This window comes from Brachyistius frenatus, unplaced genomic scaffold (genome assembly GCF_029030835.1).
Source record: "Brachyistius frenatus isolate BFR_SWC_R1_liver_20210118 unplaced genomic scaffold, ASM2903083v1 Contig_189, whole genome shotgun sequence".
NCBI lineage: Eukaryota > Metazoa > Chordata > Actinopteri > Embiotocidae > Brachyistius > Brachyistius frenatus.
Genome location: NW_027210788.1, coordinates 616,087 through 719,021, shown reverse-complemented (window position 1 = coordinate 719,021; position 102,935 = coordinate 616,087). Strand labels below are relative to the sequence as shown.

Sequence of the window (102,935 nt, the reverse complement as noted above, 5' to 3'; positions counted from 1 at the left end):
AAAGAAAAGAAAGAAAAGAGGTGTCTGTAAAACACGCCGAGCTTTTCTTTACAAACTATCTTTGTCCTCGCTAGAACTTTGTTTTTGGAGGTACAGGAATGTCTGAGTTTGAACTACCCTCTCCTCTCCCTCTCTTTCTTTCTTTCTTTCTCGTCTCTCCATCTGTAGTGCCCCCCCTCCTCCTCCTCCACCTCCTCCTCCTCCTCCCTGCCCCTCCTCCTCGCCCCTCCCTTAACCCCCACCTCGCTCCCCCTGTCAAAATAAACACATTGAGAGCTGCCCTTCTTTTCATTCAGACGCTCCCAAGTCGACATTTAGGGTCCCACTGTCCTCCCATGTGTGTGTGTGTGTGTGTGTGTGTGTGTGTGTGTGTGTGTGTGTGTGTGTGTGTGTGTGTGTGTGTGTGTGTGTGTGTGTGTGTGTGTGTGTGTGTGTGTGTGTGTGTGTGTGTGTGTGTGTTTCTTTAAAGTATTTATAACACACATTCAACAGCAGCTTTTTTTTTTTTTTTCTTCACCCATGTCCCTCCACCTCCACCTCCACCTCCCCCCACCCCCTCCTCCACCTCCCCCTGCCCCGGCGTGGTATCTGACATAACCGGCACTGGGTTTCTCTCTGTGGCCCTGCGTTCCTGGCAGATAGAGGGGCCGTCAACCGCTGCCGGGGGAACTTTCCTGGCTCGGGGAAGCCGTGGGACAATCACACCTTTCATGGGCCGGAGAGAACGCCGCCCGGCCAGCGGCTCGCAGGCCGCGGCCAGGGAATTTCTCTCCCTCCCCGGACCCTCTCTCGCTCCTTTTCTGTTTCTGTCTCCAAATTGCGTTAGTTGCCACTTGTTGATTCCCGCCATCTGTGGTAACTTCTTTAGGATAAAAACTTGTTTTGGGGCATTTGAATGACAAACAGTGAGTGATGACACTGAGGATCTCCTGTTTTATTCTCATGCCAAAGATAAGAGGAGCTGCCTTACCGTTATTGTAATAAAATACCATCTGTCGATTGCAAAGCAGACATTTACCTCAAGGAAACTTTTATTTTTATTTTTTTTTACTCAAAACACTTTAAAATGCTGCAACGAAAACCACCTCGATGCTGTTTTGCGTGACAGAATTCTTATTGGTAAACAAACCGTGCATGAAAACTAGAACGTTTTTCTCTTTATAGTGAAATGACTGTCGTGTCAACTTAAAGATCACCAGCAAGCTAAATTTAAATTCCTATCTCATAATATTTGATGTCATGTCCTCTCCAGCTTGCCGTCCCTTCTTTCACTCCTTCTACACCATGTATTCCTTTCCTTGATCCCTCTCGGTGACTTTCCTCCCCCATCTTCTCCCTCTAGATCTCCCTCTTCCTCTGAAAGCCACCTCCGGGTTTACAAAGCTACCTTTTTGCAGGGTTTAAATTTAGAATCACCTTCTCTGGGGCCACGACTCGTACTGGAGGTTGTCCTGGAGGGAGAGACACAGAGAGAGGGAGATATTTTCTAAACTCGTCCCTGTAAATTAGCAGGTTTTGTGAAAACCAATTTGGAAAAGCTCGGTTTGGGAGCATGAGTGGACTGGTTGTGATGTTGGCTGTGCACTTCCCGTAAGCGCCGCTGAGTAGCTTTATTCAAAGAGCTGCGGTAAAGAGTCCAAATAAAGATCAAATCAACACGGAGGAAGCTCGCAGGGAGCGTGGGGCTTCTGTGCGGCAGTGGGGGCAAGCTGGGACATGGAAAACGCAATAAAAACAGAATTTGGAAAAGCAAAACAGAGAAACTGTATTAATGAATGTATTGTGCCATCATAAAAAAAAATATATATATAGGGGTTGTAATGTAATCCCAGAAGAAATGAACTCAATAGAAAACTACAGTATGAATCTATAATTAGACGGTGAGTGGTGCTGAGGCTCCCACCTACAGCAGAGACCTGACTGCACCACCAGCCTGTCAATCAAACCAGACACCACCCCCGAACGTCCCTCTCTTTTTAGGCCTAATATCTAATTCATGGGATTCTTTTCAGATGGACCGCCAGATGATGACACCATAATAACTGTGGCCCTCACTGGTATCGTACTTTGTGTGGCCCTTTGACATTCGCTTCACTTTTCAGACCCAGAAGCTACGTCCACTTTTATATACTCTTTGCCCGACACCCATTTTTTCCAGTATTTACTGGCTGTTTTACAGCTGTGTAAAAGATATTCATTGAGGTGTTACAGCATGACCCATCATAGGTCCAAAAGTCATCCCTGTTACAATTACACTCATTTCTGCCACAGATTCCTCCACCACCAATTCTTTAATGTCTTCAACTGAACACGGGACCCCTGCAGGCTCCAAGCGACGTGCTCATTTGTGGAGATGACACTGCGGTCGTCTTGGTTTCACTGCAGTTACGATGGTTTCCGATGGCATCCAATAGTTACAACAAAGACAAATGTGAAAAGCAGCTAAACCGTGATTCACTCCTCTGCTGTTGACCTCAGCGTTCAGTATGTCCACATATCACTGAATACATACACTTTCAACACATGGGTTTTTTTTTTTTACACTCATCTAACTTCAGGGAAACACTGCAGTATTTGATCAAACATTTTAAAATGGATTTTACTGTGAAGTAATCCTTTAAATCATTTTCTGAATGTACGGCTTAAACTGAATGAAGGAAGATATTTACGTAGTAGTATTGCGACTAAAAAGACTTGAGTGATTCTTTACTGACAGTTCAAATATATACACGCGCACACACACACACACACACACACACACACACACACACACACACACACACACACACACACACACACACACACACACACACACACACACACACACACACACACACACACACACACACACACGGATCGTCAGAGGGGTGGGACCAGCCCTGCAGAGCAGTCTTGCATCCTGGTGTCACGTCAGCCTTTTTAATTCCTTCCAGGAACCTGTGAGGATTTTCACCATGCTAACAATGTGTACTCATGCATGAGTCACACACACACACACACACACACACACACACACACACACACACACACACACACACACACACACACACACACACACACACACACACACACACACACACACACACTTTTTCTCCCGATTTCCCTCTTTTTCTGTGTCCCTTCCTCTCTGTTGCTTCCTCTTGGTTTCGTCTCAAGTATAAAGACCAGCAGAATGTGTGTGTGTGTGTGTGTGTGTGTGTGTGTGTGTGTGTGTGTGTGTGTGTGTGTGTGTGTGTGTGTGTGTGTGTGTGTGTGTGTGTGTGTGTGTGTGTGTGTGTGTGTGTGTGTGTGTGTGTGTGTGTGTGTGTGTGTGTGTGTGTGTTATAATTATAAGCATGCTTGCTGAGTGTTTATGTACCTGAGCAGGTGTCCGTATGCGGATGCAAGACCTGTCTGCTGCTTCTCACTTTCCCGGCCTGTCATCTGGCCGAGCTGAGCCGCTCTCTGCTTCCCGTCCAGACTCCATCATCTCAGGCATTCAAACGCAGTCAATGTCTCTTTCATAAAGGCTCCATTTCGCCTCATCGTAATTTCTCTCTAAACCTCCGTTTTGGCCAGAAGCCTCAGTATCTATAGGCTCATTCAGCACGGGGCAGGCCGTTGCTGCGTATCTGCATATCTGTGTGACCACGCTACACCGGACCAGTCATCTGTGAGCTCATTAGATCCGCACTCATCACACGAATGAATGACTGACGTTTTGTCCGAGAGGATAAACTGCCTTTTAGCGGACTCGGTTCCATACTGCCTCCTAATCTACACAGCAACTAACTTTAGAGGAACGTTTCTGCAGACTACGAGACATCGGCGTACGTCTCCGTATATACAGTATGCACGCTCACTGTTTAGTTATTGTCTGCTGTGAACGCTACACACTCAAATTCACAACTGCTGTTTCATTAAAATTAGTGAGTAGTTTGAAATCTGGATAAGCCGTGCTAATTTTAAAAAGAAGGTCAGTTAAAAATTCACCAAAGTTAAGAAGCATTTTTGTGGTACAAAAAAAACCAAAAAACTGAGTGCTTATGTTGCTCAGTGTTTGGCTTTTCACACCTTCAGCATGCTTGGAAAGACCAGTCAGCTGTTGAATATAACTCTAATTAATGACAGCCGCCCTATTGGAGCTGCATGTCTCTGCTCTGCTCTTGTCGTCTCCGCCAACAGTTCTTCTCTTCTATCTCTATGCTGTCCTTTTCTCTCTCTGCTCTCCTCTCACCCCAACCGGTCGAGGCAGATGTTCTCCACCTCTGATCCTGGTTCTGTCGGAGGTTTTTCTCCCTTAAAGAGGAGGTTTTTTTCCTCCCAGCTTACGTAGGAATTGTTGAATTGTTGAATTGTTGAATTGTTGAATTGCTGAATTGTTGAATTGTTGAATTGCTGAATTGTTGAATTGTTGAATTGTTGAATTGTTGAATTGTTGAATTGTTGGGTTTATCTGTATAATATTGTAAAGTTCTGCTTTCAGGACTTTAATGTGTTAGGTGCCATGAAATAACCTGTGTTGTGATTTGGCGCTGTATAAATAAAATTGAATAAAATTGAATTGAATTGAGTAGTTGGTTACTCATAAGTAACAAATTGTCTTTGGTTCAGGTGATGGAAAAGTTGTGGATTTGCTTGGATACTGAAGAACTTTACTGTCACTACATTTAACCAATCTTTCACCAGATTTCAACGAGTATTTGAAACATAAATCATGCTGTCGATGTCGCGAGTGGAAATTCGAGTGAAGATGAACAGATTCTTTTATTAAAAACGTCCCGGTGTCGATCACATTTAAATGCATTTTGCTACAACGTAGTAGACGATTCATGTCATTTTTAGATGAAAGGCTCAAACGGTGACTTTTGTGTTTCCTCCCATTTCAAAATGAAAAATGTGTTCAGTTAAAGATGAACTGTTCAAACAAAGAGACAAGTGGGTGTTGGAGGGTTCCATGAAAGTGATTAAATGACAGTCATGCAGAGCAGCAAGTGAGATGTTGGGCCACAGCAAACAGAGCGAGACTGAGATGAACTGGTCCAACTGGTTTTAAAAGAAGGTTGAAGGAGGCTAAATTAAAAAAAAAAATCCCATCAGAGAGTTTTTTCTTTCTATTATAGTCCATAAATTACAGAAGTGGAGGCAGAGGAGGAAAACCTTCAATGTTACTGGAAATATTCAGTTTGATTGTATTGAATATGCCAAAAGTCAAAAGAATGAAATATTTCATTTATGCACTTTTACAATGATACATACTGTAGATGTGTTTTGTTTGTTTGTGTGGTTGTTGTTGTTGTTTTTTGCCTTATCTCAAACCTAATGGGATAAAGTGTAAAATCAAAACAATATTTTTGATATTCAAATGGGAGCTACAGTAGTTCAAAGAACAATTTGTCAATTTTCATTCATTAACACATTTACAGACTCGACCTGTTAGAGGTACTGAAAGCTGGTTTATATCATCATCACCATCCTCTGCCTCGCTTCAACTAGAATGACAACAAATAAGATGAACAGCATTTAGAAATTTGCCTTTTGAAATGAACCATTTATCGCCTGACGAGCACCTGCCTACCTTTTCCTCCATCTGGGTTTTGTTTGAAGTTGAATGCGGCTAACAAAAGTCAAACACAACGCCTTATGGCTTGTTTGCTTGTAAAGACAGTTAATTAAAGCTTGTCATCCATTCGAATGAATTACACGAGTTATGAAAAGGTGGAGTGACGAACTTAACACGATCTGCTGCAAATCCTACTTTACGCTCTATTTATAGAATAACATATAAAATAATGTCTTGTGCGTGTAAATACACACAATGCGCCTGGTTCTTGTGAGAAAGAGTGACATAAAGGTGAAACTTCTTGTCAACCCAGGTGTGTTGTCTGAAAAGCTTGTGTGTCTTCGGTCGCTGTGCATTTCTTCAAAATATATAATAGTAATAATGATAAATGAACGTGCAGCTGAAAGTGCCGGACCCCAACGTGTCCTGAAGAAGTCCTGCAGAGCAAATCCAAAAGTTGGAAAGGTTTAAGGAAACGTAAGAAGTGCCTGTGATGGATCTGACTTCTGTCAATCAAAACAGGAACAAGTGAGCTAAAAATGAAAACATTTGGAATTCCTGAACCGCGTGTGTGTGTGTGTGTGTGTGTGTGTGTGTGTGTGTGTGTGTGTGTGTGTGTGTGTGTGTGTGTGTGTGTGTGTGTGTGTGTGTGTGTGTGTGTGTGTGTGTGTGTGTGTGTGTGTGTGTGTGTGTGTGTGTGTGCATTTTACAGTTCAGCAACTCTGGTCTGAGACGGGAAAGTTTACACATGGCTGCGGGAATTCGGCTTTACATCACACACACACACACACACACACACACACACACACACACACACACACACACACACACACACACACACACACACACACACACACACACACACACACACACACACACACACACACACACACACACACAGGCTCCTTCTCTGTCCCTCCTTGGGGTCTATTAGTCCCACAGGCAGTGGACAGGACGGAATTAGTGATATGGTGGGTGATTTTTCACGGCTAAAGGTGCAGTCTGCCAAACCAAATAAATAACACCACCATTCATTCACTTTTCCCTCCACAACTAGTTTTCCTTCGCTTCTACTGGTCCATGCAGAGAAAACACACACACACACACACACACACACACACACACACACACACACACACACACACACACACACACACACACACACACACACACACACACACACACAAACAAACAAGATGAAGATGAAGATGAAGAGCCCACCTCAAACAGCAACAGCACGCTCGCAACACACATGCAACATGTAAACCGGTAAAAACATACGGTACACTGTATGTACATGTGTAGAGACACACGGGCTGAACACAGACTCACAAACGCACTAAACGCATAAACACACACGGTGAAAACACACGCCGCTTTACCACATTTGGACATAAATAGCAGGATAAATAAAAAGGCGAGAGTCCGTTTTAAAAGGATCTGGTTGAAGTGGAAAAGGTCAGACCGGTTCTCAGACGCCTGAGAAGAAACACACACCTTAATTGACCCAAAGTAGACGGGACATTTTCTAATATAATAACACTGCTGCTTATATTTTGAAACAAATCATAGCAAATTCACATGCTTTTAAAATGTCCTTTGTACTTATTTGCGTTAAGAGGAAACTCCGTTTCTATCATGAATGTCGGGAATATCACCAGTTGACCAGGAGGAGGATCACGATCAGGCACGAGTGAGCTAAATGAAGCCTGGTTTGTAATTGATCGTTCATTTCTTTGCTCTGGAAACTTCTCCTGACAATCAATTTCACTTTACTTTGTTAATAATGTAATAATATTATTATTATTTCTACAGCGCTTTTCAAAAAGCAAGTTACAAAGTGCTTTACATACATTAAAAACACAATATGCAACAGTATAAAATATAATGATAAAATACAACAACAATTTAAGCAGGCAATAAAACAGGCAGCGAGTCAATAAAAATGCAGACAACAAAAGGAAAGTCTGAAATTGCTCCATAACTGAGGGGCCCCGAACAGAAAGCGCCCGGTCACCTTTAGTTTCGTGGTGAGTTGGAGGTCCGGTCAGGAGCGACCTACCAGAAGATCTCAAGGTCCAATCAGTTTATATATTGAGGCGCCTGCGAGCCTCATAAGTGATCATCAAAATGTTCAAATGGATTCTAAAACGGACCTGGAGCCGATGAAGAGACTTTAAAACAGGTGCAACGTGCTCTCCCCTGTCGGAGCTGGTTATGAGTCACTTTGAATGAGTTGTTTTTGTTTGCTTATGTTAAATGGTGTCAGGCAGGAGGATGAAAGCATCAATTACTGTTTCTAGGTTATTGGGGGGGGGGGGTCGAAATGTTAGGAAATTAAGACAGTGAACCGCCTCCTAGATTTATGCATCTCCTACATTTTGTCGTAGTTACAGCATATTCATGAACGCTATATCCTATTTATTCTAGTATTTTCTTATATAAACAATCAATTTGGTTATTTTGACGACTGACTCATTAAAAGATGTTGAAGTGGGTGAATGAAGGGTACTCAGGGAGCAGACGGGAGACTGACCGAGTGGAAAGGAAAGATCGTTTCACGACGGAGGAGACACAGGAGTCAGGTTCTTCCTTGTTCTCTCCATTAATAGTTTGAATAAATATTGGAGTGACAGGAAAACTGAAATTGGAGTAAATAAGTAGAAAGCGAATGTCCAGCCGCTAGTCTTTGCTGTCTGAATTGTGTAAAGGTTGCGTGTCCATATTACTGGATCATTGTGTGTTTATGAAACTTGCTACTTTAATAAAAACCTTTTATATATATATATATATACAGTATATGTCTTTCTCAGGTGGCATGGTTATGTTTTTTTTTTTACAGTTTCCTTTCAGTTTGGGTTTCGAACTAAGCGGCATATTAAAGAAACCTCATCAGGTTACCCCGGACTTCAGGAGTCTTCTGATGAAATTGGCCCGCTTGCTCATTTCTGGCCGTCCACCCACGATTTAACGAACTGCTAACACGCAAACAGACCCGAGGTGGTGACGGACATGTAAAGCCGTTCCTCATCTCTCACTTTTTTAATGATATTTCTGTTTTACAGGGACGAGAGCTGGCCGGGCCTCCGAGTCTGGAGGCGGCGGCGGCGTGAGAGTAATGAGCGGGACGTTTTTGGAAGTCGACTCACTGTTGCGCTGCCAGTGAGGTTCGTATGGAGACAGAAGGAAATTAACTGTATCAATGGAGAAAGTGTCCTGCTGCAGGTACAGGTGAGGTTCCAGTCAAAAGCAAACAGACCAGGTCCAGTTCAGTTCATTTCCTCAGTGAAAACAGAGAGAGGGCGAGGGACCCAGAGGGTACAGTTAGTGCACCTACATCCTCAGTCTGTTTCCTTCAAAACATCCGCTGCATGAATTGGACATCTTATTTATCAAGTGCGCCCCCCCCCCCCCCCTCCCCACCCCCACCGTACTGTACCTCCACGCCACTCCCTCTACGCCGTTACCCAACCTGCCTCAGCGCTCTCCTCCTCGTGTCTTCTCATACAGCCCCAGAAAGAGGACGGTTCTTTAAAAGAGGTTTGGTTACCATGGTGGTTCTCTATAAAACCGCTACGACTCAAAGAGCCCTCTGATTTCTCAGCGGGATGGGTGGAGGAGAGGGGGGGGGAGGCTGCGGATCAGAATAAATAAGCAACTGAGGTTCTTCAAGTTATTTTTAGTCCTTAACTTTGAACACTTCAGTGGATCTTAAAGGAGTTACATGAAACACTTTCACGTGAATAAATAAAACTTATCACAACACATTAGTTATCCTAGTTACTAATTATTTATGTATTACATCATAAGAATGCCGCAATCATTTTATTTCTACCTTGTATGTTTTGTGAACACCTGTAGAGCTCCAGAGCACTTTTTATTTTATTTTTACGAGTCGGTCTCATGGACTTAAAGATAATTTAATCATGTCTGACATCGAACCATCGATTTGCATCGGAGCCGATTTATTTGGCTATAAATGCCCCCTTGATCGTTTCTTTCTTCTTTTTTTTTTTTTCCTTCTTCCTCCTTAAATAGTGACGAGTCACCATCACCAAGTCACCAGCAAAAAAAAAAATTACAATTTCTTCAGCATAAATCCTCCTCACCTCTTACACACAGCAGGGCATGTGTTGCAATTAAAGGGCATTTAATTTTAGTCTCATCTGGCATGTTAGCCGTACAAAGGTACCAGTGTTAGCTGGAGGCCAGAGAGAGACAGAAAGGGAACACATGGAGGTATTTATAGCGGGGAATGAGCAGAGGTGCAGGGAGGAGTCGGCATCTGAGGCAGAAATAAGAGTGAAAAAGAGGTAAAGTTGGGGGAGAATAGAGAGTTTAATAGTGGATGTGTCATCCTCTTCTGTGTTCGACGTATCACTGATGGTCTACGGAGAGATGAGGTGGAGGCCGGTTAGTTTCTCCTCACATGTACTTATTTATTCCAATAATTAATGGACTGTTTACTGTGAATCCTTCATGTGCAGAATCACAACTTGAATCCATCCGTACTGTAACATGATGCACGGTGGAACTACTGAATCAAATGGCTGTTGAAGAAAAACTAAAAAGGTTTGTTTCATGGAAATGTTGAAGATTACAACGAACGGCATCTTCAGTCTTGTTTGTTTTGTGATATCGGGCCCAGAAGTCTACGTCAGCTCACCATTTTAATTTTGTTTTTAAATTGTCCTGCTACACGCGGCGGCAAAGATGAATCGGCAGTAAATGACTCATCTGAATCTGTCGCATTCAGGATGGGAAACTTTTGGCCGTCATGTACTTTCAGAATCAGTACTCTCTGAAAAGCCGCCTGTACCTTTTCCTCCCTCGTTCTCTCTTTCTGTTCATTGTTCCAGGTTCAGGTGTTGTGCCGGCCGGTTAATGGTTAACCTCGGGCTCGGCCCTGGCGGAGAGCGAGGGGAGGAGGCGGCGGCCATGAAGGAACGGTGACATTTCAGTGCCATTATTCATCCGTGCTTTGTTCCCACTGCACTGAGGAGTGTTTGCACTGGGATGGAGCGCAGGGCGGAGGGATGCCGAGATGGAGGGATGAATGGGGTAGGGTGTGGAGGGGAGGAGGGGAGGAGGGGAGGGGGAGGTGATTGGGGGGTTTGAGAAGGTGAAGAAGTCATGGGGTTAAAGTGTGAGACACCTATGAGGAGTGGATAAGAGAGACAAAGAGCCTCTGTGTTCCTGCCTCACTATCTACAGCTTTTAATCCTCATGATCGTTTTGCTTTTTCTCTTATTTTTGCTTATTTTTCTCCCACTTTTTTTCTTTTTGGTTATCCCTAACAACCACACACACACACACACACACACACACACACACACACACACACACACACACACACACTCTTCCCAGCTGTTTACATGGTGTGTTTGCACAATATGGTGACTGGGAGGAGGGAGGCGAGCCAAGGAGAGGCAGGGATGATGTTCTCTCTTCTCTCTAAGCTGCCACAGAAAACCTCTTCAGCTGCAGCACTTTTATTGTTTCAGGATTGTTGTCGTCGTCCTGAGTGAACTTCTTAATCACACCCCACCCCACCCACACACCCCCCTCCTCCCCTTTATCTCCCCCGATGAGCCAATAACTGTTGATACACAATGATGTGTAATGGACGTGACATATGGAGCACTTCAGGAAAGTTGTTCTTTAAATGAATTAAATGATCTGTGTGAAATCGGAGGATTTATGTTACAGCAAAATTAAGACGGAAACTCAACCTCAGCGTCGCAATTATTCACCATTACCTCCACAGTAACACACTCCCTGATTGTGGAGGACGAATGAATCACAAACTCTCCCAACAACTCACTGATCAGATGGCAGATGGCCACCCACCTCCTAGTGGGAAATTACAGGGTTTATCTGTATGATATTGTAACGTCTCGACCCTAATAAAGTGTCCCGGGATGATTTTTTTTTTATTGCTCCATGTTGGCACCATAAAGATAAAATTAAAGTTCAATACAAAAAGTCAAAAGATAAAAACCCACAAAATGACTGATGGTGGAAGAACAGCTGCTCCTAAGCAAATGCGAGTCGTCGCATGTATTGTGCGTGTTGTCTACCTGTATACAGTTGGGCATATTCTCAGTTAGATCACTTACACACACACACACACACACACACACACATAGAGGCGCACGCACTCACACTAACACACAGTGTGTGCAGAACAATGGCCGGCTTTGAGAGAGCTGTGCTGTCAGGAGGAGATGGGCTCGATCTATTGTCTGCTCTGTTTACTCACAGACTCACCTGGCACTGAGCTAATAGCACCAGCTCTATCTGTCAGTGCAGGGGGACGAGGGTCTCGGCGCGCGCGCACACACACACACACACACACACACACACACACACACACACACACACACACACACACACACACACACACACACACACACACACAATTTTGTCTGCATTAAATTGATATTACATAAACATAAGCTTGATGATAAATGGATGTGTAGGTGGGGGGGGGGTTCGATCTTAAATTGTGTGTGTGTGTGTGTGTGTGTGTGTGTGTGTGTGTGTGTGTGTGTGTGTGTGTGTGTGTGTGTGTGTGTGTGTGTGTGTGTGTGTGTGTGTGTGTGTGTGTGTGTGTGTGCGTGCGCTAAGTCACATCTGGGTGTCCGGAGAGGTTCTGGTTAAATGGGAGGGTTTCTGAAGGAGAAAGGGGGGGGGTGGGGTTCCTTCAGGTCTTTACTACTGTGCAAACACACACAAACACACACCGACCACAGTCGATGGGTTTTGATGGGATCAGTTGGAAGCCTCAGAGTGACCCTGCCCCAACCCCACCCTTGTTTGATCGACAAGGGTGAGAGAAGACGGGTAGGTGTGTGTGTGTGTGTGTGTGTGTGTGTGTGTGTGTGTGTGTGTGTGTGTGTGTGTGTGTGTGTGTGTGTGTGTGTGTGTGTGTGTGTGTGTGTGTGTGTGTATCCTGTGGCGCGGAGTTGTGTTTAATTCTGACAAATTTTAGAAAGAAAAACATTCAAAGAGACCAATATTGCCTCATTACTTCATGTACACACACACACACACACACACACACACACACACACACACACACACACACACACACACACACACACACACTAAGTTGGAAATTTATAGACTACATGTATGCTGTCACACATAAATATTTTTTTTGTTTTGAGTGCACGTGTCCAATTACTCTGAACTCCTAAACTTGAGGTTGGATGTGTCTGAGAGCTGTTTCTCCCTCACACTGTTCTCCATGTCGACGTAAACACACTCAAACTACAGCTGAGCATTTAAACGTAGTTCCCGTTACTTCTATTTCAGCTGGAATATGCCGAAGGACAGAACCTGCAATGTAAGAATAAGTCTCACTGGACTTGTACCTTTAAAGTCTCAGCAGATCAGGGCTACGCAGACCGACCTGTTTCACAACATGTCCCTTAATTTCAACGGTTCAGAGCAAATGTCAGAGTTTCCCTGGTTCACTCTCGAGTCTCAAAGCCCGGGCAGTCAAGAGTTGGGCCGACCTCGACTGATAAGCCCTTTTGTGTGTGTGTGTGTGTGTGTGTGTGTGTGTGTGTGTGTGTGTGTGTGTGTGTGTGTGTGTGTGTGTGTGTGTGTGTGTGTGTGTGTGTGTGTGTGTGTGTGTGTGTGTGTTGTTTTTCAGCTTGGGGCTTGGCCCTCTGCCAGCTGATAACAACATGGGGCATACCTGCTGCATTAATGATTGGTCAGCCCTGCCTCCTGCCCTCACCCGGCTCCTTTATTTTAGCATAATTCTTTATCATTTGAGCAGAAACTAAATCTTATCACAGCGAAGGCATGAGATCTGTGCATGCCAACAGTCCATTCTAGTTATCGCAATGAAATATGCAAAAAGGTGCAAATGACAGTACTTGTCCCTGTCTTTACTGAGTAGTCTAAAACATGAACCTACTTACAAATCTGCATGAGGGGGGGGACAGAGCTATAAACACGTCGTAGCAGCCGGTCAGTCGAGCAAATCCTCATTAAGATCAAACAAGACCTCAGTCGACAGTCTCACTGACAGGCAGTAATTAAGGAAGGTTCTTTATCCATAGTGGCATCTGTTCACAGTGTTTTGCACATCACTGCACACCTCGCTAGTACATGTGCAGGGGTGTGCTTTCATGGGACTCAGTGCGTGGTGCATCAGCCACAAGGGGGGCATCCTCAGGTCTCACTGCTTTACAAACTGCTGACTGCCTCGCGTCTCGGCTACAACGAGGTCAGACGTGAGCGCCTCGCTGCTTAAATACGTTTATACACAGCGTCAAAAAAACAGCAGCGGAGTATTAAAACTATGGAAAAAAAACAGAGACAATATTGTGTTTTGGAGCAACTTGGCTGAATTCTCTCTCTTTCTCTCATCTCACTATTTCCCCTTTCTCCTCTTCCTCTTCCTCTTCCTCCTTCCCTCATCACATATTTCACATCGGTCATCAAACGCCAAATTAAGATGAATGAGTCATGGACGCGGTCAGATCCGGCAGTCTGTGCTGCTGGCTGTGACCGTGTGGTAACATCAAGAATTACAACTTTAATTTAGAGTCCGTATTAATCAGCTGAAACTTAAAAGGAGAGTAGTTGTTGTGATAAAGTACGTTTTGCTGCCGCTGACGTTACAGTTTTGGAGCATAATATCAGCAGGACGGTGGTTGAGTGGCACCTGAAACTGAGCGCTGTGGGTCGGGCAGTGACCGAAAGGTTGTCTGGCCTGGATAAAAGGAAGTCCTGGTTAATGAGTAACCGTGGCGATGTGGCCTGGCGCTACAGGTGGGGTAGGTGGGGGTTGGCCAGGACGCACACTGATAAGGCAGGGTGAGTTTTAGTGGGTGGGGGCAGTGAAAGAGGGAGAGGGAGAAATCCACTGGAGCTTTTGTTGTCTACACTTTAATCAAATAGGAATATTGTTGTTGTTTATTCTTTTCAACAACTGTGTCAGTGACTTCGGGGAAGGGAAGAAGCACGATTATGGAAAAGAAGTAGAGGTTGCAGCTATCAACGATCCGCATCAACTTTAGTGTCTTAGTAAAACTACCAAACACATAAAAGCAACGGAGAAAACTACGCAATACACAAACAGTCCACGTTAGTTTGTAGTGCAGCTGCCCAATAAGTCATCAGATAACCAGAAGGTATATAAAGCGTCCCAAAATTTAGAAAAATGTCCATCAAAAGTTTCCAGAATTCAATGTGACTTCTTCAAATGACTTCATTGGTCTATGCAACATTCAAAATCTCCAAAATATCCAGTTTAACATCATTAAAGTAAAAAAAAACACAAAAAAAACAGAAAATGTTTCAATTCAAAAAAGGTGAAAGTAGTTCCCAATTCTTTCTCATGTCATCCCGGTGACCTTTGAACCCCCGAAATCTATTCAGGTCATCTTTTGGGCCAAGTGAACGTTTGTGCCGAATCTCTCGAGCTGCTCTTCGGATATCGAGTTCACGAGAATGAAAACACTCGACCCCAAAAACATTAACGCTTCCTGCTCGGCGGAGGCCGAGTACTTTCACCGTTATGATGTGGTATGCTGCTAATGCACACGTCAAACTTCACACTGTAGTTTTCTGGGGGGGTTTTTTTTGTCGGTAAAAACAAAACGATCGGGCATCTCCTCCTCCATTCAGGACCAGCGGCAGAAGTTAGCGGTAGAAGAACCAAGAAGAGGAATCTGAGAAACGGCCTTCGTGACGGCAGTCTTTGCTGCAGCTGCGCTTTATTGATCTCAAAGCAGAAAATTCCTTTCCCTGCTGAAATACTGTAAGTGACGCAACGACCCGATGAGCTGAACTCGCTGCCGTTACAACCCGGCTCGCCGTGGAAACCGGGTCACCGACACGCCGCATTAACAACCGTCCGTCTCCACTTTAATTCAAAAGTGAGTTGATGGTTTTTATTCATTATCTGAACGCTTTAATCGAGCGAGCTGGAATGTTTTCGCATTGATCTCGGCGCTGTTCGGGCGGGGGAAGTTTAGACAACGCTGATAACGGCCCCTGATACGGACCCAAAAGACGGTTGCCGCAACAACCGACGTCACCTTTAACCTCAGCACTTTAGCTTCACTTCCTCATTCTGGGCCGCGAGACAGGAGGGAGACTGATGGGAGATTAGCATCGGGAATTTATTCCAGCAGGTGAAGCGTCAAGACCCATCAGTCCGTCCTGTGGCTGATATTATGACGTGTGTGACGCTAATAATTAACAGGGACATCAAATGACAAAATGCTCTCATGACATCAAATGTACATCCACTGGATTTCCACTGGATTTCCACTGGATTTCCACTGGATATGCTAAAGGTTAAAGTTTCTTCTTAATACGTATTTCAGAGACAGGTTGAATGTTTCTTGTTTTCCTCTCTGAGCTCGAAAAGACTTTGATTAAAGCAGGTCCCCCGTATCACTTCAAACCATCGCTGCATTTTGTTATTTGAAACCCTCAGTGTTCAAATCTTGTTTGTCCAAACTGCAGAGTCTTCACCTCCTTAAAGAGCTCGGCTCCCACGGTCTGTTTTTCTTGCGTCTTAACTGAACAAAAGAGCTCTTTAAACACAACAGAACAGAGGAAATCCTCCGCATTCACACTCGGGGTGTAAAGTTTGAGGCCTGAAAGTCTGAGGAGTCAAACTAACGAAGGATATTCAGATGTACCAGCGGATGCACCACCTCCCCTCTTCCTCTCCCCTCCTCTTCTCCACACACAGACCCGGTTCGACCGGACTGGGTAATGAGTTACCTGCTCTATCTGACCTGTGCTACCCACGTAGCGTGCTAGCGCGAGCACACGCCGAAAAAACCCCGGCCACGTCCACACTGAAACGACTAAAAGCTGTTGAAATGACTCCGTTACAAAGCTGCCTGGAAAGAAATCCTCTTTTATGTCCTTTCTGATATTTTTCTTTGCAGACCAGTCGTGCCGAGCCTGCGAGTGATTTAGGATACCTTTGTTTGGGTTCATCTAAACAGTCACTTTCTACACTTCATTTTCCTTCAATATCCTCGCCACCATCTTAACTGCTTGTATCACAACAGCTTTGAGCTCATTAGTTGTTTTCCGACAGTTTAAAGGGTTTTTGTGTCTGTCGTGTGCATCCGGGGTTGATTTGGTTTTATCTGCTTGGTGCACCTGATGGGTTTTTTTGGGGAAATAAACGTTTGTGTACACAAAGTTGAAAACAAAGTGCCGGGTTTGTAGTGCGGCAAACAAAATGGATGTTTTCCTTCCGTCCTTTTTTCTGTGAGCTCAGCTATTATCATTTTAAACACCTGATCATGTGGTTTAATAAATACAAGGAAGAATCATATTTTGCTTTTACACGTTTTCTCGAAATGAAATGACAAAAAAAAAAAATGTCATTCATGTCCCTTCTTGTCTTTAGATGTTTAGACGGAGTTCAAAGTGAATTTCAAAGTAAAGATGCAGGAGGACACAAAAGACGGTGAGGTTTGATGTAAATCGGTCTGAAATGCAGCACCTGACCAGCAGCACGTCGTCCGAGCCTGTTGTTCGTTGCTCATAGCAGATTCCCTGGAATAAAAAGCCCCGACCCTGACCTCCATGACAAACAGTATCTCCGTCCTGAACATGTCAAGGTTCTTGTTTGTAAAATGTCAAAACCACAGACACACACAATGTTTAAAACAACACACTCCTGTGAGCGTTTCACCGCCCTGTCCTGCCCTGTCCTGCCCCCCTCCACCACCCCCACCCACCCACCCACCCACCCACCTGGCTCAGTATCTGGGCTTTCCATCAGCCTTCACCTGCGGCTGAACAACCTGTTCTCTTGGCCCGCACATCCCCACCCACTCACCCTCTGACCATTGTCACCCACATCCCCCCCCCCCCCCCCGGTCCAGCTCAGACAGACGTGGGTGGACGGTGAACAGAATGAACTGGCCTACTGTCAGAATCAATTTCTTGTCCTTTACTCTCCAAGTCATCCGCTGACGGGTTTTTTTTTTGTGTGGTCTCAACCGAGAACATAATTAAATTAGGAGGAAAATAACGACAGAGAGGTTTTATGGAACATTTATTTTAAGGTTGAACCTGCTCCAGTGTGTCGGAGACAAGTTTTAGCCACAGATGAAGCAGTCGGCTCTTAAAACTTTTATCGTGTCAGAATTGAGCAACTCCAGGATTGTTTTGTAGTGATGACCTGCACTAGTCTGGGTTGTGCTTGTGGTTGTGTGTGTGTGTGTGTGTGTGTGTGTGTGTGTGTGTGTGTGTGTGTGTGTGTGTGTGTGTGTGTGTGTGTGTGTGTGTGTGTGTGTGTGTGTGTGTGTGTGTGTGTGTGTGTGTGTGTGCGTACTTTTTCGACCTCAAGTGAAGTCAGTGAGGGAGTTTGTTGTTTTTTTTTGGTTTGGTTTTTTTTTTTTATTATTATTATAACTGGAATTTAAACCAAGGTTTGAGAGAGACATGTGGGAATAGGTGAGGTAGATGCCAGAGAAGACACAAGCTGCCTGTACGACGAGCCTGTTATCAAGTTAAAGTCTGTCAGACAGTTGGGTGGCGACGGGTTTACAGCTGAGTCGTTCTCCTCCTCCTGTCAGACAGCACAGGGGTGGCTTTCCTTTACAGCAGCACGTGTGTGTGTGTGTGCGTGTGTGTGTGTGTGTGTGTGTGTGTGTGTGTGTGTGTGTGTGTGTGTGTGTGTGTGTGTGTGTGTGTGTGTGTGTGTGTGTGTGTGTGTGTGTGTGTGTGTGTGTGTGTGTGTGTGTGTGTGTGTGTGTGTGTGTGTGTGTGTGTGTGTGAGAGAGAGAGAGAACACACAAGTGAACAACAGATGAGTGGGCGCAGCAGGAAGACATGAGTCAGTGCATCAGGTACAAACCTGTGGGTGTGAACACACGTTACCGTGAGACGTTTAACGTATTCATTCATTTCCGTTGCGGAGTTAATTCATTTGAAGAAAATCCTCAAAAAAGATTTTTTTTTTTTTTTAAACTTTATTATTACCGGTTACGTGAGATTACAGGTCTCCATTTACTAACGAAATCTGTTGTCAATAAGGAATTTCCTGCCTTTAAATATAAGACAACTTTTTCAAACCAACTTTCCAGAAAAATTATGTCACGCAAGTCTATGTAGTTGTGTAAGATGGCAAACTGAATAGTTTTCTTAAAGCTACATTTAACCTATTTGTTTGCTATTTTTTCATTCATTAATATGTTTTCTTTGCACTGCCAAAAAGCTTCATTTTATTTGTAGTTTTTACAAAGACATTAAATTTGGAAGATTTACTCTCACCAACAACAACAACAACAACAACAACATGGCACTATAAACAGCTATAAAAGCTAATTATTTTGTCGGCTACAACAGAAGACATTTTTTAATCAATTAATCTTAATTAGAAATTAATTATTTTTTATATTTGTCTATCGAATGGTGTAATACAGTTAATTTGGCTAAGATTTCACACTTAATAAAGTCATGCGCGTACAAAATAGTCAACAGTTTTCTACATGTCATGTTGATTTTTTTAGTATTAAAAAAAAGAAATATCACAGAAGGGAGGACAAATGCAGAAACAGAATATTGTACATGTCGTGATGTTAAGAGTTCAGAGAGGTGACTGTTTTTCAGTGTGAATGACAAAAGCGACCGTGAAAAGGTTCCTCCACCAACAGGATCACCACCATCACCAGCCGGCTTCAGTGATGTCAAAGTGTTTTTATGGCCTGCCCGGTCATAAATAGCAGACTTAGACAAAAGAGAGAGCCGCCTCAATGATTAAAAGGATAAAAAGAAACCGGAGGTTTTTGTATTTGCATAATCTCGTACATTTCCGGACCGGTGTAAACAAGTCTCGTGTGGAATCATTTGTTTCGGTAAAATTGTATTTACCTAATCTGCTGAGTTAAGTTATCTAGCAGGAGCTGTAATGTGTGTTGTTGTTTTTTTTGGTAGCAGCTGTTCCCATTGTCATGTCACGTTCGCAGGAGCACATTTGGACTCGATAATATAACATTACCGTGATTTTATACGTTGATTAAGTGCCCAAATAGAAGATTAAATCACCCATTTACACCTCTACAAGAACCCTTTTTTTTTTGGTCCCAAGATAACACACGTTAAATCACATTAGTGGACAGTGTGAAGAAATGGGAATACATACTATTTAATCACCTAAAGGTAACTACGAGAGTGTAACTGGAAATCAACGACCCAGAATGTGAAGAAGTTATTTGAGTAAAAAATTTTGAAGCAGAGCTTTGAGTATAAAAGCAGTTGAGTCAAGGTGGTTTCTCCGTGACTCACTGGATCCATCCTGACGTAGTATTACATGAACACACCTCCTCCAGGGGGAAGTTGATAAATAAAAATAAATTAAAACGTACATCTGATTACTGTGTGCTATCAGCAGGCTGAACAGTATATGATGTACCTAAGAAGTGATGATGCAAGTCGCAAACTGACTAGTTTCACATCGTCAGATAATAACCAAGTCACATTATAAATGTTCCACTTTAAAAACAAAGGCGTAACAAGACGACCGCTGTCACCTGTTGTGCAACCACAAAAAAAAAAAAAAAATGGTTGATCTGTTTAGAGATTAATCTCATCTGCATTAATCAGAATTCAGAAATCAGAATCTGTCTCTTTTTGCCTTATCAAACGACAGGTTTCACCACTGACAAAAGGAAATATGACCATTAACCACACGTTTCCACAAAGGCACATTCCACTGTTTTTGAACAGATATCCTTAGTTACTCTGTATTGTGAGCCGCTGGTGGAAAAAAAACTGCACTCTGCCTCTCTTCACCCTGCTATTATCCTCTCTGCTGCTTTCCAACCATCACTCATGCCTGAAAAGCTCTAAAAAAAAAAAAATCCCAGAGTTTGTACTTGCACAATGGCGCCCCCTGTTGGCACGCAATCCTACCAACTACAATCTATGAATTGTAGTTTGCACGCAGAACTGAAGTCAAGATGAGACTGTCAAACTCATGATAAAAGTTTGTTTCCAGTAGAATTTATTTATACTTTTTTCTTACTGTCACACTTTAAAATGGGGTTCACTAATATTCTATTAATATTTTCCCTCAAGCAGGATCTGCACTTTGAAGACAAAATGCAGTAAGAGAAGCGTGAGCATTCCTGTGACTAACAAATGCATTTACTAGACAAAGACAGCAGTACAATATCCACCTTCAAAATGCATTTGCTCTCCATAAATATCAGTTTCACGTGGGAAAAAAATAAATGACTGAAATTCAGGTTCTCCTTTTTTATGAATGAATATTCCTCACCTCTGTCAACACCATCTCTGCTGGGTAAAACTGAGGAGGCCCTCGCAGAAGCTAAGAAAGAGAGACAACAAACATATTAGGCTCTCATTATAAACAACATGGTGAACTAAAAAAAAACAAGTACGGGTTTACTACTATTGAGAATAAAAAGTTGAGACCCAGCAAAAGCGGGAGACATGTTAATTTATCCGGCTGGAGCAGAATTTAAACAAAAGTATTTCCTTCTTATTTTTATAGATCACGTAGATAATTTGTCTCTATCAATAATGGGAATAAATTCTCAAGAGGACCAAACCAAAAACCAAAAGGTAAACACGTTTGGAGAGAACACCACGCTGTAAGTGACTCAGGGATGCAAAACAACATGGTGGTTAATGAATGTGACCCATCAGTTCAAACAGAGGCTGCAGAATCACCTGTTTAATGAGCGCAGTGCAGCTGGACGGTGGCTAGAAGCTTCAGATGCGCATGCGTCATTGTTAAATATTAGCGAGATGACACCACGTGGTCTCAGACAGCCAGAGAGGCCTTGCAGTTTAAAACACCTTCTTTCTTTGAAGTTAGAGAAGCTGTCAATGCTTTTAATAAAAAATACAAAATAAAATAAATTAAAAAAATAATTAAAAAAAACACCACGAGTCTTATTGTGTCACAAGTTGTAAACTCTATTTCATGGACTTTTTTTTAATTTTTTTTTTTTTTTAATGCTGTATATTAAACAGGCGCGCGCGCATCCTAATCCGGGTACCTCCTGCCTTTTTTGTGTCGCGTGTCTTCGGCGTCCTCTCGTGTTGAAAATGTAAAACGACTACTGTGACGTCCGTGTTACGTCACGCCGGTAGCTCCCCTGCGATTGGCTGTTCTGCCTGGATCACATGACTACCTCCCCTCCCCTCCCCCCCTCCTCGCGCTGGAGTCCTGTTTGTGAATCGGTGCTCCAACAACAACAACAACAACGCAGTGAACGAGGTCCTTTTAAGCTTCTTTCCTGTGTTTTACAACGACACAGTAATCTGAACCGCCGTGTCGACGCAGCTGTGTGCGGGATCTGGACCGACCGTGACAGGTTCGTTGACCGTTTATTTATTTATTTATTCTTCTTTACAGCTGGAAGCGGCTTGTTTTTGTTGTTTTGCACCTTCAGCGACCTTCCGTCTGCTCAGGAAACCAGAAACCTGTCTCGTGTGTAAATGTACTAGTTTCATTTGAAACACATTGACCTCCACTGAAGTTTGAGCCTTCTGCCAGCTGGACCTCACCAAACCCGTTTCTTTATTCTCAGTAATCCTCTCTGACACAATACACACTTCTGCAAGTTCAGCCGAAGTTATTGAGTCACTGGCTCCTCTCTAAATTGTGTTTTCTAATTTAATTTGGTCCTCAGCACAGATGAACAAGCCCTTCTTTATCTTCTAGCAGATGCAACTTGAACGTAAAATAACTGTCAGAATTAGGCCCAGATTTAATCTGCTAATGTGGTTGTACTGACTAAGAGGGGAAAAGAGAAGTAAAGGATCAGTCTGGTAAATTTGAGAAAATGCCATCTTTTTTTCTGTAATGTCGCCTTTAAAACCAGGAAGAGACAATAATTATTAGCCATATATCACAATATTACAAAATCCCAAATCTAAGAGACATCTTCTCATATCACGATATGATTGAATATTGAGCCCTAACTTACACTGTACTTTGGTATTTCTGTTTTCTGCTTTTACTTCTGCTCCACCTTATTTATTTTACAGCAATAGTTACTAGTCACTTTTCAGATCAATATTTAATACCTTAAATTGCACGTTATATGTATAGACTGCTCATCAGTGTACTTTTGATACCTTTAAGTATATTTTGCCGACAGTACTTCTGTACTTTAATTTAGGATTTTTGAATGCAGGACTTTACCTTTTTGTTGTTGTTATTGTGGTCCTGAGATCTCCGAACTTCTTCCACCAATGAGCTCCTTTATAAATTACAATACAAGAAGAGTAAAATGTGGTTCCTTCTTTTCCAACTTTCATGTTTTCATGACTGAATCGATGTGTTACTTCCCATAAAGGGTGGAAATGACTTTCTTATCAAACTCGATTCAACAGTACGAGAGCTACGCCTGCAGTTTTTATTTATTTTAAATTCAAAATATGTTTACAATAACCAATATAACCAATTAAATGATCTATTTGTCTTAAAACTGTAATAATGAGTAAAATGTGTTGTCGGGTATGATTTTTGTTGTTGTTGTTGGAAGCAAAAACCTCCCAACTCCTGGTAAATACCATCATATAAACCAGCACCACTTTACAAACACATTTTAGTAAAAAATAAAATAAAGGAGCATTCACAGCGATTGCTTCCATGTTTTTTTCCCCTGAGGACTCATTAAGTCAAATAAAAACAAACATTTGAGTGTTAAACTGCTTCCTGAGTGCAGGTGGGGGTACGACTCTTATCAGGAAATACATTTCTCTTCAATCGTTTTTAGGGGGAAAACCACAAAATGAAAATATGTTGGTGTGTTTGTTGTTTCCTACGTGTGGACGACATGCAAACATGCCTGTAAAATATGTAAGTGGCAGAATGATTTCGGACACAAAATGATTATTTACTATTGGATGGCTGCTGAATTTGAATTCTTTTCAGCAGCAGTTACATGTTTGTTGTGACTTGCCAACTCTTGAGATATTTTGCAGCTTCACACGGCTCCTATCAGCATTTCGGCTTCCTCACTTCCTCTTTTAAATAATCCAACCTCATAAATCACGAAACCTCAGATTCCGTCTTGATCACGTATTTTATTTTAATATTTTTGGGTTCAGCTCAGTGAATCCACCACAGTCCGTGATATGTGTATTTGTATAGCTGTTAAGTGAGGTGGTGATTTTGGTGCAGCCGCGGGTCTTTGTGATGGAGATGAGCTGTGCCGTCCATTCTCTGTAAATGACTTTGAAAAACAAAGAGAACCTTCTCTTTGTCGAGTCTATAAAGGACAACCAGGGGTGTGTGTGTGTGTGTGTGTGTGTGTGTGTGTGTGTGTGTGTGTGTGTGTGTGTGTGTGTGTGTGTGTGTGTGTGTGTAGAGGAGAAACAGTTGTTTTTTTGACATTGGTATGATATTTCACAACTATGCACATTTATGATAATCTCTGGAGTCAAATAGAAAACTGACATTGTTCAGGTTTCAAATGAGCATCAGTGGCCGCCTGGTGTCAAACCAGAACGTTTTTAATGAACCGACATTCAATTTCAATGTCTTTACTACCGAAGCCTGAAGACACGGTGTGACATTGTGTGTTTCTTTCCTCTTGTTTTGTCTCAGAGGACCATCTGACCTGAGGTCTGTGAAATCACACCTCATTTTGTCTGCCGACATGAAGACGGACATCATTTACAACCAGGTGAAGCGCTTTTTGGTTATTAGTAGTTTTTCTTCATTTCCACATTTGACTGGGTTTGATTATTTATTTAAATCAGATGCCAAATTGAAGACGTGTTTGCCCACATTTTGGAAAGTTAATTTATCATGTTTAACGTCGGTTTTTCACAGTCAAGAAAAATCAGCTTCTGTGAATAATTTGTGTGGCAGCATTCACGTCCTACCGGAGGTTCACAGTCCGGTTTGTAATGAAAGCGCTCATGGTGTTGTGCGGTCATTGTGTTGACGTGTGTCTCTGATGTCTCGTAGCTGGTGGACACGGAGGGGCGGAGACACGAATCCAACAGGAAAGCACAGGTGGTGAGTTACAGCGCGAATACCCACCGGCTCAAACTGCGTCGTCGCCGCTCGCCCTCGACTCTAATGACTTAAAAAATTTCCCCTCGGGGATTAATAAAGTATATACCTACCTACCTACCTACCTAATGGCAGGTTTTCAACAGTATTCCAGGTGTTTGCTGGCTCTGGCCACCGTGACCAGCGTGCTGCTGGCCGCCGTGGCCCTCTATAGCCTCCTGACGCCGAGGGCCTCCTCCCTCCACCCGCCTCCGAGCGCCCGCCTGCCCCTGGTCGAGTCGTGTTCGGACTCCTGCAAGTGAGCAAACATCCGCTCGACATTGAACGCAGCACAAACACTGAAACTTGCATATGATATCTCGTGTAACAGCTGTTGTGTCATGTAAACAGACAGAATTTATTGCTTCTTGGTTGTGACTTTTTTTTTTTTCGTCATTTGATGTGTTTTCCCTCCTGTCAGGATCGTTCTGGTGGAGAGCATCCCTGAAGGTCTGGAGTTCAACTCCAGCGCCGCCTACCCGTCCATCTTCCAGACGTGGATGAATCTGATGGCCGAGGCTCGCAGCAGTCTGGACATCGCCTCCTTCTACTGGACGCTCAGTAACGAGGACACCGGCACTCATGAGCCGACGGCGCATCAGGTCAGCTGGAGGTCCCAAAGAATTAGACACGAGCTCAGTTTGAATTGAGTTTTTATCAACTCCTCTCACATTATATTGTATTATCTTCATTTACTGTGATAATTATGAGTCAGTCGACTTATTTTGATGCCTTTTTTTCTTGCTGTGTGAACAGGGTGAGACCGTTCTGAGTAAACTAGCTGAACTATCAGGGACGTTATCTGTCCGTATTGCAGTCAGCAGACCTCAGGCGGGAAAACCGCAACACGACCTCAGACTGCTCAACGACTCGGGTGAGGACTCTTTATATCAGCAGGTGTCTGAACGACGTGTCTGATCTGTTCAGATCCTGAGAACCAGAATCTTCTGCCTGAAAAAAACAACATCTGAATTAAAGTGACTTTCTAACAGATGTGTGTGTGTGTGTGTGTGTGTGTGTGTGTGTGTGTGTGTGTGTGTGTGTGTGTGTGTGTGTGTGTGTGTGTGTGTGTGTGTGTGTGTGTGATTTCAGGAGCTGATATCAGGACAGTTAACATGAGAACGCTCACCTCGGGCGTCCTGCACACCAAGTTCTGGGTCGTAGACAAGAAACACATTTACATCGGCAGTGCCAACATGGACTGGAGGTCCCTCACACAGGTACACACACACACACACACACACACACACACACACACACACACACACACACACACACACACACACACACACACACACACATTGTAAATGTGTTATATATGGATTATCTGAATGTTTTGGTTGATCTGTGCGGTGTCACAATCCAGTGTGATTAAAAACATCTTTGTAATATCTGCTAAACTGACAGTAATAAAGTTGCGTGCTGACGCATTTAAGATTCTTCTCCTTTTAAGAGGAAGTGTTTATGTTTGCTCAGAGTTTCAGTCACATGTCATGTTGTAAGAACAGTTTACGCCAGCTTTAATTCTGTGAAGCCATTAACATCTCAAACCACACCGTATTTTTTCTTCATCAGACATTCATTGGTCATTTTGCTGAGCTGTTAATGCAACAAAGATTTTTTATTTTATTATTTTTTGCTGACAGTGCAAAAAAAATTTCTTTCTGAATTTTTTTTTTTTTAATCTTAAGTGGTATCAAATCAAGTCATGGTGTTATTTCCTCGTCAAAAGACGGGATTTGGAATTGAAACTAGGTCAAAATTAATGAACAACAATTCTAAAATACTTTAATGTTTTTTCTGAAAAGCCAGAAGCTGTAAAAAAAAAAACATGGGGATTATATTAATGTTGTGCTTTTGGGGGGTCGCCAGGTGAAGGAGCTCGGCGCCGTGGTCTACAACTGCAGCTGTTTGGCTGCCGACCTGAGTAAGATCTTCGAAGCCTACTGGTTCCTGGGGGAGAGTCAGTCCATCCCGTCGCCGTGGCCGACCAGCTTCTCCACCCCCTACAACAAGGACACGCCCCTCCAGCTGGCGCTCAACAACACGCCGTCCCACGTCTACCTGTCGGTGAGATACAGGAAAGGATGGGGGATTGTTTTATTTATTTTTTATTTCAGTATATCAAAAGGTTAAGAGACTGCCCCGCACCTCCTTATATAACTTAGGGAAGGTGTTCAATGAGGTTGAACATGTTGCAAAACACACGAGCTAATAACTCGACAGATCTCTGACCGTCTCCGTCCCTCCGCTCGTCCTCAGAGTTCCCCTCCGTCCTTCTGTGCGGCCGGCAGGACTCCAGACCTGCAGTCCATCCTCAGTGTGATGGAAGACGCCCAGAGCTTCATCTACATCGCAGTCATGAACTACCTGCCCACCATGGAGTTCTCACACCCTAAGAGGTACAACAAAAATGTACTTGGGACGCAGCTGCGTGGGTTTGTGCGGTTGTCCGATGTGCTCACGCCGGTGTGCGTGGCGCCCCCTGCAGGTACTGGGCCGACATCGACACGCAGCTGAGGCGAGTGGCGTACGAGAAGCGCGTCAAAGTGCGGCTGCTGATCAGCTGCTGGGGCAGCACCCAGCCCGTCATGTTCCCCTTCCTCAAGTCGCTGGCAGCGGTTCACGACGCCAAGAGCAAAGTGGACATCCAGGTGGTAAGTAGCACTTCCTGTTCCAGACCCGCTCGCGGTCAAAGGATGTTATAAACATTATTACGTCATCTGAAGACATGATGTTTCCTTCATTCAGAGGCTGTTTGTGGTGCCGTCCAGCCCCAAGCAGAAGGAGATTCCCTTCGCCAGAGTTAACCACAACAAGTATATGGTGACTGACAAGATAGCATACATAGGTAAGACACGCTGCATGCTACACGTGAAATACACTGTGGATGCCCGCTGACAGCATCGAGCTGTGATACAGTTTGTTGACTCCGCGTACCCGGCTGAATACACACAAGGGGTTTTGGGGCTTTGATCTGTCATGAGGGATCCAAACAGGAATCTCCCTGCTTCCCTTTAAACAGGTGATTTTTGTGAGCAGATGATTCGTTTTATCCTGAAAACATGAAGACGAAAATACTTTTTTTTGAATCGAATACTTGGTGGAAGATGTTAAACGCTAAGCTGAATAACTGATCGATCAAAACGGATTGTACTCTCTGTATTCCCACCCGTCGGCCTCGTCTTCAGAAAAGGGGGATAAATGTGCTAAGATGTGCGTGTTGCTGTCTGCAGGTACGTCTAACTGGTCAGGCGACTACTTCGTGAGCACCGCCGGCTCAGCATTGGTTGTCAACCAGACGGCATCACAGTCCCTGGAGCCAACCGTCCAATCACAGCTGCAGGCTGTCTTTGAGCGGGACTGGAGCTCCGCCTACAGCACTCCTCTCACCCAGCACTCAAACCTCAATGACTTCTGTTAAAAGCAGATATTACACAAATCATACCAGCCAAGGACACTTCGGATCCTCATACTACGTACTGCTGCAGTTGCACATTTCTTTTCATGCGTTTTTGCACTTCTCAACTGAAACAGTGATTTTACACATTAAAATCTCAGGAACTCCTCAGCTGAAAATACAGATACAGAACAACTCATAATATTTGTGCAATTTCCAAGTTTCAAAAGCTTGCCGCACAGCTTTTGTGCCAAACTCCCAATTTCACCAGAGAATAATGTGCCATCAAAACATTACTGCCCGGCAAGTAATTCTATATCTTTGGGTGATTAGATACTCTGATGTATTATCAGACCAGAGCAACGCACTCGTCAGCAGTCAGAACGAGCTGAAACATGTTACCAGCACGGATTCCTTTTATTACAAAAACTCAGACATAAATAATTCAGTTTTTATTCATTTAATCATGTGGTTTGAGTCATGCAGTGCCAGTATCTGTAAGGGTTCCTGTTTCACCCTCCGAATGAGGTCCGTGTCATGCTGTGACACAATTTTTACAACGGCTCCATTTCTAGTTTAAACAATCAATCGCAGTTCATTGCTTTTACGCAACTTCGGTCTCAGTGGGAGTTTTTGTCCCAGTTCATCTCAGGGAGTAAAAAGTTTGAGTGTTTCCTTAAATGAGCATTTTAGTTTGCTGGAATTTGGAAAAGTAATTTTTGCTCAATGTGATGTGCCGTGATTGTTCTGTAAATACGATGGGCTTTTTAAATTCCACTTTCAAGACTTTCAGACTGTTTACTTTCCACTGTGTGGAGTGATTGAAACCTACTCATTAATGCAGAGATGGTTGCTATGGCAACTTCCCAGAGAAGCAGGTATACAAATAGCACCATGCCTCGGTTGGCAACGGTCCTATTAAGGCTACAAACTCTTCAAGACAAAACTTTAAAAAAAAAAAAAATCTGAATTTCTATCAGGTTATTTTATTTCACATAAGTTTTCAGAGTCATTACAGAACATGTTCAGAATAGTATATTTTATTTGCAGCAGTAATGATTATACAACATCAAGAATTTAAAATTTTGATATTTTGGGGTTTTCTGATCCTAACACGGGGTCAGAGTTATTCATCAGCCTTCAACACACCTATAATGTTTGATTAAATGTCCCTTAAAGTTTCACCTTGACCACATGCTTTTGAGATTTTAAGATGACATAGTCTATAAATAAAAAACTACTCAAATGTAGACAGTGTCCCCCAAAATATAAGGGGGACACGAGGGTGCAAAGTTTCCAGCCAGAGATCCAAACCGGGCCGGCTGATTCACAGTCAAGGTATGAAAATCTATCCAAGTCCAAAAGTTATTAAAATAATATCTTAAGATCAAATTAAACCTTTATGTTTTTATTTATTTGACTTCTTTCTCCCATCTATTTTGATTACTGCGGATTAATGGACCAACAGGTCCTACCAGACAGTTGACCTCGACTACATCCAACTTTTGTGGACTATTAATAGAAATGCAGGATACAGATGAGTTCTTAAATGTGTTAAAGGACGCCTGCAGTGCACATGTTGAAGGTGAGATTTAAAAAAAGAAAAAATTATATATACGAGTTTTTCAGTTTCTGTCGTTGGTCAGTTTAACGTAAAACCTACTCCATGAACCTTTCACATGATAGTCGTCGTTTTAGTATGTGGAGAAAGTACTGAGTATTCTGCCGCGTTGTTACTTGTCTGGATAACAGTCATTACTGTCCAACTGATGCTCATCTCTCCATGTGCCGTGTCAGCGCCACCGCCTGGATGAAGGCCCTGCTGGATGTCCGCCGCTGTCTGCGCTTAGTTCATCCACACATTCACCTCAAGGAACCTCCTGAAGGGTTTAAGGTCACATGTTTAAAGTTACCTGCCATCCAGTAAAATTAGAGGTCATGTTTTTAATTCGGACTCAAAGCACCTGTCTGCTTTATGCAACAGGAACCAACAGGCAAAACCTCTGTTCCATGCTTTAGTCCCAGTGACATGTAACCACTTCCTGTTTACAGAAAAACGACGATGCAATAACTTTTTAGACTTTCAATAGATTATGAATCCGTTAGGGGATATGTTAGCATCAACATTGGGTTTTATGATTTTCCGTCTCCTCGGGTTATTTGCACTGGGAAGATATTGGGCATGCGTCATGGTGCAGTAGCAGATTTCTAACACTTGTGTGCAGTATTGGTGAAGGTTTGAACTGTCAGGCTCCTCTGATAGTTTACACACTGTTTGAGCTCCTCTCTTATCAGATGCTCCTCAAGGATTGAAGCAGAAATTAGACTGTTGTCTCATATTAAACCCGGAGGGTCCGCTGCATCTGCCTGTTTATGGGTGTATCTCAATGCGAGACTCAAACACACCCAGACTCTGCTGACACCGTTAGATGAATGCACACTGACCCAGAGTGAACTGAGGGGTTCTGAACCTGATGTACTTTATGTTATATACCAGTTATGTATCTCCGTCTGTTAGTCTTCGTAATCACACGATGTTTCATCACAGATTGTCGTACTTGCGCTCGAGACGTCTCGGAAATTATGCAGATTTGTTTTATATGAAAACTAAGCCTGCACTAAAACAAACTCACCATTTTAATTTGTCATCGTTTGAAGCTGTAGAGCATGTCGAGCTGAATTTCTCCTATGAAAAGGTGATTTATAGCATCGAAACTTGGGTTCTCATTTTTTGCCGCCGCACATTACAACGTGATCTGTCAACTCACTTTCATAGATTATTTACTGAGACAGAAGATGCACCTACTGTCTCTGTGATAACCATCCCAACCTCATAAAAATCCCATCTCATAGTTCTTTTTTTTTTAAATCACTGCAGTGTTTTTGTGTCCGATAAGCCTCCAACTCATTGATCAAAACTTGCACTGGGCTTCAGGGATCACATTTCATTGTCTCACCAGAACCTCAGACATGTCCTCTCTAACGCAGCTGCTTTCTGTTTAAGTAACAATAACTGTAACCTCCATAAACTGTATTCTAACCTCATCCTTCAAATAAAACCAAGCGCTTATCTGACTTATTAGGAACAGCTATAACCAACAGTAATTGCGGGTAAACCTCAAACACACACACACAGATCATGTGAGGTATGTCCAACATGTCACTTCCCGCTGTGTAAACTATTTGTGTCGTCAGCGGTCATGGAACTCAGCAGAGCCCAACCCAGGCGGTTATTTCTGTCTCCCTGTTAACTATCCCAAACCATCCAGCCTCCACCCGTCCAGGGACCCATGAAGTAAGTGTGTGTGTGTGTGTGTGTGTGTGTCTCACCCTGAGGACCACTCAGTGTCTCTGGACACACTATAACTCATTTACTATGTTGAGTTATGACAGATTTCTGTCTTCTGTTTATGTTACTCCTCACGCAGATGTTTCGGTACCAAGATGCTGAGATGTGCAGGAAGGACTAAATGATCAGGTATTGCTTTAATTGTCTTTAATATATGTCTGTGTGTCGTAATGATGACAATTATCCAACGACAATTCTTTATTATTTAGTCCTGTGTGGGAAGAAAAGTAGAACCTGTACATGACGTGTCTAAATATCAAAGGATTTTGAGGTGATGTTGATCTTCCAGAGATCCAAATGTTTTCTTTGAGACATGAAATTGATTTTGAAAAAAAATAATACAATAAAAAAAGAGAAAAGGTGGGAAAACAGTTTGAGACACAAAGTTATAGGAGATACAAGCAATAAAACAGTATATTGAAATATACTAACAAAATATAATAGTTGAGCAAAATCGCAGCAAAGCAATAAATAATAGTTGAAATTAAAATGTGATAAAGTGCATAATTTCAGACACAAGACTTTAAATTGTGTTAAAGAGCAGGAGAATCTTGGGATTTAACTGCGTGTCAGTACAGAGTAAAGAAAATGCACGTTAATTACCACACTGTCCTCAACAGTGGAGAGACGTGGTGACGAGGACGCGAACAGTAACGGGTGGAGTCTTGTCCCTTCACATCGCTGGTTCAGATGGTACCGGCCTGATGTCTGGGGGGGATGGGGCTCCACTGAAGAACTGGTTGGATGTTAGGTGTGACTCTTCTGCCAATGAGGCAAACTTTGTAAAATACTTTTATCATTTGTAGCTGTGCAAATAAAAACACCATTTGGTTTGCCAGGTTGTAAAAAAAAAAAATCCCTTTTAACTGATGTCTTCGGGTAACCTGCACCAACTTAATAGTTCTCCGTGAGGATAAAGGTACAGCTAGTGAAAAAAAAAAAAAAAAAACACCCACCCAACCCTCTAAATCACAACCACTCAGACAAACTACCACCTTCAATCTACTTTCCTCATGATGTGACACTGTAGAAAAAAAATTCAAGAGCTCAAAACGCCTGCTGCCTTTTTGCCTCGTAAAATATAAAATCATGCATTCATCTTTCAAGCAATCATTTCTGAGAAGAAATCAATTCAGTGAAAACCTCATTTCTGAAGTTGCTTTTTAAAGCTGCTTTACCCGATGGCCGTTTTACTTAAACGTTGCACTGCAGATTGCGACGGATATGACCAAGAGGGTCAAAGTTCAAGGCGCTTTTTTATTATAAAGTATGTCCCAATTGTATGCACACATATTCGCAAGGGTAACTGTAGTATGTAAAGTAAAAAAAAAAAGGTAAAAAAAAGTATGTAATTGGGACCGCGGGATGCGTGCCAAGGGTGCCGGCCCCGCCCAAAATTTAGCCAGACAAGTAAAGGCTTAGCACTGACTCCAGTCGTAGTTAGCAGGTGACTACTGAGTCTCAGTCTGGCACAACTGACGAGCATCACACAGGAAACTGTGACTAAATAAGATCATAAATAATAATCCACAATGCATCGGTGACTCAAGCAAAGGAAAGTCACAACACAGTTAACAGAAGCTGTGAAATCTATTCAGCCAGCTGGAGGTGAAATCTTTCAGTCCTGAACACTGCAGAGCTTCAATTCAACCCCCCCCCCCACACACACACCTCCCCTCTGTTCCTCGGCATGATGACAACACATCAGAAAACACAAAGCAGATCTGCAGCATCACAGCTGCACGTTCAGGCGGATACTATAACGTTCTTGGAAGGTTTGTATATAATGCACGTCAAACACGATGTAGTTTGAGGTCCAATCGTTAATATAAAAATGTAGAAATATAACTTTGTATACAAAATCATGACGAAATGCAAGAGAAATATTAAAGTTCATTTCATGTCTACCTGGACTTTCCTTGTTGTCATTCATTCAATTTATGTATTTCACATTTGAAGCTAACTGCCCTCGTTGTCATGGCAAAAATACTGAACAAGAATTGAACAGGACCAAATAATAAAAGCGTTAATCGTCTTATTATGACTGAACTCTCAGCTGCTCCGGTTCCACTCCAGGACTGGACATCTTTTTCTGAGCTCTCGACCCTTCTCCTCATCCCCTCCGTGCCTCTGAACCTAATCTGCCAATTTAGATCATTTCTCAGGTCTCTCCTGCGTAATTAGACTAATTCAATTGTCTGTTAATGGCTGTAAAGGCTGACACAAACCTGTTTCACCGGGTCTCCGCCGGGATTCATTTAAAGTCCTGAGCTCAGTTGGACATTTTCCTGAAGGGGGTAAAACTGTCGAAGAACGCCTCTTCATCAAATCTGCCACCAATGTTGATGTTGGTAAAAACCACTGTGTAAAATTAATCCTGCAAAAGTAAAAAAGCAAAAAAATAGCTGCTAAATTTATTCAAGTGTCAAACACAAATTAATCTAACATCATTTAGCTTCAGGATAACAGATGGCCTCCAGAAAATCCATCAACAACTTCCAGTTTTGAAGATTTCACAGCCTTCAGATCACTTGATGGAGAAACAGAACCCGCGTATATGAAGTAAAGATGAAGCGATAAGAAAGGGAAGACCAAAGGAAAGAAAAAAATAAACAAAACGAGAAAACACATCCACGCTCGCAGCTCTGAGCGGCTGTTTCTTGGTGCTTTGAGCTAAATGCTAACATTAGCATGCCAACATTTGATAATGAATCACAGAAGATAAAAAGCGGCCCACAGCTGAGGCTGACGACGGAGGACGTTTTGGACAAACTGAAATTTTCACCTGATTTGTTGGAAGATTGAACAAAATAAATAAAGGAAAACCATAAATATTACAACGTACCCTGAGGGAGGATATCAATCTGTGCACATCATGGCAAACGTCACTGAAACCACAAATGTCAGTCTGAACTCGTGCAACCAGCCAGGACAGAAGAATTGAAGTGAAAGCTCACAGAGAAGCTCTGCAGGTTTTCTATGCTAATCAGTCACTCTGTATTCTGTGTAAGTACCCTGAAATCAGAGACTTGTGTGTAACAAACGACCACAAAAGGACGGTGTTGTTCATGAATGAGCTCCACTTTGTTTTTGCGTCCCTGCTCCCCTCCTGACAGCAAGAAAAAAACAACAACAACAATCATTCATGACTTAAAACAAATTATTCCTCTGTCTGAACGGTGGGAAAGTGCTGTCGACAAAATTTCTAAGCCGGAGGATCTGAGCTGTGAGTGGGCATCGGAGGAAGAAAACCGCTGTGATCCTTCTGAGTCACTTTCTGTTAAACCCACTGGATTTTCAGGGCTTTAGCCTTGTGTGAAACCAGAGCGTGTGCGCATGCCGGCTCCGTCCTCGATGACTCAGCTCTCAACTACTCTGCACTTTGTGGGGATTAACTGAGGCATTTGGCAGACAAACATCACTTCTAATGAGCACAGAAACTGCATTTACCACCCCGAGGGCCGCAGGAGCCTCGCATGTGGTCTGTGAATCTCTGCGGAGTCGAAATCACAACGTTTTTAGATAAGAGGTCTTCCTTGTTTTTGTTTTTTTTAAGTCACCATCTTGAACACAAAACAAAGTCTGATTTTGGTGTTTTTGAAGGGAATAAAGGCATTTGAAAGAATTATTAGTTTAAAAAAAAGTAAGCTATAATAATTTAGTTTTTTTTGGACAGATTAGCAGCGCTCATGTCTGCCAGTCTTGCCTGTCCAACAATTGGGTCCAGAGTGAAATATCACAACAACTGTTACTGGGATGAAATTTGGCTCATTTGGTCCTCAGAGAAGAAAAGAAAAAGCAAGAATTTGGGACAAATGAGAACTTCGGTCATTCCAGCAGACGACCCGAAACAAGTTCTGGTTTATTTAATAGAAAAAGTCCTGCAGCAGCCAGATGGGCTGAAGAAGCACACGGATCAGCAGGATGATGAAAACACGTCATTTTAAAAACATATGGACAACTGCTTGGTCTTTTGCACAAGACAACTTTTGGGGAGTAACTTTTTTAGGCCTCAGTGGATAAATAACTACATTTTTTGTTATGTTTTATTAGTAACACAACTACAAATGCCAATGAATTTACTATTAATTTGCAGAAACGCCCGTTTGTTTATGGCATGACTGTTTGCTCAGTTTCTGGGATGAGGTTTAATTCAAATATGAAATATGGTGCTTTACATTGACCTTGTTTTGTTTATGGTTTGTGTTACCTGGTTAAATCTGCAGCATCAACATTTAAGTCACAAATGTCTTCCAATCAGATGCTAGATCCTAGAAAAATCTTTATACAAAACAACTAGATGGATGGATTAATGTAAAGTAATTAAGGAAGAGCCTTTATATAGTTCAATACATTTTCCAATATTTTAAGGGTAGATTGTGTTTATGAAAAAAATAGTACAATTATTGTTTAGTTTTCTCGGTGTAAATAATGAAGTAATATATATTTTCTGCTGGTTGCCCAGTTATACAATATCCTATATTTTTGTTGATGTCAAAACTTCAGTTTGAGTTATTACTAGAGACTTAAGATTTCAGGAAATAACGAAGCCCCTTTTTAACGAGACAATATTTTTGAGTCATTTCAAAAGATTTACATCTTCAGCAGGAACCAGTGCTACAGATAGGGAAGCTGGAAAGACCTCAATAATTATTTTCAGCCTTTTATAAGATTTATTGTGAATAGAAAAATACAGAATGACCAGCGTTTACCTTTAAATCAATGTTCTGATCACTCAGTGATGAACTAAGGTCATGTTTCACCATTCATGGTGCGTTGGCTGTCGTTGTGTCTGACTGGTATCCAGCGTCCAGCCCCTCTAAGCCCAGTAACAAGGACCCGCTGGGCCACGGCTAAAGCCTCCAGCACCACAAACAATGGAGCGGGGCTTTACAGAGGGTCGGGGCAAACTGCTGACTGTCCACTAGTGCTAATACACCCCTATTCTGTCTTGTCTCGCTGGTGTCACCCTTCCCTGACAAACACACACACACACAACACACAGATATGCACATCTAATACCTGTATGTCCCGCTCTGGGGTGGTTTATGGAAGAAAAAGAAAGTCCAGCGCTTCTATATGTTCATGTGTACATCCACTGATGAGACAGCAGCGCTCTTCTTCTTCTGATTCATCCACCTTTCTGTCTCTGCTTTCAATCCCTCTTTCTCCATCCATCCATCCATCCATCCATCCATCCATCCATCCATCCATCCATCCATCCATCCATCCATCCATCCATCCATCCATCCATCCATCCATCCATCCATCCATCCATCCATCCATCCATCCATCCATCCATCCATCCATCCATCCCTCTCTCTCCACCCTCTCTCCACCCTCTCTCTCTCTCTCTCTCTTGCTTTCTCTCTGTTTGTGATCCACACCGACAGTGTTGCTCAGTCTCTCTCGGGCCCAAACAGTCGAACCGACCCCCGGACCTCCTCTAACACCCACCTGCCTCCCCCCAGCGCTGCCTCCCAGCTCTCCCAGCCCCACAGCCTGTGTGTGGGCTGCTGCATCGCTGTGTTTCCTCCTTTGGCTTCCTGCTGTGGACCATGTGTGAGTGTCTGCGTGGAATATTCAGAGTCACCTGGACGCCCTCCTCCGATGCAGGTCAGGATGAGTCACAGTCTCTGTACTGAATGGAGCGCCGCAGCCTCCCTGAAAGTAACCGTGTTGTAAAACAGTCTTTTTTTTTAGCCGGTCCAAAAAAACCCTGCAAGATTATGTCAGACAGTCATTGATTTGATTATAAAACAAAACAAAATATCATAGAGTGGTTGAGCTTGAAGAGCGAGTTGGGTTGTAAGAATAGATTTAGGTCAAACTTTAGTTAAGCTTGGGTTAATCAAACTGTTTGATTAATCTAGTTTGACATTAAATAAGTGTCCCCTTTCTGGAAAAAGTAAAACAGCCCGACATGAGTTGAGATTCAAACGCAGGCTTGTTGTCCACCGTGATCGCAGCACCGATTCTCCTCACATTTAGTTGTACTTATCTTAGAAAAAGCTCACTGCATGCTGATGCACTGCAATTGTTTACGGGTGAGGAGAAGCATTTCCATACAAGCCTTTAGCTGATGCTGACAGCTGGAGTGACACAGAGAGCAGGTGGAGACTCAGAGATGGAAGTGAGGCACATCAAGTCGTCACCCATGCAACACCAGCAGCAGCTAAATCCCGGTAAATCCTCCGATCTTTTCTGTAACACCTCGGGGCCTCACTTCACCCTGCTCTTCTGAATGCTCTTCCTACTGTTCATACAACTTTTGGAAAAAGATATATAAGTATGCAAACCCCTCGGAGTGTGAGAGTTTGAGGATGAGGATGGGTTTGTTGTTGACCAAATATTTTGGGTGGATTTCAAGTTTATGTGATTTAGGATTTAAAGCTCGTTCTGCAGATAAACACTTTAGAGACTCTACAAACAGACGACTGCACATACTGTGTGAAAGAGGAGCAGCTTCAGTCTCCTCCTGCGTGGCTTCATTTGGTGGGAATGTGACTGACTGATCACATGCTGATTTATTTTTACACTTTACTGTGTTCAGTATTTGCTCCTACTGTAGCTCATGCTTATCGTAACTACTGGTGATGTTAAGAAACGATGTCATGTTCGATCAGGTGATCACATCAAAATCTAATGGGAATAGTTAACTGAAAGGTTTGGTGATTTGTTGGTGATCAGCTCGTCTGAGGTTGTCATGTGGAAACGGATACCTGCAATTTTATATGGAACAGCTGGATCATCAAAAATATTGAACTGAAAGAGGATCAAAGTTGCATTGTTTTTATTCATTTCCAGTGAGTCCAGCAGTGGGCCACTACTAACTTATTAACATCATATTTCATAGTTTTATGATTTTTGTTTGGTGACTATTCTGCCCTCTCTCAACCCATTTTAGTTTTCAGTGGCCTACAGGAGTTGAAGTCTCTGTTAGCAACACATTCAACTCAGTTTTCTGGGGCACAGCTGACTTCTGATTGATGGAAAATGTTCAGGAATTCGTGCACGTCCTGCCTGAAGCAGCGGGCTACAGCAGCGGCTGGTTAGCCGAACCTTTTACATTCAGCTCTTGACATCCTCAGGTCAGGTCGTCACCTGAAAAGGTCGCTTAGTTGCAGGTCGGGCGAAGCCGAGGGAAGTCAGCGCCGTGTCACTCGTAACATCTTCAGCTTGCTGGTTTATCATGTGTGTGAATGTAAGAGAGCCGAATCAGTCATCTTCAGTGTAGAGGTGTCAATGTTTATCTTGTCTCCTGAATGATCAGCTGACGTTTGAGTGGGCATTTTTGGTTAATGTAAGTTTATGTGTTTTGATGCACTGATGTGGACAGTTCTTAAAAAACGTCCCTTTTAAAATGTCTTTGTAAATGATTAACCACTTGTTGTTTTTATTATTATTATTATTATTATTATTATTATTATTATTTTGGAAGACGGAAGCCGTAGAATACAAATCAGGTCAATTTGTACAGCACATTTAAATACATCATACTTTGACCAAAGTGCTGCACAACATCAGATAGAATTAAAACACGTCACAAATTGTGACATTATAGACCAATTAAGCAATAAAAACAAACTTAAAAGAAATCAGAAACTATAGTAAGCTTAAACCCCAAACTGTGTATCTTTAATTAAATTAAAACAAAAACAAAAATCTCACAATATCTTTTTAAAGAAAATATGCCAATTCTTTCCTCTTTTTTTTTTATTTTTTTTTAAATTTTTTTAAACATCACGCGCACACCTTTCCCGATAAAGGGGCGTGGTCACGTTGCAGATTGATACGCGATCATGGCGGACTGTAGCGCGTTTACGTCGTGGACATACAACTTTATAACTTTTCCAACTTTAAAACTTTCCCTGCGGACTGCCAGCCGAGTCGACAGTGAAAACTCTGCAGTCTGCATCTGGAAAACCATGCGGGTAAGCGGCACGTTTAAATTGAACTTCCGGTGATTTGTGTTGCTTCAATCACAACAAGCTTTTCTCCTCCAGCAGCGGCCGCTCACCTGGCTCCTTCTCAAGTGTATTGTTATTTATGTCTGCATGCAAAAGTTTCACAAATTGTATTAAGGGTACAGTTTTTTTTTTAATTTAAATGATTCTGAATACTTTTTTTTTTTTATTAATTTTTGTATAAATGTCCTGTAGCTTCATATAATACTGAATATATTTTGAGCGGTGGACTCAGGATTCAGCCATCACTACTTGTTCAAGGCATTTTGCCCAAACCCTGTTTATAACCTCAGTAGAAGAGGAAGCTGCGACATCCTCCGCCTCCGACAGGCTGTTAGACCACACACACACACACACACACACACACACACACACACACACACACACACACACACACACACACAGCCTGCTCTAGTTTCCTGGCCCATATAAGTGCTGATGAGGACATAGCTGTGGTGCCTGATGCCCCCCCCCCTCCACCCCCCCTCCACCTGTCAACAGCCCAACACACCACCCTGAACAGTTTGCTCACTCCTGTCCATCTTTCCTAAACCATCCTCCCGTTTTTATTTATTTATTTATTTTTAACTTTCCCCCTTTCCACTCTCTCTGTCTCTCTGCTGTCCTCCCGTCTGTCCACCGTCTGGCCCAGCGCTTGTTTCAGGGTCCAAGGCCCCCCCCCCCCCTAAATCCTGGCTTTGTGCGGAGCTGGAATGCAACACAATGAGCATGTTAGCTGACACAGTGCTGGCGGCCTGATCTGCGGTGACAGCATCTCCCTCCACAACCACACCTCTCACCGGCCCGCTGGCAAGGGAGAGACATCTATTGGGGCTGGATGGTGCTTTGCTGGCTGTATAAGGGGAAGGTTGGGGGGAGGGGGGGGGGTAATGTGTTCAGTGGCAGGACCAGTGTGTGCAGGTGAATGTGTTTACAAAGCCTTCAGGTCCAGATATGTGCAGGTGTTCTCGGGGATTTTGGCCGATGACACTTGTGCTCGGTTTGGTAGAACGACGATGATGATGCAATTATTTATGGCTCTCACAGGTGCAACAAACAAACAAGCAAAGAGGAAGGAGCGTGATAAATGAAACCAGCTGTGTAGTTGCGTTGCAGATGTTTCAGGTGCTGCAGTGTAGAAATATGCATGAAATGATGAGATGACCAAGAAGTGACATTAAAAATTTTAAGTTAGAATTTATAATATCAAACACTTTGGTGTGATTATGGTGGATTGATGTGCTTCCACTCACTGCAGCTAAGCCTCCATCTCGGCTTTATTTATTATTACATAAAGAATATAAACAGGCAGTATTTCCTGAATGAAACCATCGTTCCCGTCCCTCCTTCAGACACTAAACAGCCTTTGAGAGTTTGCGTGTCGTTGAATGGGAAGTAAAAATCCATCGTGATCGGCACCAGTAAGCAGAAGCCTCTCGCATTCACAGTGATTACTTTTTAGTGTACTCATTAAGCATTCAGGTGTCACGTCCTTTCAGTACTTCTTCAGTAGTGCTCTGTATAAATAATCCTTTTGTTGCAACGGTTGGCTCGAGCATCTTCCCCGGAGAGTCTAACTCGAGGGTACAAGACTCTGAATGAACTCGGATTAGACATTCCTCCGGTTGTTCACAACACTTTACAAGTGGATTCTGCAGGCAGCTCAGTTTAATGCAGATGTGTTCCAGATTTACTCTCCAGGGTTCGTCGAACTCCTTTTATGCAGCTGAATTACTTCCAGTGGAGTTAAAGCTTCTCCGCTCGGTTTCACCCCAGCGAGAGTAAAGTCAGGAGTGTTTTGTGCACGTTGGAGCCACCTCGAATCTTTTCCCCGAGCAGCAGGTGCTGAATGAGCAGAATGAGGCTTAAAAAGGAATCACTGGCATTGAAACGCTTGTTGTTTAAGCACTGAAGAATATAACATTTTAACATCTTACAATCTCATTATCTTATTTTATTTTGATATATTTTACATTACGATGCACTTTTTAATGTTCTGTTTTCAATGAGAGTTTTTAAAAAAATTTTTTTATCAGTATTATCACAGGTTTAAATGCCAATCTGTTGTTTTCTTTTTGTTTTCGGTTTTGTCATGTCACATAACTGTCCTGCATCTACAAACGTTTCCTTATTTAACTCTGCGTCCAGCAGCTTTACTGCTAATCATCTGTAAACACATAGATGTGCACAAATACCCAGACAGATACACGTCGCTATGCTCAAATTCAAGCATGAATAAACAGACACTCAACGTTCAGCTCAGATCAGCAGCCGTTACCTTAAAATACATCACACTTTCTCTAAAACAAGATCCAAGGTGTGCTGCTCCTATTTTCAGCTGTTTGGGATCAAAATAACTCTCCAGCAAAATCAGCTGTCGCAAAACTCCTCCATTATTTACAATAAGTAGTAGAGACAGATTTCATTAGAGCCTGTTTTCTTGTTTATTGGCTCAAATGGATCATATGATTTATTATATATATATATATATATATATATATATATATATATATATATATATATATATATATATATATATATATATATATATATATATATATATATATATATATATATAAGTGGGTTTTTTTAACACCACAGACTGAATACACTTTTTTTGGAAGCTGTCCCATTGGTCAACTTGCATATTAAGTATTATAACTTAATGGCAGATCAATCACTCTCTGGCATGTCAGGCAAACTCAGCAGTATATAGTTGGATAGTAGATGATGAGAAGCATTATCCAAAGTAGAAACTCTGACCTTTGAGCTTTTATTTCATAGCCTGTTCCAGAAACAATATATCATTAACTCAATATAGCGGATGTATCTGCAGGCCTATTTGTACTTTTTTTAAATTTTTTTTTATTAGTACTGTACATCATTTTAAATTCCTCCTGGAAACCAGGAAAGGAATCCCGATCGTTATTATCCTCAAAAAATTCTCCTGTAGAAGAAGTAAAACGCATCAAATCATTTAATACCATTTTGTTTTAGAGCTCTGAAAAGTCCTTATTTTTTAGTTTTGTGAAAGCACAAGTCACCTTTATGAAACTTAAGATAATAATGGATTTCATAAAACCAACGACTCTGCAGTCTTGTGTGTCTCAGACAGAGACACATTGACTCGTCTCACCACTCAGACAGGCAGTCTACTATGTTAAAAACGCTCATCCTCTCCTCCGTCCTTTATCATTGTGCAGCCCCGCCTCTTGCTGCCCTAATATGGGGGCATCTCTCTGCGCTCCAGCCAATCAGGAAGCCCTCCTCGAGATGCCATGGTCCCGGGCCAGGCCTGATGTTTCAGTGAGGGAAGCAACAGGCTGGCTGGTGACAAGGGGCAAAGGCTTCAGGGAGAGAGCGGGGAAGAAGATTTCAAAACGGCGCCAGAGAGTTAAGGGAAGCAGCTGATTGACAGGAGGTGAACCTGAGAGAGTCGTAGGAAGAGAGTAATAAAAAAAAAAAAAGAGTGAGACTGAAGTGGAGGTCTGTCACCTTTTGAACCGCTGAAGGAGAAACGCTGAGGCTGAACATCAAGGTAGGCTTGATCGATGTGGTTTTTAATAAAGTGCCTGCGGTGATGACGCCGTGCAGCCTGCCGACGCCTCAAAGCTTCTTGTTTGCTGCCGCGTTTAGAAAAATGTGCTGCGGGACGCCTTCGGTTACGGCTGGTTAGTCCGGAGAGCAGAACAGGTGTCCCTCCACGTCACAGTTTCAGGCAACTGATTCCTCATTTAATGGAATAGCAGCAGCACAAGTGCTTCTTCAGCAGCGAGGCCTCGGCGGCCCCGTGTCCGTGTAATTTAGTTTTCAATCCGCCTGAAAACCTGTTTTATATTCTGAAATGTTGCTTTAACATTTGGCCGCTCGGGAGTTGCCGAGAAGCCGTGCAGAATAGTTGACGGAGCAGCCTGCAGACTCCACATCGCTGACTTTGGAGAGCGTAACAATAGCGCGCTGTTTAAATGCAAAGACAGTTTTAGTAAGACAGCTGCTGCTTGTGTTTATTCCAGCATGCCAGTTGCTGGTTACAAACACTCAAGCATTCACTGAGGTTTATAACTATCTGCAGCGTGACATGTCGCCGTGCTCCAAGTTTGTCGGAGTGTTTTGTAATGAGACCGAGGTCGAATAACACTTGGAAATTACTCGTAGCATTTATTTAAAGCGCTGGGAGTGCCTGATGGGTCTCTATCACTGGACAACAGCAGAAATACTACAACAACTAAAGAAAATGACTGAACGAATAGAGAGTATTTGTCAGAAATAATATGTTACGAATAATTCTTAATATTGCTGTTTACTAGAGTTTACGGCTCTTTTAAACGACTGCCGGTAAACCGCCCAATCAACTTACAGCAACATTTAGTTTTTGGTAAAAACACAACTTGACTCAGCTGTGGGTGCTGCTGCTGATGATGATGATGATGATGATGATGATGATGATGATGATGATGATGATGATGTGGCTTTATGCTGCCGAGCAGAGCTGCACACGCTCCGTCCAAATAACCCCCGTCTGAATGTTACACACCAGCGACAGCTGCAGTGTGACGGTCACAGGATCCGTTTGGCCCCCCGGTTCCAGACTGGCATGTACGTTGGACCTAAAGTGGGCGCAGAGGCACGGGAGGCAAAACACACCAGCTTTGTAACGAAAGATCCCCAACACACGTGTGCCAACGCGCTTTGCGTTCATGCGCGCACTTCTAACTTCTGGGCGACGGATTTGACGGCAAAAAAAACAAACTAATCGCCTTAATGCGGCTTTTACATAAAGAAGCGTTGTTGGATTTACTGCTTTCAAATGATCGAGATCAACTAAAGAACATATGGACAGGCTTTGGTGAAAATGCAATATTAAGGTGAATCTTTTGCAGCGTCAGCTTAGTGAATTTGAATTCGTCAGATCCACCATCAGATATGATGTTTTCCTGAATAGCGTTTGTAAAGGAGACAACAACATTTTAATACCAACAATACAGTGCTGATACTAAACATCCACCAATCACATCTGGTGTCTGGGGTCAAAGGTCGTGCTTTCCCTTGTGATTTAGTTGGAACTCTTCTGATATATTATTTATTTAAGAAGTATTTAACGTGTGTCCTGAATGTATTTGCTCCATCATATCTGCAGCTTTCTGTGTTTTTAGTGAAACCTTTGGAAGGATCTAAAAAAAACATGTCGATCTTGGAGGATGCGTGAAAAGTAGATAACAAATCAGCAGGTTTAATTTGTGTGTGCGTGTCCATGAAACTGAAATGATGGATGACGATAGCAGTTTCCTGGCGACAAACTTCGGGTGGTGGTTGCGGCTGCGGGCGGGGGTCGGTTTTACAGCAGTGTTTCTACGGGTCAAGTAGGGTCATGAGTTGGTTCAGGAGGGAGACCTCGTGAGGAAGCAGCGACCGCCTCCCTCGGCCCACTCGGCGAGCTCAGAGGATTTCACAGGAAGGAAAACTCGTGTAAACAAATGACAGGAGAGTAGATGTCGCAGAGTTTAGGGAATAAATACATTTCAACAGCATCCCAAATACTCCAAGATGCATTTTAGAGTCTGTCAGGTTTTTTTGTTGTTGTTGTTTTTTAATGAGTTGTGTGTGTTTCTCACCATGTGAGGAGTCAATCTCGGTCAAAAATATCTTTGCTTCCTGTTTATATGGAAGCATTTCCTGTTGGCTGACGCCTCCGGGTGTGTCTTGTTTTGTCCATCTGATGTCTCCAATGGGCAGAAACCCACCGGGATCTATCTCTATAATCTTGTAGGGTTTGGACACTGAGCTGTGGCTGCTTTTTTCATCTAAAGTGGCTCACAGTAGCAGCGCTTTCAAAATGTTCAGCTCGAGCAGCCACAGTGGGAGTCGAAGCCCGGCGGGTCGGAGTCACTGGGCCTCCGCTGCCTCTGGAAGTGGGGCAGTACTCTTATAGTCCAGTTATTATGGTGTTCAACATTATTAGGCTACAGACTGCCAGAGAGGTAGTTGTAGGATCTACATCTTCTGGCTCTATTTGGGCTGCTGGTAAACATCAGTATATCTTTATAATTACTATAACGTGCATACTGCAGTTTGGAGTTCACTATTCACTGAATAATTTTATTTATGATCCCTTTGGTGTAGAAAAACCTTAAAGAGGTATTTCATAGATTTGATATTACATTTTAATGTAGTTTTGGGACACATTAAGACAGAATGGAAAGCACTGACGCTTATTTGCACATTTCAAGTCTCGTAAAAATACGAAATCCTTCATTTATGTCATCTTTTTTTATCGGACCCTCCTTTTTTGGGGGAAAAGCCCATCTCTCTCCGACTTCACAGCGATGATACGTGATGCAGGCTCTCCATTAAAAAGACATTTTCACAGTCGTGAACAGTAAACTGACCTTTACACGTAAAAATGCAACCGGCGCGGTGTCTTTCCGGGAACATTGTTCATTTGGATGATACACAGACCTCGCTGTCAACACTTCTGGGTGGTTAACACTGCAGTTACTAATACAGACTCCCTCGTAAAACCCTGTTGATAGAAACTCTTTCCAGCTTCATCAAACCTGACAACCTCAGAGCACCGCAGCTATCTGCATGTCTACGTACCGATCACGGTGAACTGGGAAAATAGTTTGAAATTTGGGTGAACTGACCCTTTAACTGATTTTTTTAGCTGTTTGACTAGCTTGTGTTTGGTATTTAGGAGTCTCCGGCTGGTGGTTCCCTCGGAGACGACGTGGCACCACGATAGACTTTGGACGTTAAGCGTCATCTGTTTTTATGAAAAATGAAGGAAGATCGATGAAATCACATCTTTGCTTTCCTTCACAGGTCGTTTACTAAAACATCCCGCCACTTCTCAAACATGTTCCTTCACTTTTCAAGCTCATTTCAACATGTATCGCTTCAGGCGTCAAAAAAAAGAAGCTGATTTCTAAATGTCATTGTTCATTTTTATGGTCTGATGTTGTTCGTTGAATGTTTTCACAGTCGGTCTGGTGTCTAGAATAGAAACCGCTTCCCTCCTCTGGTCTTGTGATTGTCCTGAAATTAGAGCCAATAAGGTTTGTGTTATCTGCGCAGGCCGCCACCAATTGTGAAAACGCGTTGCGGTATTTCCTCTGTCTGAACTCTTATGTAAGTGCACGAGGGAAGAAAAATATTTTTGTCTAAATGTGGCCTCTGCTGATAATACCTCAGCCTACAAATAAATCACAAACACATCCTCAGCTGTCCGTCATGTGCTGCATCGCTGCCGCGGCGTGTTATGGCACAGAAATGTTATCAGCATTTTAAAGGGCAAGATTGGTGGTTGTTTTCTTTGGGTGGACACCTGATGCCCGAGTCCAGCCGTTACCGAGCCAACTATAACATCATTAACTTGTCCAGGTCTAATTGGCTTAGAGCGGCATCGGAGCGGGATTAGAGGGAGTCGGTTTCCCGAAACTGCAGCTGGAAGTCAGAGCAGGACAACAAGAAGTATTCATCTCACATCACTTCATCACTTCCCCTGATCGACGTCTGAACTGGTCGAAGGGATGAGTCACACTTTTAAAGAGCCTTTCCTCGAAGGATATCGATTATCATATCAGATTTATCAGATAAGCGTTATGATTTCCTGACAAGTGCCTCTTGTTTTTGTCTGAATGTTGCAGAATATTGTTGTTAATGCTGCTTCTCAAAGAGAGAAGATAAGATATGAGAAGATAAGAAAAGATCAAATAAGATAAGATTGAATTTATTAATCCTACAGTGGGGAGATTCGGTCGTCAGAGCAGCAAGAAAAAAACAAAAAGTGCGCACAATATGAAAAAAATTACAAATACGTATGAGATAAAAATAATTATTATTATTTTAGAATAAAATCACGCACACAGACTATATACACACACACACACAAACATTTTTTAATTAAAAAATAAATAGATACAGTTTGGGATGAATGGAAAAGTTAGTTGTGTTGACTATTCGATGGAGCAGCACCTCATTTTAATGTTTAGTGTTTAATGCAGTGCAGGAAACAGTGAAGGGATGTTGATGTGGTGAATCAGATTTTAATGTGATGAGCTGAAGTTTGAATTATTGGACTTGGCAATTTGTCAATGTCGTTGTGAAGCAGCGTTTACCATACGACAAAAAGCTGTCGGCGTGGAGTGCTGCTCGGGTTGTGAATTGTTGTTCCTCTGCTGCTCTTCACTTTGGAGATCAAAACAGTTTGAGTTGAAAACTTGAAGAAATCCGAGTCCTTCAAGAGGGTGATGAATTAAAAAGCCTTTAATCAGTCGTGGCTGTTCAATCGCAGTAAAAACCTTCATGCCAGCGCGTTTCAGCCTCTGAGGCCTTCATCAGGCCGGGTGACACCTGCAGGAGTTTTTACCAGGATTGAACATCCATGACTGATAAATGGCTTTTTAATTAATCACCCTCTTGAGTGCCTCATATTTCTCCAAGTTTAGGTAAATCTTACTGTGCTGCAGTAACTGGAAGCTCTTCTGTCTGCTGATTGCACACGAGTCCCCTAAACACCTCAAGTTATCTCTAGATGAGTTACAGAAAATCACCTGAGTTACATTCTCACCCTCTAAAATGCATTAAATAAAAACCTTTTTGAAAGACAATAATAATAACAGAATGTAAGCTGGCCTTACATCTGAACATGAACACATACAGAAATGTAGAAAATTCAGTGGATAAATGCTGCAGAGGTGGAGGGAGGAAACTCTGTGGAAACGGGCAGCAGTGCATCGGAGTAGAAGAAGAGCTCAGTGTGCCCAAATATTTACATGGACCGGCTATTTATAGAGACGGGCTGTGGACATCCACGAGTCCTTCTTTGCATTGTCCTATGGATTGTTTTTGGAAGGCTCTGACAAACAATCTCTTCTCTCATTTATGTATGAAGACTTATTGTTGCTTTTACTGACCGTTGAAAGGCTTCTGTTTGTTTAAATAGTGTCCCGTGCTTCATCCCCACTCGTGGGCACAGGTGAAGAAAGTATGTGAACGTGGTTCAGGATGGGGTCAGTTGTGAGCCTACAAAAGGAGTTTATGATGCTGGTGCAACACGGTAAACACACTTCTTCAGCAAGTCATTTAGCTCCAGATTGCAGAACTATAGGAAATATAAATACTTTAATCCCAACATCCTGTCATTTCATGATTTACGTTTACAACCGGCAAAGAAGTTTTCTTGCACAAACTTAAAGTAGAAAGATGCTGTCAGGCCGTGTTTGCGCTGTCTTTTCCACCCTTAAGACTCCGCTAACAAACCCGCCCACATTATCAGATCTACTCGAGACAACTTAATCCAGTTCCCGCTGACGGCACCGACGAGCTCTTAAGCTGTCGGGTTTGTCTCCGGGTTCAGGACTTCACTGAGGCAGCAGGAACTCAGACTCTCTAACTGCTTTAACCACACGGTCCTTATTAGGAATTTAAACATTTCATACCAACCGGGCAGAAGGTTATTAATTCAGTTTTATGAAAAGAGTGTGTTTGTGTAAATAGTCTGGTGGTGTGCAGCGCTCCTGGCAGGAGGCCGGAGTTCACTTGTTCTTTTTTTTATATATATATATATATTTAGCCTCCTGAATTCAGTGCATGGAGGAGCACTTTGATCAGGTGTGTGTTCGTCGGTATGTCGACAGCCAAACTTTTCTCGAGGACAACCGCAGCTCGTCTTCGGAGAGTGGGCCGTGCTTTGTGAGGATATGTGACATCACAAACTGGCTGAACACTGGCTGTGTAAATGTCTCTGTGACACTCTCAGCCTCCCTACAGCACCTAGAGCCGCTTTATAATCGAGGAAGACGTGAAAATCTGAATTTATACAATATCTAAGCTTTTAAGAACCGATTCAATGCAGACTGCCTCGAACAAAGATGAAACAAGTTGTTTATAAAAGCAGGGTACAGTCGGTACGTTGCTGTCTTTAATCTAACATTAGCTTTTCCTGTGTGAACCTCTGGACTCTTAAAGCTACAGTTAACACACTGAAAATATACTCATAGGCTGTTTATGAATTTTACATTTTAGATCCATTTTGGATCAATTCTCCATCATAAAACTTTTTTTTTTTTTCTTATGGATCCTGCTGGTTTTGTAATTATAAAATATAACTGAAGGAAAAAACTGTATTTTTCCTGAAATTAAGCTGAAATTATTATCACTGATTGATTTTAAAGTTATCCACAAGAGTCTATTTTTCTATGTTGACAACTATTGAGGTTTTTATTAAAATATTTGTAAACAGTGGTTCCACACTGCTATATGCAGGCGGGGGGGGGGGGGTTATTGGGGCAGTCATCAGGCGTGTGGAGGCCTGCAGATGTGAGTCTGATCTATAATAAGACTGGGCTGTGAGGCATTTCACCTCCTCCTCCTCCTCCTCCTCCACCATCCCTCCATTCCTGCTCTCCGTCCAGGGAGTGCCACCTCCTCCACCTGCTGTTGTCTGTCTGCCACACATAGCTGCAGTTTAAAGCTGCTGTCAGGTTCAAACCTGCACAAGTTGAACTGTCGCTGATCAGCTTCATACTTTCACTTTTCTTATTAAAAAATACAGTTTTTAATTTCACAGAAAACATTTTATTTGGATTTATAACCCCCCCCCCTCCCAAAAAAAAAAGATTATTCTTAGGAGGTAATACATTAAACTAAAATAACAACAGTGTCATCCTGCAAGTTTCTATCTCTGTCGTGTCCTACTGTCCTTTACTGACTATAAACTCAGCAGCGAACTGGCTGCACCTGTTGTTGTTGTTGTTGTTTTGGTGCACCTGATAAAATGTCAGTCAATCACAGTCAGATCACCTGGATCTCATCCCAGTTAGCTGAACATCTCTGTTTCATGACTATATGACCAAAACTTGAATTTGATAGTAAAAAAAAAAGTTAGTTCATTTGTATTTCTCAACATTAAACAGCACAAATACCGTCTTCTTTTTTGGGGGGGGACATTTCTTGTTTGGTAGATGTGTGAAGTGAAAACATCCCGGATCACAGAAAAATAAATCATTACATGTTATCGATGTGCCTTTGTCACCGGTCGGGGATTTTCCAGGTACTCGAGGTCGGTTTTGATGTCTACATTCTTGTCACTTAATAGTGTGTAAGTCTTGTATAAAGTGTCCGTCTGTCCAAAACTTGTCTTCGTGCTGCTCTGTGACGTCAGCAGTGAATGTGTGGTATGTGTTCCTGTGACCTGCTGGACACCAGATACCTCCGACCCACCCAAACGGGCACGACGTCCATGCTGACACTTCAGGCCCAAACACTCGCTGAGATTCACTCACACACAGATTAGGTTTCTGTCTTACACACACACACACACACACACACACACACACACACACACACACACACACACACACACACACACACACACACACACACACACACACACACACACACACACACACACACACACACACACACACAGTGAAGCTAAGTGACCACATGAAGGGAGGACTGTGAGGAATGAGATTGAGGTCGAGATGTGCCGCTAGTGGCAAACTGACCAGGATAAGAGTCTCTGCACACATTCGATCACTGGCAACTTAAAATAATGAAAGTCTTCAAAATAGTTCTTTAGGTCTGAACCCGGTCTTGATGCCACCGAGCCAAACCACATTACTGAAGGACAGACTGAAGGGCTTGTAGCTCCCAACGCAAAACACACTATTTTAGTACTGTGTTCAGTCTCAAACTGCTTATTGTAAACATGCACCGAGTAGTTTTACAACTTTTATCTAACACTTTTCTTATAGTTTTTTATAGTTTGTGCCACAAACACTCAACTTCATTGGTTCCCGCTGGCGTCTTTACTTGTACCTCTGTATCTCTTACCTCTAATATCTGCACACTGGTGAGCAGTAAAACACAAAAGTAAGTTTGAAACTTCTTATTCTTGACAATAAACAATGAATATCGATTTTTATTGTTTCTCTGAAACCTTTGTGAGACATTGGATGCATTTAGTGACAGTAAAAAAAAAACGGCTTTTGTTTGAAAATCTGTCTGTCAGCTTAGCTGTGAAATGTCTGACTGGGACTTATTATATAGATATATATAGATTTTATTATGTTTTATACATCAAGACAAGACTGAGTGTTTAATTATCTATGTAGCTTTAAATGTTCTACTAATTTCTGTTTCCTAGACTCAGTTAACAGCTCTGCTTTTACACATCCTGGTCTTTCTACTACTATTAGAAGAGTGATTTTTGTTTTGAAGTGACATGCAACTGCTGTTACCATCTTTATTTTGCAAAATTTCACACCAAAATATTTCATTAGAGTTAGATTTGTTAGGATTGCTGGTTCTCTGAAAGTGTGAGTGGAGAATGTGTTCGGAGGGTTTTTGCTTCGGGCTGCAGAGGAATGACTGAGACTACGGAGAGAATGTGAGGACCGCTAGAAGCTTTAGTCCGACGGCCGTGTCACTAATCTCCGTACGCTTAAGCCTGACATGAATACCTGACGTTATATTTCCGAGAGCGCTACCGGCTCTGATTTACTGATATGATGGTGTTATGTTTAGGTGGATGTCAGTGGGGGCTGGTGGCCTCGTTCAAATGGACGGTGCTTTACGTAATAAAAAAAAAAAAAAAAGGGCACTGAAACAATTGTTTCTGATTTAATTCAACTTTTACTTTAAGTTCTTGCAACAACCAGAATAACCTGAGCTTTTGTTGTGTTTTAGACTCTGACAGAGACCAAGAGGACAGCCATGTTTCCAACCAGACCAGAGATCCAGCCGTAAGTAAACCGACCGTGCTCCCGTTCACACCGAAAGAAACGGTGGGGAAATGTTTATCTCCAAGAGTTACCTGCAGTTCATGTGATGTGTGGAAGTCACTTGAAATCTTCACCTCTTGACGATGATTTTCCAAACAGCGGAATGATTTATTTCCAAATAATTTGGAGATCTTGTTAAATCCTTTTTCAGACTTTTCGGTTTCCACAACCTCGTCTCTGAAGGCTTTAGAGAGCGTTTTAGATCTCGGCATGACGACACCACAGACTTCAATTGTAAAGAGAACAGCAGATATTTGATGTCACAGGTTTCACCTTTCACTCCCTGAAGAGGCTCCAATCATCTGGAACCCCTGATTCTTATTTTATGGAATTTAAGGTCTCATAAATGTTTAAAATATTAAACTGGGTGCAATTATGATCATCGAATAACACGGGAATAAAAACAGGAAAATATTGGCAAAAAATGATCTTAGTGGGAAAATTAGATTTTTCATCGAGAGATAATAATAGCACATATTGTTTAAGACATTCAGCTTGCAGTGGGTAACGGAAATTTTGTAGTTAGCGTCAGAGGTCACAGAGGTTTTTATGAAACAAGTAGAGGAAGGAGAAATGGAAAGTCAGGGGTGACATGTTTCCTGCAGGAAAAGGGGGGAGGAGGTAAAAGGAGTTGAATCCAGTTCACTTTGACTCAGTCGACCTAAATTATTGCGGAGAACCTCTGTTGCAGTAATGGGGAAAAAAAATCCATCAAATTAAAGGCAGCACCACATTAATAACAGTTTCTGGTGGATTTATAAACAGATGAAATAAAATAAAGTAGGTCATCAAAAGTTTAGTTCATAGTTAAATTTATAGAAGTCGATATTCACTGAAAAGACTTTTTTTTTAATTGGCTTTCACCTTTTCTTACATCTCTAATAAACCAAAGTATATACAGCACAGGATTCCTACAGACAATTAACAAGGTCATCTGCCAATATTAAACAAATTTAGCTCCTTCATAAATGAACTTCTTTTTTCACAATGCCTCTATATTTTTACAGTTCAGTTTGTAATCAATAACTGATTCATATTTTATACTGTGTTTTTGTTTTACTCTGTAGCGTGTGATCATCACATCCACATGTTAAGTGCACGGTACAAGAAGCGTGACCGCCATAGAGGAGCACGAGTTCACGGCTTCTGCATCTTATTTTATTCATGCGCAGAGAGTTTTGCCGTACATACATTCAACCCTGGGAACTGGTGGATTCCCAGGGCAACTAGTTTTCCTCCGTTGAGCAGCTTCACTGGAGCAGGTGGAAACTTGAAATGTCAAAAATGTCGGTAAGTTATTGAAATAAACCGAGAGAGTTCACATCCCAGTCGTCGAGTTCTTTAGATTTTCCCGCCAGGCTGCAGGGCAGAGCTTCTCCGGAGCAACGCAAATCTCGCTGGCTCGTCGGGTTAAAGAGGTAAAACTACAGTGAAAACTGCCGCCGCGTGAACCGTATCACCTTCTCTTCTGTGGGCAGGTAAAAGACAAGAGGCGGTCGCCCCCCTCGAGCGGATCACCCTCCGCCCCGCAACACAACCCTCACCACAGCGGCTCCACAGACGAGCAGGAGAGCCCCGAGAGAGTGGTGAGACGCAGACACATCCAGCTGCATTAAAACAAGATGCACAACCGCGTGTCAAACATGAGGGAACCCATTTATACACACGGGCAGCTTTAGATAGAAGGTGTTTAGAAATATGTCTTGTAAAGAAAAATACAAGATTTTGAAAAAGAAACTGCAGCAGCATTGCACTGCTTCTTATTGTCATTAGCTGCAGTGTGAAAAAAAATACATGTTCTTTGTCCTCGGTTCCATCATAAAGTATTTTTGTTGTTTTTGTTCTTTTGTTGTTGTTTTGTTTGAATTCATGCCGGTTGTAGGAGTTTGCTGGTTGTAATATTAATCAATACACTGCTTATCAACCATAAGAAGGAGTGACATGAAGTGTAGTACAGGTATTTTTAGTTTCAAGAGCGTGAATCCTGCAGATGATGTGACGACAGCATCACAGGTCTGTTTTCTTTCAGAGTGATGTAAGAGGAAAAAAGATTTCCTTTTTCAGGTTCCTGGATTTTTCTTGTGTACGCTGCCATTGTTTAGTTAATTTAGACCGAGAGGAGTTTTGGTGACACTGATCTCAGGACCTTCAAAGTCACATTGAGAAAAAGTTGACATTTTTAAGAGCTTCATTGTTAGCTGGATGTATTTTTAAGGGGAGAAGTCAGCTTTGTGACTGACCGCCTGACCCCGGCAGCCACCAGGCTCCATACAAACGGGATCACAATAGTCAGGCCTGATCTGCTGAGGTTATCGTCCACAACATAAACAAGCTCTCTTTTCTCCCAGCTCAGCAGAAATGTCCGTCACGACCTTTTCATGCAGCGGCAGGTGACCGCCGGCTGCTGGACACAAAGTGGACAACAAAAAACATCTGAATGTGGCAGATCTGAAACCAGCTGCAGGTGCTGGGACTCAGAGTCTTAAAAAGTAGAAAGTAGACAAGTAGAACAACTTTAGGAGATTTTGTGAAACAACGTGTTGGCTGCTGGTTGTCGGTTTCAAACAGTTGGGTGTTAAATAGTCTGCGTTGCACACAGGATGAGTGGAAGGTAACGAGGTTATCAGGCTGGAATAACAACCAAAACACAACATTGCTTTTATATCACATGAATAGTGCGCCGCTTTTGATTTTATGGTTAAGTGTTATGAACATTAAATAGAGTTAAAGTAAAAGAAAATAGTTCAATTTATGTTTTTAATGCGTTTCATCAGCATGTTGTAAATTGGCCGATTTCTGCTTTTTGTTTTGTGTAAATATCAAATTCACGAGCGAGTTATCAGCTTAACGTGCAGAAATTATGACCCTTTTAAATGAAGATCCAGATGACAGTGTTTCAAGAATGTAAAGCCACATTTGATCAATTAATCTAACAGTTGTAACAATATCGGTTGCACACATTAAATTTCCTTTTCTGAGTAAGATTTTGCCAACAGTAAATATAACGACTATTACCACTGTTATCATTATTATACAAAAAAAAATGTAATCTCTAAGATCGACCAGTGGTGTGCATAATTAGAAAACAGCAATAATTGTTGTATGGATTAAAACAGGTCTTATTCACCAATGTTTCAGTTAAACTAGTGTGTGTTTTTTTATATTGTTGATCATCTTACCCCACGTTATCCGTGTCTTTTGCAGGTGCAGAAGGAGAAGCTCCATGCAGAGCTGAAGCAGGTGTTAAGTCAAAAGAGAAGTCATCTGAGAGAGTCGAGCTGCCAGCTGGCCCAACCAGAGATGGATTCAGAGCCCACAGATGAACAGACAGTACGTTATTTTCACTGGTCGGTCTCTGGAAAAGTGAATCAAGTCCATGAGTAGAATGACCTTTCCTCCCGACAGCTAAATGGATAAAATGGATAAGAAGTCAAGCGTGATGTGGTGTGAAATAGTGTCAAGTCTTTGTGCTTTTAAAATAATGTGTTTCTACCCAGAAAGAAAGAAAAAGAAGAAGTGAAATACAAGACAGAAATTGTTTTTTCATGATGGTGTCCTTGGTTAAAAGGTGACGGTAGAAGATCTGTGGACCAAAAAGATAAATCGAGAGAAACGGTTCCAAACAACGTATTTCTACGATCAGACTAACCAGAATTAATAACGAAGGACCCGAAACAAAATTGAGATGAAATATACCTGTGTATTGCAAGTTGTGCGTTTGTGTCTGTGTGCGTCAAGAGTTCGGATGAAGCCTCCAAGTCGGTGGAAATTGTGGTGGAGACGGAGGCTGAGGCCGGAGCCAGCGGCTACAGCGTGACCGGTGGAGGAGAGCGAGGGATCTTCGTTAAGGACGTCCTCAAGGACTCTCCAGCTGCTAAACATCTCAGTCTACAGCAAGGTACCGGCAGACACATCTGATTCATTTATCAAACGTAACTGGAATTAAAAGAATCCAAGAGGAAATGAAGCAAAAACATGTACATTTTGATCTGTGAGCGAAGTGAGTGTTGATGATATACCCATCAATACAGTTGATTTGCTGAATAATGAACAAATAATAAAAGAATTCCAAAGAATTATATTCATGAAGGGCGGAAATGACTTTGCCAAAACCTTAAAACTGGTCATTAAAATGATATAATGTCTGCTGTGAAAAGCATCTACAGAAAATGACAAAATATTGCACCATTATCTGCCATTATTCTAATGATTAAGCTGCATAAATCATTTGATATCGGATAATCTATTTTGAAACATGTATTTTCTTTCACCTCGTAATCCCTCGTATTCTTATTTTTCTTATAATTTATGGATATTTCATAGGCTGCTGTGTTATGGACATACTCTAAGAGTTATTGACATACACCAAGAGGGACTGGTGCATGTTCTTCCACCCACTGGAGAGACATGAAAGTGAGGCTAACTGTCGTCCAATCCAGTGACGGATGTCCACTGACAGCCATCGACCCAGCAATGTGCAGGAGCCCGTTAACTCAAGTGTCTATTGGCATTAAATATTTAGGACTTAATATACAAGCGATTTATGCAGCGAGCTGAATCGTTTCTGGGAATAGACTATATATGAACTTTTTCACATTACTGTTAAACGCTTCATGCATATTTGATTGGCTGATTTATTTGCACCTGAGTGAAATAGGATAAAACAATCAGAATAGTTTTCCTTACAGCTGTGCAATATTTATATGGAAAACTTGTGATCGCACTTATAAAAACTGGGTATATCCTGATGTATATTTAACAATGGTATAACATTTTCAGTAGTGACGAGTAAAGGTGTGTTTACTTCCTTCCCTTCACCTCACATACATGACAAGAGAGCAGCCTGCTACTGTTCATGTAGATTTATTTTGTCAATACTTTATGACTCTTACCAAAGTAGTTATTTTAATGACTGCTTTTACGTTAATTACTTCTACTTATGTTATATTATTATTGTCCCACCTCCTGATTCAGGACAAATATACATCAGGTCATATTATTTTTTTATTTTTTTTGACAGGATCTAACACTCGATATAATGTTTTCTGTGTGAAGGTGACCAGCTGCTCAGTGCCAAGGTCTACTTTGACAACGTAAGGTATGAAGACGCTCTAAAGATCCTTCAGTGTGCGGAGCCGTATAAGGTCAGCTTCCTGGTGAAGAGGACCGTCCCCGGAGCAGAGGTCAGCATGCGGCCGAGAGTCCCCAGTATGGAGGTCAAAGGTCCCAAAGCCAAGATGGCCAAAATGGTATTCAGTTATTTTGTGGTATGCAGTGTCTCACCTAAGGTAGTGTAGTTTAAAAATTCAGAAACTTTAGCAGTCAGCTTGATCATTAAGAGTCCAGAGACATTGATGGTATTTTGTTGTAACATTGAAATTAAATTCAGAGTTTTGAATAAGAGGTAAAACCCTATGTAGTAGTTTGCTTACACTTGTCTCAACAGATAGTGACATCCTCAACTTACAGGCTCCTCATATTTTGCTGACATACCCTATTGACATTCACGTACGTTACAGAGTGTGAAGGGCACCAAGCCGTTCAAGGTCAAGAAGAAGCGAGGCGGTCGTTTTGGCTTGAAGAGGCTGAAAGAGAAGCGCAAAGAGGAGCTTGCTATCGAGGGAACGCCCCCCAGGCTGGAGACGAGTGATGTGGACGTCGAGTTCTCTCTCCCCAAATTCAAGCCGAGGAAGAGTGCGAAGGTCGAAGCAGAAGGGGGAGCAACAGCCGTGGGCAAGGCAAAGAGGAGGATGAGGTTGGCCTTCATGGTGTTCTGAGTTTTTATCCTGAAATGATCACGATTACAGAATGTAAGGAGGTCTATTAATAAACAGTATGATGGTGGATCTAAAGCAGGAGTCTCCAACCTTTTTTTTTTTTTTTTTTTTTTTTAACTCTGAAAGCTACTTTGACAAAATGAAAAAAACTCTCATTTCATTTCACTGTAACATTTATTCACATAGCTGAGCTCCACCAAACCAGCTGAAGAAGCTTCTTTTGTGTAAACAATAACAAATTGATACTCAACGGACACTCAACCAGTAGCGCTGATGGAGATCCCTGTTCTGCATCGCAGAGACTTCAAATGATTATCAAATGAGGATGTTTTTCTTTTAACGAAACATAACTTATTCTGGTATATTAAAACGTTATTCTCCTTTTCTCTGTCCTCTCTACACACTGTTCTCCCAGGTTCCCTCGCATGAAAGCAAAGGGTCACGCTGCAGCAGAGACAGGAGGAAACATGGAAACAGGACAACTGGAGGGACAGGTGAATATCTCTCCCTCTGAAATACCTGGACCTAAAGTGAAAACCAAAGGAAAAGGACACAAGTTTGGGATCATATTTCCTAAAACCAAACACACAAAGTCAGGCTCCACGTTGGAAACGGGCTCTCTGGAGCTGAAGCCTCCGACTGTCAATATCCAGCCACCATCAGTGGAGTTCAGTTTGTCTGGCGATAGAGACGTGGATGTGGAGAAGAGCGGCTCCAAGATTAACACGCCCGATGTGGAGTTTGTCCTCCCTTCGGGAAAAGCAGAGGCCTCGTTGCCCACCGGGAAGGTAGACGCAGGCAAAGGAGACGCAAAGCTCAGAATGCCAAAGTTGAAACTACCCAAAGTTAGACTCTCACGTCATTCGGATGAGATTGATGGTGGCATCAAAGTAAAAGCTGAAGGGATGCAAATTCCTCACGCTGACGTAAAACCTCCAAAAGTAGAAATGAAAGGAGATGGGGAGATTTGTCTCCCAGGAGCAAATATCACCAAACCTATGATGAAAGGTGATTTTTCAGAAAAACCTGAATCTATTCAAATGCCCTCTGTTGATATTTCTTTACCAAAAGTAAAGGGAAAGTGTGACGTCTCACTCCCAGAGTACGAAGGAGCTGGAAGGACAGCAGTCAACATGCCTGCCATTGACATCGGACAGAGAATTCCTGATGAGGTGGAGGGCTTCTTTAGAGGGCCTAAAATCTCCATGCCAACGGTAGATATCTCGCTACCAAAGATGGGATCACCTAATGCGGATATTGAATGTCCAGGAGGTGAAGGGAAATTCAGTCTACCTTCTGTTGACGTCGCTCTCCCAAAGGTGAAGTCAGAGGATGAAGATGTGAATATGGACTATTATGTCGGTGGAGATGGAAATTTCAAAATGCCTAACTTTGACATATCTCTCCCAAAAATGAAATCATCCAAAGGAGAAGTAAATATAAAGGGACAAGAAGTGGAAGGCGGTTTCAAGTTGCCCAAAGTAGACCTGACCCTTCCCAAAGGCAAAGCAACCGATGTTGAAGGAGGAGGAAAATTTCAGTTACCATCATTTGACATCTCACTCCCTAAAATGAAGACAGGTGAGGTGGAAGTCGACGCTGAAGGCCGCGGCCTCAAAGGTGGTCAATTTGAAATGCCTGCACTTGATTTTTCTCTACCCAAAGGCAAAATGGAAGGAGACATTGAAGTGGAGGGACGTGCTGGGAAGGGAGGAAAATTCAAAATGCCTACTTTTGACGTTTCACTACCAAAGCTGAGACAAGCAGAAGGCCATGTGAACATAGAGGGGCCTAAAATGGAGGGAGAGGGTGAGATCCATGTGCCCGCTGTTGATACATCGCTGCCAAAAGGCAAGATGGAGGGTGACGTTGAAATAGAGGGTCTGTCCACAAAAGGAGGGAAGTTTAAAATGCCTTCATTGAATGTCAAACTCCCACAGATAAGAACATCTGGAGCTGATGTTGACTTGCAAGGACCTGAGATTAAAGGAGGAAAAATAGAGATGCCATCAGCAGATATTTCTCTACCGAAAGGTAAAACCAGGGGTGAGGTTAACATTGAGGGAAAAGGAGGCAAAGTCAGCATGCCTCCTGTGGACTTTTCTCTCCCAAAAATGAAGGTACCTGAAGGAGATGTGAAGCTAGAAGGCCCAGAACTTCCAAACGTTGACTTTTCCCTTCCCAAGCCGGACATTGGAGGCAACGTGGAGCTCAAGGGAAGTGATGGTGGCAAGTTTAAGATGCCAACTTTTGACATCTCACTGCCAAAGGTGAAAACCAAAAAGGGAGAAGTTGATATTGAAGGACCCGAAGTCAAAGGAGGAGCAAAGTTCAACATGCCATCACTCGACATTGCTCTCCCTGCAATGAAATCACCAGACGGGGAGGTAAAGATTGAAGGTCCTGAAGCCAAAGGAGGAAAGTTCCAGATGCCATCTTTGGATGTGTCACTACCACAGATCAAAACACAGAGAGGTGACATCGACATTAAAAGTCCAGAGTTTAAGGTTAACTCACCAGAGGCAGATTTAGACTTAAAGGGAAGTGAGATTACAGGAGGGAAAATGAACATGCCTTCAATTGACATCTCTCTTCCAAAGGGGAAAGCAGAGGGTAAGGTAGATGTTGAAGGACCCTCAGGTAAGGGAAGCAAGTTTAAGATGCCTTCATTTGATGTGTCCCTCCCAAAGATGAAGATGCCTGAGGGAAATGTTGGCCTTCAAGGACCTTCAGTCGACATCTCTCTTCCAAAGGGAACAACTGTTGACATTTCACCTCCGAAAGGAACATTCAAAGGTGATATTACTATTGACGGTGAAAGAAAAGGAGACGAGTTCAGCCTGCCATCTGCAGACATTGTCCTTCCTGCGGTAAAGTTCCCACAAGATGTGAACTTTCAAGGCCCAAAAGTCAAAGGTGGGAAGTTTCAAATGCCAAAAATTGACTTCTCGCTTCCTAAAGGAAAAGCAAAGGGAGACATTGATATTGAAATTCGCTCAGGAAAAGACGGAAATATTGAAATACCATCGTATGATACTGGACTTCCTAAAGGAAAAGTCAGAGCTGACATGAATGTTGAAGGTCCTGAAAAGAAAACAGGAAAATTCAAAATGCCCAAATTTGATGTTTCTCTTCCAAAAATGAACCTTCCAGAGGGTGATGTCAAAGCGACAGGACCCGAGATTAAAGGAAAAATGGAAATCCCAACTGTTGACATCTCACTTCCAAAAGGAAAAATAGAGGCAGATGTTGACTTTGAAGGTCATGGGGCTAAAGGAGCCAAGTTTAACATGCCTTCAATCGATATCACTCTGCCTAAAATACAAGATAAGGAAGTGAGCCTTGATATCGAAGGGCCTGAAGGTCAAAAGGGAAAGTTTGACGTGCCATCATTTGATGTTTCAGCGCCTAAAATGAAACCTCCTGAAGTGGATGTTAGCCTCGAGGGTTCACACGTTAAGGGAGGACATTTTAGCTTGCCAAGTGTTGACATTTCACTTCCAAAAGGAAAAGGGGATGTTGGCATTGGCATCGAAGGTCCTGAGGGGAAAGGGGGAAAGATCAAAATGCCCAAATTTGACATTTCATTACCAAAGGTAAATTTTCCTGAGGGTGATGTCAAAGTAAAAGGGCCTGACATGAAGGGGAGGAAAATTGAGATGCCTGACATTGATATGTCACTCCCAAAAGGAAAAACAGAAGGAGAAATTGAAATTGATGGACATGGTAGTAAAGGACTAAAGTTCCATATTCCCTCTATTAATATATCTCTTCCTAAAATAAAAGCAAAGGGACCAGAGGTCAACATAGAGGGTCCTGAACTAAAGGGAGGAAAAATCAACATGCCGGACGCTGACATTTCACTTCCCAAAGGAAAAGTTGAGGGTGAACTTGATGTTGAGGGCCCTGAGGTGAAGGGCGGGAAGTTTAAAATGCCAAAGTTTGACGTGTCTTTACCAAAAGTGAGTCTCCCAGAGGGTGATGTCAAATTCAAAGGCCCAGACATGAAGGGAGGGAAGATTGAGATGCCTGACATTGATATTTCACTCCCCAAAGGAAAAGCAGGAGATATTGAATTTGAAGGACATGCTGGCAAAGGAGGCAAGTTCAATATGCCCTCTATCAACATCTCTCTTCCTAAAATGAAAGCCAAAGGACCCGACATAAATGTTGAAGGTCCTGAGGGTAAAGGTGGAAAGCTACACATGCCATCCCTTGATGTTTCGCTGCCCACAATAAATTCTCCAAATGTAGACGTCAGTCTCAAGGGTCCCGATCTTAAAGGAGGAAATATAAAAATGCCAGCTGTTGATGTTTCACTTCCCAAAGGAAAAGTTGAGGGTGACATAAATGTCGAAGGCCCTGAGGTGAAAGGGGGAAAATTCAAAATGCCCAAATTTGATGTTACTTTACCAAAAGTAAGTCTGCCAAAGTTTGATGCCAATGTGGAAGGACCAGATATGAAAGGAAAAATTGAAATGCCTACTGCTGATATTTCACTTCCTAAAGGAAAGGCAGATGTAGATATCAGCCTCAAGGGTCCTGAAGTTAGAGGTGGAAATTGGAACTTGCCCACTGTTGACGTTTCACTCCCCAAAGGAAAAGTTGAGGGTGAACTTGATGTTGAAGGCCCTGAGGTGAAAGGTGGTAAATTTAAGATGCCCAAATTTGATGTTACTTTACCAAAAGTGAGTCTTCCAAAGTTTGACGCCAATGTGGAAGGACCAGATATGAAAGGAAAAATTGAAATGCCTACTGCTGATATGTCACTTCCTAAAGGAAAGGCTGATGTAGATATTGACATCGACCAGAGGATTTCTCTCTTCCTAAAATCAAAGCAAAGGGAGTTGATATTCAAGTCAAAGGAGATTTGTCAAAAATGGCCCAGAGGTAGATATCAGCCTCAAGAAGTCAAAGGTGGAAGTTTGAACTTGCCAACTATTGATTGAGATGAGGGTGAGCCTGAGGTGAAGGGTGGCAAATTTAAAATGATTTGATATGTCTTTACCAAAAGTGAGTCTACCCAGAGGGTGAAAATTCAAAGGCCCAGACATGAAGGAGGATGTTGACATTGATGAAAAGGACATGCTGGCAAAGGAGGCAAGTTCCATATGCCCTCTATCAACATCTCTCTTCCTAAAATGAAAGCCAAAGGACCCGACATAAATGTTGAAGGTCCTGAGGGTAAAGGTGGAAAGCTACACATGCCATCCCTTGATGTTTCGCTGCCCACAATAAATTCTCCGGATGTAGATGTCAGTCTCGAGGGTCCTGATGTTAAAGGAGGAAAAATCAAAATGCCAGCTGTTGACGTTTCACTTCCCAAAGGAAAAGTTGAGGGTGGCTTTGATGTTGAGGGCCCTGAGGTGAAGGGTGGTAAATTTAAAATGCCCAAATTTGATGTTACTTTACCAAAAGTGAGTCTACCAAAGTTTGACGCCAATGTGGAAGGACCAGATATGAAAGGAAAAATTGAAATGCCCACTGTTGTCTTTACCAAAAGTGAGTTCACTTCAAAGGCCCAGACATGAAAGGGAAGATTGAGATGCCTGACATTGATATTTCACTCCCCAAAGGAAAAGCAGGAGGAGATGTTGAATTTGAAGGACATTGGCAAAGGAGGCAAGTGTTGAGGGACCCTGAGATGAAGGGTGGTAAATTCAAAATGCCCAAATTTGATGTTACTTTACCAAAAGTGAGTCTACCAAAGTTTGACGCCAATGTGGAAGGACCAGATATGAAAGGAAAAATTGAATTGCCTACTGTTGATGTTTCACTTCCTAAAGGAAAGGCAGATGTAGATATTAGCCTCAAGGGTCCTGAAGTTAAAGGTGGAAGTTTGAACTTGCCCACTGTTGACGTTTCACTCCCCAAAGGAAAAGTTGAGGGTGAACTTGATGTTGAGGGCCCTGAGATGAAGGGTGGTAAATTCAAAATGCCCAAATTTGATGTTACTTTACCAAAAGTGAGTCTTCCAAAGTTTGACGCCAATGTGGAAGGACCAGATATGAAAGGAAAAATTGAAATGCCTACTGCTGATATTTCACTTCCTAAAGGAAAGGCAGATGTAGATATTGACATTGATGGAAAGGCTGGTAAAGGAGGCAGGTTTCATATGCCCTCTATTGATTTCTCTCTTCCTAAAATCAAAGCAAAGGGAGTTGATATTCAAGGACCTGAAGTCAAAGGAGATTTGTCACTCCCTAAAATGAAGTCTCCAGAGGTAGATATCAGCCTCAAGGGTCCTGAAGTCAAAGGTGGAAGTTTGAACTTGCCAACTGTTGACGTTTCACTCCCCAAAGGAAAGATTGAGGGTGAGCTTGATGTTGAGGGCCCTGAAGTGAAGGGTGGCAAATTTAAAATGCCAAAGTTTGATATGTCTTTACCAAAAGTGAGTCTACCAGAGGGTGATGTCAAATTCAAAGGCCCAGACATGAAGGGAGGGAAGATTGAGATGCCTGACATTGATATTTCACTCCCCAAAGGAAAAGCAGGAGATGTTGAATTTGAAGGACATACTGGCAAAGGAGGCAAGTTCCATATGCCCTCTATCAACATCTCTCTTCCTAAAATGAAAGCCAAAGGACCCGACATAAATGTTGAAGGTCCTGAGGGTAAAGGTGGAAAGCTACACATGCCATCCCTTGATGTTTCGCTGCCGAAAATAAATTCTCCAAATGTAGACGTCAGTCTCGAGGGTCATGATGTTAAAGGAGGAAAAATCAAAATGCCAACTGTTGATGTTTCACTACCTAAAGGAAAAGTTGAGGGTGACATAAATGTCGAAGGCCCTGAGGTGAAAGGGGGAAAATTCAAAATGCCCAAATTTGATGTTACTTTACCAAAAGTAAGTCTCCCAAAATTTGATGCCAATGTGGAAGGACCAGATATGAAAGGAAAAATCGAAATGCCTACTGTTGACGTTTCACTACCTAAAGGAAAAGTTGAGGGTGGCCTTGATGTTGAGGGCCCTGAGATGAAAGGTGGTAAATTCAAAATGCCCAAATTTGATGTTACTTTACCAAAAGTGAGTCTTCCAAAGTTTGATGCCAATGTGGAAGGACCAGATATGAAAGGAAAAATTGAAATGCCTACTGCTGATATTTCACTTCCTAAAGGAAAGGCAGATGTAGATATCAGCCTCAAGGGTCCTGAAGTTAAAGGTGGAAATTGGAACTTGCCTACTGTTGACGTTTCACTCCCCAAAGGAAAAGTTGAGGGTGGCCTTGATGTTGAGGGCCCTGAGATGAAGGGTGGTAAATTTAAGATGCCCAAATTTGATGTTACTTTACCAAAAGTGAGTCTTCCAAAGTTTGACGCCAATGTGGAAGGACCAGATATGAAAGGAAAAATTGAAATGCCCACTGCTGATATTTCACTTCCCAAAGGAACATTTGAGGGTGGCCTTGATGTTGAGGGCCCTGAGGTGAAAGGTGGTAAATTCAAAATGCCCAAATTTGATGTTACTTTACCAAAAGTGAGTCTTCCAAAGTTTGACACCAATGTAGAAGGACCAGATATGAAAGGAAAAATTGAAATGCCCACTGCTGATATTTCACTTCCCAAAGGAAAAGTTGAGGGTGGCCTTAGTGTTGAGGGCCCTGAGGTGAAGGGCGGTAAATTTAAAATGCCAAATTTTGATATGTCTTTACCAAAAATGAGTCTCCCAGAAGGCGATGTCAAATTAAAATGCCCAGACATGAAGGGAGGGAAGATTGAGATGCCAGACATTGATATTTCACTCCCAAAAGGAAAGGCAGGAGGAGAAATTGAATTTGAAGGACATGCTGGCAAAGGAGGCAAGTTCCAAATGCCCTCTATCGACATCACTCCTCCTAAAATGAAAGCTAATGCACCAGAGATAAATATTGAAGGTCCTGAACTTAAGGGAGGAAAAATCAACATGCCAGACATTGACCTTTCACTCCCCAAAGGAAAGGGAGAGTTTGAAGTCCCAAAAGTCAAAGTTGATAAAAAATCTGGTGGACTCCATATGCCCACTCTCAACATAAATCTGCCTAAATTTGATCTTGACCTCAGCCTCCCCTCTGGTGTGAAAGATAGAGGCCTCAAAGTGGACATGAGTGGTCCTGACGCATCAGGAGATTATGAGATGTCCGGTCTCAAAGGAGATATTAATCTACCCAAATTGAAAGTTAAACATGCAGACGTAGAGGCCGGTGGTGTAGAAGGTCAAGGTGTTTCCCTCAAACTTCCCACTGTTAAACTACCTAGAGTTGACATCTCGGCTCCAAAGGTTGATCTAGACTTTGGCCTCACCAAACCTAAAGGAGATGACGTAGAAGTGGAGCTTCTGAAAGCAGAGGGAGGCAGGCCTTCTTCAGGGGGCAGCTTTGAGCTGCCTGATGTCCCCCTCAAATTCCCCAGTTTCTCTCTTCCCAGGTTTGGTGGGAAGTCAAAGAGTGGTGGTTCAGATATTTCAGGACCCAAGGGAGATGTTTCCCTCAGTCCACCACATGTGGAAGGGGAGATAAGGGCACCATCAGTAGAGTTTGATGCAGATGGGAAGGTCAAGGTGAAAAAATCTAAAATCAAAATGCCCTCATTTGGAATATACAAAAAGGATGCAGATGTGTCAGTGTCTTGTCCTGATGTGGATGTTAAAGTGAAAAAGGGAAAAATTGACATTCCTAAACCAGAAATCAATGTGGAGAGCCCAGACAACAAGTCAAAATACAAAGTGAAATTCCCCAAGTTTAAAATATCATCCCCAAAAGGTAAACTCCCAGAGGGACAGGTTGATGCTAAACTGGAAGCAGATATGCAAGGTAAAGGTGGGTTGCATGCACCGGAGGTCTCAATCAAACTGCCAAAGTTCTCCATGCCAGGATTTGGCTCTAAAGAAAAAGATTTAAGTAAGCCAAGTGGTAACCTTGAAACTAATGCCAAGGTCAAGATGCCTTCTATCGAGCTGTCACTACCAGCAGCTAAAACTCCAGAGACTGAGGTTCTTCTCCCCAAAGCTGAAGTTGATGTTTCAGAGGCTGATATCAGGGGTTATGAGGGAAACCTCAAAATTCCCAAAATGCCCAAACTTGATGTTTCCATCCCCAAAATTGACATGGGCGTGTCCCTACCTAAAGGAAAGTCCCCAAAGATGGAAGGACCTGAAGTAGAGCTAAAAGGAGGTGAAAGAAAATTCAAAATGCCTCAAATAGCAATGCCATCACTAGAATTGTCCCTTCCCAAAGGGAAATCAGGAGATCTCAATGCACCAGATGTTGAAATAGATGCTGATGGAGGCAAATTGAAAATGCCTCATGTCAAAATGCCTACTGTTGATATAACTTTACCAAAACCAAAAACTGGAAAAATTGATTCTCCAGATGTAGAAGGAGAGGGGAGCAGATTTAGAATGCCTGGTATCAAAATGCCAAACATCGACATATCTAAAGGAAAGTCTGGGAAATTAGAGGGACCAGATGTTGAAATTGAAGGAGGAGGAAAGTTGAAGATGCCATATGTCAAAATGCCTTCAGTTGATATTTCACTGCCAAGAGTGAAGACTGATGCCCCAGATGTTGAAATTGAAGGGACGACAGAGGGAAAGTTAAAGATGCCTCACATAAAAATGCCCAACATTGACATCTCTCTTCCTAAAGGAAAACTCAAAAGCACTGAGACACCTGGAATAGAAATGGACAGACAAGGAGGAGGAAAACTCAAAATGCCTTACATGAAAATGCCAGATGTTGATATTTCATTGCCCAAAGGAAAGATTGAAGGTCCAGAGGTGGAGATCAAAGGAGAAGGTGGAAAATTCAAGATGCCACATCTCAGCATGCCCTCTGTTGATGTTTCACTGCCCAAAGGGAGGGTTGAAGGTCCAGATGTTGAATTAGAGCGTAGTACTGGAGGGAAATTCAAAATACCTCACTGGAAAACACCAGATGTCGATATCTCTCTGCCCAAAGGACAAATTGAGGGGCGAGAGGTGGAGATCCAAGGAGCAGGTGGAAAATTCAAGGTGCCACATTTGAGCATGCCCTCTGTTGATATTTCACTGCCCAGAGGAAAGATTGAAGGTCCAGAAGTTGACATAGAGGGAGATAAAGGAGGGAAATTCAAAACCCCACATATGAAAATGCCTTCATTTGACATTTCAGTACCCAGAGGGAAGATTGAAGGTCCAGATGTTGAAATAAAGGGAGATGGAGGAGGAGAATTCAAAATGCCTCATGTAAAGATGCCAGATGTTGATATCTCTCTGCCCAAAGGAAAAGTTGATGGCTCAGAGGTGCAGATTAAAGGAGAAGGTGGGAAATTTAAGATGCCAAACATCAGTATGCCTTCATTTGATATTTCACTACCTAAAGCAAAGATTGAAAGTCCCGAATTGGAGTTAGAAGGCGATGCAGGTGGAAAATTCAAAATGCCTCGCGTGAATATGCCAAGTGTTGACATCTCTCTACCGAAAGGAAAACCTGGCAAAATTGAAGGAGCAGAGCTGGAGATGGAGGGGGAGGGAGGAAAATCTAAAATTCCACAGATTACATTGCCTTCTGTTGACATATCACTGCCAAAAGGAAAGATTGAAGGTCCCAAAGCTGCAATGAAGGGTAAGGGAGGAAAGTTCAAGATGCCAAATGTTGACATAGCTCTTCCTAAAGGAACACCCTCAGCTGAAGGTCCAGAGGTGGACATTAGAGGAGATGGGGGACAGTTCAAGATGCCAAATGTAGACATATCTATCCCCAGAGGAAAAGCAAATATTGACACACCAGCAGAGAAAATGGAGGTAGAGGGAGGAATCAAACTGCCACATATCAAGATGCCAAAAGTTGATATTTCACTTCCTAAAGGTAAAGATACTAAAGCACCTTCTTTCCAGATGGAGGTCACAAGTCCAGATGTTAAACTTCCACAGTGGGAAATATCAGCGCCTAAGGTCAAATCAGCTGAAGCAGAGATTAACTTGCCAACCGTTGAGGCCAAGGGAGAATTTAAAGTGCCACAAGTCGCATCACCAGATATGGACACAGGAACTGATTTGCATGTCGTGGGAGAACACAAAGGTCTGAAAATCAAGATGCCTACAATAGATATCAAAAGTCCGACGGGGGACCTGGAGCTTGATGTAGGATTTCACAAAGGAGATGGCAAGACGGACAGGAAAAAGGTTGAACTACCCGACTTGGAGCTCAACACAGCAGGAACAAAGGGCAAAGTAAAAGGGCCTAAAGTCAAAGGAACGAAATTCAAGATTGGAATGCCAAAGATGAAAATTGGTGGAGATGTTGCTGCCGAAGCAAAAGCATGCAAAAACGGTACCATTGAGGAAATAGGTGGCCAATGCAAAGACGATAAAGGTCGTATTAACATCCCAGTGCCAGAGGTTACACTACCAAGTGCAAGCCTGAAAACAGGAACTGATGGAGAGGGTGGCCTCTCATCATCCAGTACAGAAATCAAGGTCCCCCGGATACCAGACATAGAGTTTGATATCGGTACATCACAAGACGGAGATGATAACAAAACAGAAAAAGGCAAGAAAATCAAAATCCCTAAGTTTGGTGTCCCTTTACCCTCCATCTCCTCTCCTGAAAGAGGGATGAATATCTACGGGCAAGAAATTCAGTATGAGGGTCCTAAAATGCCCAAAGTAAAGAAAGCTGTTTTTGTCTTGGTAAATCCTCCTCAGACAGATGAGGCCTCTGCAAGCACAGGTTTTCTAAAAGAAGAGACAGAGGACGTCAAAGTGAAGATGCCCAAAATCAAAATGAAGCCGACCTTTGGGAAGTCCAAAGATAAATCAGCTGCTGTGAGCGCAGAAACGGGAAGAGAGGAAGAGGAGAAGTCAAAGGGAGGAAAGATGAAGATGCCCAAAATGTCATTTTCTTCTGGCAAATCGGGGTCGTTCGATGTCAGTCTCAAGGGAGAAGGTTCGAGTTCAAGTCTCAACGGCGAAAAAGATGCAAGTCCTCACAAGGGCACCAAGGACGATAAAAGGACATTCGGCGGTAAAATCAAACTTCCAAAGGTGGAGTTGACCAGTCCGTATGGCAAGATGGCTGCAGAGGAGGAAGGCGCAGAAACAAACGTGAAACAGGGAAAGGATTCATCGCCGGGAGAAGTCAGGGGAAACACTAAAGGGCTGAAATTGAAATCGGGCAAGATGGCCGTGGCGGGTGTTACCGAGGAGTCTTCGGAGAACGTGGTGTCGTCTCGTGCCAGAACGGACATGCTGGACAGGGACAGCTCCGAGTCCCCCGCTAGTTTCACCACCGAGTTCAGCTCAACTCAGGCTCAGGCTTGGAGCGAGATGGAGAGCAGGCAGTCTGAAGAAAGAGAGGCTTCCTCCTGGTTCAAGGTCCCTAAGGTCACCCTAAAGCCACACTCCACAGGTAAGGACACCCAAAACAAAGTGTATTATAGACTAAACACTTTTATTTTATTTATTTGTACATCTGCAATCTACAATATGATCTACAGTTGATCCTCGCTACTGCCTTTGTATGTTTTGCTCTTTTTGTTTTTGTTCTATGAATTATTAATATATCATCTCCTGTTTTGTCTCTCCTACATAAGACTAAGTTTCTTTACCCTCTTGATTTCGTCACCCACCCTCCTCTCCTCGCTTCCTCCTCCTCCTCTTCCTCCTCCTCCTCGCAGGCTTCCTCCAGATAACCCCGGAGGGTTCTCCTCAGGCCCAGCGGAGGGGTGAGGTGGGAGGCGAGGCCGACGTCTCGGGGTCGTTCTGCCTCCACACCTCCGCGCTCGACTTCACCACCCAGCAAATGTCTGAAGAGCACCCGGTCTCCTCCCCCGAGGAGGGAACTGTCACCACGGTGACCAAGACCACCAGAATCACCCGTCACCTGGTTACTGGTGAAACGCGAACAGGTGAATCTTCATCAACCACAACAACAACAACAACAACACGCCAGGTGTTGGACTCTAACTACTGAGGATGCTGTAATGATATCTTAAATATATTTAAATTTCTTTGTTGTTGTTGTTTTTGTTTTCTTTTTCTTTTGGTGAGGTTGCAGTGTACTTGTCAGCTAAGCCTGCAACATAGCAAACCACTAAGTAAAAGTCTGTATTTTATATTTTAATAGGTGAGGTATGATTGTGATGAAATACAACCAGCATTAATGTCATTATTACAGCAACAGAGTAATATATACTTCCTTTTTTCATTTTACATGTGACTACTTTTTGTTACTGTTCTTTGAGTTTTGTTAGTTTAGTCCTAATTATTTATCCGATTTTGTTTGGATTTAAAGGTTTCACTCTGAATGTAAACATGTCAGATTGCTTCATTATTTATTGTTGTTTGTGTGTTCAAAATGGGCTGGAATGAATCCTTTACTCATCAGTATTATGGATTTTATGATTTGTTCAAAATGATTAATTTTGAGCCACCACAGTACAGGCCAGAGTAATATTTGTGTAAATATAACTATACAATTGCTTTTTTTGAAGCAGTATCCCTTCAATCCAAAAAGCAATTATTTTCATATTCACCAGAGTCAGAGGCAGAAGTGATATTTTTGGACCTGATAACCTGTCTTGTTTGTCTTGAAGGAAAAGTGTGAGCTTTTTTTTTTTTTTTTAGATAATAGAGGACTCTCATTTTCTGCCATCGGTTTCTATGTTAGCTGGTGCTGTTTCCCAGAGGTAGTCACAGTGACTCTCTTTCTGCTGTGGGGATCAAACCTGTGACCTTCTGGTTACAGGTTGCTCTCAAACATTTTAGGCCAACCTGCTGCTAATCCATTTCATGTTTTTGTTTTTACTGTAAACGGCCAGAAAAGGACGCCACTGTATGTTTGGTGATTGAGGCTTCTGCCTTGAGGTAACGCCTGACTGACGCTGATTTTATTTGAAACTCAGCTGTGACCTGTGTTGAGTTTCAAAACTATCACAGCGAGCTGAGAGGAAATTTGGGGGGTTTTGGGATGCTGTTGGGCTCTTTAGCAAAATCTGGGGAAGGAGCTTTGGAGGTGAAACTGTAAACCTTTATTCTCTTCACCCAAATGATGTTACTATAAGGCTGCTACAGTGAGATTATAGTTAAAGAGTGGTGAGCCTTGATCTTCTTTAAAAGCCATCATGTAACAAAATATGTCCTCAGAAAACAAAACAGGAGGGATCATAAACTAGAGGACCAAGGCATGTTTTCCTTCAATTAAAATGCCTTTATTAATGACATTTCTATTCTAAAAGATACACTGTCCGATTAGTAAAAGCATTTTATTAAGTGCCTTTTCACCCCTTATTTTTCAAAAAGTGTGTCCTCCATTAAAGTATAAAGTGCTTTGAAAGGGATGAGAAGCCTTGTGCTATCTTTTAGATATGTATTTTTATCGTCTCTACATTGAGACACTTAAGCTTCATTCCCAAATGTAGTACTTACCATTTGAGAAAAGAAACCGCTTATGATGTGTCTGGCCTTAAATGAAAACGTCCTCCCTTACAGTTTCTGTAGGATGCAACAATCTGATTTTATTTTAAAAAATTTAAAAAAAAATGTTTTTAGCTATTTTTCAATTGGGGCGTGAAACATTTGAGAATGAACCCTTAACTTTTTATTTTACTTAGTTTACTTGGTTGGTAGATGGAATGAAATTGTGTGATAACATGCATGAAGAAGTCCTGACAAATCCACTCCCACATTTGTTTCATTAACAACTTTTAACACAATGCCTGTTTTGCAGGTGAGAAATAGATCTTTAGCTGGGACACGAGTAGTGACGTATCAAGGTAACACGCGCTGACAAATATCCACGTGTACAGAGATTTTTACCTTCCTGGTTTCATTAAGTCTTTGAATTTCTTTTAGATTATAAGGGTTTCAGTGCCAAGTGTTTTGTCAGAGCTGCATTAGAGAGAATGTTGGTTAAGATGTTTCATCAATAAAATAATATTCACGCAAAAGATTGTAAAATACTTATTTGTTGATGTCTTGTTCTGACCTGTGCAACGGCTGAATGAGTTCTGACAACTTTTTTTTTTTTGGTCAGATTTATAATCTCAATTATCACGTAGCAAGTCAACATTTTGATTTACTACGTTTTAATTTAGGTTCAATTTACCTAAAATTCATAAAATATTTCAAAACCTCTGAAATTTAACAACATTTTTTGACAGTATTTTGAGGTCCTAATTAAACATTTTGACTGTATTTCCTCATTTGGACCAACAAATACAATTTTTTTCAGCTTTTTCATTTTTGTCACGCAAAAAGAAACCAGTTCATTTCTTTTTCTGTTGCCTTTATTATAAAGGCCCTTTTGGATGAGGCCCATTTCAACAGCCTGTTTCTATTAGAGCTATACAATTGCCTTATTTTTGAAGAGTACAGTAAACGGTATCCTCATTTACTTTTTCAATTAATGAGCAGTGAGCAGAAACAGAAACACAAACTGCAACTCTGGCAGTTGAAGTAACTAATTTAATGGTTTTTTTTTTCTAAAATTGCAGTTTGGTGCCTCGTTGTTAGAATCAAACAAGCAAAGACAAAAAGTTATTGCAAAGTGTTTTTGCAGAAACATGACGTGACTCTGACCTTTGACCTTTTGGGTGTAAACTGTCCTCACTTTGTCATTTAATCCTAAAAGACAATCGGTGTGAAGTTCTGTCAAAATTAGCGCGTGAATTCTTGAGTTATCGCCGCAAGCACGTTCTCGGAGATCACGGTGACCTTTGACCACCAAAAATCAAATGGGTTCATCCTTGAGTCCCAGTGACTGTTTGCGCCGCATCGCTACAAGAAATCCTGAAGAGTTCCCATTCACGGGTTTGGAAGAGATGGAAACGGACAACCTGAGAACAAATACTTCCTCGGGCCATTGGCTGCTGCTGACACGCAGACTCCTCGTGTCAAAGATATTTCAAGGGAAACAAATTCTTCTTTACATTAAACCAGAAAAAAAAAAAAAGACACAAAAAGCACATGAATGAGGCTCACTGGAAAAATGTCTGCGGAGGAGGACTTCGGAGGAGAACGGTTAACTATGCACATGGATGTATGACGTCTTCCTATTGTGTGTGCTCGTGTTCTACTCATCTGCTGCTGTGATGATGCTGTGAAACGTAGGCTCGGGGTGAGCGAGTATTGAAGGGGGAGATAGATGCTGTATGAGGAGCGATCAGTGCCACAAGAGACGGAGGGCGGTGAGAGACGAGACGAGACGCACCGCCGCGTCACTTCCGCCGATTTAACACGTCTCACTTTCTTCACTAACAACTCGAACTGCACAAATAAACAGCGGCGTCTTATTTCAGCCTGTCATCGTCCCAGATCAGGTGGTGATGAAGCGGTTTTATGTTGCAGAATGCACCCTTTGCATGTAATCCAACACTATTTTGCAGCTGACGGCATCACCTTATCAACATTAGTCACATTTATAAAACACATTTACTCCCCAGATCATCTCCGCTTCGGTGTCTTGCTCCCACCGATACCTGAAATACCTTTTGTTTTGATTAGTGTGAGTGGTGCAAGCTTTCCATATGGTTTCCTATCATTTATTTTTTGAAGTAGCTTGTCATGTTTGTCTACTAATCTGTTGTAATGAGGTTCAGAGGAAGCAAACACTAATGTTTTTAATCAACGGCAGCACGTAGTGAGAAGATGTAGTTATGTTGGTAATTCTGACAACACCATTATCGTAATATTGTTTGGTTGGTGTTACTGTTATTAAATCAGGTCGTGTCTTTACTGTTTTCTTGAACCCGAGCCAGTTCATTCCAGGATCAAGAGAGTGCTTCACCATCTTTTCTCCACGTAAAATCTGCCGTTTTGTCTTCACCAACATTTCAGGTATAGTTGCTGTAGGTTGACTCGTTGGATCTCTTAAACATTATTGTCGCGGAGCACGAAGTGATGTCACTTTAGGGCACAGCACAGCCGTTGTCATGTCAACCAGTCTGCACTTTTACTACAAAACCTGCAGGTTCAGGCTCATTTAACGTGGATGAAATTCACCCAGCAACCATTGCAGTGCAGCTAATTACAGTGTGAACTTTGTCCTCCACGGTGGACCCATCATCAACCCTGCAACAGCAACACCTGCTGGCAGTTTACTGGCACTATGGACGACTAATGACTTCAACAATGACTAAAGATGTCCTCTAATTATTTTACAAATTAACTCTCTTATTCAATAAGCAGATAGAAAGATACATCGATTTTTTTTTTTTTATTTATTTGTGACATTTGTATTTGATGACCACATTCTTTAATTACCTATAAGTTCAGTCAATTCCTCATATATTGAGCCTTTATTTTAGTCACGGTGGTAAGAATTTGTTTGTCTTAACAGTAATTGTATGGAAGATATTCTGTCTGCTGCACAATTAAAAAGATTTAGCATGTTACCAGAGGAGACAATTGACACCAAGAAAATACGGTATTATTTTGTACGAAAGTAAAAACACAAAACAGAAAGTACGACCAATTTAGACAAAACTCAATTTCCCAATTACCAAATCCATTTGAATGCAGAAATATAATTAATGAGTGATTTTTGTTTTTGTTTTTTTGTGCTACCGTTTTATCCAAATACAGTTAGAAGAGTCTTCGAGGTCGGCCGACATCCAGACTGTTAACTGACCTCATGAAATGCAGCCACCTATAATATACACTACTTCAATGTGATGTAAATACACGAGAGGCACAGACTTGTGTTTTGCCTATAAGCTTTGTATTCTGTGTGTTTTTTCGGTATCATTTTGCTTTCTATATTTCTAGTCGAGTTGAAATCCTCCTCCTAAAAACGAAAAGGAGTGGCATCAACAACCCTCCATACACTTCCGCTCGCCTCACCTCTCCCTGTCTGTGTGGCACGAATCACGCCTCCTATCAGTGAGTGGGCTGCAAGTCAAATTAGCTCTCCGTCATCCTTTTGCTCGCCGCGCACACCGGAGGCTACTGCGGTAAGATGCGACGACGACGCAGCAGCGACGACGAGCCGCGGCGGGTGAGATGATGCGCAATGGCCAAGACGAGTCTGGGAGACGGAGAGACACGAAGATCCACCGTGTCGCGCGCTGCGGGCTCTGATTTAGTGGCTGGGACAGGACCGGATGCGTGTTGGACTGATTCGTAGCGTCAGTGGTGCAGGCCGACTTGGAGGGATGTGCTGGTGCTGATCCTACTTCAGGATGCTCCGGAGCCCGAGAGGAGGGAGAACAATCCGCTTCGTCTGTAAACAGGAGAGGAAGCAGAGACATTAAGTCAAAGGACCTGAGACACGGAGGCATCGACGGAAGGTGAGAATACAATAAACGCGCATCTTCCACGACATGTTGGCTGGACATTTTTTTGGTTTTTTTTTGCTGGAACACTGTGTGGTTTCTCTGTGGCTCATCTTCATCCTAGCGGTGCACATCCGGCTGGTCTGAGGAGGCTGAGGTGACATACGTGGTCCAAACCTGTTTCCAAACCTGTTTCAAACCTGTTTCCAAACCTGTTTCCGTCGCTGGTGTTGCGGTTTATTGAGCCTCTGTGTGTGTAAAATCCTTCAGGAGAGGATTGATGTGTCTGTGGTCACCTGCTTCTTCTTTTTTGGTTTATTCTGTGTGGCTGATGCAACAACTAATCTAATTGGCACGTGGTGCACAATGTGTGACTGCACATTTTTATATAAAAGAAAAATAAGGCCACTTGGCTTTTAATGGATGACCCTTGACAGCATTCACACCCCCATGAACAGGATAGCTGTAATCCAGTGAGCTGAAAGTGAAACCAAATCACTTCTCTATAATAAATTAAATATAAATATTTTTTCATTAGATCGGCCCCAACTGTAAAGGCTTTCTAAGTAATCGTATAAATCAAAAAGAAAGGACTGGATTGTGTCTCGCTGGGCATGATTTTTACTATCTAATCATAATAATGAGCCTTACTTCTGTGTTTTTATGAGTATTCTTTTGTACACATCTCTTTTTTTTCTGCCCCAACTGTGAGTCTTTAATGTCCTTGTTTTGTCCCATTCCCCTGCAGGTTGTTTTGTGACAGCTGAGTCAGTCCTTTGTGACGAGAGGCCGGTGGACAGGGAGGGCAGCGAAGCTCTGAAGACATCATCGCTGAGCATCAGCGTGGAAGAAAACAAACTTCTCATTACCCTCTCTCCCATCAGCGCTGACAGCTGCACGTCTGACCTGGCTGTTTCCTCGTCTTCGTCAGGAGACTCTCGAAGTTAAGGAGCGATAAAAGGAAACAACTGAGTCTATTTTTAATGATTTTTTTTTTTATTGTTCCCCAAAAAACTCAAACATAGTCCGAATGAACTGTGAAGAAAGGAGATGAGCAAGAGAGACAGCTCTGCAGACAAAACATTTTCTGCAGTCGCGCTTGTCAGAATTAATGAGAAATTCTTGAGAGTATTTCATCTAATTCATTATGCCCTGTGGTTTTTCTCTCAACTATGATCTTTTTACCTTTTGAGCTGTCAGGCTCTGAATCAACGATACACTCTTATAGTGGCAGCGTTCCCTCTCACAAATGAGATTTCAACTCAACTTGACAGGCTGCATTTTAATAAAGGATAAGCAAGGACAAACCAATAAAACATAGATGAGGCCAACATCCAGTACCATGCTCCAGCAGAATAACAACAACAACTACCCCTGCCTGAACATGTCCGGCTCCACCCGGGAGATGCTGCAGAAGTGCTCCAGAGCCTCTCTGCCCTTCCCCAGCCGACTGGAGCTGGGCCTGGGAGACCTGCCGCTGATTCGGGGCCTCCGAGCCTGGGCCCTGTGTTCCAAGAACCGGGGCAAAGCCGGGAGCCGGCTGGGAGGAGGACAAGCCCCCGCGGCTCCTCCTGCGGGACGCGGGAGTTCGGCATCCTGCCCCAGGCCCGCCGACGTGTACCTGAGCGGAGAGTGGGGTCGCACGGGGTACGGGCTCCCCCTGGGGCTGGATAACCGGCAGGCTGGCATCGGAGCTCTGGTAACGGTCGCCACTCTGAAGACCTCCGAGGGCAGCGGGAAGACGCAGACCCAATGTCTCTTCCTCCGAACCGAGAAGGGGAGCTGCTTGTACTCCACAGCGAAGCCCACTTCTAGTGTGACGACCGGCGCGGCTTCCAGTATGGTCGGAGGATGGCTGAGAGGGAAGACGGGAGGAGGCGGCGACGCTCCGGCGGGGAGGAGAGACAATGGGCCGACTCCGTCTGCGCAGACCGGAGCAAACCGGGTCAGAGTGCGGTCGGGCCGGAGGTGGAGGAAGTCCGGTAACGCAGCAGGCCGGGACAAAACAGCCGTCAGCAGAGACGGGCAGCAAAGGAGCAGGGAGGATGCTGCTGCCGGGGAAAACACTGCGGATGAAAGGCAGGAAGAGCGAGACAAAGCAGGCCCGAACAATAAACAGCTTCCCAGTCCGCTGCAGGACGGCAGGAGAGCTCGATGCTGCCACCATGTTTCTCCTAAGAGCTGCACGCAGTGTGGAAGGAGAGCAAAGAGGGGGGACAGCCAAGATGAGCGAGAGGGAGGTGAAAGTCCGAGAAGAGGCGTCCCGATCGGACTGAACGGGGAGGCGAAGGGAATGAGGAAGGAGGAGAAGGGAGGCCCGCCGAGCTCCGCGTCAAACCCTGACCTGGAATCAGGCCGGAGTCACGGAGAGGAAATGGCCGAGAGCAACGAGCAGCTGAAAACTTCCCGCAGCGAGGACGACTTCTCGGAGAAAGATGACACGTACACCGAGGTAATGAAATCACAGCGCGGAGACCATCGTTTCATTCACGGCCGTTCTGCGCCGGTGGCGGACGTCTTCGAAACGAGACGTGACACGGATGTTAAGGACGGGAAACGAGAGGTCGACAGCTGTGAAGAAGTAGCAGCTGATGGAAACGGAGTTTCTGATCAGGTTGAAGCAGATGAAGAGTCAGAGACGCAGCGCGTGGACGTTAAAGAGGAGGAGGGGAGCGTCGACCAGAACCCCGCCGGGTCCACGCTCGGATCCGGCTGCCGTGACGATGTCTCAGTCTTCAGCGCTGCAGTCCTCCTCACCAGACCTAACGAGTCCTCCCTTCCTGCAGAGGGCAGCATTAGCGACGGTGAGCGTGAGCCTGAGCAGGACAACAGCCAGAACCACCTTGAAGGGAATCAACAAGAGGAAGAGGAAGAGGCAGAGCCCGGCTTCTCGGGCAGAGGAGAACCGGATGTTTACGGGTTAGAGCTCCAGGAACAAAACTTTGTGGCTGAAAAGAAAAACACTGTGAATGAGAGGCTGAACAAACCCCCAAAAAGTCAGTTCTTCTCCAACAATGAGGAGGACAACAGTCAGCTGGAGGAGAAAGAAGTTTTATCTTCGCCTCTCGGACGGAGAGATCCCTCCCGGGGGATCGTAACAGAAAACGGCAGGACGACCGAGTCGGAGCAGAGCGATGAGCTGGAGTCGGAGGGGGACGGTGTCGAGGGGAGACTCCATCCTGAACGCTGCACCTGCAACCAGCTGGACGGCGGTCCAGGTGAGACCGGACAGGAGGAGAGAGGAGTGAACCAGGAGTCTGCAGACGGGTGGAAGAAAGAGGATGAAGACGCCTCCGAACAAACCGGCGTCACCCGTGATGGAGAGACCGGCACCGACGTCGCTGATCCCCCCACCTCTCTCGCGCTCTCCCCGGCTAATCCTTCCCCTCCTCTGCCCCCCCTGGGATCCATGGCAACCGGCCTGCCCCGTCTGAAGGCGGGGGAGGAGCGGGTGGTTAGAGCGCCCGCAGCAGCCGGTCAAGGAGGCCACGAGGGGAAAAGGAGGAACGGGAGAGAGCCGGAGCAGCAGGGTGAGGAGGAGAGGGGTTCCACCGTGGCCACTGAGGAAGGGAGGAAGGAGAAGGAGGAGGAGGAAGAGGAGGAGGAGGAGGAGGAAGATGAGTTTGGCGTCTTCATGCAGGCGGAGGGAGAGCCGGCCTGGAGCGAGGGTTTCACCATGTCTGCCTCAGTGCCTTGTGGGAGCGGAGACGCTGTCGGTGAGTGTCTTGGTCGTCAGTTTGTCCTTCTGCGTTTCTTCCTCTTCTAGCTTCTCTCTCGCCGCTTTGAGATCTTCAGAGCGTTCGTCTTTCTGTTTCGTAGGTTTGTAACCGGAGGATCTCGGTTAACATCGACCGGGCCGACACCAAAAGGCTTCGGAGGCTTTTAGGGACGTCAGAAACGTAGTGATTCGGAGACGCAAGAGTATCGGAGCTTTTCTGTGTCGCGCTGAAATATGAATGGCAGCACGGACTCGGGGTATTAGTGCAGTTTTAACCTTTTGTGCAGTTTCAGGAATGAATGTTCTCCTGCGGTGAATTTACGTCTGGCTCAGAAACTCTGATTTAATCAGATCTGTCATCAAAAATATGACGTCCTTATTAGTGCGCACGAGGAAAACAAGGTCCAAAACTCATCTGAAAGAACCGAAACAAAACTGCTTCAGTCGGGACCCCCATCAGTCGGGAAGGAGGGTTTGTGGGATTCGGGGGAGCCGTATGTTGAACCACACTACAGTCATTAATAATGACGCGAGACTCGGCCACAGTGCTCTGAGCAAGAATTGCAAATGAATGACTGAATTAATAATCTGACAATATGAGGGCTCGTATAAACCCGACACCGTCCCGATGCAGACTCACACAGGTACGTGAGGTCCGGGGGCCTTTTTGTTTTTCTCTCCCGGCCGTTGCTAATCAGCCATTAGGGTCCCTCATTCTGCTCTGTTTAGCTAATCACCTACAGTAAGTCACTTTAAGCCGTCTCCACGTCGGGGTCATGAGAGGCTAAGCCGAGGTTTACACAGCGTCGATGTCTGCGTTTTCTTCTGCTCAGAAACATTTCTGTAACTTCTGAGTGTTGCTGATGATTCATCTGTCGGGACGAATGCACTCGGTGGTCGGCCCACATCGACAGAGCGTCCCGTGTGTGAATTGGCATCAATTAAAGGAACATTCCAGCGTTTTTTTTTTTTTTGCAAGTTTTAACTCCTCAACTTCCAAAAGAGTTGCTTCACCCACATTACAGATATGAATCCTTTTCCACTTGTCTGTTCATGCAGATTAGTCTGTTCTGGTTTTTTTAGCTGAGCTCGAGAGACATTCCCATCACTGCAGATAAGAACAACGGAAAAGTATTTCAAATGAAACGTTTTGTCGTATTTCAGTGCCGAGAACATCCCAAATAACATTTAATCTGTCTTCGCTGTATCGAGGTGGAGGCAGATATACTTTTTGTTATTCGTGTAACCGTATGTCCCCTTTAAACCACACTTGTTCTGAACAGTTTAGTTCATTTTCAAATGCACCACGGCAGCCATGGACTTCATCGTACTAATACATCTTGACAGGCTTTTAAAACATCCCTACGTCACCATAAAACCAGCAGCATCACTGCGTCCGGTTGTGGCAAATTTGAAGAAGGTCCCTTCAGGCGTTTGCTGTGAAATCACATTCGCAAGAACGGGAAAGATGCGAGGTCGCCGTGACCTTGACCTTCAAGCTTTGACAACCAACGTTGAATCGTTTCATTGCTGAAGCGTAGCGAAGAGTTTTCGATAAGTTTGACACAAAATTCACTCCAGGCATTCCTGAAATTTGGTGGACAGCGAACATGACCTTTGACCTTTGACCACCAACATCTTATCAGTTCATCCTTGGTATGAAGTGAATGTTTTTGCTGACTTCATGGACTTTTAAATCCGGCACCTCGAAGACATTTATGAATAGAACGATACAGTTTATCATTAGTAGTGTCGGCGAGTCCGGACCAGAACGTAACTGGATGAAATCTAAAACTCGGTTGACCAATATCGCCTTTAATCTTTGTGATAAATCGGTGGAGTTGTTTCTCGCCTTGCTAAGCGCCACTTTACCCGCACGGTGGAAATGAGATTCTCGTCTGTCCTGACCTGGATTCCTTGCAGATCCCTCCGTGGTATTAATCATTCACAGTTGGGTTAAGTGAGGGGGAGGAGGCGAGCGGGGGCTGAGGACGTTAAGCTCCCGCTAACCTCGGGTTGTAGGGCAGCGGGTGAACGAGAAACAACACACACACACACACACACACACACACACACACACACACACACACACACACACACACACACAAAAGACAAAGACAAGTGAAGTGTCTGACAGATACGATATGCAACGGAGAGTAACACATAACGGTGTCGAGGCAGAAGGAATCAAAGGGACATGCAAATATTCCCCAAACCTTTCCTTGCAGTGAGATGTCGCAGTGTGATTTCAAGTCGAGGTCACGAACGCGAACGGCAGCGGGCAACTCTTAAGCAACAGCGGGACACATTCACAGCGACGGGATTAACAGAATATTAAAAGACAAATTGTCACTCGGTGCCGCTGGAAAAAACAAAACAAAAGGGAAAAAGCAAAAGCTTCACCAACACTCGGATGTTGTCGGGGAACATCAGACTGTAACTTTGAAGCAGCAGGAAAGTGTTCATGGAGGTGATCGTTTAAATTTCACTTCTTTCACTGTAGGAGACATCTCGTAATGCTCTAATAATTAAACTAATGTCGAATGGCAGGGGCTTCATAATAGAGAATAATAAATGCTACTAGATACGTGTTAATGTTATTCCCCTTCGTTAGTCATCTGTCTCAGATGTTCAGCTGGTTTGATTGAGGGCGAAGTCTGCATGAGACATGACGACTATTCACAGCACGACACCTCGGGGACATGTACAGTACAAACTGTACACTAATCGTGTGTGTGTGTGTGTGTGTGTGTGTGTGTGTGTGTCTCTGAAAACAGCACTTGGAGACCACGCCATCCCCAGTGAGTCGACCCACTGCGCGCCAGGCTGGACGGACAGCTCGTTCCACCAATCAGACGACACCTGGACAGCCTTCCCTCAGGATTCGTCGGATGAAGGTGGAGACGCCGCGGAGCAGTGGTGGCCAACCGGCGCCGTGGAGGAGAGGAGAGACAGGCTCTCGACCAATCACAATCTGGTACAGTTGGACCATCGGGATGGCTTTTCATCACATCGTCCTGTTTGTTGTGTAAAAACTAAAGTGGCCATCGCGGGCGTTTCTCTGAGAGTCCCTTTCTGATTGGTTCATTTCAGTCATCAGCATTGACTTCCTGTCTCACTCGGTGAGACTCTGTGAACGTAACACCCGGTTACACTTCCTGTTTCATCGACCGCTGATGATATATGAGAAGTTCAGTCTCCTGTGGACGACACGGAAGAGACAAAAATATTCCTGGGGAAGTCTGCGCCAACTGATTGATAAAGATCAATAAAACATGTGCACTAATTTGACAAACCGTGTTTACGCTTGAATCTCCACATCAGTTTTTTGGACGTCTCCCGTCCAGCAGGATTTATTTCGGTGTCTCCTACGTTGGTCAGTGATTTTAATCCAGTCTGGAGTGCACACGTCTGTGACCAAAAAAAATTTATAAACCTCGTTGGCAGACGTGTTTATGAGGCATGTTGTCCCCTTGCGGCGTTACCATGGAAACACGGCTAGTCCCGACACAGCCCTGCAGGATGGGGGCACTACATTTTTAGACTTCAAATGAATCAGTATTTGGTAGGACTGTACGACTCGCATTAGACCAGTCGAAGCTCTAAAAATGAAACAAAATAAATGAAGAAGAAGAAAAAAAGAAAAAGGCAGCAGCCGCTGCAGGGAGAGTCTCCCGGTGGACGGGAAGCAACGCTGCAAAGATGCAGATGAAAAATGAGCTTTGCCTGTTTTTCCTATCGAGCGCTCGAGTAGTAAAAAAAAAGTCTTTCTGTATTTTATATATCTGCACTTACCTTAAAAGTCTGACGTTGAAATAGTCGAGAGAAGAAAAACGTGGTTTGTGTGGCGTTGCGGTCGCAGTTTAAATGGTGTTTGTCTCTCCTGCAGGCGGCCGTCTTCTCCGACGCCTTCCCCTCGCTGCCCGGCTCGTCCTCAGCTGACCCCCGCGACCTCAATTCAGTTCCCACCCTGACCCAGCTCCTCAGGGCCGGAGCCAGCCACGAGCAGGGGTATGTCCAGCGTCACGACTCAGCCCGCCGTGTGTTTGTTCATTTCACAAATCGATGTGCTGCAGGATTTACTGCGTGGCGACGCATTCCTCGTCGGGTCGCAGGGAGACCCTGCACGAACCGCCCGTAATCAGTTTTAAGACTGGAGAATACTTTCCTGTCCGACACTCATACTTCCCGTTAATCTTAACGTGGCATGAAGACAGCGTGGCAGCAGCCGAGCAGCCAAACAATGATATCAAAGTATATATACATATATGAATCCAGTCAAGAAAACAGTGAAACAGTGAAACAGTGTCTGTCACTCAGTAATAAACTGAATTAGATGTGGGGTTTTTTTGGTCTCTAATAAATTGCATCGACACTTTTTAAATAAGAGAAGAGACCAAATCAAACGTAACATTTACTTGCAATAGAATAGCAGAAAGCAAAGTGGCTTTTTTTACAGACTGAAAAAAGTGAAGGCGAAAGCTGCTGCTTTTATATTTCAAGCGATCCTTTCCGTACTAACACCGACACCTCATTCTTATCATGCGTTTTTATATTTGCTCCTCTGATGATACGCTGTCCGGCTGCTAACCGCGTCCTGCGCTGGCCCGCGAGGGAAAATGAATTTGAACGTAAACTCACGATAAAGTTTTATCGTATAAATTCACCAAAGTTTTTGTAATCTTTGTTTCCTAAACATAAACACTTTTCTTATATGGACTTACTCTCATTTTAAGAACTTGACTCGTGTTGTGTTGGTCTAAAATCTTCCACGTATCTGTATTTTATAGCCTCTTATTAAATAAACCACCAGATTGATTTCCGATTTAAATAAATGTTGCTTTAATCTTTCAGGACCAGTAGTGAGTTATCAGTGTGCAGCCACGTGCATCTTTCACTTTCTCCATTGAGGTTTGTTTTGGGAGTTTTCAGTATCTTTCTCCCTCCTGCAAAGTCAAATTCAATATTTAAAATGCAAAAATTTTACATTTCCGCTTCTTGTTTCTGCTGATGGAGACCCAGGACGTTATGAGAAATATCATTTGATGTGTTATTGTAATTTCTTGTGTTGAAATCAAAGTGGTTTTGCCGAGTTTATGTGTAAATGTTAAAAATTGTGGCCACCAAGTGGTTAATGTGGTGAACTGCAAGTTGAACTATTGTGATTAATAATCACGTTAAAGAGGAATAAAGTTTATGTGTTTAATGCAACTTACAGTTCAACCAATTTGAATTGTTGAAATATGGACATTTGTATATATATATTCATGTATGTATATATATATATCAGTTTTATTAACATAAATGAGCAGTTGATGAACAGATGAAGTCCGCACAGACCTTTTAAGTTTCAGCTATCCTGCTTTGAAACATTAATCTGTAAATCTGTCACTACATCTTAAGTTGGTGGAGATATGATGAAGAAAATATGATGGCGTGGTTTTATGCACAATATCTAATCGTGAATTTAAAAGAAAGTGATTGTCTGTGTTTGACCCAGCAGGGTGTTGGACACTTTCCATGACTTGAACAAAATGATTGGCCAGAGATACAAGAGAGCCAATGGTGTGTCTCGTGACCTGCTGCTGAAGACTTTACACCTGGAGCAGCCCTATAATGTGAGTAATTACACAATTATAGCACCAAGATTGAGGTGGTAACTACTCTTTTTTTATTATTATTTTTAATGTCTTATAGTTGAAGCCCCATGAGACAAATAGTAAAAAAACAACAACGGTGTTTTTTTAATTAAAGTTTATCTTCATGTAATCTTGATTTACTGGTCATGAAATGCTGCATGTTGCACTGTAAGTAAATGAACTGATAAATCACGACCGTTGAATTAACTTGCCACTAAATATGCTATGAAATAAAGGTTTATAATTAATGTTCTGGATAAAGTCAATAGAATTTCAGATGTCGGTTCGTTTCTTTTCTTCCAAGTCTTCAAAAATACTAAATTCTTTGACTCGATGATAGAAACCTGAGTCAGGTGGTACATTCTCACGTAGAATAAAGGATTTTTACATTTTTGCTTGATAGATAATTAAACATGAATTAATAACCAGATTTGTTGTTGACTGACTATAATCCACTCGTCTTTAGTAAACTACAGTGAGTCACGTCGCTGATTTCAGCCGTCCAACATCACATCGTGGTTGTTTTCCTTTTGCAGGAAATCCGACCCGCTCTCTGGGCAGCCAACCGCCGGCTCTCCCCCGGCCTCCCCTCGGCCAATCAGCACGCTCAGAACGCCGCCGCCAAGCGACGGCTGTCGTACGACTACAACAGAAACATCGTGGAGTAGCTGCGCGGCTTCATCTCCGGACCGCCGGTTTCTGAAGACGCCGATTCACGACACGTGCACTTTCTGCTTGTCGAACACTCGATCGACCTTTCGACTCTTTGCACACTCTCCGGTTATTAAACGCCCGAGCCGACGAAGAAGACGCGACCCGTGGAAAATGGAGCGACCCGCTTCGGTGGTGTTTCTGGTGATGTGTACTGGTGGAGTGTTTTCATCCTCACATGTCCACCACCACCAACCTCCCATTTTGAGTTTCCTCATCAACCCTAGAAAACCACGTCGTCGGAGATCGTTCGGAGCACGACGACCTGCAGTTACGAGGTTCTCGCCACCGTGCCGAAGGACGAGTAAAGTCTCCCTCCTCTTCTATTCACATCTGGGAACATTCAAGTTTTACTTCAACAGAAATATTTGCCTGAGCCGGGAATAATCTTACTTAGTACAAAGTAACATCGCCTCCTTTTTGTAGTTACGGCTTGTTTGAACATCTGAACTCTGTTAAGCGAACTAGCACGTTTCCTCCGACTTCTTTTTCTCTTCTCGTGTACTTTTTTTGCGAAAAACGGCTGTTGGGTTCTTGTCGCACAGAAATGGCAGAAAATAACAAAATGATTTCTGTTCGGCTTCATCGATCACTCAAATCAGCAGCCGGTATGTACAGCAGGACTTTTCCCCCAAAACATCTGAAGTTATATTTCCCGTCCCGATAACCTCCAGAAGCTCCAGTGAGAGAAGAAGAGGCGTTTCCGTCTGTCCACACGGTGGCGCGACCCTTCGTAACATCTGCTAATCTTTATTCAAACATCATGTCACAGGTCTCCATCTCACAGTGGTGCATGTGCGTTCGTTGTGTATTTGCTGCAGAGGAGCCGGCGACAAGAGGCGCTTCTTCAAAAAAAAAATTTAAAAAAAAAAGGTTTTGTTTTTTTGGTTCCTCAGAGGAAGGAGTTTGTCTTCCAGTTTTAGTGCCAGCAGCAACACCAGTGAAAGCGTCCACGTTTACAAGGTTACAGAAGTGAAGCAGACGCATTCATTCAGTAAGAAATGTTTGTCTCGTTTCTCAAACACACTGAAGTGGACTCGAACAATAGCACGAGGTCTTTCGCTCTTTTATTTATTTTTGTATTTTTTCTTTCTCCTCTGTGATCTTCTGTCTGGCTTCCCGTCCGACTCTCTTTCAGTCCACTTGTTTTTTTTGCTCAACACTTGTTCTGTAGGTGAGTCCACTTCACGGGCAAAACTTGAATCTAGCTGCCAATCAAAACAATATTTTATGAGAATATTGTTCACATTATCGCAATGATGCACTGCTTCTTTTTTTTTTTTTTTATTCTTTTTTTAATTTTGACATGCTGTTACTTACTATCACCTCCGAAGGTTTATTTGCCGTTATGTATATTTCACTGGTCAACTCAGTCATTTGTGATGAAGTTCAGAAACGTGTGTGTCTGCCATTTGTACAAACTTCAAATTCCTGAAAAAGATGAATATTTTCTGATCTGATCTGATGAGGAAGACGGAGTTGTCGCCTCGTCAGCTGATGTAATAAAATGATACTGCGTGTTGGCTTCCTCCTGACATTCACAAGGATGTGACGTGCTCATTTGCAACGGAGATAACCACCAACTGACAAGCAAGACAGGCTAAAAACACCACGAGACAAGCTGTTCGAGGCCGACTCCTGAACATTAAGAAATCTCATTTCTTGTCTTTTATAAATATTTTGTGAAATGAACAGACCATGCTGTAATAAAATGGACGGGAGGGGCCGGACCTAACGTGATTTAGCTGAGGTCTTATGATTTCATGGGAATATTTTGTCCAAGCTAGACATTCAAACTTCTCCTTCTTTGCCTCTGGAATCTGAACTCAACCTTTAGCATCACCCAAATTATCATCAAACTTTTTCACTTTACAAAAATGGTGTTTTCAGGTTTACTAAAAGAAAAGAAGCATTCACATCACGCCTCTACAAGTCGGTCAGTCCTTTGCTGAGAAGAAAAGTAAACAGACTTTCATGAATCCCATGACATCGATGATTCCCTCATGGTTGACGATGTGGTTGACGTGTCTATTTGATGCATTGCCTTGAAATGAGATATTAATGGTGCCCAGGGGCTGAAAACAAGGAATTTGATCATCTCTGATTTTTACAACATTTTTCTTTGATTTCTTGCCAAATGTTTTCAGTTTTTTTTTTATCCAGTGAAATATCTCCTGATGAAGTAGCTCGTCAGGAAGAATTACAATCATTGTGGTGACGCCAGACTCAGGGATTATGTGTTTAGTGCTAATTAATGCTAGCATGCTAAAATACTAGTGGTAAACATTACCTGGATTTTATTATTTTTTTAACAGAATTTAAATCCTGTAGTGTTTAGCCTAAAACTCTGTGGCACCACCTACATTACATGTGAAAAGGAAAATGCATTTAAGAGGCACTTACTGCAAAAAGAATTAGTAAAAAAAAAAAAAATCATTGTAAAATAAAACAGAACATCAGGAAACATGCTTAATATTTACTGAACTGGACAAATCTTGTATGAAATGTGGCACAAAAACATCTTTCTAAAAAGATGAAAGTATTATGCTGGTCACAAGTCTTCGGCCTGTAGGCAGAACACCACGACAGCCTGACTGTTATAACACAGAAGCAAACAAACACAGCGAGATATCTTTAACCGAGAGGTCTTGAGTATTAAAACAACACGCAACATACCGAGACGTCTGTTTACGTGTCATCATTCATACACGTTTGTGCAGACAGCGAGTTTAGTTTAAGCTGCTATGAGTCATACTGAAACCAGGTACAGTACCACACTTCCTTCTGTAAATAGATGTATGCGGTGGGTCTCTGCTATTTCTCAATAAGTTGCACTACATCCGAAGGCTGAAGACTTCGACTGGTTGACATTATAAAATGATAAAAAGCCAACATGAGCCTGATTTGCTGTATGAAGTGCCACCGACATGTTTTCCCCTGTGAGATCGGTGAGGCACTTCTGTGGTCCGGAGAGAGTTGAGCACTTTTATTTGCTGAGTCAGAGCAGCTGCCTGCTGCACCGTGATAGCAGAGCTTTGTACTGCGCGGTAGAAAACAGGTCTACGGGCAGCAGAGCGGCCTGACCTCACATGAGTCAGCCGGCCTTCTGCACAAACACCACACAAACAAGACAGCGATTACTTCCTGGAGAAACAGAGCAGGATCGGGGGGGTTTTCTTGTGCTTGGCAAACGTGCACCGGGTTACAGCCCGACAGTGCAGGAATTTACATCTGAGCAGCCTGTGAACTCAAATTTAACCGTATTTAAAGGAGTAGTCCAACATTTTTGGGAACTCTTCACTCTCTTGCCGGGAATCAGATTAGGAGATTAATACCTCTCGAGCGTCGGGAACCTTGGACAGACCTTTTCAATGGCAGCCTTGTCTCATTAGGGAAAGCACAGGTGGAATTACTGGTGGCTCAGTTCTCATTCATTGTGCCTGTAAGCCGGGACGGTGAACCTGTATGCGCTGAAGCAGGAGCTCCTCTTGAGTCATTAACACACCTGCTGTGGCAAGACAGGACGTCTGCAGTGAAATGGGCCTTTGAGATCTTGTTATCTTTGCACCAAGGTGCATTTCCAGCCTTCATGTAACTCTCAGAAAAATAGCAAACAAGGACCGTCTCATTATTCCTGACTGATCCTCGTGGGAGAATATGTTCTCTGTATGTAGAATATTTAGAAGCGATGTGCAGCCGTAGCTCCTGCTCTGAATAAAGAGACTTGCTCAAGGTGGAGGGCGGTGCGTCATACACTACGTAATACTACACACTAGGTTATGGAAGTTTCAAACTAAAGGAACCGGAATAGAAACCCAGAACAACAGATAAAGTTGATCTGAAAGTCTTGCCCTTACACTTTAATGTGGAGCTGCCCGTAGCTCATGCTTCATAACTAACATTCATAAATTTGACTATTTCCATTCCAATTTTGCCACAGTTCGGTCTTCATGCTAAAAACCTTTTCATTTTTCTGAGCAGCGTGACGGCCGTGGTGAAGCAGTTCGGCGATCATTGAGGAGAGAGCGGTTCACTAATCCAGACCAGGGTTCAGTTTGAAGCTCAGGGACAGTAAAAACTTCAGCAGACATTCAACTCACAAAAACACCATTGAACGAGTCCAAAAATAGTCAAATGATTTAGCAGCTTTTATGTAGTCGTGTTCAGGATGCGCAGAGCCAGACAGCATCTGACTGCAGCCCACATGTTCCACTTTCTACCGGTCTAAATAGCGTGCAGTGATGGAGATGAACCAGACACAACTGAGTCACAGCATACAGCAACATATGGAGACAATGCACTCTGCGCACACACACACACACACACACACACACACACACACACACACACACACACACACACACACACACACACACACACACACACACACACACACACACACAGAGAGAGAGAGAGAGAACAGATGCACTGTAGAGATAAGTAACTCTCAGGAACTATAATACGACACAGAAAGAAGATCTACTATAAAAGAGCAGCTGTGGACGTCAAAGAAAATAAGAACACGTCTTATAGTTCAATGGAAATATGAATAATAATATAAATCCAGATAAGTCAAACTGATACTTAAAAAAGGAGCATGAACCACACAATGATTTCAAAACAGTGCTAATGTTTGTCAAACGACTATTTAAAAAAAAAAAAAATTATTATTTCTTTAAAAAAAAAAAAAAAAAAAAGGTTCTTTTGGTTGTATTAAAGTAAAATGACAGAGAAAAGTCCACCGTGATTAAATGATGTGCTCTTCGTGCCAACACAGAAGGGTGATTCCGACCCGGGCTCGGAGCTGGACACACCCTCCTGCGTCTCATGTGGGAGGAGGATCCAACGTCAAAGGAGGGATTCAACTTCAATTCGGACAGCCCCCCCCCCCCCCCCCCACCCAAAAAAAAAAAAAAAGTTCCCTCAGAGTGGAAGAGAAAGAAAACTTGGCTGCTGGAGAAGCAGAGAGAGGGAGAGAGGGAGAGAGGGAGGGAGAGAGGGAGGAAGCTTCGGCCAGCAGTTCAGCTGATGTTTGTCCAGAACCAGAAGAAGACATGGATTCTGTAGGCAAGTCGTGGCTGCTGCTTACAGGCTTCGTGCTCTTTTATGTCATCTACCTGCTGTTCGGAGCCCTGGTGTTCTCCAGCATCGAGCGGCCGGTGGAGGACAAGCTGCGACACGACATGGAAGTCCTCAAACAGGACTTTCTGAACCAGAGCTGCGTCAACGCCGCGTCCCTCGAACGCTTTCTGGTCCAAGTGCTGACGGCCAACAAGTACGGCGTCTCCGTCCTCAGGAACTCTTCTTTTACGTCAAACTGGGACCTGGCATCCTCCATGTTCTTCGCCAACACTCTGGTCACCACCGTCGGTGAGTTCACGCAAAACGTACAAAGAAAAGTTTTGGGCAAAAACATAAAAGTCACTTAGTGGCGTTTTTGGAGCATTACGCACAGCCAGAAAAGAAACAAAACAAAACAAAGGGAACTCAAAGCTGACGTTGAAATCGGTGTAAAAACGTAACAGTATGAGGCCACATGTAGTCGGAAACTCAGGACATAATTGAATAAAGAAAAACACCAGCAGGACTCTTTGTTTGTTGTTGTTGTTCAGACTTTTATCTAAAATCTAAACATTACAACGGGTCCCAGCGCTGTTCATGGCCACACATCCATATGTCACGTAAGTGTTGGTTGTGGTGTGACTTTGCCACGTGTTCCGGATGCTGCAGACGAGCTGCAGCTGTGGAGCTCTGCGCGTAACGTCGGAACAAACTGACACCTCGGAGGACTCATCACGGAGCAGTCGTTTCATCTGAGAAACAAATCCTCATATCTGTAGGACAAGCTCCTTTTCGTGAGACATTGTGAGAGAAGGTTGTTCATCTGAAGAGAGAAACGGGACGTCATTTTAAGTTTTGGAGTTCCCCAGAACCTTCCAGGGTCTCCCACTTTGAACTGTTTGGTCTGAACACCTGCAGTGGTGATAACTCGACCTGGATGGTCCAGGAAGTCGAGGTAGACCGCGGGGCTCTTTACATCAGAGGTTTCTGTCCCTGAGGGCCACACAGACAACAAATACCACACAAGCTCACAAAGTAGAGCGATTTGGTCATGGAGGCTGTAAGTTGCATAATGGGAACTGTAAGATCCAACTTCTACAGAAGTTTATTTACAGTGCAGTCAGGATATCCTAGGTCTTAAAGATGTATTTCTTTTTAACCCCTTGTTAGAGGTGTATTTCTTAAATTGAAATGCAGGTCATTTCTTTAAGGGATTTTAAAAAAAACAATTTTTTATTCTTCTCCTGGATGTGATTTAATTTGTCATAAGATGAAGAGTTTATTTTTCAAAATTAATGTGTTTTTGTCTGATTTGGCGTTTACATTTTTTGGGGGGTTTCTTCCATAGTACAAGTCCCCCCCCCCCCCCACACACACACACACACATATTCTGAACTGAAAATAAACTCCTCCTGTTGGTGTAAATATGCTGAGAAAGTTTGCCATCTTAAAACAAAGCACTGCCTCATTCAATTACCCAGATTGATTAGTGGGAGTCTCCCAGTGGAGCAGCAGTACATCCACAGAGCAGCTGCTGCTTCAGAGGCACCAATTCACATCCTCATGGCAGAATTTCCGGTCTAGCTGGTCTAGATATTGACTTGATGTTATGACAAAAACAAAAAAAAAAGCATCCGTGGTTACATCTGTAATCTTAAAAGTCACTGTGAAATGTGGTACCGGTTATTGATAGAGTTCCTGTTTGAACAGGATGTTGATGTGGTTCGATAAAGGCCGACCAGCGCAGGTTTGAAATGTGACCTGTAACGATGGCAGGAAGGGGAAAACCCAGAAAAACAGTCTCTCTCTCGTTATATAGCTGCACCCTGTAGTTAGCCGGGTTTTAACACCTCGGCTGAGAGATGATGTCACACCTCTGGACTAAGTTCCTTTTGCTCATCAGCACCAGAACTACAGACTTGAGACGCAGCTGTGAATCTGAAATGTTGGAAGTTAGGAAGAAGATCTAAAGAATAGGCAACGATAAGGATTGTTTGTCCCTCGTGTTAAGGACGTCCTCGGAAATAATAATAATTTTAAAAAAAAAATCCCTCAGAATGGAAAGCAAAACTTAGCATGAGAAATACTGTTTATTTATCTGTAGTTTTAAAGATTTCAGCTTTAGGAGGGAACTTGGAAGAACAAGAGGGCCGGATACCGTCTGAAGAGGTTCATGTGAGCTGGACCTCGTGGTCGTCTTCAGCTGTGTGTTATTTTGATTGTCAGCATTCGGAAACCGGAAAGACTTTAAAGTGTTCAAGAAGCGTTTATGACGTTAGCGACTCGCACAACTTTACTACTAAACTGCCTCATCATCATCATCATCATCATCATCGTCGTAGTAACGTCACACAGGGAAGCTTTTAATTACATGCTGCCGTTTCCTTCTTGGCAAACTGCTGTGAAAAGTCACATTTACAGGCATGCTGCTGTAGATCACGGTCACATGAGCACTGGGGAAATGCAAATTCACGCTTTAAGCAGAACAGAAGTGACCTTTGTGTTCAAACGCAGTTTGTTTGCTGGATGCGATGCCTGGATTTCTTTCACAGCACTGTGTGTGTTTTCCTCTTGTGTCTCTTCCTGAAATGTTTTCATAGGTTAGTCTGCAGTGTGCTTCATGTGAGGCTCTCAGGTTGTGAACAGACCACCGGTTTGTTGTGTGTTGTATGTCGTTCTATTCTAATTCATTGCACTGTTTATTTATTATTGTTATTATTATTTATCTTATTTTATTGTATAGAATGTGCATTTTTTTTTACGCTGCTGTAACATAAGAATTTCCCTCTGAGGGATTAATAAAGTATCTATCTATTTATCTAAAACGGGAAGTGAGCGCACCTAAAGTCTCTTTGATAACAGTTCCTCCTCACAAAAAGGAACACGTTGGAGTGGAACCGTCATAGTTCTGCAAAACCAGAATGTGAAAGTTCACTGGGCCGATCAGGAAGGAATGTGTAACATGTCTGTCCTGGTTCTTCTTTGTCATCACCTGTTCAATTAAGGATTTTTCTTCAGGCCTCGACATCAGCAGTTATGTTCAGGGACTAAAGTTCTTCTGTGAGTAAAACTTGGATCTTGTGCTTTGTAATATTTGTCAGTAACAACTGAGCAGAGCACTGATTGAATGCACCGATGAGTGCTGATTGCTAAGTGATGCTACGAGTGTTTTTGTTTGTTCACTTTGAATTAGTTCTTTGGTGTCAGATGGGAAAAACAGTACAAAACCCTTTCTGTTGCATTAAGTTACTGCCAGCTGGAGTCATTTTCATCAGTGTAATGGGAACCTAAGGAACATATTTAATGCCTTTTAGAAACTGCTTTTGCTTTTTAGCCATGTTCTTCTGCTGGCGTTCTTCTGGTGTGCTCGTGTGCATCCACGAGACAAAAACAAAACACAAAGCTGCTCGAAGGACATTGTTCCCGGTGCAGAGACCTTTAAGGCGGTACGGTTCACTCTCTGGGTGCTTTAAGGACATGTGAGGAAAATGATCTCCACACGGGGGAAAAGATCAGCAGAAAATCCCATCACCGCGCCCGTCCAGGAAAAATAGAATATACGTCTTCTCTAAGTTTACAGTATCTGTATCGAAACCGATTACTTTCCTTTAAATGAGCCTCCGAGTGGAAAGTTGGATTCAACTCTTATCTCATTAAGGGTCAAAGTGGAACTTCACTAGTGTACAAACAAGAGACAAAAACATGACGTGATCACTTTGTCTCAAGCGTAAAGGCTGTTAATTAGTGAGAATTAAAAGGGAAAGTAGTCTGTTGGTACAATATTAGAAATAAGTGGAAAATCAGTTCAAAGCTGAAAGAAGGTGTCTGTCTGTCTGTCTGTCTGTCTGTCTGTCAGTCTGTCTTCTGTCTGTCTTCACAGTAACCTCGTTGTACATCCACTCTCGCTGTCGTTGAGCTGAAGCGGTGCTACTTTTGACAGAGGACTCCCACTGAACTCTGTCAAACCCCTGAAGGCTCCACTTTAATTCATGTGAAATGGTGTCATCATCCTGACATCATGTCTTCGGTGCTGGAACAGATACGAATGTTCAGGCTCGGGGAAATATCCGCATGTTTTCACGATCTCGACTTATTACACAATAAAAAGCCTTTTTCTATCTCGGGAGACGCGCGTCTCAACGTCCAACCCAGCGTTGGGATCCGGTTCGTAACACGGATGGATGTTCGGTCACTGTCGAGAACAACTTTCTTCAGTGATTCCACGTTTTTGTAGTCGGGCACTTTTTAATCATGTGATTCCAGAGTCACATCTCTCTCTGTTTGTTTCCCTTTGTGTTTCTCTCTCTGTCATTACGGATGATAATAATGAAAAAACCCACAGACTGATTTTCGACAAAGAAAACCTTTGTACTGATCTCCTTTAATATCCGTCTCGGACGACCATCAGGCAGCATCATTTAATCACATTAACCGAATCTAGCCAGTAATACCAAAACGTCAACATACTGGGACGAGACGATGTCTACTTTGTGACACCGAAATGACAGACGCTGCGTTACAGTCTAATAATGCACCTATAGGAAGCTGTGCATCGAGCTGGCGTCTGGCTTCTTTTAATTCTCTTAATGCACAGAAATACACGATGTCATAATTCAACATAATTCCCAAAGAACTGTAACTTTGTGAAAAGTGCTGTTGATGCTGTTAGAAACAGGCGTGCTGAGCACAGCAGTGTAGAGTCCCTGTACGAACTGCAGTGTGTGTGTGTGTGTGTGTGTGTGTGTGTGTGTGTGTGTGTGTGTGTGTGTGTGTGTGTGTGTGTGTTCCCAGGCGGTTTGTGTAGCAGCCTGTGTTGTGATCACATGCCGTAACGACAGATTGCCTTGAAAGCAGCCGGCTTTCTGAATTCCATTTCTGAGGATTTTAATTCTTAAACCCCGCCGCCGTTTCATTATTTGCACATCAGATTATGTTGAAGACGCTTTTCGCATAAATATTCTATTTTTGTGGATTCTTTTTAGCAGGCAGCCGTGACTGTGGTCAGGACTGATCCAGGGGCAGTTTAATGTCGGATGTGTTTGTGGTAATGTGTCTCTAACATGGCCGTACTGTTTTCATTGTATTTTATGGTGTGGTTACACTGCAAATCCCTGAGTGGAGATCTGGACGAGTCAGAAGCACATTTCCGTTCCAGTAGCTTCACTCCTGTCAGAGTTTTGTAATGATTTTTATAAAATGATATAAAAATGCAGGAAGTTGTAGTTATTTTATTTTTTTTGGTGTCTCCTCTGTATTTTCTGTTGTCTCCTGTTTGACTCCACCGTGTCCCTCCTCCTCTGATCATCCGTCCTCCTCTTGTGTCTCCAGGTTACGGTCACACCACCCCTCTGTCCGACACGGGAAAAGCTTTCTCCATCTTCTACGCCCTGATAGGAGTTCCCTTCACCATGCTGGTGCTCACCGCCTCCGTCCAGAGGCTCATGTACCCTCTGGTCATCGTCCCCATCGGCCTCCTGCAGCGTTCGGGCATGGCGCCCCGCTGGGCCACCGTTGTGCACTTGGTGCTGCTGCTGGTTCTGGTGGTGCTGTGCTTCTTTTTGGTGCCGGCGGCCGTGTTCAGCGTGCTGGAGGGGTCCTGGTCGTTCTTGGACGGCATCTACTTCTGTTTCATCTCTCTGTGCACCATCGGACTGGGCGACTTCGTGCCGGGGACACAGTCTGGGCAGAAGAACAGGCAGCTGTATCAGCTGGCTGTCATGGGTGAGTGAATGTTGTCGTGTCCCTCGTAGATCACAAATGCATTTGTCCAGTCATCCAACGCTAGTGCAGCCAAACTATATCATGATATGTAGAAGTAGTAACATAAGACTGAAGCCCAGAACATCTGCATTGTTAAAGTCGTGTTTGAAGTTTCACTCTGAGACTGGAACGGTAAGAAATGTCTAAATATATCAAATACTTGCTGAATATATCTTTTTTTTTTTTTTTCATTGCATGAACTTGAAACCTATTTCCAAAAACTGCCGCCTGTTTCTTTCAAATCAAACAAGTGTCACGTTTTATTTTCAAACTGAACATTTTCTGCTTCACTGAAATGATCATTTTAGTCTTTGTCTTGTCGGATTTGTCTCCGACGAGCGTCCAAAGTTAAGTCTGCGTGACTCTACGGCCTCAGAGCCCGTCTCACACACTTCTCCATTGAAGCTGCTGATATGTAGCGTGTGTTTGATAAGGAGGTGCGGCCTCATCATGGTCCAGGACACGGAGACGTTCATGTTTGCCGAGCAGATGTGTTACAGCGGATCATCTTTTGATCGCCGCGTCGTTCGGTTGATCCGCGGCTCCTCTCGGCGGCCACGCTTTGGGCATATTTGCTCTACCGTGTGTGTGTGTGCGTACAAGTAAGCATGAATATGATCAATGTTTGTTTGGTAATACTTGAAGAAAATATAGTCTTGACTTTTGTTTACCCTCTTACTATGTGTTGTGGTGGATAACGCTGAATGTGAACCTTGTTTGTTTACAAGAAAACGCTGTGGGGAAGTTTAAATCTGCAGGTAATCAAACATGCAGGAGCCAACCTGATCTGAACCAAAACAAACTGTTCCTTAACACTACTGTCTGTGCCCTAAAATAAGATTTAAACAAAGCAATAAACATTTCCTACTTGGTGCAACATTAACTTTCATACATGAAAATAACAAAAGGTCTTAACAGTCATTAGAGAAAATATTATGAAAAGAAACATCTTTATAAACATGACGAGGCAGAAGCTACTTGCTTTTATAGAAATAATGTTGATTCAAATATAAAATTTTAACAGTGCAAACGGCATCTCATAATCCTCATCATGAAATCATTCACACGCGTTTTAACGTCTTCTGTCAAGGTGTTAATTCAGCGTCATGACAGGAAAGACATCGTGTCCTGTCAAGAAACACCAAAAGGAGGCATGCAGTGAGATCAGAGAATATACAGGAAGGGTATTAAAAACTCACTTCCAGCAGGATTGATTTTTGTCTTGCTGCTCCGAGGCGAGAAGATGATCTTTGCAGCGGCGCATGGCGCCTTTATTCTCACCTCCGATGTGAGAAATAGCACCTCTCACGGCTTCTCTTTCCTCTGCTGAGAGGTCGCTGCCTCATAAATGAAACCGCTCCTTGACTCCTCAGCGAGCTCTCTGGAATCTCCAGTTCTTTCTCGTCATCTTTAGGTCGAGCCGGATTTCATTAAACGGAAATAAAAAAAAAGGTGTCGAGAGCCTCTTTTGATCGAGTTTTTTTTTCTTCTTTTTTTTTTTTTTCAATAAAGCTTTTTAAAAAGGTAGAGAGTCAGCAGCCTGACTGGACCGAATCGGACAGTGACTGAAATTTCAAAGTAACTAGACCTTGAACTGCTTTTGTTGAATAGTTTTTAGCCATGCTTTAGTGGCGCAGCGCTTTGGATGACCCCATGTCAGCTACGCAGTTCAACACTTTGGTCCAGACAGACGCAGCTCAGCCGGGCTGAGACTAAACATCATTTGAAAAAGATTCTCCTTTCAGAGTGATGTGTGACGAAGAAAAGCAGTAAATATGAGAAGCTGGAACCAGTTTTTTACTGACTAATCGGTGTAGCTTCAAACTAGTGGATGGACTGCTAGGACATTTTGCACATGTTCCCAGAAGATCGCTCCTACTCTGGATTACATTGAGTAAAAAAAATTTAAAAAAAAAAAGTCATTTCATGGATTACCGTGAAATTTAGTACATGTTCAGGATGTAATCCTCTAACTTGTGGTGGCTCAGTGGGATGAAGTTGAAGTCAAGTGTTTGTTACTAAATGTGATGTCCGATTGGTTGGAGGCTGCTCCGATGGTTTTAAAATGAACCCGAATGCTTTGAAAAACTGAGAGATGAGAAACCCAAGTTTTGTGGGATTATATCGCACCTGCAGCTGGCTCAACAGGATTAAAACAAATATAGATGACGAGTGTAGAAACCATGTGGGTGAATTTCCAGTATGTGATTTGCATGTTGTACATGAATGCGTCTCTTCATACAACACTCACATTTGGATCCTGGGGTTTGTTCTCGAGTTTGACTCAGTCACATGATGGAGGTTATTTTCATAGTTGTGCTCTTGTTTTTCAGCTGCTGTGTTTTCTCGGTAATTGAATCAGGCCTGGAATGAGCTTTTTGTCTAAATGTAGCCCGGCTGTTGTTTTTGTGTCTCTGTGGTCTCGACAGTTGAATATCTGAAAAACAATTATTGGGCTTAATGAGCTCTCCCGTATTCAGGAGGGAGAAAACGTACCCTGCAACAAGTTGAGCAAAAAAAACAAACAAGAAAATTCCCTCCTGAAATACTTTTTACTGGATTTCTTTGGCTTTACAACGAGACTTGGTTCCAAAAGCATCTTTCTGTTGATCTACTCTTTCATCCCAATTTAGGAGGATGTCATGTTTGATTTGGTGGTTGGAGAGACCCACTTGGACATTGCTAAAAGTAGCTGCGTGTTTCTCTGTCTTGTCCACGGCTAATTCCTTGACTTCAGTTTGGAAGGAGGCCCGAGAGTTCACACTGCTTCCTCGTCTCTGATTAATCCAGAGATCCCCGACAGGTTCAGAGGATGATGAGTGACTGATTGCAGCCGGATGATGTGACGTGTCGGCAAAACATTTCTATAAATGTTTTTGGTCAAAGTACTGGTTTTTTTTGTTTGTTTTTTTTCCCTGAGAATTTACTGCACAACAGTAACAGCAGCCTGAACTGGTAAATGTTGTGTATATATTCTTAAAAAGGTTGTCCATAACACAACGTATTTATTACCAGAGGAGCCAAGTGGAAGTCCAACATCTCATTTTTCACAACATGATATCAGAAGTTATGCAATGTAAAAAAAAAAGACACCAAAACTGCTGTTTCAGGGCTTTTTCCACTGCGAGTGAATATTTTGAGGGCTTCTTTTTTTTTTAAGCGCTGGCTTACTTGTACTGCGAGAGACTTATTGTCCAGGGCCTGAACTCGATGTGTACGTGGGCTGGTTTTAATGCATACATGTGACAGGAGGAAAAGCAACGCTTCTTGGATTCTGTTTAAGTGTATTACTGCTTACATTTGGAGATCTTTGTGCAGTCTTAGGCTGTCCTGAATGGAGGCGACTGTTCCTAATGGACAAAGAAGCTTCCTACTCATCTGTCTCTTTATGATTATCATAATAAGGTAACCATTTACAAGGGATATTATTTCTCAAGTAAAATTAGACCTCCAACGTCAGAGGCACGTTTCATTTACCGAACGGTTGTGACGTCATTTTCTATTTGAGGAGAATCCGTCTTTAATTTTTTTTTCCTCGATTCATGCAGCGCTTCAGGTAATAATTCTCTTTTGCAACAAAAAGAAAATAGATGACCACAACGTTTTATTGAATAAATGACCTCTGCTTTCCCTCCAGCTTACCTGTTTCTGGGCCTGATGATGATGTACCTCCTACTGCGCACCTTCCACAAGATGTCCGACCTGCACGGCCTGACCGGCTTCCTTCAGCTGCCGCGCTGCGAGGAGTCCGACCCGGAGGAGGACAGGGAGCCCATCCTGGAGGACAACCAGACGGGGAAAGCTGCCAGCGAGCCCCTGGAGCCGGCATCGCAGCCGTCGTACAACACCATCAACAAAGGCTGAGCTGTCGGTAGGCAGAGAACAGAAGGAAGGTCTACCTCTGTCCTGAACCAGCGATGAAACTCCTGGGCTGGTGCGCTGAATCTAAAATTCTTGCCTTAATTTGTTCCGTTTCCCTCCTCAACTCGTTCAAAACATTCAGAGAGCTTAATGAAGAATTACGATCTAGCCTTTCTGGGGAGGATCACCAAACTGCCCGGGCTAAAAGGCTCCGATGTTCTCGTTCCTCTTCAACACCGGTGGAGCCGTGGTGTGTTTACAGCCTCGTGAAGGGCCCGAGCTAAAAACTTTTCAATACATGGTTGGTTACTTTCAGACCACTTTTTGTTTTGTCTGTATTCTTGTCACGTTTGCTTTTTGTGCCACAGGGTTTTTGGTTTGCTAGTTTGGGACTAACAAATATTGTAATTGTGCTGCAACTAAATCTTTTACACCATTAACTGCCTGGTTTTTTTTTTAGTTTTTACGTTCGCACGTTCTCGGCGAAACGCCTCCAGACTATTGACCAAACTTGTCTAGCCATGTTTATAGCGAGGATCAGCCTTTACTCACTTTTGCACCAGTTTTAATGTCTTCACTAAGCATTTCAAACAATACGGCCTTTAACCGAGTTTAATCAGAGTTCCCCTGTGAAAGGAAGTTGCCTTATTTAGTATTGGAAAAGTACAGAGACCTCCAGTGAGGAGCAGTTTGCCTCAGGACGACGGCGCTCCTGCTTTATGGTGCTGCCCCCTGGTGTCGAGCTGTATGTAGTGCAACATGCTATAATGTTGACACCTTCAAAACAACAACAAAATAGGCTTAGAAAGGGTTTGAATAGAGGGAGTGAAAAAAATTAAATAATGATTTGAGGTTACGACTCATTTTGACGGCAAACCAAATGTCAAACAGCCTCCTCTGCGTCTGCGTATTTTAAAACGTCCATTTCTGGCCAATGAACACTTGAAATGCACTTTAATGGCAAAACGGATCTGAACATTACAATTGTTGTTGAATGAATGTAAAATAAATTATCAGTGTGTGTGTGTGTGTTGTAGTTTTGTAACGTTGACATGTATTTACTTTAGACAATCAGAAATAAAAGAAGAACTTAACCTGACATCCTCATTTTTCTCGTTATCTTTGCCTGCAGTAAGTTTGCGAAGATTTTATGGTAATCTTAAATTTGCGTGCCTAAAGATATATTTTTTTATGTTTGAGGATGACACTGTTGTGTGCGCAGACAACATCTTGGATCTTTTACCTTAAAACCCCAAAATCCTTCATTCTTCTATTAAGAATCTCACTGAAGCTTTTATTATGGTAATAAATCCATATTATCTCCAAACTACCTGTATTTTACACCTTACATTGCTTTCTATACAACACTCAGTCCTGAGTGGTGCAACTAAAACACAACGATTTGACCATTAAAGCAGAATTTTCTTTTCCCATTTTATTAAAAACATCAGTACAGGTAAACAAATATTGTTTTCTTAAAAACAAAATACACAGTATCTGGACATTCTGCCCTCCATTTCAAAACATAACTATAAAAGTGAATAAAATAACTGCCGTGACGGTACATTAATATACCATTAGTGATTTGTCAATAGGGTATGACATTAAATTACTTGTTAACACAATATTCTATTAATAAATAGTTTGAGACTGCAGCGATTTTTAGAAAAGGACCTTTTGCATAGAAAGCAACTCAAATCCACAGACTGGATATAAAAGTACAAAAACTCCTCCAACGGTTGTGGTTGGTTCATATGCAGGTCGACAGCCGGCTGCGTTACAGTTCAAACATTTCCCCTACACGGGTTTATTCATAACGGAAACACAACATGTAAAAAGGGACTCCACTTGGTGTTCAGGAAGGTAAATATTTCTCATCAGTAACAACACGAACTCAACGCAGACGTACGAATGCATATTATTGACCAAACAAGTCACACGTAAAACAAACAAACAAACAAAAAGAAACGCGTGAAGCCCTGAAAATAAAATAAAAACGATGAATGAACCATGATGCCGAGCACCTTTAATAAGGTTAAATCTGCTGCATAGTGGTTGGAACCGGTCGTCACATTCAAGCTCATGA

The 102,935-nt window shown here is 42.9% G+C and overlaps 4 protein-coding genes across 5 annotated transcripts; all 4 read left to right on the top strand.

The window, feature by feature from the left end:
* Positions 1-21,772: 21,772 nt before the first annotated feature.
* Positions 21,773-29,387, top strand: pld3 (phospholipase D family member 3). Its single transcript, XM_069718261.1, has 12 exons — positions 21,773-21,894; positions 24,138-24,216; positions 24,504-24,554; positions 24,698-24,849; positions 25,012-25,192; positions 25,347-25,464; positions 25,683-25,810; positions 26,463-26,660; positions 26,853-26,992; positions 27,082-27,247; positions 27,342-27,441; positions 27,827-29,387. Exons 2-12 carry the CDS (start codon positions 24,190-24,192, stop codon positions 28,012-28,014), a joined length of 1,449 nt encoding a protein of 482 aa, XP_069574362.1. The 5' UTR covers positions 21,773-21,894; positions 24,138-24,189; the 3' UTR covers positions 28,015-29,387.
* Positions 29,388-42,822: 13,435 nt separating this feature from the next.
* Positions 42,823-72,775, top strand: prx (periaxin). Its single transcript, XM_069718302.1, is given in 15 exon segments — positions 42,823-42,844; positions 52,000-52,055; positions 53,573-53,680; positions 55,299-55,424; positions 55,833-55,992; positions 57,150-57,343; positions 57,614-57,849; positions 58,287-62,680; positions 62,683-62,745; positions 62,748-62,774; positions 62,777-62,861; positions 62,863-62,945; positions 62,948-63,357; positions 63,411-70,236; positions 70,505-72,775. Coding segments are annotated over 12 exon segments (12,804 nt in total). The 5' UTR covers positions 42,823-42,844; positions 52,000-52,055; positions 53,573-53,680; positions 55,299-55,394; the 3' UTR covers positions 70,801-72,775.
* Positions 72,776-75,719: 2,944 nt separating this feature from the next.
* On the top strand, positions 75,720-87,702 carry LOC138632577 (retinitis pigmentosa 1-like 1 protein). Of its 2 annotated transcripts, none has more exons than XM_069718254.1 (6): positions 75,720-76,114; positions 76,848-79,815; positions 82,595-82,794; positions 83,707-83,828; positions 85,321-85,435; positions 85,993-87,702. In XM_069718254.1, the coding sequence occupies exons 2-6, from the start codon at positions 77,421-77,423 to the stop codon at positions 86,122-86,124; spliced, it is 2,964 nt and encodes a 987-aa protein (XP_069574355.1). In that variant the 5' UTR covers positions 75,720-76,114; positions 76,848-77,420; the 3' UTR covers positions 86,125-87,702. The 2 variants fall into 2 exon arrangements, with proteins under 2 accessions (XP_069574355.1, XP_069574354.1); XM_069718253.1 differs by having other exon boundaries at positions 85,318-85,435.
* Positions 87,703-91,088: 3,386 nt separating this feature from the next.
* kcnk6 (potassium channel, subfamily K, member 6) lies at positions 91,089-101,942 on the top strand. The gene is made up of 3 exons (XM_069718321.1): positions 91,089-91,537; positions 96,557-96,949; positions 100,626-101,942. Exons 1-3 carry the CDS (start codon positions 91,222-91,224, stop codon positions 100,850-100,852), a joined length of 936 nt encoding a protein of 311 aa, XP_069574422.1. The 5' UTR covers positions 91,089-91,221; the 3' UTR covers positions 100,853-101,942.
* The last annotated feature ends 993 nt before the right edge of the window (positions 101,943-102,935 follow it).

Bases quoted from the DNA above. Each gene is read 5' to 3' on its own strand.
- kcnk6 (XM_069718321.1), top strand. From the start codon at position 91,222: ATGGATTCTGTAGGCAAGTCGTGGCTGCTGCTTACAGGCTTCGTGCTC. The intron at 91,538-96,556 runs GTGAGTTCACGC...TTGTGTCTCCAG, and splicing joins CACTCTGGTCACCACCGTCG to GTTACGGTCACACCACCCCT. The intron at 96,950-100,625 runs GTGAGTGAATGT...CTTTCCCTCCAG, and splicing joins GTATCAGCTGGCTGTCATGG to CTTACCTGTTTCTGGGCCTG.
- LOC138632577 (XM_069718253.1), top strand. From the start codon at position 77,421: ATGAGGCCAACATCCAGTACCATGCTCCAGCAGAATAACAACAACAAC. The intron at 82,795-83,706 runs GTACAGTTGGAC...TCTCTCCTGCAG, and splicing joins TCTCGACCAATCACAATCTG to GCGGCCGTCTTCTCCGACGC. The intron at 85,436-85,992 runs GTGAGTAATTAC...TTCCTTTTGCAG, and splicing joins ACCTGGAGCAGCCCTATAAT to GAAATCCGACCCGCTCTCTG.
- pld3 (XM_069718261.1), top strand. From the start codon at position 24,190: ATGAAGACGGACATCATTTACAACCAG. The intron at 24,217-24,503 runs GTGAAGCGCTTT...GATGTCTCGTAG, and splicing joins CGGACATCATTTACAACCAG to CTGGTGGACACGGAGGGGCG. The intron at 27,442-27,826 runs GTAAGACACGCT...TGCTGTCTGCAG, and splicing joins TGACAAGATAGCATACATAG to GTACGTCTAACTGGTCAGGC.